Source organism: Melanotaenia boesemani, chromosome 2 (assembly GCF_017639745.1).
Source record: "Melanotaenia boesemani isolate fMelBoe1 chromosome 2, fMelBoe1.pri, whole genome shotgun sequence".
Classification (NCBI taxonomy): Eukaryota; Metazoa; Chordata; class Actinopteri; order Atheriniformes; family Melanotaeniidae; genus Melanotaenia; species Melanotaenia boesemani.
This window is the reverse complement of record NC_055683.1, coordinates 8,796,650-8,940,828: the sequence shown is the minus strand read 5'-3', so window position 1 is coordinate 8,940,828 and position 144,179 is coordinate 8,796,650. Positions and strand designations below refer to the sequence as shown.

Below are 144,179 nucleotides of genomic sequence, written 5' to 3'. Positions count from 1 at the left end.
TCTTGGGCAGCTCTCCTCCCTCTCTGGTTTCCAGCACATCCTCCAGAACTGTAGCAGTGATCCAGCAGAAGACTGGGATGTGGCACATGATGTGGAGGCTTCGTGATGTCTTCATGTGGGAGATGATCCTGCTGGCCTGCTCCTCATCTCTGAACCTCTTCCTGAAGTACTCCTCCTTCTGTGGGTCAGTGAACCCTCTGACCTCTGTCACCATGCCAACACAGTCAGGAGGGATCTGATTGGCTGCTGTAGGTCGTGTGGTTATCCAGAGGCGAGCAGAGGGAAGCAGTTTCCCCCTGATGAGGTTAGTCAGCAGCACATCCACTGAGGTGGACTCTGTAACATCAGTCAGGGTCTCATTGTTGTGGAAGTCCAGAGGAAGTCGACTCTCATCCAGACCGTCCAAGATGAAGAAAACCTGGAACTCTTCAAAGCTGCAGATTCCTGCTTCTTTGGTTTCAGTAAAGAAGTGATGAACAAGTTCCACCAAGCTGAACTTTTTCTCTTTCAGCACATTCAGCTCTCTGAAAGTCAGTGGAAATGTGAACTGGATGTCCTGGTTGGCTTTGTCTTCAGCCCAGTCCAAAGTGAACTTCTGTGTTAAGACAGTTTTCCCAATGCCAGCCACTCCCTTTGTCATCACTGTTCTGATTGGTTCATCTCTTCCAGGTGGGAGTTTAAAGATGTCTTCTTGTCTGATGCTTGTTTCTGGTCTGTGTGGTTTCCTGGATGCTGTTTCAATCTGTCTGACCTCATGTTCATCATTGACCTCTGCAGTCCCTCCCTCTGTGATGTAGAGCTCTGTGTAGATCTGGTTCAGAAGAATTTGATTTCCTTCTTCAACAATCCCCTCAAACACACACTGGAACTTCTTCCTCAGGGCAGATTTTAGTTTACATTGACACTTCTGAAAAGCCCCTGAACAACAAAACAGATCAGGATGTTTATTATTAAGCAGTTTATAAACTGAAAGAAGAAAATTTAACTATCAAATCATCTGCGGCGAGGATTATGAAATCATCCCAAACTCTGGTTAGATGCGTGTTTCAGTTACATTACAGAAAGTAAGAGACTAATTTTATCTAGTAACACAAACAAATGCAATGATCTTTCAGCAGGTTTACAGCAAAGAATGGAGGATTACAGAATCTAGACATTCAGAAGTCCAAGGCTGTTGATTGTGGTTCAGATATAGAATAGATGTAGTTTGATGCTATTAAACACCAGTCTGCAATATGTACAATGTCAATGTTTCTGTACCAAAAGTACATTACAACAGTTGTTAATGTAAGCTGCTAAGAAATGTAGTGAAAGTGAGAGGAACTTAGTGCCAAGGAGTCCAGTCATCACCAGAAACAAGCTTCTGGAAAAGTCCAGAATGTATAATACACACTTGTGGGAGAAGCATTTTTAATTGAATTACTATAACAGAAGGTACAACAAGTATTACTGTTCTGTTATCATACTTTTGTTATCAGGGCAGTTTTTAGGAATTCTGGGACCCCAGAAAGAACATGGTCATTGGCCCCTCTACCCCATTTTTTATGTCTGTGTATTATGATGTTTTTCAGTGTTCTTGATGGTGCCTGATGTAATGAATCCAATTTGTTTTCTTCCTTACAATATATTAGTAGTATTAGTATGTGAATTATGTATATTTAGTTGTCTCATTTGTCAGATCTGCAAGCTATAGTACCCATAACTACTTAAACCACCTTATTTATATAATAACTGGTGGAACAATGTTATTGCTAAACGCCATGTACAGGAGAAAGTAGAGTAGTGACTCCATTTGGTATCAAAATGGATGTCACGCATGTAAAGACGTGCAAAACATGTGTACAGCCAACCAGTGTCTATCTCACTTACTCACCATCAGAGGCATCATTGGACGGCTGGAGATGAAGGTCTGCTGCTTGGTCGGACTCAGACGAAGCAGCCACTGCTGATTCTGGAGCAGCAGAGCATAAAGGCTTATTGTTCCTTTATATATTACTTTTGTGAAAATTAAATGTTGTGTTTCATGGACACTGGTGAAGAACTAACCCAGTCTTGGAATACACACAATCTAAATGGGCTTCTCAGTATCATGGCTCTAGGCAGATACTTTCACTTTGCCATGTATGTGGATGTCAAGCTCTGCAAAATTACCTCCTGAATAAGATCTATGTCAAGAGCAGTTTAGTTTTAGCAAACACTCATGTAGGAGGGAAAACACAAGAGGGATGTCACCCTTGTAGGGCAATAAGTATTTGGTGTCTTTTATTTTATCTTGCTGTAAAATCTATATATATATATATATACTACCGTTCAAAGGTTTGGGGTCACTTTGCCATGGGATTCAATAGGGAAGTGACCCCAAACTTGAATGGTATTGTATATATATATATACATATATATATATATAAAACTTGAATGCATCATAATAAAATTTTATGCAGCCATGTAACTGAGTGAAAGCTTCTGCTGCTGGAGCTCTGACTTCCTGCTGCTGTGACAGGTTAGTTCAGTTTAACAGTAGACATGTGGATTCAGCATCTCTTCCTCCAGTTTTCATCTATACATAATAATTCAGGTATAGAGCCTGGGTTGTGTGTGGACCCTAATGGGCTGTGGGCCCTTAGAAATCCCATCCTCTTTCCCTCCTATATGACAACGCTGGTTGTTATACTGCTTCTTAAGTGTCTAATGCTACTGTATCATGTCATTTAATATTTACTACATAAAAACATCTGGATTATTTGGGGTGTTTATGACACCATTTGTCTTGAATGCCATAGTATTTATTTACTTTAAAGGTCCCATATTATACAAAATCCACTTTCTAAAGGTTTTCTAACAGTCATATGTGTCCTCATAACCTGTGTATGAGGTCTAAAAATTAGAAAATTCTGTCTCCTCTCTCATTTGTGTGCCCCACCTTTTAGTGAATGTGTGTTCATATGAGTGAGTCTGAGATCTTGCCCTTTGTGACCTCATAAGGGGGAAAACCACTCCCATGGGTAGTGGAAAGTGCTATACCCCCCCCTAAAATCAGCGAAAGCCAGATCCTCTACCAGAGAGGGGCGTGGACAGGCACCAGTCATGATCATTTAAAGGTTCACACACAGAAACAGCCTTTTCTCTTTAGAGCTACTTTCTGAATGACTGAAATTAAGAACCAAGGCCAAATTTGGGATAATACCCTTTGAAAACAATGTTGTTGGACCTCAGAAACTCATATAGAATTGTTGAAAAAATGTATAATATGGGACCTTTAAACACTATCATAATATTTAATATTCTATTATGAAAGCTATTACAGCTTCTACAACTAAAGATTAACATCAGGTTTGAGTGCTACAGCAAAAGCTCCAGTTCTAGCTGTACAATATGTTCTTCTTCTACTACTACTCATAGTACCACCACTACTAGTACTATGATCTATTCTTTTTATTTTCTTTACTATTATTTTGATTTTATTGTGTCTTTCTTCAACTTTGGCATAAAAGTTGTTCATGAAATTTGACGCTTTTTCCCAAAAACCATAAATCAACTGACTGATGTTCCAGCTGCTTCTGATCTGCCAGCGATCCAAACAAGACGCTTACTGCTTTTAAAAAACATCAAAATACACAAATAAAACAGCTCAGATCAGTACACAACACTAACACAATCATTTAGACAACATACAAGCTGCATGCTTTCAGCTACACCATCATCCATAGCAACCACCATAGCAACCACCATAGCAACACGTTGCCTTAGCAAGTTACTGGCTGAACCTGAAGTATCTCAGTAGGAACAAACATTAATATGAACAACTTTAATCTACATGCCAATAGAAAATAACTTCATTTATTGTTAAAAGCATCTTCTGTTTTGTTTAAATGAAGCCAATAAATGTTGAACAGCTGGTAAATATTCTGGTCTGTAAATATGACTGCTGTTTATCTCAGAGACGTAAACGACCAAAACGTTTGCCTGGTTGCCAAATCTTTACAGAAAAACATGGCCTTACCTTCCAGAGCAGATGGATCAAAGGAAGAAAGCAGCTGGAAGTAGAGTTTGGGATCTATGGTTTTAAGATGTGCTAGCATCCTCTGGCAGGCTTCCTCCCCTTTATTCATCACAGAGTCGATGAGGTCGCGTGCCTTATCTGCTCTAGTTTGGTTCCTCTCAAGTATAGCCTCTCTCTCACTAACATTGACAACATTCTTACTTTCCAGGTAATCTAGGAGCTGCTTGAGGATTTCTAAAGACACCCTCTTCACAAACTCAGGCCGAATCTTGGAAGTTGTTCTCTCTGCAGAAAAAAGAAGAGACACTGGCCATGTTTACATAAGAATTTTATTTCACATTTTATTCAGAGTAAAAATTAAATCCTCATTAAAAATAAAAAATGTAAAAAACGTAATTTTCCGAATGAAAATGACCATTCAGAATAAACGTAAGCCTAAAGTGGCTGGTTCATTATATAAGTCTTTGATCATGTTTACTCTTTTTCCAATTGAAATTAATTCCAGTCGTTTTGTGCATGCTCTTTCCCTTGTCCCGTTGCAATGACGCACATTTTTCGCACATATTTCACACATATTCTCTACACTAGCAGACGAATATTCCAGGAAGCTGCACCCTAAGCGTTGGACTCGAACCAAGACCATTTCTTTCTCTTCTTCAGGCGATTAAAGTGAAGGAGTATGCTGGGGTCAAGCTGCTGCTTCAAAACTATAATTACAATCAAAGTGAAAATGGTACTTATTATTTGTTCTTCTAGGTTGTAGCTGAAAGAAAAAGAAGCTGGAACTAGGGTTTGTTTTCTTCCAGTAGACTTAAATATGTCACATCTGCCCCCTTTCCAACCCCCGGATGTTAAACAGAATTAAATAAATTACATTATGTTTTCCATGTAAACCTCAATTTACAATGACTATTTCCATGTAAACACGAAAGGAGCATAATTTAATTTAGAAATATTTAATTCTGAATAATTATCTCAGAATGAACAAACATCATGTAACCATGGTCATTTAGGCTTTGGTCTTTTCAAGAAACGTTATTCCGTCTAAAACAAAAAAAAAAGTACCTGAATTAGGACAGTTACAGTGGGGAAAAAAGTATTTAGTCAGCCACCAATTGTGCAAGTTCTCCCACTTAAAAAGATGAGAGGCCTGTAATTTTTATCATAGGTATAACTATGACAGTCAAATATTAATGACAAAGAAGGATGAAATGTTCAGGAATTACTAACTAAAAGGTAAAAAGTCAGCAGGATGAATTTAAAGCTGTGAAGCTGCTTCCTTCTAAACACAGAAGGAACAATATGTGATGAATATCGGCATCAGGTCCTCCCTGAGCCGCCACCTTATCGTGGTGGAGGGGTTTGTGCGTCCTGACGATCCTAGCGGCTATGTTGTCGGGGGCTCATGCCCCTGGTAGGGTCACCCATGGCAAACTGGTGTCTAGGGGAGGGACCAGACAAAGTGCGGCTCAGATCACCCTTATGATGATGAAAAAACAAGGACCAAGTTTTCCCTTGCCTGGACGTGGGTCACCGGGGCTCCCCTCTGGAGCCAGGCCTGGAGGTGGGGCACGGAGGCGAGCGCCTGGTGGCCGGGCCTTTGCCCATGGGGCCCGGTCGGGCTCAGCCCGAAAGGGAGACATAGGCCTCTCCTCCTGTGGGCTCACCACCTGCAGGAGGGGCCATAGGGGTTGGGTGCATTGTGAGGCGGGGACCCTGGTGGTCTGATCCTTGGCTGCAAACGCTAGCTCTAGGGACGTGGAATGTCACCTCTCTGGCAGGGAAGGAGCCTGAGCTGGTGCACGAGGTTGAGCGGTTCCGGCTAGATATAGTTTGACTCACCTCGACGCAGGGTCTGCTGGGAACATGTGGCAGAGTCCCCTGTCAGAAAGAGTTCCCCACCTCCCATCTCCGGCAGAGCTTCAACCATGTCCTGGGTGAGGCGGGGGACATTGAGTCCGAATGGGCTGTGTTCGGTGCCTCTATTGTCGAGGCAGCCAGCCGCAGCTGTGCCCATAAGGTCGTCGGTGCCTGTCGTGGCGGTAACCCCTGAACTTGTTGGTGGACACCGACAGCTAGGGTCCCCAGATTTCTACCACTTGTCCTTCGTGAACCCCTCTATAAGTGTTCCAAGTTTGAAGAAAATCAGACAAAGTACAGTCCAGTTATGGCATTCAGAAGATAAAAGTGTACACGCCTAAGACTTCATCATTGCGCCTCAGGTCGAGTTGGAGTACACGGTCATAACTTGGTCATGCCTGCACACAGAAAGCTGAAACTCCAGATTCATACTCCTAACGGTCCTCTGACTCTGTCACATCAATTTCAGATCGATCTCTCCAGGAATGACTGAGTTATAGCTTTCGTTCCCATAACATGGCGAAAAGCCCAGACTCCAAGTGTCAGACGTGGTCCAAACTCCCACAACTCGCAGAGCTCCCCCATTCCTGAAGGTAGAAGGCTCAAATTTGCAAGGGGGCTTCCTTGAAGCCTTTTCTACTTTGAAGGGAAATTTCAGCTGTGTTACATAAGCAGAAAAAGAACACCAAAGCAAAACTGGCGAGATGTCGAAAAGCTCCGGATTTTTAAAGATGGCCGCAGTGATGTTTTTAGCTCATAACTCCAAAACGCCTGGTCCTACAGAGACAAACTCACAGGACATGTCTGCCAAGGGCCTCTGCGTGTGTTCTGCGAGTTTGAACCCGATCCATTCCGAAATGGCCAAGTTATGGCCCGTTGTCCGCGGCTCGTAACTGACGCCCCATATTGTGGTATTGCAGGTGTACACCTCCCCTTTGAGAGCTCGTGGCTCGGCCAGGCGTTGTCCCAGGGAGATGAAACCTGGTGGCCCGATTTGTGTACATTCAAAGAGCAAGTCCTGTCAGTTTCAGCCCCATCCATCCAGGGGAAACCCACTTTCCAGAATGCATTGGTTTCTCTGAAGCCCGCCCTCTGGTGGATCGAGCAACTGCGAGTGCATACCCCTCTTTAACGATTTATTTCGGGGTGACCGTTGGGGTACGCATGCGCTCTGTTACCAAAATGTAGAGGAGACCCGGATGAATGCATGGACACCAGGCACGCCTCTCTATGCCTCCGGGGGAGCCCGTGGAGGGCACCCAAAAAGTGCCCAAAATCAGGTTTTTGGCCCCATTGTGAGGTATAGGCTTGCATATGCTGTGCCGAACGCTTAGGCACTAGGGGGTTAAGGGATGTCGTCAAGCTGAAGAAGGAGTCATATCGGGCCTTTTTGGCCTGTAGGACTCCAGAGGCAGCTGATGGGTATTGGCGAGCTAAGCAGAGCGCAGCTTCGGAGGTCACTAAGGCAAAAGCTCGGGCAATGGAAGAGAGGCCACGGAGAATGACCTACGGACGGCTTCGAGGAGATTCTGGTCCACCATCTGGTGGTTCAGGAGGGGAAAGCGGTGCTCCGTCAACACTGTGTACAGTGGGGATGGGGGGCTGCTGACCTCAACTCGGGACGTTGTGAGGCGGTGGAGGGAATACTTCGAAGACCTCCTCAATCTCACCAACACGTCTTCTGATGAGGAAGCAGAGTCTGGGGTAGCTGGTGCTGGCTCTCCTATCTCTGGGGCTGAGATCGCTGAGGTGGTTAAAAAGCTCCTCGGTGGCAAGGCCCCGGGGGTGGATGAGGTCCGCCCAGAGTTCCTTAAGGCTCTGGATGCCGTAGGGCTGTCTTGGTTGACACGCCTCTGCAGCATCGCATGGACATCGGGGACAGTCCCCCTGGACTGGCAGACTGGGGTGGTGGTCCCCCTATTCAAAAAGGGGGACCGGAGGGTGTGCTCCAACTACAGGGGGATCACACTCCTCAGCCTCCCCGGTAAGGTCTATTCAGGGGTGCTTGAGAGGGGTACTCCAGGAGTATGGAGTGCCGGACTAGCTTGTACGAGCTGTCCGGTCCCTGTATGACTGGTGTCAGGATTTACTAACTAAAAGGTAAAAAGTCAGCAGGATGAATTTAAAGCTGTGAACTTCCATCCATGCACCTTCACTGCTTCATTATCCAGATTCCTTCGTGACCAATGAGAGAACCTTCAAACATAGAAGGTGATACTAAAACCACAAACGTAACTACAGATGTGATTGGTCAGTTTGAGCTTCATGTGATGCTGGGTCCTACCTGCTGAATGTTCTGGATCTTTCTGGTTTGAAGCATCTTCCTTCAGCGGCTGCTTCACAGACGTCTCCATCTCTGCTCTGCAAAACATCATGAATAATATCAATATTAATTCTGCATCTATCTTATTCCTACTTCTACTCTGATCTCTCCTGCTAACTAAAGTCTGTTGTTGATTCCTGTCTCATCTCTGTCTATTTCTTCTCCTCCTCTAACAGTGTCCTCTACTGGTCCTTTGATAAAAAAAAAAGATTTCTAATTTGTGCCCTCCTTTTCCCGGTCAGTGCCCCTCTCTGGCCCCCTCATCAAAACTTTTCTAGACCCACCCCTGCATATCTAAGCATAAATTCTTTCTATCACCTGTCAGCTACATGGGTAGACAAGAGTCCTGCTCTGATTTGTCTTTCACAACCTGTTCATGTTGCTTTATGTGTTTATACAGACTGAACAGAGGAAGCTGTTGAAATATTTTACCCCATTTAAACACACCTTTCACACAGCAGCACATAAAACACAGAGACGAAATATTTTGTTATTTGTTATTATTTTGTTATATTTAACAGGAATTAAATGTAATGTGCTACACTAAGGATCGGCCACGGCATCATTCTTTAGAGCGTAACATATTTGGCAAGGCAGCCAGGAGAGAGAGAGAGAGAGAGAGAGAGAGAGAGAGAGAGAGAGAGAGAGAGAGAGAGATTAGAACCATCTGTACCCTCATTTATACACAAGAGTTTAACTTTCTTTGATCAGCAGTGAAATGGAGGAAATTCAACTTCTCCAGGATCAAGTGAGCTCAGCACTCTGGCAGCTGAATCCCTCCTGAGAATCTGCAAGTCCTTCAAGAGTAGGGACTTGGACTCCAGAGAACCTGACAGCGTACCACAGAGAGCTCATCAAGAAAACCGAATAGGTCCTGGATGAGGTCGAGATCCATCACAGCAATGAAAAAGTAACAAAGATCCTGAATAATGTCTAGATCAAGATAGAGAAGCAGGAAGGACATGAAACAACCAAACAACTGGACCAAAGGACAAGTCGCCCCGCCACGTTGTCTACAACCATCTGCAGAAGCAAGAACAGAGAAGAACTGCTCACCACTACAGGATCTTCTCAAGACCCAGTGTGTGTGCAGTGTGTGTGTGCAGTGTGTGGGTGTGTGTACTAAACATTAAGGGACGAGTTATTTTGAGTGATGGTGCAAATGAACTCCACATCACCGACAATCAAACACACCTCCACGTCATCCATTTTGTCCATCCATACCAACATCCAGATACATTCACCCTACACCAGTGTTCAAAATGGATGCACACACACACACACACACACACACACAGACACACACATACACATACATACTAGCTGCTGTTGTGTTCATTTCTGTTCATGGTTTTACAGTTTTTCTTCCCACAGGGGCCCTATAGTATGGAGGTGTAAAAGTGCCACAATGAAATAATTAAATACATAATTAATTAATTACTTAAATGTGTCGTTAAATAATTAAAATGATCATTAAATACATTGTTTTATTAAATGTATTATTAATATTATTAAGTTGTTAAAATACAAATGAATGTATGTAAAAACATATATAATTATTTAACTATTTAATTAATTATTTCATGGTCCTGTGTTGCAGAGCATCATGAATTTATTTTATCTGTCAGACTAGTCCGTCAAACTCAGTGGGCAGGGCTAATGCTAGTCCAGTATGATCCATTGCTTTGGTCCGTAGCTGAGTTGCTGGAGAGAGATGATGGATGATTTTTGTGAACCTTTCAGGGAGATAATGAGACATTTTAGAGCTAGCTGATGATGTGGAAGCAGGACCTGCTAAACCAGAACATGCAGTGAGGAAAGCAGAGGAATTTATTGAAGTTGTTGGACTTATTTCGTCACTTTTGATCAAAGTATTGACCACAGAGTGACTACAAGTTTAGAAGAAGTACTCCACCTCTTCTCTGGTACCAGGACACAACAAGCAGAACACACACAGCAACCGGACGTTTGGAGTTTGACCCGACTGCAGTTCTGGAGAACCAAGTAGAAGTTCTGTTTAGAGCTTCCATAAATCTGCTGCTTCTCTCAGCAGCTCCTTCCCGTCGCACACTGCCTGATATTTTGTGGTCATTAATAAAATTTTGTTCTATGCGTTTGTTTAACATCTAGTATCTAAACCAACATGGAGTAAAACGCTACACAGTGTGCTGGAATGTGTTCACTAGCTCTGCATCAATCCATTACTGACAAGGGCAACCAATCAGGCATCAGGACACGCCCACTGACTTTGACGGACAAGGTTGACATAAAATAAATTCATCATGCTCTGCAGCACAGGACCATGAATAATTAAATAGTGAATGATTATATATGGTTTTACATACATTTATCGGTATTTTAATGAATTAGTGATACATTTAATAAAACATTAATGTATTTAATTATCATTTCAATTAATTAATGACACATTTAAGGAATTATTTAATGATATATTAAAGTAATTCATTGTGTTACTTTACCTCCTCCATAGTTTAATCTTGACACTGGTTAGATATCTGAACCTGATCCATCTGGCTGTATTACGACCAGCAGATGTTACAGCTGTGTCACCAGCAAACCTCAGCTGATAAATCATATAAAATAAATGTAAAAAAAAAAGCTATCTAACTGAAACAGGCTAAAGTTTTGCATCAACATCTTGTTAATTTCCTCCTCAACATGATCTCAGACAGCTGACCTGGGACGCTTCTCGCTTCCTTCCTTTTCCAGACAACTCAAACTTTCTCTAAAATGCTCAGTACAATACACTCAGATAAAAGAGGAAAGACTTTGCAAATAAACGGCCATTAGGAGAGTTTTAAAATGTTTAATGCACATCAGGGCATCTGCCAATTCAGCAAAGGCAGGAGGAATCAATAATTAATGAAGTAGATCATTTTATTTTGTGAAAATGTAGTAAACTTTGTCATTGTTCCACATTCAGTTGTGTTTTACTGAATTTTACTGAAGTGTAGAGCAGGTGAAACAACCGTGAAGTTTCAGAGCGATTGGTGAGGTAATTTAACATGATATGCATAGATAAATACACTAGATGCTGCGTTTAAGCTTGTCACTCACGCCAACATCTTGGCCGGGATTTCAGACCCGGTCAGACTGTGTGTGTGAAACCAAAATGTCAGATTTTTGTGCTGCATACGAATGTTCCTGTGGAAGAAACATCAAAACTAGGAAACAAGGGATAATATTTCACTAGTAAGAAGTGGTTTTATATTATCTAACTGTTATTATTGAACTGCAGCAGATCCCAGCTGATGAAACTGATGTGTCTCTGCTTTGATCGTTGGCTTACGGACCAGGAGGAGACAAAACTGAAAGACTTTGGTGACACAGCTGATCTGAGGAAGCTGCTCAGCTGTTTTCAGGGAAGAGAGCCACCAGATGTGTGGCAGCTTCCACAGCTAATGATCTCTGAACTGACTGGACTTTCTCCAGCTGATGAAGACCTTGGAGCTGAACTTTAATCTGCTGCATCACAGACAGCTGCAGCTGCAAAGACTGTGTGAAGAAAGTGTGTCAGCTCCACGTTCCATGTGATCAGTGGACTTCAGAGGAGACGGACTCGTATGTAACATCCAGTATGACCAGTAAGGAGGAGGCTCCCTCACACACTGGAAACATGAAGCTTTGAAACACAGCTGAGTTTGAAAGAACTGAACCAGATGAATTCAGACTGATGTGACTGGATTTAGGATCAAACTGCAGCTGTTTGTGCTTCTAGAGTTATTGGAGGATGCAGGATGTTCAGATGTGATGAATCAGATCAGATGATGCAGCAGCAAAGATTCACAGTAAAACCTGATTCTGAGAGTTCAGCTTCGACTTTTACATTTTAATACTGACAACTACTTACTGTCTGTTAGATCCACGACTTTGATGGAAATTAAGTAAACGTTGTTTAGACTGGTCGCTCTTCATGGAGACACAGCTGGGTTCAGGTCCAGGTTTAACTTCATACTTCAACTTCAACTACTTACTGTTTGACAGATCCACGACTTTGTTGGAAATTAATTAAATCTACTTTCGACTGGTCGTTGTCCGTGGACACACAGCTGGGTTCAGGTTCACCTTTAAGTTTAACTTCATGTCCAGGTCCAGAAATGAGTCTAGGTATAGGTTTTAGGTCCAGGTCCAGGCTGGTTCCTGTGAATCCAGATGTTTGGTGATGTGAGTTGTGATCTCTGACATGGAGAAGAGTCATGGACAGTTAGAGATGGACATCTCACCTCTGAGTGGTTTTAGAGGGAGGGACTCCCTCCTCTCTGTCCTGATCCATGATGCTGGATTCACATCAGCTCACACACACTTTCTACCTTCACCTGCAGAGGAAACACACATCATTCATCTGAACATCAACTGAAATCCTCCTTTCCATCATCTGCTGTACAAAGATCAGCTGCTATGTTATATAGAATTTATTATTATTATTATTATTATTATTATTATTATTATTATTATTATTATTATTATTATTATTATTATTGTTTTACTGGTAGTTAGAATCAGTTCTTGTACTTTTTCAGCTGTGAGAAAATTTATCTCGAATCATGATAACATTTTATAGAGAACCTTTTCATGAAAACATTGACTAAATATAAATTCTTTAATGCCTAAATTGATTTACAGTAATAAAAAAAAACACCATAAATACAGGAAAATATAACACAAAGAATAAGACTGGAATAAAATAAAATACTATAAAATAAATCATCATCAAGGCGTTAATTTGTCGTGATTTCAGTGCGGTTTTTAGTTCACACAACACATCTGGTTTTTACAGGTTTGTGTTCAGTCTGACATTATTAAAAAAAATAAAAATGAAACTAAATGAATCTTCTCATGTATCTATCTGATGGGCCAGTTGGTTTTCTGATACTGATGCAGGTCTAATTAGTTTTTACAATATTTAATTATAATGTGTTTTTCCATAAAGCTGCTGGTGGTGTTTGGTCAAAACTGGCATCTTAATTCTTTATGCTGATGCATTAATCATGATATAAATGAAAATAAAATAAACTGAAAATATTAATCTTTCATCATTTTATTGCAGTTTAAAGTTCAAACTAGAAGTTTAGTAGATAAGAGTCCCAACGTAATTTCTTCTAACAGAACATGAGGGTTACGTGTCGGCATGAAGGTTTTTTCTTTAGTAGAGGAGAAAACGTTTTATAGCATCTATATCTAATCTGCTTCATAAAAGCCACATAATGAATGATTAAACCGGGATTCATCCTCTTATAAACAAGTCAAAGTTCATTGATAGACAGGAGCCGTGTATCCATGGCAACCACCAGCTGCTGGGCCTGTTAGCTTCTCCTGGTGCTGGGACTGGTTGCAGCCACTTCAGCTGATTACACATGAATTTAGATTAAAACTACATCCAAACTGCTTCATTATTCACCAGAATATTTTTCATCTTTCAGACATTTTACTGTTTTCTACAATGTGTGGATCATTTCTAGAGATGAAGGTGATGTTTTCCACCTTATTTAGCTGGAAATGCTTCAGATATTTAGTTTACTGTCATGTGTGAACTAGTGTAAAATATTCAGCTTTTTCTAGCTGAAAAAATGAGCTAAAGATGAATTTATTTCTACTGATCCACAGATAAATGGACGTGTTCTGGCAGCTCTAAGTAAAGTAGATGTAAAACATAGTGGAGGTGGAGGCCTTGCTGGCTGCTTGTGAGATGGAAGGAGATTTTTAAGAAGACATGAAACAGAAAAGACGGATGTTTCTGAAATAACATGAAGGTGAACGATGAGGAAGGAAATGATGTTGCAACATGAAGCTTGTAAAACTTCTCTGACTCCTGTTACTGGAAACATAAAGAGAGGCTCAAAGTTCAAGTTGTTCTGCAGCAACATTTCTGCCTCATTATCTACTAAAGCAGTTTGATCCAAGGCTGAGATGAAGGTGAGGTAGACGTGGACAGACAGGTGATGTGTGGTCAGCTTCCAGATGAAAACAAGACTGATGGAGAAAAATCTGACCCTTCAGATTCAGATGAAATGAAGTCCTGGTCCAGGTCTTTGCAGGTCTGTTAATGAGTCCTTCATCTCAGCCTGGTGGGTTAAAGTGTGGAAACATGGAGACATGCAGGACGGGGACCTGAGGACCAGGATGGAGAAACACTGCTGGAGAACATCTCAGTGGTGCAGGTGAGGCTGTTAAAGAGGAGGAGGAAGGTCTGATGTTGCTCCTCCTACCTGTAATCCCTCCTACCTGTCCTCCTCCTACCTGTTCTCCTCCTACCTGTCCTCCTCCTACCTGTCCTCCTCCTACCTGTAACTCCTCCTACCTGTCCTCCTCCTACCTCTAACTTCTCCTACCTGTAACTCCTCCTACCTGTCCTCCTCCTACCTCTAACACCTCCTACCTGTAACCCCTCCTACCTGTAACCCCTCCTACCTGTCCTCCTCCTACCTGTAACTCCTCCTACCTGTCCTCCTCCTACCTGTAACTCCTCCTACCTGTCCTCCTCCTACCTGTCCTCCCTCCATCACAGGTAGAAATGTGACTCATTCCAGGAAGCAGCTCACCTGTGTATCAGTGGAGATTCTTCTTCTTCTTCTTCTCTGAACAAACTGTAAGTGTGAACTTTCCTCTTTGTTTCTGGAATGTTTGGAGAATGTGTTCACTTGTGATTTCAGCTCCAACTTTGATCTCTGCTGTTTGAAGACAAATCTACATGATGATCAGATCGTTATTTCTCTGAGGATCAAACTGTGGTTTTGTTGATGTGTAATGAGGCGGGAATGTGGCTGTACAGAACAACTTGAACTCTGACTTTCTCTTCGTGTTCACAGTAAAAACATTCAGGCAGGTTTTTCAGGTTTTAAGTTCTGTGTTGCGACATTATTTCCTGCATTATAATCCACCTCCACCTGCATTGTGTATCTGCTTTGTGTAAATATATGCATGTTCCTGCACGCAACTGTAATTTCTTTTAAAATTGTTTTAATTTTTTTTCTCTCCCCTGTTACGTAGTTTCTTTTTGTTTTAATATGGATGAACTGATTTTTCTTGTAAAGCACTTTGTGTTGCCCCAGCATGAAAAGTGATTTATAAATAAAGTTTGATTGATTGATTGATTGATTGATTGATTGATTGATTGATTGATTGATTGATTGATTGATGTTGAGCATGGTGTAAAAAGTAGTTTCAGGGTGATGTTCAGCATGGTGGAAAAAGTAGTTCCAGTTTGATGTTCAGCATGGTGTAAAAAGTAGTTCCAGTTTGATGTTCAGCATGGTGTAAAAAGTAGTTCCAGGGTGATGTTTAGCATGGTGTAAAATTAGTTCCAGGGTGATGTTCAGCATGGTGTAAAATTAGTTCCAGGGTGATGTTCAGCATGGTGGAAAAAGTAGTTCCAGTTTGATGTTCAGCATGGTGTAAAAAGTAGTTCCAGGGTGATGTTTGGCACGGAGTAAAAAGTAGTTTCAGGGTGATGTTCGGCACGGTGTAAAAAGTAGTTCCAGGGTGGTGTTCGGCATGGTGTAAAAAGTAGTTCCAGGGTGGTGTTCAGCATGGTGTAGCATCTCTTCTTCTAACATGTCTGGAAATGTCTGGGAAGTAAGGAGAATATTTGCTGGGGTTTTAGGAGAGGAATGTTATCCCATTCTGGTCTGATGCAGGATTGTAGCTGCTCTACAGTCCTGGACCTTCTGGATTTCTGCTTCCATGACGCTCCAGATGTTGTGTATTGGTGAAAGGTCTGGACTGCAGGCAGGCCAGTTCAGCAGCTGGACTCTTCTCCTGTGAAGCCATGCTGCTTACTGAAATCTGCAAGGCCTTCCCTGAAAGAGACGTTGTCTGGATGGAGCAGATGTTGCTCTAAAACCTCCATGTACTTTTCAGCATTGGTGGAGCTTCACAGATGTGGAAGCTGCCCACGCCATAGGCACTAATGCAAAGTGGAGACCCTGGAGACATCTTGCCAGGACAGCCACCTCCAGCTAAACATCAGCCAAACCAAGGAGCTGGTGGTGGACCTTAGGCAGAAGCAACAACACTCCCTCATCATCTTCATCCATCCTTTTCATCAGTGCTGCTCCAGTGGAGAGGCTGAGGAGAATCAAAGACCTCAGTTTGCTGCAGGTGGACACCTGAACCTGGACCAACATACAAGCTCTGGTCATGAATGGGAGCCAGCGGCTCCCCCACCTGAGGAGGTCCAGGGTCTCTTCAGTGGTCCGTAAAACCTTCTACAGGTCTACAGTCTTATACCTCAGAGCCTGGTTGGACAAGAGCCTGAAGGACAGAAAATCCCTGCAGAGACTTATCAAGGTTTCTGATCTGAACTGTCTTCTCTGCAGGACATTAAACCAGAACTGATCCGTCCCTTTTTTTTTTCTTTTTTTTCTTTTTTTTTTTTCTTTCTTTTAACCTGTCGAAGCCAAATGATTGTCTGGTTGCTGTGTATTGCCGAACAAATTTGCTCTACCAAGGGGATATTTATGAACATAGGGCTCCTCTGATTCCTTCTGAAGACAGCAAAAGAGCAAATTGCACATAAATAACACAGGAGACGGACAAAATTGTCCATCCGTCTCTGTATTCATCTTCTGCATTGAGCATAAATGGGCCTTTAGATACCCGATATGACGAAGAACGACACAGATGAGAATCACAGAAACTAGAATCACTTGTAAAGCGTCCAACAAGGTGGAAACTGCTTCAGGAATTTGAAAGTTTGCTATTTTAACCCCTCAACAATTGAATTTATTTACAGTTTAATAAAATTTAAATAAAGAAAAATAATAACAATTGTTCTAATGAATGAAAAAAGGCAACTGATGGATAACATAGAAATAAATACGAGTGAATAAAAATAAGTAAAATAAATTAAATAAACTGATCAGATAAAAAGAAATAAAATCCATATAGGACAGAAGACGTTTATTGCAACAGACAACAAGGGGTTAAAGCCCTTCAGTGTCCCATGTGAGGTTTTCAGAGGTCTTCTTTCCAGGGGAGCCGAGCTCCCCGTAGCTCCCCGTAATTTCAACCATGGAAATATTTGACTTTTTCCTGCTGAACTTCATCACACCTGCAGTTTGATGCTGGAACCGCTGATTGAACCACATTCATCTGCTGTTTGACACTAAACCCTCATTTTATTTCTGTCTTTATTCCAGTTTCCAGGAGATTACCAGTAAAGCTTCTCTGTAGAACTGGTCTCCTCTCTGATCTGAACACTTTCACCTTCTTTGAGTCAAACTGCTGCAGGAAGATTTTCAGTGAAACAGCTGAAATGAAAATTGATCTAAATGTGGAAAAAAGCTTCAGTGTGAGCAGTTGTGATGGAGCAGATAATCCACCTGTAGAGGTGAAGATGATGAAGATGAGGAGTGGCTGACAGGAAGCAGGTTAACGGATCAGAACCTACAGTGTGTGATTCTGCAGCTCCTTCAGTCAGACTTTCCATCCAAACTGGAATCACTTCATTTTTCCTTCTTTAACTTCATCCTTTAGTTTCTGTTTCTGACAGAAAATGTCAAACTTTTTTTCCTGCTTCCTGTTTTAAATCTTCATCTGATTTAGTTTCACTTTCTGTTCATGGTAATAAAAGGAGGAGAAATGTTTCCTCTTTTGAGGCTGGTCTGCAGCTCCAGCCCTCCATCTGGTGTCCTGATAGAAGTCCAGCAGCTGAAGGCAGCTTCCTCTTCCTCACTGTTGTCTGACTGCATCCATCTGACTCTGATATGAAGCAGAAACTCAGAGCCAATCAGAGGAGGAGCAGCAGATGATGGAAAGGAGGATTTCAGTTGATGTTCAGATGAATGATGTGTGTTTTCTCTGCAGGTGAAGGTAGAAAGTGTGTGTGAGCTGATGTGAATCCAGCATCATGGATCAGGACAGAGAGGAGGGAGTCCCTCCCTCTAAAACCACTCAGAGGTGAGATGTCCATCTCTAACTGTCCATGACTCTTCTCCATGTCAGAGATCACAACTCACATCACCAGACATCTGGATTCACAGGAACCAGCCTGGACCTGGACCTGGACCTGGATCTGAGCCCAGCTGTTTGTCCTTTAAGAGCGATCGGTCAAGGGATGCTCCTCTTTATTTTAAATCAGACCCACAAAGGTGAGCAGAGGTGCCAAATTGTTGCATCAGTTTAGTTTTATTCCATCTTTTGTTTCAACTCAATAATAATAATAATAATAATAATAATAATAATAATAATAATAATAATAATAATAATAATAATAATAGAGGTTATCTTCAGTATTTTAATGTGATCTATCCACTATAACAAGATTGTGGCACGAGCAAATTGCGAGGCCCAGTATCTTTTCCAGTTTTGCATTTTTGCAGTTATTTTCCTGCTCTCTCAGGTCTGTTCGTACGGAATAGCTTTACTTTAACAGCCTAGACTGGACAGGAAGTTTGGACATTGGATTACGCCACTCCGATGATGTTATCACCGGTTTTAACTGGCTACTGAGATCTCCAGAACACCGGAGACTATGCACTCCATAGATATCTATACAAAGGCTAGATGCTTTATGGCAGAGCTTTGAGCGAACTCACCTGGCGGCCATCTTACCACAGGGATGCTCTCTTACAGGATTTATTGAATCTAAGGGAAAGTGATCTGCACAAACATTCTATTCTATTCTTTTCTACAGTCATTTAGCAGACGCTTTTATCCAAAGCGACTTACATTTGAGAGTAAGAACAACAAAAGCATGAATTCAAACAAGATGGGACGTCATAATTAAGTGATAGTCAGACCGCTTTTGAGTCCAGTTGGACCCAGGTGCTGTCATGTAGTGCTAGTGCAGTGCATATAATTTTTTTTTTTTTTTAGTCATTTTATTTAAATACAGGATCACGATTTCGTCACACAATATCAACTTGGTCATAAGTGCATGATTTCATCACATAATATCAAATTGGGCATAAGTGCACACAGCTTCTTCAGTACTTGGTTGAGCCAAAAAGCTGGACAAATCTTTCTGACTCATTTAGTTAAGCTAAATGTGGAAATACTCCTTAAACAACTGAGTCTTTAGCTTGCTCTTAAAAGTGGATATAGACTCTGCGGATCGGACGGAGTTTGGTAGATCGTTCCACCACCGGGGAACAACAGAGGAGAAGAGTCTAGCTACTGATTTTGTGCCACGTTGTGGTGGGAGCACTAGGCGTCTTTCACTGGTAGAGCGTAACTTTCGAGAGGGAGTGTAGCTCTGGATTAAGGAGTGAAGGTAGACCGGAGCCGTTTGGGTTATTGTTTTGTAAGCCAGAAGCAGAGCTTTGAATCTGATGCGTGCTGCAACTGGAAGCCAGTGAAGAGCAATTAGCAGTGGAGTGACATGAGCTCTTTTGGGCTGGTTGAAGACCAGACGTGCTGCTGCATTCTGGATCATCTGCAGAGGTTTAACTGAGCATGCAGGCAGGCCAGCCAGTAAGGAGTTGCAGTAGTCAATGCGTGAAATGACCAGAGCCTGGACCAGGAGCTGGGTCGTGTGTTCAGTCAGGTAGGGTCTGATCCGCCTGATGTTGTAGAGAGCAAATCGGCAAGACCGGGAAACCAAGGCAACATGGTCCTTAAAGGTCAGCTGGTTGTCTACCATGACACCAAGATTCCTGGTAGAAGATGTAGGCACTAGTGTGATTGAGTCAAGCTGCACACTTATCTGTGGCGGTAAAGAAGGACTGGCTGGAAAGACAATAAGCTCAGTCTTGGACAGATTTAGCTGAAGGTGGCGATCCTTCATCCATGCAGAGATATCAGCAAGGCATGCTGATATTCGCATTGAGACGGTTGTGTCATCAGGTGGGAAAGAAAGGAAAAGCTGAGTGTCATCTGCATAGCAGTGGTAGGAGAAACCATGAGAGCTGATGACTGCACCGAGTGAGGAGGTGTATAGGGAAAAGAGAAGAGGGCCGAGCACCGAGCCCTGAGGCACCCCTGTTGTCAGCCCATGTGATCTGGACACGCCCCCTCGCCAAGATACTTTGAATGATCTCCCTGTGAGGTAGGATGTAAACCACTAGAGGACAGATCCTGAGATGCCAAGCTCCAAGAGTTTGGAGAACAGTACATGATGGTTGACCGTGTCAAAGGTAGCCGACAGGTCCAGCACTATAAGGACTGAGGATTGACCAGTGGATCTGGCAAGCCGTAGGGAATCAGTAACTGACAGGAGAGCAGTTTCAGTAGAGTGACCTTGCCTATATCCAGATTGATATGGATCTAACAGGTTGTTGTCTTGGAGGAACTGTGAGACCTGACTGAAGACGGCACGCTCTACTAGTTTAGACATGAATGGAAGCAATGAGACCGGCCGGTAGTTTTCAACCGCTGGGTTGAGTGTGGGTTTCTTCAGCAGCGGGGTAACCCGAGCTTGCTTGAAGGCAGAAGGAAAGACACCGGATTTAAGAGAGGAGTTGATAATATGAGTTACTGCAGATTTGACTGTAGGTAAAATGCTCTGCAGGATGTCAGAGGGAACAGGATCAAGAGGACAGGTTGTGGGTTTTGAGCTGACTAGAAGTTTAGAGACTTTGTCCTCATTTAGACAGCGGAAAGAGCAGAGTGAGGCACCAGTAGCTGGTTTGGCAAGGCTGAGTTGGTCAGGCTCAGTGAATTGGTTACTGATGGTAGCAACCTTTTCAGTGAAGTAGGAAGCAAACATTTCTGCAGTCAGCACAGTGGGAGGCTGAGCAGGTGGTGGAGATAGAAGAGAGTTAAACGCCATGAACAGTTGTCGTGTGTTGGGAGCATTGCGGATCTTGTTCTGATAAAAGGCTATCTTGGCCGCCTTTAGGCTGGATGTGAAAGTTACAAGTTTTTGCTGGTACTCAGACAAGTCAGTGTGCTCTTTTGATTTGCGCCACTTTCTTTCTGCCGCCCTGAGTCCAGCTCTGTGATCCCTTAGAGCCTCAGTGAGCCATGGACTGGGAGGGTTTTGTCTGGCTGGTTTTGACACCAGAGGACAGAGTTTGTCCAGAGAGGAGGCGAGAGAGGAGCAGAGTGTTTCTGTAGCCTCATTAACAGACAGTAAGGAGAAGTCTGAGTGGGGAGGGAGGGTAGAGTAAACCTCATCAGACAGCTGTGTAGGTCTGAGGAATCTCAAGTTTCTGCGGTAGGAAACCATTTTTGGAGCTGCTTGATTGACATGAGGAAGGAAGACAGAGAATTTAACCAGGAAGTGGTCTGAGAGGTGCAGCGGGGTGACGGACAGGTCGGCTGTGGAACAGTTTCTGGTCAGCACCAAGTCAAGAGTATTGCCAGCTTTGTGTGTTGGAGGAGTCTGTACCAGTTTGAGATTGAAAGAGTAGATGAGAGCCAGAAAGTCAGTTGCCTGTGGTTCGTCAATGTGAATGTTCATGTCTCCCATGACAATTAGTGGTGTGCCATCATCAGGAATGTCAGAGAGAATCATGTCCATTTCAGAGACAAACTCAGCTATACTGCCACCCGGAGGGCGGTAAATGACCAGAATGTATGCAATGATGGGTGTAGAGACCTTTACTGCATGATACTCAAGTGATGAGCAGTTAGCCATAGGACGGACAGAAGTTAAGTTCCACTTTTTAGAAATAAGAATACCCGTTCCACCTCCTCGTCCAGCTGAGCGAGGTGTTTGGGTAAATTCTGCATTGACAGAAAGGGCAGCTGGTGTAGCTGTGTTTTCTGGACGGATCCAGGTTTCAGTCAGGGCTAGGACCTGAATGTCTGAGAGATTTATCAATGAACTGATAAATTCTGTTTTGTTAACTGCGGACTGACAGTTCCAGAGACCAAATGTAACAGAGGGTGTGACTGATGTGGATGCCATTGGAAAGGACAGGTTTTGCGGATTGCGGTGTCTATGGGTGACATGCCTTGGTCTGTACCCATATCTGACAGGGATGGGTTTGAAGCACATTGTGCGTTAATATAGTTGTGAGGAGGTTTAAGCTTGTGCCTTTGCTCGGTGGACTCGCACAGGTAGACTCGCAGGTCTTTACCCTCAGTGGTCTTAACCCGACGTGGGCTGACACAAAGGCTGACACCACGCTGATGCTTCAGCGCACCATGTGTGGAGAAGTACCTGGAGCTGACACAGCTGAGCTCCCTTTGCTTGATTGCACCCGGCTGAAACCTCCTCTATCTGCTTTGCCCTGAGCAGTACACAGTGGGTGTGACCTGCGTCACGGCCTCAACTGGTTGAAGAGAGAAGGTGCTAACGACAGAGCCCCACACCAACAATGTAAACAATAACCCGAAACCAAGACAGAAACTCAAGCAGTAAACTCACCTCTGTAGTCACTTGACTTGCTGGATGATTGCAGAGGGCTTGAGGCCTCTGCAATAGCCCTGCAATAGTAACACAAAATTAATCACCTACATAATAACAAAGTTTAATCTGACCTAATCTAATATATTAAAGCATGTGAGTTTTATTAAATATTTCTTGTGAGCTGAGAATAATCAGGAGGATTCTGTCTCAGTGCAGGAAACATAGAATCTCCATAATTCAACTTTCTCATCTGTGGAACGTAGAAGCAGACGAGAGTTTTTCCTCCTCTGGAAAAAGGAAACAGATTCTGGACGTGTTCCAGAAGTTCAGGAGATTCTCTGAACCTCAGTTACTAAGTGACCTGCAGTCAGTTTGGCTCCTCACAAACACACCAAACTTTTTCTTAGTGGAAAACTCCAACATCAAACACATTTATACTGGGAGCTGCCACGTCTAACCAGCCTCATCCAAGCACACACTGGCTGTGGCTGCCTTGCTCCAGGGCACCTCAGCACAGAGCTTCATGAAGGTGTTGGTGAGAGCTTCCTAAAAGCTGAAAGCAGCTTCTCCATGTGACAGAATGTGATGTGATTCTTCCTGATTCCTCCACAGAGTGGACCAGCAGAGCTCAGAGCTTCCCAGTGGTCAGTCTGCCCAGCAGCATCAAACACAGCTGGACTCCATATTTATGGTCTGTACATGTACAACAACTACTTCTCCATCTCTTCTGTCCACATCATCTCCATGCTGACCTTTGTAGACCAGTGGATTGTCAGTGTGTCCAACATGGATCTGATGTTTGGCTCCATGATTTCAGTCTGATTGTGTCCTTCATATCGTTTCTCTTCCAGCTGCTGGAGGACAACATGATCACTTTCATGAAGAAGGAGCTGAAGAAGTTCCAGAAGCTTCTGAGTCCAGATTACCCAGAATGCTCAGTGTTGGAGGGTGAGGATGAGGAGCAGAGGAAGAGCAGCAGAGAGGCGTTAGTGAAGATCACAGTGGACTTCCTGAGGAGGATGAAGCAGGAGGAGCTGGCTGAGCGTCTGCAGAGCAGTAAGAGGATTTCTCTAAAGATTGAAGCTGCTGGATAAATGACACATTTACTGATGTCTCAACACATGAACATCACATATTCACATCCTCATTCCTCAGAGGCTTCAAATCTTTACTGACTCTTCTTATTTCTTATTTTCTTTCAGAACTTCTGGCTGCAGCTTGTCAACCTAAATTAAAATGTGGTCTGAAGAAGAAGTTCCAGTGTGTGTTTGAGGGGATTGCTAAAGCAGGAAACCCAACCCTTCTGAACCAGATCTACACAGAGCTCTACATCACAGAGGGAGGGACTGCAGAGGTCAATGATGAACATGAGGTCAGACAGATTGAAACAGCATCCAGGAAACCACACAGACCAGAAACAACCATCAGACAAGAAGACATCTTTAAACTCCCTCCTGGAAGAGATGAACCAATCAGAACAGTGATGACAAAGGGAGTGGCTGGCATTGGGAAAACTGTCTTAACACAGAAGTTCACTCTGGACTGGGCTGAAGACAAAGCCCACCAGGACATCCAGTTGACATTTCCACTGACTTTCAGAGAGCTGAATGTGCTGAAAGAGAAAAAGTTCAGCTTGGTGGAACTTGTTCATCACTTCTTTACTGAAACCAAAGAAGCAGGAATCTGCAGCTTTGAAGAGTTCCAGGTTGTCTTCATCTTGGACGGTCTGGATGAGAGTCGACTTCCTTTGGACTTCCACAACAATGAGACCCTGACTGATGTTACAGAGTCCACCTCAGTGGATGTGCTGCTGACTAACCTCATCAGGGGGAAACTGCTTCCCTCTGCTCGCCTCTGGATAACCACACGACCTGCAGCAGCCAATCAGATCCCTCCTGACTGTGTTGGCATGGTGACAGAGGTCAGAGGGTTCACTGACCCACAGAAGGAGGAGTACTTCAGGAAGAGGTTCAGAGATAAGAAGAAGGCCAGCAGGATCATCTCCCACATGAAGACATCACGAAGCCTCCACATCATGTGCCACATCCCAGTCTTCTGCTGGATCACTGCTACAGTTCTGGAGGATGTGCTGGAAACCAAAGAGGGAGGAGAGCTGCCCAAGACCCTGACTGAGATGTACATCCACTTCCTGGTGGTCCAGACCAAAGTCAAGAAGGTCAAGTATGATGGAGGAGCTGAGACAGATCCACACTGGAGTCCAGAGAGCAGGAAGATGATTGAGTCTCTGGGAAAACTGGCTTTTGATCAGCTGCAGAAAGGAAACCTGATCTTCTATGAATCAGACCTGACAGAGTGTGGCATCGATATCACAGCAGCCTCAGTTTACTCAGGAGTGTTCACACAGATCTTTAAAGAGGAGAGAGGACTGTACCAGGAGAAGGTGTTCAGCTTCGTCCATCTGAGTGTTCAGGAGTTTCTAGCTGCTCTTCATGTCCGTCTGACCTTCATCAAGTCTGGAATCAACCTGATGAAAGAACAAGTTTCTAAAAAGTCCACAAACTTAAAGAAAAATGATTCAAAACGTCTCCATCAGAGAGCTGTGGATGGGGCCTTACAGAGTCCAAATGGACACCTAGATTTGTTCCTTCGCTTCCTCCTGGGTCTTTCACTGCAGACCAATCAGAGTCTCCTACGAGGCCTGATGACACAGACAGGAAGTAGATCACAGACCAATCAGGAAACAGTCCAGTACATCAAGAAGAAGATCAGTGAGAATGTGTCTGCAGAGAGAAGCATCAATCTGTTCCACTGTCTGAATGAACTGAATGATCGTTCTCTAGAGGAGGAGATCCATCAGTTCCTGAGATCAGGATGTCTCTCCACAGATAAACTGTCTCCTGCTCAGTGGTCAGCTCTGGTCTTCATCTTACTGTCATCAGAAGAAGATCTGGAGGTGTTTGACCTGCAGAAATACTCTCCTTCAGAGGAGGTTCTTCTGAGGCTGCTGCCAGTGGTCAAAGCCTCCAACAAAGCTCTGTAAGTACATATATAGCAGGATGTGGAGAAATATACTGCTGCTGTTTGTTCTGAGATCAGAGATGAACACAGCTGAACGCTCAGCCTCATAGAAATTTGAAGACGTCATAAAGCTAGGAGTGTGTAGACACTGAGATATTCTTAATGTGAGACTGTGTTGCTTGATTTTCACTGATCTTCATCTTCTTGAGTGTCATCAGAAGGAAATGGTGATGGAGCTTAAAAAGAAGACTGATTACTCTAAAGTTTGTTCCTGCAGACATTTAAACATTTGGAACTGGTGTTATTTGTTTTTATGTAGTGTGAGATCTGCTTGGGTTCTACAGAATTTAGTTCCTTTATTAAATAATTAAATAGAGATTTAAACAGTTTAAAAAGCTGCAGGACTTCTGAATTAGATCTCTTGAATTTACATCTGCGAATTTGGACATTGAACTGATTGCAGTTTGTGGTTTTCAGCATTTCAGTGGACAAGAAGAGTTTCAAGATACATGACCATCAAAGTTCAGTAACTGGGAGAAATCAGAATTTTGTAATAATCAGATCTGACACATATATGCACTTCTGATACATGATATTATGAAAAACCCTGGTCTACATTTTCCTGTCCATTACTGGATTTCAAACAGAATTCATACGTACTTGGTGATGTAATTCTCAAACATCCAGATATTTTAAGAACATAACAGGGGTGTCCTGAACCCCGGGTTGGAACAACTGGTTTACATGATAAATTGATTAATCTTGTTAACTCCAGGAATCAGATCATGATCAGATTGTTGGTGTACATGTAAACAGGCTCATTAATGATGTGACGTAGTTCCAACATGACAAAGCTCATGCTGTGCTGATAAATGCTAAACTCTATTCCTCACTGACCTGATCTGAGGCCTGTACTACGAAGCTGGATTTTCTTTTATCAGAGTAACTTCAGGGTTAACGCTGGGTTTTCTGTACTACGACACTGGTCCACTTACCAAGCTGTATTACCATAGCAACCAACGCTAACCTGCTCCAGAGCAGGTTATGTTCTGGATAAGATATCAGCGAGTATAAAACTCCTGACCAATCAGATCTCATGAAAAATGGCCTGCCACATTTTCAGAAGATCCCGTTGACGTTGGTGCACAGATAGTGAAAGGAGAGCTTAGGAGAGAAAAGAGTCTTTAGGGACAAATCAACCCGTTGGACTGTCCTGATGACATACTGTATCAAAGGTACAGATTTTAAACAGATGAGCTGAGATACATGTCAGCTGTTGGAGCTGTCTGTAGCAAACGTGATCCATCGTAGTCGGGCGCTTACTGTCCCGCAGACAGTGTGCATCGCAGATGAATTGTGAGCCTTTCATCCATACAACAGATACAGTGATAAAGCCTTGTCACTGACCGCTCTGAATTATGCTTTTATATTTGTTCTTTACTTGCTCCCAAGTCCTTTTAGCTCCACTGGGGTTGCTTCTGAAATGGAGGTTAGTAATAGTTATAATTCTTTTTCACACATAGGTACAGAACCATTGAGTTATGGAAAGCACAACTATCCGTACATTCATGGTGGAGGAATTGATATTCCAACATATAATGTGTTCACATGGGACCGGATCCTTTAAAGAACTGGGAAATATGACGTAAATGTGACATTTGAAGCGTTTTCTGTGGTAATACAGACTAGTTTCTTTCCACCAGGTCCCCATAGCTATTGTTTGTCTCAGACCAGCACCTTTGTTCCGCCTGGTGTGATCTGGAAAAAATTAGTCTGGAGACATTTCGTTTTCACGTTGAAATCAGCGTCAATTAAAGGTAGCAGGACATTTCTATATGGCTCTATGGTGCGACTTAACCACAGGTCTGTAGTGGTGGTGAAACATTTGACTCTTGCCACGTCTTTAACAACACACTCATGACACTCATCATACAGGGCAGAGAGAGACAGTCCACTAAAATGGTGTTGAGATGGCAGTGATGCCGTTTGTCCAACGTGTTGATGAGTTTCTTAAATCCCAGATTGTTCACTGTGTTAATTGAGAAAAAAGTTCTGTTTGTTTATAACTTTTGTCTCTCTGTGACTCTGGGAGCTGGTGGATTATTTAGTCGTGACTCACAGAAATTGAAAATTTTTATATTTTCTTGTGTCACGTCACAAGCCCCCATGTGCACGTCTGTGTGCACGACCGCAACATTTCACATGCACGACTGTCGCCTGGCTGGAGGAGGGAAGCGATTTCCGCTTCCTCGTGCAAGTTCCATAGAAAATGATGGAGAAGGAGCGACGACGCCTCCCGTGTGTCCAGCCCTTAACTGGTGAGTTAACTCGTGCAGAATAAAACTAAAGCGGTCGGGGCTGTGGGAGGAGTCTGCAGCTGTGGGAGGAGTCTGCAGCAGAGCGCTGCATTGCCAGTGGCGCTCAATTTGCAACTGAAAACAGCACAAAAAGAAACTGCGAAGGACAAAAACTAATCGGACCATTTCATTTTTATGATTGTTGAAAACCCAGATCGTAATTGCGATTAAAATTTGATTAATCGCCCAGCCCTAGTTTGTGCTGTAATACAGTGATCTGAGTGCTGTCAGTTTATATTGTCCTATTAATTAATATTGGATAATCTGACGAACTTATGCAATAATGGAGTCTGCAAGTTTCTGCCAGCTTTCCTTTCTGGCTTTTGCTGCAGCAACAGTGTTGCTTTTAGCCTGAATTATATTTTTAAATTCTTCATATTTTTAAAGAATAATAGTCTGCTCCTCCATGGTAAAACACACTGCTCTGCAGGGTTTGTCCATGAGTAAGTCAACCCATGTAACGGAAAGAAATCCGGGGTATGTTAATCATGCTTAGTCCAGGCCTCTGAAGTCAGCCCCACCCATCAACCAGATTAGATTAGTTCTTGAGATACATGATGTACTTTGTTGTTTGAATCAAATGTTCAAACTGTTACTGATTCTCTGGAAATTCTCAGCCACCATGCTGAATCCTTGTTCACTCATGATGTCTTTGAGCATGGACACAATAACAAGGTTAGAAACCTGATTTTCTCTACAGGTGGTCCTTCGGTCTGCATCCACCATGAGGGCTGATTATTTTTGTCAAATATATAATTTGTGTTTTTCTCTGTAACTTTCTCTCCAGGCTGAGTGTGTGTGGTCTCTCAGAGACAAGCTGTGGACCTCTGTCCTCAGTCCTCAGCTCCCAGTCCTCCAGTCTGACAGAACTGGAACTGAGTAACAACGACCTGCAGGACTCAGGACTGAAGAAGCTGTGTGGTGGACTGAAGAGTCCAGACTGCAAACTGGAAACTCTCAGGTCAGGATTCATCAAACTAAAAGTTTAAAAATAGTTTTTATTAATAACTAATAGAAAACATGTGGAAGGTGTTTGTATGATTGTCTATGATTTAGGCCTCTTACACTACATGAACTTACCGGAACCAGTAACTGGTCCAACAGACTGAATCTTTCAGAACATATAAAATCTTTGTTCCCCTTGACAAAGAAAAATTGTTTGGCATAACACAGCAACCAGACTATCATTCTGCTTGTTATGATGCTGGACAGGACAGGTAAAAAACAAACAAACAAAACAACCAAAAAGAATTACAGTAACCTCATGGCAAGGAAAAAACCACGTGGAAACATGACAGATGTTGTGACAATGGAAAACTGACACTGAGCGGTATAAACACAGAGGATCTAATAGGAAACAGGAGAAATTCATTTGCAATTAAACCCGGTGAGCTAACAAACAAGAAGAAAACACAAAACATAAGGAGAATGAATTTCAAATTATAAACACGAAACCAGAAAGACAATGGCCCCAAAATAATCACAAAACTAAACCATAAAAACACACAGACTATGAAAGAGACAGGTACAGACAATCAGCTTTAGTTTCACAGCAGTTCTCTCAGAGTTTCTGTCATACGTGTTGTTTTCTGCAGCCTGTCAGGATGTCTGATCACAGAGGAAGGCTGTGCTTCTCTGGCCTCAGCTCTGACCTCCAACCCCTCCCATCTGAGAGAGCTGGACCTGAGATACAACCATCCAGGAGACTCAGGAGTGAAGCTGCTGATGGCTGCACTGAAGGATCCACACAGACTCAGGTATGGAGAGGCTGCTGCAGCCACACAATGTCTGATAGAGGAGGAAGATCTGCAGACATTTTCTCTGTCCTTCACTCAGTCCTGCTTCATGCTGGATATGAGTGTTATATGAACCATCACACATGTAGGAGCCTTTTTCCTTTGCTCACAGCAGATATGTGAGTAGGAGAGTCTCCAAGGAGAACATCTGCAGGAACAACAGTGATAACTGTCTGTTACTCAGAGTTTCTTCAGTCTGGAAACATCTCTGCAGGTTAAAGGGACATTCTGTCATAGAAACATCTTTTCTGTCCTCTGACCCTGGATCAGACACAGAGATGCTCCAGGAAATGTTAGCTTAGCTTAGCTTAGCACAGATATTTATAAAAGCGTGTGAACAGTCATGTTCTTGTAAAGTTCTCTTTAGAAATCAGTCCATGTGGAAATGTGCACGTGTTGATCAGACCTGTATTCCTACCTCTGTATAGATACATTTAAACACATGATGGATGAAAAGCTTCCCATGAATGATGATGCTCAGTGATTCTCCCACTTACTGGAGGCTCCTGATGCTGAATCACAGCAACAGACCCACAACATGAATTTAGATGAGACACATATAGAGCAGGAAGTATTCTGGTCCCTGAAGACTCGTTCCCTCTAGATTCTTTCATTCATGTCATCTTCTGTTGGTGCCGGTGCTCCGTGCAACGTCACACATGAGTGTCGTTGCAGTTTTTATCAGTTTCCTTCAATTAGCTGCACACAGCTGATCACAATGATGGAGACAGTCAGTGGAGCCCCTCCCCCTGATCTGATCTGAAAAGAGGAGTTAGACAGGAAAACACAAGTTCTTTACTTCTTCATGCTCCTGAAGTCTGGCTTAGTGTTTGATGATCTGGACTCATAATGAGGACATGAATGAAAATGACTGAGAGAGTCACTGGATTTCTGTCCAGACTTTGTCACTTTACACTCAATATTCACTCAGCAGTCACATGACTTAAATGTAGGTTGTTTTACCAGAAAATGCAGCGTCATGCTAAAGATTTCAGACCTGCTGGTGGACTGGATTCCTGTGGGACTGGATCAGGAGTCTTCCTGTATCAGTGCTGCTGATCAGTGGTGTAAATAGATGATAAGGACCTACTGGAGCCACTAGGAGGCGGAGTAGAGCCCTACTGTCCCGTAGGAATGGACTGATAACCACTGATAATGCTGCTTCAGTCATGTGATCGGGTGCTGGAGGAGGTGATGGAGATGGCAGTGTGTGTGTGTGTGTTGTGATGAAGATGATGATGTTACATCAGGTTTCCTGGTTAACGTGAAAGGACTCAGTATGTTCACAGCTGATGTTGAGGAAAGATGAGACAGACTTTCCTGAATCCTGTCACATCCTGTATTTCAGCAGCTGCAGCTCCATGTCTGACCACCAGAGGCAGTCTAACCTCTCCTCTTCACTCAGGACTTTAGAGCTTTGATGATCCCATGCTGCTGATTCAGTAATTACTAATTCAATCATCCATCAGATGATCAATCAGCTTCAATAACAGTGTAGATGTTGGAGTCAGTAGAAGCTGGTGATGTGGCTGCACTTCAAACTGGAAATGAATCAGCAGACTGGATCAGATGTGGAAGAAGTGTGGTGAGTTGATGCTGCTGATCCCTCTGATTTGTTCCTGCTTTAGAAAGAAATGTGTTTGTGTCCACACAGCAGCAGGATCTGCAGGAATAATGTGAGGGAACAAATCCTCAGTGTGGTGATGAAGCAGCTGTTAGTGGTCAGTAGGAAACAAGCCGTCACAGCTCCAAACACACACATCATGGCCTCAAACAGAGTCTCTGACAGTCATTTAGCTTCATGTGCAGGAAAAGAAGCCACATTAACATTTCCCAGCTGAGTCACAACAAAGAATCTGAGCCAATCTGCTCTGCAGAGGAGATTATTGTCAGAAGCTGATCAATAAGACTTCAGGGCAGAGAGAAGATGCAGCTCTTGGTTAGATCAGGAGTTTCTGCAGAGTTCTTCATCTGTGAAGAGATGAAAAGGAGAAGATGGTTGAAAGAAGAAACTGGGACTTCCACAAAGCAGTTTTCTTGGTGTGGGTGTGGACCAATCAGCTTCCTGATTCTGCTCCTTCTAGTCTGGAGATGCTGCAATCAGGTGGACGTGTGCAGATGTTGGACTGTTCCTTTCTCAGTGTAGAACAAAGTGTGTATGAGAGCCATGTAATGTCCATGTTAGCATGCTCTGACCCCACTCCTCCTTTCAGGGTGGAGCCTGCTGGAGAACCATGGTTGAGACCAGGAGGTGTGAGGAAGTGTAAGTGTGTTTTTCATTGGATTCATCACATTCAACCATCTTCACACTGTCCCATCACTCATTCATCAGTCAGCATCAAAGTGTCAATAGATCAATAACTGCAGCTGGATTGTGTTTGTTCTCCATCAGATTCCTGTCCACTCACCATCCACATGAACACAGTGAACAGAAACCTCAAACTGTCTGACAACAACAGGAAGGTGACATATGTGGAGGAGCTTCAGTCATATCCTGATCATCCAGACAGATTTAACTGGTCTCCTCAGCTGCTGTGTGAAAATGTTCTGACTGGTCGCTGCTACTGGGAGGTCGAGTGGAGAGGAAACGTTTTTATATCAGTGAGTTGCAGAGAAATCAGAAGGAGAGGAAACATCAGAGACTGTTGGTTTGGATTCAGTGATCAGTCCTGGAGTCTGAGATGCTCAGATGATGAAGGTTACTCTGTCTGGCACAATGAAAGAGAAACACCAATCTCCTCCTCCCCCTCTTCCTCTTCCTCCTCCTCTGTCTCTAACAGAGTAGCAGTGTATGTGGACTGTCCTGCTGGCTCTCTGTCCTTCTACAGAGTCTCCTCTGACTCACTGATCCACCTCCACACCTTCATCACCACATTCACTCATCCTCTCTATGCTGGATTTGGGTTCTGGTTCAGGTCTGGTTCCAGGTTTGGTTCCTGGGTGTGTCTGTGTTGAGTGTAAAGAGTGTGATGGTAGCAGAGAAACTCTGACTGGTGAACAGATAGTTCAGTCTGTACATGTCTGTCTCTTTCACTCAGAAACATCTTTTCAGATTCATGGATTCAATCAGTTTGTGTGTGAAACTCTTCTAAATGATTCCTTGGAAACTTCTTCCTCTTCCAGTCCTTTAAAGATGGAAGCTGTGCTTCTTCCAGGATCCACATGTTGTTTCCAGTCAAAGCTTCACACTGAATATCAGGATGTTGTGTTCACTTCATGTCAGCTGCAGTTAGTTCCACTTCATGATGCTGGAAATGAAAATCCTCCCAGTGTTTCACTCTTAGTTTGTTTGCTTCATTCTGTCTTTATTTGGACTTTCTGACATTTTCACATGTTGAATTAAAGATTCATTTTCACATCACAAATTTCATGTTTTGCTTCATTTTTCACCACAAATGTTTGACTTTCTACTTGAAATGTAGAATTTAAAGAATTTTCATTAAAACTTTCACGTATAAATTTTATCTTTATTTTCATTCAGATTATTTTAGACTTTTTGTGAAAATATTTGATGTTTAATCAAAAATAAATATGATGTAATTTCTTTTACTTCAGTTTATGTGGTTTTAATATTTTATCTCAAATTTCATTTTATTTTTTATTCTTACTGATTTTATTCTAGTAACTCATTAGAATTTCATTTTAGAAGTTTTAACATTTTTCATCATGTTTCAGTTTTTTTGTTCGTTGTTTTTTCGTTGTCTCATCTTCAATCTTTTTCTTGATGATGATGATGAAGATGAAGCATAAGATAAATAAACCAGGCTGTTTAGTTTTTATAATAAAGAACAAATATAAAGATGTTCTAACTTTATCAAATGTAGAAAAATGAAGGCAGGAGTAAAATATAAGAAGAATAAAAATAAATGAAGCACCATAATGAGAACATGCTAGAACAATTATTATTGTAAAATATTAGAGGAAAATAGAAGCAACATAAAAGAGATTAGGAAAATATTAAATGGTATTATTAAGTATGGGTCTAAGGAAACATCATTTTCTGATTATTTTACTGAAAATGGTAAAAAAACGAGCAACATAAACACAAGCAGCAGCTTTAATGAGTTCTTTGTTACCGTTGGACCAAAGCTGCAGAGAAATGAATGAAAGTGGTGCCTGAAGATGATGATGAAGAAACAATAGCAGGAAACGTTAGCTCCATGTTTACATGTAAAGTCCAAGGAAATGAGATAATAAATATAGTAAGTAAATGCAGGAATAAGACACCAGCAGACTGGAATGAAAGTGACATGGTAACACTCACAGAGGTTATTCTGGGAATTTCTAAACCGTTAACACACATCTGCAGTTTATCCTTTCATACAGGAACATTTCCAGTAAAATGAAAATAGAAAAAGTTTTACCGTCGTTCAGGAGACAAACACCAGTTTACAAACTACAGCCCGTTTCATGGCTTTCACAGTTTTCTAAAATCCTGAAAAAGTTCTTTATAAAAAGACTGGATAACTTTATTGACAAACTAATATGTGATCAGACTGTCAGTTCGGATTTAGAAGCAACAGATCAGCATCTCTGGTGATGACGCATTTAATAGAGGAAATTACTAACTGTATAGATCAGAAACTCTCTGCAGCAGGTTATTTATTGACCTCAGAAAGCTTTCCACACTATTGATCATGGTGTTTGATGAATAAATTGGAGCGGTGTGGGATACGAGGGCTTGTGCTGACATGGATTCAGAGCTGTTTAACTAAAAGGCAGCAGTATGTGATGATTGGTGAACACAATCACATTGTTTGGACCTTGTTTGTGGAGTCCCGCAGGGGTCCGTGTTGGGGCCAAAGCTCTTTATTCTCTACATAAATGATATGTGGAAAGTCTCAGATACATGAAACTGATCCTGTTTGCAGATGATAGCAGTGTTTTATGTCCTGGAGAAGACTTGCAGCAGGTTCTGGAACAATCCCACAGGAAATGAAGGAAGTAAAAAGGTGGTTTGATAGAAATAAATTAGCAGTGAATTGAAATAAAACAAAGATGATGTTTGGAAGCTGTGGTACAGATGCTGGGAGACAAGTGAAAATAGAGGATGTAATAAGTGAAAGTGTTTATGATTAGAAATTTCTTGGTGTGATTATCAACCACAGAAAATGCTGGAAGTCACATATTAAGTTTGTTCAGACAAAAATAGCAGAAATACTGCAGTTCTGACCAAATCTAAACGCTTCTCGGATCAAAAATCACTTTATATTCTGTAGGGGAGAGTGGGGTCATTTGTGCCAAGGGGCAAATAGTGCCCCCCTGGTATCTAGAAAACCATGGAAGAAAATGGTCATGTGACACATATTTTTCAAGAGGCATCCATTTCACTCATCCTCCAAAGAAGGGAGACACATGGCTTGAGAGGGAAGCACATTTAATTTAACATTTAAAAAAACATTTTTTTTACCCTCCAGAGTAAAATTTTTACAATGAAGGTGTTTTGATTGCTGTGTTTGAACAATTATAGACAACTCTGAAAATAGTTCACACACGTTTTAGTACTTTAGTAAGCGACACCATGAGTCTATACAGTTAGCATGATGCTAGCTCAAAACATCTGGGGGATGCATTTTTTTCAAAATGGTGGGCTTGGGGTGATTTGTGCCAAAGGGCCTGGGTTACCCCATCTTCTGATTATTTACTATGTATTACTTCATTTGAATTTTATTGTTAATTGTACATTGTATTCTTACCTTTGATGACTAAAACTATGCAGCATTCTTAATTTTAGACCAAAATCCATCATAGCACACAAATATAAACGTAAGACAGACACGGTTTCAGCTCCTCTTGAGGAGTTGAAAAGAGCAGTGAAAGAGGTGCAACAGGGGAAGAGTTACGTCAGGTTGGAAAGGAATCTGCAGGATGACCATAAAAACACACAAAAATAGGAAAAATTAAAAAGTCAGGCTATGAAAAAACAGCAGTTGCCGAACAAGTCTTCAATCAAAACATGGAGAAACAGCCAGTTGACCACATGAAGACACTAGCAGTAATGTTTCATGGCATCGGTGTCATGAAATGCCGTGAACTGGCTTTTGAGTTGGCACAAAGAAATAACATGGACATGCCTGCCAGCTGGACCAGAGACAAACAAGCAGGTTAGAGTAAGTATAGGCTACTGGATGGTTATTTGGAGTGGATAGCTTCAACTTAGCCAAAGCTGAATGTAAATTACAATGTGCTGATAAACTTTGAACCTTTTCTAGACTTGATGGGTTCAATGCCTTTAAAGTACGCTACCATTTGGCATTTGGCGTTCCTGAAGCAGCCTATCTGTCTGCTGGTGACTGTCATTGTGAAGTTTGCAGGTAAAAAATCCAAATCCTATAACTATGTTGGACTGAAATGAAAAGAAATGAAATAATACTTTATTAATCCCTTTGGAGGTCCTCAGGGAAATTTGTGTTTCCAGTACATCCCGTCCAAGACTAGACAGCAACAACATATAACACAAACAGGATCGAGCATACTGAGGCAGCAGCCGTTTCTACAGCGCTCCTTTTCATTAGATATAGGAGGAAAGGTAACATTAGGGGAATAAGATGCGGCTGTGAGTGAAAAAAAAGGCATCTCCACGCTGGGCCTAAGGGCCCCTTGTTGAGATACAAAAAAAACACTCCTCGGTACATAAAGCACATGACTCAGACATTCACAACATCAGAAACACATGGCGGGGGGGAGAGGGGTCTCCCATCGCAGTAGAGTTCAACCCTGCGCCCGGGAGTGGAGGGAGGGGGGGGGACCAAGGCAGTGAATCATCGGGGAGGTGCATCTGTAGTCGTGTATGTGAGTGTGGTGATTGTGTGTGCGCAGTAAGTGAGCATGCGAACTTGTCCCAGTTCTCCATCTCCAGTCTCTGCCACCTGATGATAGTGGGCATCCATGGGAGCAGATCCAGGTAAAAGTTCACCGCCGTGAGGAGGGTGAGGGGAGGGTGGGGGGACTGAGCATCCGTTAACATAACATTCCAGGGAACTTTTAACCAGCCATCCAAGTCCAGTACAGGGAGCCGAATTTGATAACAGCATTTGTTTTGGTTTCAGGCCAGAGCTGTTTCGTCTGCCTTGAGTCTCTCAGTGGTCTCACTGGCGACTCTCCAATCATCCACAACTTCTCCAAGTCGGTGTCCACCTTAGTACAAGCTCCGAAATCGCAACCAGCTTGCCATCCAGAGCTTGAATAGACTCCATTTTACGATTTAGCTCCTGCAACGCCAAAGCCTGATTGTTCATAGCTCGACACACACCGGCACAGAAATCCGGCAGCTTGCCAGTGGCTGCCGACAGTGTCCGAATTTTGCCATATGCCAGGAAACTGCCCGCTCCAAACAGCAGAAACCCAGTTATCATGAATCCGAATGTATAGATGTCTTCAGCATCCTCGACAGACAGGATCGACAGGCACATGACTTTCCACACTCCGCAGGAATCCATCACATATCCAGCCGAAAATGTTCCACCAGGACAAGCAGGCTCCCCTACGCCTGTTTTCCGGTTCGAATAAATTTGGTCGATTGCGTTCAGGGACCAACTGATCAAATCCATAGTTCAAGATTTGAGTTTTTGGAAAAGAAATGCAGAGAGAGGCTCAGAAATAACAGGACAAGTAGCAGGGCAGAGTGGGGAGAAGGAGGAGAAGAAAAAGCGTCTGCCTTCGTCGAGAGTGGGAAGTAGAAGTAGTGGTGGAGACCGTTGAAGGTGACGAGATCAGAGCAAAGTTTCTGAAGCAAAGTTGTAAGAGGTCTGTTGATGGAAAGCCCATCTTCACATTTAGAGAGGATGATGAAGGAGTCACCCCTAGAGGTTATTCTATTCTACAGTCATTTAGCAGACACTTTTATCCAAAGCGACTTACATTTGAGAGTAAGAACAACACAAGCATGAATTCAAACAAGATGGGACGTCATAATTAAGTGGGCATAAGTGCATGATTTCATCACACAATATCATCTTGGGCATAAGTGCACACAGCTTCTTCAGGACTTGGTTGAGCCAAAGAGCTGGACAAATCTAACTCATTCTAAGTGTGGAAATGCTCCTTATACAAGTGAGTCTTTAGCTTGCTCTTAAAAGTGGATAAGGACTCTGTGGATCAGACGGAGTTTGGTAGATCGTTCCACCACCGGGAAACAACAGAGGAGAAGAGTCTAGCTACTGATTTTGTGCCACGTTGTGGTGGGAGCACTAGGCTTCTTTCACTGGCAGAGCGTAACTGTCGAGAGGGAGCTTAGCTCTGGATTAAGGAGTGGAGGTATACCGGAGCCGTTTGGGTTATTGTTTTGTAAACCAGAAGCAGAGCTTTGAATTTGATGGGTGCTGCAACTGGAAGCCAGTGAAGAGCAATTAGCAGCAGAGTGACATGAGCTCTTTTGGGCTGGTTGAAGACCAGACGTGCTGCTGCATTCTGGATCATCTGCAGAGGTTTAACTGAGCATGCAGGCAGGCCAGCCAGTAAGGAGTTGCAGTAGTAAATGCGTGAAATGACCAGAGCCTGGACCAGGAGCTGGGCCGTGTGTTCAGTCAGGTAGGGTCTGATCCTCCTGATGTTGTAGAGAGCAAATCGGCAAGATTGAGCAACCGAGGCAACGTGGTCCTTAAAGGTCAGCTGGTTGTCTACCATGACACCAAGATTCCTGGTAGAAGACGTAGGCACAAGTGTGATTGAGTCAAGCTGTATGCTTATCTGTGGCAGTAAAGAAGGACTGGCTGGAAAGACAATAAGCTCAGTCTTGGACAGATTTAGCTGAAGGTGGCGATCCTTCATTCATGCGGAGATATCAGCAAGGCATGCTGATATTCGCATTGAGACGGTTGTGTCGTGAGGTGGGAAAGAAAGGAAAAGCTGAGTGTCTTCTGCATAGCAGTGGTAGGAGGTTATGTTCGCAAGAAACTACCTACACCATAAAACCTTAGTGGTACAGCCAGAAGGAGCAGAAGTTCACATTCCCTTGCAGCATTGACAAGTGGGATGTTCAGCAGAAGCTCAAATCTGTGAAGAGATTCAAATGCAGATGATTTGGTTCTCATTTTGGATTTTTTATTTTGTAGGATATAGGTAGGATGTAAAGTAGGATGTTAAGTTATAGGCCTAGTAGGCTGGAGTCAGTTAGGTGTTCATGTGACAGTATAGGCTTTGTTACAGAAAAGTGGCCTTTAATGTTTTGCTTCAATGATCAACGGCACAATTTACCCCAGTCTATTCTCTGTGCCACAAAACCACTTTTTTTCTAAAGCTGTATTTCTCAAACAGTTTGTTTAAGATCCAAAGTGATTGTTCCTAGGGATGCACAACATCCTAAACTATATGTACATATTTTAGTTGGAGGCATTATTGTACTCCCCTTGCTTTAAAGGCACTTTAAGTAAAAACTGGCACTACTTACCCCACTCTCCCCTACTGTTCACTGGTTGTACCATATTTAAATGATGGTGTTGAGCTTTAGGGAAACACAAGATTCTCTGCAACCGTTAAATATACAACAAAAAAGCAATAAGGGTCGTCTGCAGAGTCGGATATAGGAACATACACATCTGCTACTGTGGAAGTTAAAAACAGTAAAATTCAGTGATTTGGTTAAAACAGCAATAATAATGTACAAAGCTAGAAATAATTCATTACCGACCACATACAAAAATGTTCTTTAACCGTGAAGGAGAGATAATCTGAGGGGAAATTACATCTGAAGGTTTTAAGTGTGAGAACAACTATGAAAAGCACGACGGAGTATTAGGACCACACTAAGAAAAACATGTGGAGGATGATTTTTTTTCTTCCTGCATCACTTAGAGAATAAAGTAGAAATGTGGAGAATAAAGTAGAAATGTGTAGAAAGTTGCTTCAGAGATCTATTTGATCTTACCAGAGATTTCACAGGGATACAATTTTTCTTCCAGAGCAAATAACCCTTGGAGAATAACTTCACGATAACTCTGACCCTGAAATTGTCTTTGGTCCAAACCGAGGGGCTGAGTTTGAGCCAGATGACACACCTATTCATCAGCCTGATACACTTGTTTGCTTTAATGACATGACTGAAGCATTTTCTGATCCAGACATTTTGACCAGTCCACTGGAGGTGAGGCGATTACTCCCAGATAACACTGAGGAAGCTGGTAGTGGGTCAGGCTGCTTTTTGGCATGAATTCTACGATCGCTGCACACTGGGGACAACAATGAAAGTACCTTCACCAGACATGATTTCAAGGCTGATACCTGGAAAGCCACTGGCAGAATTCTCCTTAGAGGACACCAAGATTACCACCATCTTCACATTAAGCTCCGCCCCCCTTTTTGGAGGAGATGTTTTTTGGAGAAGTTTACAGTGACTTGACAGAGGCCTTTCTTCAGTTTGTAAGCAACCAAGAGCGAGAGATCCTTCGGCATCTTTACAAGATTTCTCCTCTGTCCAACCTGATGAGCTTCTGGAGGTCCTCGACAATGATGCTTGCAGAAGAAGGGTCCCAGCAGACACCCTTAAAGACATTGTAATAGAAATTTCCCACAAGGAGCTTGTGCAGAAGCCAATGTTTGTTGTTGCTGCTGGAAGGACATCACAAAACCTTGGATCAATCTAAATGATGAACAGCTGACAATGATGTATGCAAACCTTAAAGCGACATCTAAGAAGGTGTTAAAGATGTTGAGATTCCCAGCAGATTTGACAGCAAAGCAAAAAGAGCTTGAACATCATCTTAGAAGATATATTGGAGAACTTGATGAAGAAAAACTTGGGAGGTTTTTGAGATTCTGCACAGGGTCAGATTTGATTATGTCAGACAGTGTAACTGTGGAGTTTATAGTCATGTCTGATTTCACTAGACGGCCAATTGGTGGCACCTGTGGAAAGTTTCTGCAGCTACCTGACTGCTACCAACGTTTCCCAGACTTCCGTGCTGAGTTCAATGACATCCTTGAGAGCAATGTTTAGGTGATGGACATTATCTAGGACACAGTATGTTGCTTCATAGCCATGGCTGTAGCCATATTGTTGCCAGGCCAGGGTTTCTAAAGCAAAGACAAGGACCAGTTTTTCTTAAGTGATATATTTCTCTTACTAAGTTACATGGAACCTTTAGATGAAGCTTGTTCAAAGCGTTCACTAAGTTCACTAAGCTGTAGGATGTTATCATTTGCTCTGTGAAACACAGAAAACATGTTAATGTCATATAACGTGACATGCATGGTGGAGGGTTTTTGGTTCTGGAAATGCTGTGATTGCCCACAATTAGGGAGAATTCTCTAAACAGAAAGTCTTGTTCTTTGCAGAGAGGATGGAGCTCATAACTTTGCTTTCTTTTAAATAGCCCACCCTGGCCTAGTCCTGTTATCACACTGTTTAGACTTTATTTTGTAAAATAGAACTGCATTAATGGCTCCAGATAGCAGAGCGTCTATTTTCCTTTAAAGCTTGTTCATTTCTTTATTTGTACATTTCTACAAAGATAAGATGTGAATGGCATAGTTAAGTTTAAAAAGGAGCTATTTACTTAAAAACTGTGGCCAAAGACTGAATGCTGCTTGTCTTCAGGTCTCCTGGATTCACACTGCACACTAAGTGAAATGGAGAAACAAATTGTGTGTGAAATTCTTACAACCTAACATGCACAGGCAGTTACAAATGAGGTAGTAAGCAAAGTTGTTCCATTTGGCGGGTGAGGAGGAAATAACCTGCAGTTTAAGAAATCTCAGTCTTCCTACAGTCTTGCAAGACAAACTGTTTTTTGTGAATGTTCAGTTATTTTTTTCATAAATATGTTAACAGTAATACATTTCCTAATTCAGTATGTTTACATTTCTGCATATTTATTTCATTTCATAGACCCATTGTAAATAAATTGGAAATGTAAGTGGTGTACAGGTTTTGTTATTTTTCCATAAAACCTTTACTTAAGGTAACTTTATTATGGTATATTAAGTATTGGTGATTTAAGTGTTCATTAGATTTTTCTTGTGTTTTGTATTTGAAAGGCTGTTTAAATGTTTGTTGTAAACACTAAGCAGAGGTATTTTGTGGGTTAGTCTTTTACAGAAGTTGATGAGAGAATGTCCATGCTTTGATATTTAAAAAGAAAGAAAGAAATTCTATTTAATCTGTGTGTGTTCTTTTTTAACAGTTCATCAAGTTAAAGGTGGATTCACCGACGCGGAGGCATGAACCGGTTGCCTCCGTGAAGTCCTTTATTTTATGATGATGGCCACCTCGGAGGGCATTATCCCGCTTATACCATGGTCCATTAAGAAAGAAAAAATATTAAATAAATTATTAATGTGTTAATGTTGTTTTTTACCGGTAAAATCGTAAGTTTTTCATAAGAGGCGGCTGAGTGGACTATTTTGTTGTGGTGCGTTGCCAAGGTAACCGGTTCTGACACAGAACCTGCAGCTCGGTCGGCTGCAGTTATGTTACGTGACAGAGTCATTTCAGAGGCGGGTTCAGCTCTTACAGCCTGTGTGTGTCCAGAGTATGATGCAACATTTTGTTTCAAACAGTCAAAGTCCACAGATAGTTTCCTACATGTTCAATAAGCCTGCAGGCGGCTCTGATCTGGCATCTGCTGCCCGGTGTCTGAGTTTCTGTTGCCACGGTTACCAACTACTGTTTAGTCAGCACATGCATGTAGAGGACAGAGGGGGCTTGCTGAATACGTATATTTTTAAAATAATTCCATTTCAGATGGTATGTCGCGTCAGCTATATTCGGCCTTTCATTTAATAGATTATAGAGAAGTTTGCAAAAATGATGCAAAAGTTTATGAAGACAGGACATAGTGGCCGTGAGAGCTCTACTAACTGCAGCTTAGTAAAACACATTCAAATAGATAAATGATCAGCAAATTAAGAATAAATTTTCATCAACTCAACTGTACAACAGACAAGCTGGTGTTATGCTCCAGCCTGTTGAACTCTCTCTGCTGTCATACAGCAGGGCCATTTTTACAGAAATAACACCTAAACACAGTCAAGGTAGAATGATACAAAAGAAAAAAAACCAGATAGAGGCAATGATTTATGTGTGTTTGGTAAAATGTAAGAGGTGACAGGTCTCAGACTTACTGCGGATGGGCTGAATCAGATGAGGAATGACAGGAAGGATCTTGGACATTCCAGCATTTCATGGATTCCCTTACAGGCCAAGAGCTCCAACGGATGATCAGTTTCAGATAATCCGTCAAAGAACAGTGGCAGGTTGTAATCCAGCTTCTCAATATCCACCTGAAGACAGAAATGCTCATTTGTACATTTATGTTCAGGTATTCTTGGCAACTGTCATTAGCAGGGAAACAGAACGAGGGGAGGGGGCAAGAATCCTCATAATGAAATTGTTTTTCTTTTTGAACAAACCACAGAAACATGCTTTCAGTTATCAGATTAATGTCATGAAGCCATAAGTCAAGCTTGATGTCACCACCCCGTCACGCAAAATAGATTAAGAAAACTTTTTTTTTCTTTAAGAAGAACAATAATAAAAAAAACAAAATTATATTTCAGACTGAAATCAGATATGCTGAGTCAGCTAACTTACCATGTAGTGAACTGGCAGCTAATTAATGTTGAAATTTACTACCCTGTCACATTTTTATTATGAAGGGGTGTTACTGATGAAGCATATATACCTGTGCAGCTGTTTTAAACTTGAATTACGTTTTCAAATATTAATGTCTAATAAAGGACACTTTACTGCTAAGAAAACACACAGATTTTAGAAATGATTTAATATGTTGATGGTCATTGTGTGCATAATGTCCATAACAGGGTGGTACAAGAATGACTCCCAGGTCTGAATAATTATAAGTAATATTACAATTAAAGGTAATATTAAAATATTTTGTACTTGTGGAATAGATTTATTAAGAAGTGGAAATGACACCCGTTTCATAGAATAACTCAACAAATAAACTGCAGTTCCACCATCAGCCAGTAGAGGGCTTGTAACTGGCTTATTCTATGAAACTGGTGCCATTTGAGTCCTTAACATTTGATGACATTAAAAATCCATAAAAATGTGTCCAGCTGTGTTTGAAATGTTCCAAGTTGTTAAGATATGTGTTTTTAATCACATAATACGAGGCAATGCTCATTTAAAAGAAAAATATACAATCTTTCATCATCTTTAATTGGCACATGGAATATACATGTGACATATTAACAAAAATATATATATTTTTTTAAACAAATGTTTTATTATTTTCAGGATAAGAGGGATTTTCTTGACATTATGAACTATATTTACTAAAGAATAAATATTATTTTCATTTATAAAAATTACAATTTGAGTGTCTCCCTTGGTATAACTTATGTTTCCGTCACACTTACTTTTTAGTCTGTAAAGAATATATTCTTATTTTACAGGGCATCACAAACAGAAAATGACATCATGTGAGCCTCGGATCCAAGTTCAAAAGCAGACAAGTTCCCACATTATGTGATATTTGATGTTATTATAGGTTGGATGGGGTCTGACAAGCTTGATGTCACCACCCCGAAACCCAAAATAGATCAAGAAAACTTTTTTTTTCCTTTAAGAAGAACAATATTAAAGAAAACTAAATGATATTTCAGATTGAAATCAGATATGCTGAGTCAGCTAGCTTACCATGTAGTGAACTGGCAGCAAATTAATGTTGAAATTTACCACCCTGTCACATTTTTTATTATGAAGGGGTGGTACTGATGAAGCATATATACCTGTGCAGTTGTTGAATTTATAGGCAGAAATGTGGATAATGAAGCAGTAAAGGTGCATTGATGGAAGTTATTGTGCATATTGTGAATATTTCTCTCTCCTCACCATCTAGAAGCTGTGAGATTCTCATCCTGCTTTCTGTCTGTTCACCTGATGCTGATATTCATCACATATTGTTCCTTCTGTGTTTAGAAGGAAGCAGCTTCACAGCTTTAAATCCATCCTGCTGACTTTTTACCTTTTAGTTAGTAAATCCTGAACATTTCATCCTTCTTTCTCATAAATATGTGATTTTATAAATATATATGTAGAAATATTTTAACTGTTGCTGTTTAAAGAGAAAACTGATGCTAAACCTGTTTATGTGTTTAGTGCAGGGGTCTGCAGCCTTTCCAATCCAAAGAGACATTTTTCCCTCAGCCAGCTAAATAAAACTACTTTAGAGCTGCAAATGTTACCAGACTTTTCTAAAAGGAAACTTAATATATATTTTTAATGAAGAGCCACCATAGGATATTTGTTATTTCTGAAGAACCACATTTTTATTTCTGTTTTCAGGTTTTAAAATAAAGAAAAACATAAAACCTTTATAAAAAGAGGATAGACAGACTTTCTTCTAAGGGATGTAGATATTTGTGGAAAATGATGTAAAGTAAAAGAAAAAAAAGTCCCTGGTTTCCAACCTAATGACAAGAAAGATTTAAAAAATATTTTAGCCACGTATTTAGAGACATTGTGGAAGGTCCAGAGAGACACTTGCAGCTCCAGAGTCGCAGGTTGGAGACCCCTGATGTCGTGTTAGTAAACCAACATTTACTGTATTTTCTTTATATAACCGTAGGCCTTCTTTTAAAGGAAAGAGACATTTTGCACGTAACAATGCGATTAATCGCGATTAAAAATTTTAATCGTTGCCCAGCACTACTTTTTTTTTTTTTTTGTAGAAGTTTGTTATAGAATCTTACAGCATCACATTTATCCAGTCTGTTTGAATACTGCTTTAATTATGTGGCCTGTATGGAGTCTTATATGATGAAGTCTGCATTAGTGCTCCTCCAGAGCTCAGGTACAGTTGTCCAGCCTTAGATATTCATCATAATTTCACTTCTTAATAAGGTGTACAGTTCAGCAGCAGAAGATGCATCTGTAGGAGCATCCATCCCTTTTCCTGCATTAAAAGACAGCAGAGCTCAAACACACTTTCATCACATGGGTTTTGGTCTTTGGGTGAACACTCTTGCTTGCAAAGGACCAACTCCACCATGTCACCGGGTTTCATGCTGTCCTCTGCACCATACATCTCGGGAAGTGTGTAGATGAGAACAGGGCGACCTCCAATAACACCATGGCCGGACTTTGCTCTTATCTTGTGTGAATTCATCAAGTTCATCCTGCATAAAAACAAACAAACAAAAACTTTTTATATAAACCAATGTTTGCATTACACACACACAATCCAACCGTTGCTGCGTAAAACCAACTGATGTGGGATTTTTTGTAATAAAGCCACGGAACAAAGACATGAAGTTAAAATTGACGGTGACAGGACTTTGCGAGTCGCTGCTCTCCAAGGTGCTGACCCGCGTACAGGTAGAAACATGTTTATGGTCAAAATGCTCTTTTTCTTTTGCCACTCAAACTGCCAAAGCTTTTATTGTCAAAATGTAGTTTTCACTTGCTTAGTAAGATTGCTCGCTCCTCTCAGCATCACAGTTTTACTCTTTAATTCTATTTAATAGAAAAATGTTTCTGTGTTGTTTTTCTTTGTGCATCATTATTATATCATTACCACATGAAGAGCATCGTGCATTTAGCTGCTATTCCCGTTGTTATTCTGTAAACCAGGTTTTACCTTTAAAATGTTGGTTCATGTGTTTTGGCCATGGGGCAGTCATGACAGACAGTAAGCTATAGAAGAATAAGAGGACAGATGTCTGGAGACTTACCTGAACTAGATTTAGGAAGCAGAATTGGATAAGACTTTTATCTAAGAAGTCACCAGAGAAACGTCCATCACCTTGGAGAGTTTGGAAAAGGTTTATCCAAAGTGGTGCACTTTGTTTCCTCAGGATTCTCCACCACGACTCCATCCGCTGGTTTGCAGTACTGCAGCCGTAGAGGAAACTTTGTCTCTTGCTAAACTATCTGCTTGATTCCTGCACAAAAAGATCATCATGTTCTCGATGTGGCCGTTCTCAGTACCTCTGTCAGCACATAGTTGCTCCATCTTAGGGGGAGGTCCCAGATCCCAGTTTGGGAACTACTGTTTTAGAAAAATTTAAACATCAAGATATATATTATGTATCGCTAAAGCAAAAAAACTAATCTTGATATCAGTTGTAGGCCACATCGCCCAGCCCTACACATAGTCGGGCTTTTTGAAAAGACCCTTACAAACATGTAGCCTTTGGGAAACTTAATGTTTGAGGCAAACAGCCAGCAATCACCCAGCGAGCAGATGATACCACCATGTTCATGAAGCAGTTAGTAAATGGGCTGTGCCAGTGCTTGCAGGTGATTGGCTGCTGATCCTGCGTCTGCAGCTCCGCCCTCTTCCAGGATTGGTCGCCAGCAGCTCCGTTGTCTCTGTGATTGGCCAGTCAGGAAGACTCCTCTATATAAGCTCCTGATCTCCTTCATTCTGGGCAGCTGTGTCAGACTGGAGCAGTTCTCCACTGAGGACTGGGTTCTGGCTGTTTACTTCTGTCCCAGGACGCTCCAGTCCTCAATACACCTAAAAGTATACACTAAAGAGCGTATGGATCAATAAACATGTTTGAGAGTAAAGGATTGTTAGCTTTTATTTCCATTTAAAATGTCCCTTCTGGCTGGTAAATAAATACATGTAGAGAATTATTTATTCCCAGTCAACATGACCAGGAAACGTCCAGATAGCAGATATTTTATGGCCAGTTAATGTACTTCATTAGTGTTCTGTGTATTTAATTAGGATCCGTGTTTATAATCAGGGTTTTCCAGGATCGGGACGACTTGTGGAAAAGTGTTCAGTTCTTTGTTTGCTGGACTTTTATTTGTGATTTATTTTTTCTAATTTTTTTCAAAGACACTGGAAGCCGAGCTGCTGTGTTCGAGTGTTTCAACCATGTGAACAGTTGGACGGCACAAAACTTTCTACAACTCAACAGTTCTAAATCTGAAATGATCTTCATCAACCCTCCTCACTCCACCGCCCATATTGAAGACAGTCTTGGTCCTCTCTCCTCTAACATCACCCCCTCTGCCAGAAACCTGGGTGTTATACTTGATTCCAATCTTAATTTTCATCTTCACATCAAAAAAGTCACCCAGTCCTGTTTCCTTCACCTCCGCACCATCAGTAAAATCAAACCTGTCCTCTCCCGGCCCGATTTAGAAAAAGTTATCAATGCTCTCATTTTCTCCAGACTCGACTACTGCAGCTCCCTCCTCTCCGGTCTTGACAATAAATCCTCTCTCTCCTCCAACTTGTTGAAAAGGCAGCAGCTCGGCTTCTCACTGGTTTTAGCAGAAGACAACATATGACCCTGTTTTAGCCTCGCTGCACTGGCTCCCTGTACGTTTTAGAATTGATTTTAAGGTTTTACTGATTACTTTTAAAGCTTGTTTAGGTCTGGCACCCGGCTACATGACAGAGTTACTGACACCCTACGAGCCTCCCCGCAGCCTTAGATCCTCAGGCAGGTCCCTTTTAGCTGTGCCAGGGTCCAAAGTCAAGACCAGAGGTGACCCAGCTTTTTGGCTCCGAGTCCCTCGACTCTGGAACGACCTGCCTGAGGAGATAAGGCTGCACCATCAGTTTTCTCTTTTAAGTCACTTCTTAAAACACACTTTTATACACTGGCCTTTTTATAACCTTTTTATTTACTTATTTACTTTTTTTCTGACTTATTTATTGTCAGACTTCTATTTGTCTGTGGAAATGTACTCATGCATGTGTCTCTTCTTTGTTGGTTTTATTACCTTACTTTGCTGTGTGCTGTTCAGCACTTTGTAAACCTTGTTTGTTAAAAGTGCTGTACAAATAAAGATTTATTTATTTCTTTATTTAAAAGTACAAATGTTCAGCTTTCATGTTTAGAGTGTGAACTCTCTTTATGTGTGATGGAAAGAAACTCTGGGTCGGCCTGATCCATCACATCTACCTGTAACGTCCAGCTGCAGCAGACCCAGAAAGAGTGCTGACACCAAGACCACCAAGAGACCAGGACCACTAGAAGCAGGACCCGTCTGGACAGAACCTGGAGAACATCAGAGAACAGGTTTATTGTGAACAATAGACGTCATTGTTGACTCTCTTGGTGCTGTCCAGGTCAGGTGTTTCTGGTGGCCTCAGGTGCAGCGTTGACTGCACTACAGTAGCTACTTCCACACTGTCTACATGTGGACTGTCTTCTTCTATGGTGCTTTTAAGAGCTTACTTATCCCAAACGCTGCTCCTGCCCCTATCAAACAAAGCCGCTACTGCAGTTTTAAATCTGAGAGGGTTCTCACTTCACACAGTTTGTCCGTTCAGAGACACCGTAGTAAAAATGGTGGCACAAATGTGGCAGCTGCATGTCTGTGGACGTACGCCACGTAGATATAAACGTCTCATTGTAAAAGAATAAAACATGTTATTTTAGTAAAGTGTTTAGATGCCAATAGAAGCAGTTTCTGATGATATGTGACATTTTCTGTCAGTGACCTTTGTTTTTGTTCCATGCTGCATCTTTAAGCTCAGTTTTGAAGCTTCCTTTAAAGAACTCTGATGTAATGGTGTCTCCCTGAGGACCCAGAAATTCAGCCACACACACACACAGTGATAGATTCCAAGAAAGTAATTTATTCAGTCCGGGTAATGGAGGAGATGAGCAGGGTTTGGTCCAGTAGGAAGCAGTGGCGCCTTCCTCAGGTAAAGCAGGGGATAATATCCTGAAAGGACTCCAGAAACAGTCAGGATGATCCACAATCCAAACAAGCAGAGATTTAAGAAGCCAAGAGTCAGTAACAGGGGTAGGAGGCAGACTACTTAGCTGGGGCAGGCGAATATCCATGGTCGTTCCAAAACAGGTCAAAATCCAGGAGAGCACAAGGCAGGAGCAGTCCGACAGGGGATGAGGCAAGAGAAGTCCAAGGGCCGTAACTGGGTCAAACACAGGAATCAGAAAACAAGAGTAAACGCTGGACATCAACAAGGGAAAACAATGCTGACCATCTGGCAGGGAAGCAAGGACTGGAGTGAGCTTAATTAGGGAGGGGAGCAGGTGAAGAGAGTGAGCAATCAGGATTGCCACAGGTGGAGCAGATGAGCATGATGAGGGACTGGAGGCCCAGCAGAGCAGCAACCATGACACTCTGACATGTTTTTATATTTCAGGTTGCCTCACTTTAGTCCAGCCACGGTCATGTTTTTCCCAGCATGCATCATTCTGACCAGTAAACAGGGATTATTGCTTATATCCAGGTAGAAGTATGTTTTCAGACGGCCTGTACATGTTTTACTTTTCCCTGTGAAGAAATGCTGAGTGAAAAGTTGATGCTGAAATCAATGGATCCATTCAGCTCAAAGACGTCATAAAAACTTGTATTTAGACTCAGTTTCAGCTCAGATGAATTAGTTATTAAACTGCATGTTTCTATGTGCAGTTAAAATGTTTTCAGTAAATTCCTGCATGGTGCAAGTTGTCAGTGATGTTTCCAGCTTTGATCCGTCATTATGAGCACGTTCCAGCCTGATGCAAAGCTGCCGTCTCCCTTTCACACTCGCTGCTTTAACACATTTATTACATGTTTATTACAACTGATGAGAGAACGCTGAAAAACCAACAAGACACATTTAACCAGCTTTTATTTTCATTTAGCTTGTGATAAAAACATGAAGTATTAAAATCTTCTTAAACTCTGGTTTTTGGAGGCCATGTTGAAACAAAGTGTGAACGGGTTAAACATCAGTATTCTGCTTTACAGTCATGGTGGCCTGGAGCTTCCAGCTGCAGTTGGTAAAAACAGTTAAACAGCAAACATGCCCGCATTAAAACATCCAGTCTGGAAGCAGCTAACCTACCATGCAGGTTTCTGGACTTTGGGAAGAAAGCAGAGATCCTGGGAAAAGCCCACATGGGCAAAGTGAAGAGGAAACTTCCACATAGCTGAGGTTTGACCACGGGGCCTTCTCTGGGAGACGATAGTACCTGCAGGGGATTTTATATCGGTGGGAATCTTTGACACAGTATTGAGGCCTTGAAGAAAAGTAGACTTGTATTTCCACTAAATAGACTCAGATGTGTGTGTGGGCAGCCTGAAGGAATACATGCTAACAAAGTAGCCTGAAGTGTTTGATTCATACATAAAAGCAGCTGCTGGAAAGTTGTCCACCTCCTCATGGCCTCAAACAGACGTCTCTGTTTTCTTTTAGCTCTGTGCTACATTTGATGGAATTACAAGTGAGTTAGCTTTGAACATGTGATCAGAATGAAGCAGCACTAGACTGTCTGAAGGCGTATTTCCACCATTGTAAAGCTAAACTGAGCTGATGTCATTGGGACCAGGTCACAGATGCTTTAGAAATGACTTTGGAGGGAGAAATCATTGGTTTTTATCTTTTGATAAAGGTGGATTTTACACTGAAAATAAAAATGTAAAACTTCTCTTATCTGGTTTAAGGTGAAATTCTATGTCCAGCTACAATAAATATTTAGTGAAATCCCTGCAACGGCTCCTGGATGTGAAAGTAGATTTTAGAGCCTTTTTGGAAGCAGAAAGTAAACTGAGAAGTTTTTATTTTTCTTCATTTAGATGTTCACTTCCACTTTTTTGGGCTTTTTGGCACCAAACTTGCATATTTGCTGCTTCTGCCGTGTGTTTGCCTCCATATGTTGCTTTTATGTATTTATCCCTGGAAAGTTCCTCGTCTTCCTCCATCTGTTCCCGACTCTAGGACCAAAGTTTGGATTTGTAATCATGCTGATGTCCCACCTGTCCACTTCCAGGCCTCCCAGCGTTTATTTCTCCTCTAATGCTCCGTCAGGGACCAAGCAGTAAGGCAGCAGGATGCAGGTTTGCTTCGAAACTGCTTCATTTACCCCAAAACCTGAAACCTGTCACCACATCCAGGATTTAACTAAACATCCTGACAAGAGGCCAAATAAATAGAAGTAGAGTGAAAATCCGAAGTAAAGAGAAGTGAAAGAAATGAAGGAATAAATGAACAGAAACAAACTTCCTGAACAATCAAACAGGAAGTTAAATACCAGTTTAGAAAAGCCAAAGTAAACACAAAGAGGGGAAATAAAATGGCTACTACATTTTGAACCAACCTCAAAATGAAGCCCAAACCCCCCCAATGACTCTGCAGTGTCATAGGGGGGTTGTGGTGGAATCCAATGAAGCTGCAGTAGTTTATCAGTCCTCAGACCTGGACCAGGCCTTTGCTGCACCAGGAAGGAGAGACTGAACCCAGGTACCTGAAAGAAAAGAAACACATGAATACGAACATAATCTGACCTCACAGCGTGAAGGTGTGTTCAATATTGTAGGTATGAGGAATGAAAGGAAGGAAAGAGGTGTGTGAAATAGTGTGTATCGTGTTTAGACTTCTGCTTGCAGAGACAATGACAGTGGAAATCTACTGGTGGTGAGGTGGAGATATTAGCATGTGTGGCTGGTCGTCACGCTCATACACAGGAAGTGGAGGAGAATGAAATGTGTTTATTGTCACGTCTTTGTTCCAGTTTGAACACAAGCATTTTCATGATGTTTCATGATGTCACGTTCTAACCAATGGAGTGATCTAACCTTTTTTTCATCTGGAAAGAGGAACAAAACAGGGGGACCCACTCAGTCCTCTTCTATTTACATTATTCTTAGAGCCTTTAGCAGCGGCTGTCAGGGCACAGATAGATATAAGGAGAGTTATGCAGGGAAGTGATGAACATAACATGTTTCTGTATGCAGATGATATATTGCTGCTGGTCAGGGATCCCTCCCACTCACTTCCAAAAATTCTTTCCACAATAGAGACTTTTTCATATATTTCAGGCTATAAAATAAACTGGCAGAAATCAAAGGCTATGCCTGTGTCAAAAGGGTGTTCTCAGACCCTTATTTTTCCATTTCAATTCAGCTGGATCCCTGCTGGGATGAAATATTTGGGTATTAGGTTATGCTCTGATTTAACAAACATTATTTCTATGAACTTAGACCCATTGTTACAAAAACTCGACCAGTGGAAGGTTCTCAATCTCACACTGTGGGGGAAAATTAAAACTATTAAGATGCTTGTTGTTACGCAGTTTAATTATATATCTATGATGATACCAAAAACTATTAGTAATATTTTTTTTAAACAATACAATGGGCTAATTAAAACTTTTCTGTGGAATGGCAAGAAACCAAGAATTGGACTAAGAAAATTATGCACTTTAAAAGACAGTGGAGGTCTGACACTTCCAGATTTAGAGCTATACAACACTGCATTCGAAATTAGTAAATTGAGTAGACATTGGAAAACACCAGAAGGTAAATAATGCCCAGGTTAAAACAAGCCAAATATGGTGTCGTTTTATGTCATTTATCAGATCTCATGACAAACTTTCCACTACCAAATGATTATATGCCATTCTATTTTGTTGGGTACAACCGTGCTGTTTATGTATGTTTATGTGTTATGTGTGTTTGTTCTTTGTATGTATATATAAAATGAAAAGTTAAAAAAAAAAACTTCAATTAAAAAAAAAGAATCTCTAATCTCTTTCCAGAAGTTTCCAGTCTGAAACGACATCATCACAACACAAGCACAAACATGTTGATAGCAGGAAAGAATCTGATGGAAAGGCCAGAACATTCCAGATGTTTTTCATGCTGGGATTAATGCATCATCTGAGCATCATTAGAACTGTTCACACTGAACTCGGATTCAAGTTTAAGTCCAACTTCCATCCATGTCAGGCAGGAACTAGAGACGACCTGCACCTGCTTCTCAGCCAATCACAGCGCAGCATAAACTGCCTGCCTGCCTTTTCCACCAAACTTCTTCTGTTTCCATATCTTTCCTCACACACTCTCTCTTCTTCTACATACTTGTTCTATTCTTACATTCAAAGGTCAAAAGTTCAAGTTCAAAGTTCTTTATTTGCCATTTGTACATGAAACCAAAAAAGGTCAATGTACATTGGAATTCTTGTGCAGGACTCTTTCAGAGTCACAGTATAAGTAGTAGGAGAGAAAAGATGAATCAAGAATAAGTGAACACTGTACACATTAGAAAATAAACTATAGTAAAAAATGTATAAATACAAAAAAAATAAATATAAATATAAATATAGTATGTAGCCATACTATTGTACGCTATACAGCGCTGTACAAGAGCAGAAGGTATTGTGAGATAGAGGAGTGGGTAGGGGGAGAATATTGCACATGAGAGGGAGAATATTGTACATGAAATTCTCAAGTAACTGAACACTGATCAGAGATCAGAGGAACTGCACATTATACAGGAGGGGATATAAAAGACATCATCCTGTTTCACAGGTGATGATACTGCAGGTCAGATATTGCACATGTAATAAAAGTGAGATGGTGTCTTCCACATTTTGCATTTTGCATAAGTTCAGTAGTTTTGTTTTGACATCAGCCTGACTGTTGAGAAGAAGAAGCTGTTGAAAAAGCGAGTCCTGTGAGTTTTGATACTGTCCGCTCTGCTGTGTCTGAGGTTGTACGCGCAGTGTTTGTGTCTGAGCAGAGGGTGAGCAGGATGGAGTGAGTCTCTGATGATTCCCTCTGCTCTTTTTCGACAGTGCTGCTCATACATACAGTCCATGGAAGGAAGTTTTGTGCCTATAATCCTCTCCGCAGTCTTTATGACTCTTTGCAGAGCTTTCCACTCTGCCTGTGTGGTGTTTCCATAACAGACAGTGATGCCTGCGGTGAGGATACTCTCTATCAGTCCTCTGTAGGCCTGGGTGAGAGGGCGATGGTTCAGACCAGCTTTCCTGAGCAGTCTAATGAAATAAAGTCTTTTCTGGGCTTTTTTCACTGTGGCTGTGGTGTTACGAGTCCAGCTCAGGTCAGATGTTACCTGCAAACCTAGGAATCTGTAGCTGTCTGCCCTCGTCACCTCAGTCCCGCTGATGAAAAGAGGCTGTAGAGGGGGAGGGTTCTTCCTGAAGTCCAGACTTATTTCTTACATGCAGATGTTACCGTATTAACTATGTCCATTGAATTAGAGAAAATTAATGACAGAGGGAAAGAAAATGTGAGCATGTGAGAGTAAGAATATATGTACAGATAGAGTCCTCTATCTCCTATTGCAGCTTCTGTAACCTGCTTTGCTGCTGTGCCGACGCTTCCTGCTTTTACCTCCTTTCTGCTTGCATTTTTCTTCTTTTATCCTTCTTTTTTCTTATCTTTACCGGCAAGAAATTTAGGAAATTTAGGTAACAAGGACTCCTGGTCACTTATAATTTACTGAAACAAAGATATTTTTTCATCAATTTAGTTGATTGCCATCAGAGAACTAGTGGAATGATGTCTCCTAACCCTGCAGTATCAGTGAGCTGCACTGAGTGTGAGCAACTTTCTTTGAGGATAACACAGCTGGAGAAGAGGACTGAAACACTGCAAGGCATTCGTTTGAAAGAAAAATTTCAATAACTTTTAAAGACAGATACCTTCTGAACATCCTGAGCTATTTTGGTAGCGGTACGATGAAATCTCTAGGAGGAGATAGATTTTGAAAATGTCAGTAAAATGCCAAAATGGCGGCTTTGATCCAAAATGGCTGACTTCCTGTTGGTTTTAGGCTGTTGCTCCAAGAGAATTTTTTGTTCACCCGAGCATTTAGAATATGTGTAGTGATTTTCATAAAGATTGATGATGTGCAGTGGCAGGGCATCATAAATAGGTGGCGCTCTCATTCAATTTTGCCCGAACAGTCCCGAGCACCCCAAAATACGTAAATTTACGCATTCCTTTGGGAGGGTACGCAAAATTAGGCGCGTTTTCGCGCATGTTCAGGTCCCCTCAAATGCAATTTACTTTTAAGAAGAAAAAGAATAATTAAAGCTGCAAGCAGCGTTGGAGGCCCTCGCACCTCTGGCGCCGCTCCGGCCTATTGCACCGCCCCATGATCCAGCAGCCTCTCTCGAGCAGCACGGCCGCTCTTGCCCACAGCAATAAACCCCTTCTTCCAGAGTTTATCTCCATCAAGAGGTGATTTTCCTCATGAGAGGGTCAACATGCACCTCAGCCTGTCCAGTGATGACATCTGAAGCATTCATCACCTTGTTTCTTACAAACTGTGTTGAATTCTCACAAACCGGAGCATGATTTTATCAAGAGGAAAATTCCACGTGGCCACTAGGTGGCGCTATAGTCGTCTTCATGTAGAACCATGTTCAGGTTGGAACTCTAATGAGAAACGGAAAATATCAGCTCAACTGGTCAACTGACAGCAGAGCTCGAGCCACTTCCTGTTTCATGGCGAATGATATGACCATAGGGGGCGCTATAGAGCCAAATAACCAGCATATGTCTATTTGTTCCAGGCCTGACCACTGTACAAGCTACTGAGTTGTCAAATGGATTGAGTGAAATCTTCATATGTGAAGGCATATTTGATGTGGAGCCTGCTGCTACAGACCTGGCTGATACACTTCCCTGGATGTGTTCAAATGACATTGGAATAGCTGGGGAATATCCCAAACTGGACCATCAGACTGATCTCTCCTTCTGGAACAGTGTTGATGCCAGACCAAAGTCATCAACCCCGGCCAGAACCTGGTCTGATGTTGTTCGTCACAGAGGTAAATCCAGCAGGAAATTTAAAACTCCAGCACTCACTCCACCACCCCTCATAGACTAGGACAGCCCAGAGACCCAGGTGATCAGCAGCAATCGTGGAGCACAAACCCAAGCCTTCCCATCACGAAGACCAACCCAGAGTGAGAGGGGAGTCACCACAGGGAGCGACCAAGGAGGCCACTTAGATGCCCCACCCTTGACCCCCCCTCACCAGACCCTCTTCTCCACATCACCCAAGTTCTTCAAAGGATGTCTCTATCCCGGTCTGGACCCCAGAGACCACCATCTACCAAGAAATACAGGGCTCCCCCTCGTCATCCTCCTCATTCTTCTCTTAGATCATCAGTCCTGGCAGAGCACAGCACGGGAGGAGGTGCAGGAGGTTCCCAGAGCAGCAACAGAATTTACAACAAAGATAACATGCCATGATGCATTCAGGGTCCTTGCTGTAGTTTTGCTACTACTGACAACTGTTCTGAGATCAAGCCTGGACCCAGTAGGATTCCTGTGTTAGTTAGTAAAATAAGGAATGGAACACGGTCAGCTTGTGGGGTGAATCGATATAATCTGTTAACTGTACCTTGTATAACTCAGAATACAACAGAGACCAGTGTAAACTTCATAAAACTAGCTGTACTAAATGTTAGATCTCTGTCCAACAAGTCACTGTTAGTTAATGACTTCATCATTTCTCACAGTTTAGATTTTCTTTTTCTGACAGAAACATGGTTAACAGAAGACACAAGTGCTACAGTTCTTAATGAAACAACACCCCCCCACATCTTAGTTTTATGAATAAATGTCGAAACAGGAGGAAAGGGGGAGGAGAAGCTGCTTTATTTTAAAGATTCATTCCAGTGTAAGGAGATTTTATTTGCTGATTTTACTTCTTTTGAATATCTTAGTTTTATTTTAAGGGGCATTCCTAAAATCCTATTTCTAATCATCTACAGACGTCCAGGACATTGTGCAAATCTTATTGATAAATTTTCTGAATTATTGTCAGTTATCTCTACTGATTTTAACCATTTCATCATAACTGGGGATTTTAACATTCACATAGATAAGATGACGGATGGTAATGTCAAGGAATTTTCTTCCATATTGGACATGTTTGGTTTGTGGCAGCATGTAAAAGAACCAACCCACATTCGAGGTCACATTCTGGACCTGGTTATTTCAAAGGGTGTTGATATTTCTTCTGTAGCGGTCACTGACTTGGCCTTGTCTGACCATTTTTGTATTTTGTTTGATTTACTGATCACTCAGAATGTCCAACCAACCTGCTCCTCCGTTAGGAAGAAGTACATTAATGAAAGAACAAGTGCTAAGTTTGTGGAGGCCATAGCGATGTTACCAACAACCAGTGCAGAGTCAGTTGATGGACTCCTGGATAATTTCAATCTGAAAATCTTGAATGTAATGGATGCTGTTGCACCGATAAGAATCAAGAGCAACTTGAGCAAACAGAAAACACCATGGAGAAACACAACTGTGGTTACCAGCCTAAAAAGAGAATGCAGAAAAACTGAGCGGAAATGGTAGAAAAATAAACTTCAAATTCACTATGAGCTGTAGAAACAAAGCCTGCGTAACTATAACAATGAGCTGTGCAAGGCCAGAGAGCTGCATTTATCTGAAATGATTAACAGGAATGTCAACAATTCTCACACTCTGTTTCCTATGATTGAAAAACTTACTAATCCTCCTATACAGATAAGCCCAGAGCTCCTTTCCACAGAGAAATGCAACTAATTTTCAAACTTTTTTAGCCAAAAAATTAAAACAATTAGGTCACACAGTCAAACAAGAAAACTAGTCTATGTCTAAAACCTGGAAATAATTCTGATGTTATGCTGCAATTGAAAATGGTCAATTTAAAGTCCTAAAAGAAATCTTTTGGCATTTGAAATCAACAACATGCACTCTGGACATGATACCATCCGACTTTTTAAAAACAGTTTTTACCTCAGTAGAAAGTGATCTCCTACTGATAGTTAACAGCTCACTGGCATCAGGCATTTTTCCCAAGTCACTAAAGATAGCTGCTATTAAGCCACTCCTAAAGAAAAGGACTCTTGACGCCTCTATAATGAGCAACTATAGACCTGTCTCTAACCTCTTTTTAATTTCCAAGATTATTGAGAAAGTTGTATTTGACCAGCTTCATGACTTTTTAAATGAAAGTGGAAATCTTGATAAATTTCAGTCCGGCTTCCGACCTCATCACAGCCCTGAACTAGCTCTGGTTAAAGTGTTAAATGACATTAGGTTGAATATTGATTCTGGTCAAGTATCAGTCCTGGTTCTGTTGGATCTCAGTGCTGCGTTTGATACTGTAGATCACAGAATCCTGTTGCACAGGCTGGAAAACTGGGTTGGACTTTCTGGAGCGGTTCTTAACTGGTTCAGGTCCTATTTAGAAGGCCGGAGTTATTTTGTTACGATCGGCAGCTATGAATCCAAGCGAGTGGCCATGACTTGTGGAGTACCCCAGGGGTCAGTCCTTGGACCTCTTCTGTTCAACTTGTATATGCTCCCTTTGGGTCAAATATTATAGAACTATAGCATTAGTTATCAAAGTTATGCAGATGATACACAACTTTATGTGTCTCTGTCACCAGACAACTGCTGTCCAAAAAACTTATTGTGTCAGTGTCTGGAGCAAATAAGCACCTGGATGAAGGAGAATTTTCTAAAATTAAATGAAGACAAAACTGAGATTATTCTGTTTGGTAGCAAAGAGAAGAGGGTCAGCATTGGAAAACACCTGGAGACTCGGGCTCTTAAAATCACCAACCAAGTTCGTAACCTGGGAGTGTTGATAGACTCAGACCTGACTTTCAGCAGCCACACTAAGAAGCTTTTTACCAGCTCAGAAACATCAACAGAATTAAAAGTTTAGTCTCCCAGTAAGACCAGGAGAAACTCACCCATGCATCCATCTCCAGTAGGCTGGATTACTGTAATGGTCTTTTAACAGGACTTCCTAAAAAGAGCATTAAACATCTGCAGCTCATCTAAAATGCTGCTGCTTAAGTTTTAACCAGGACTAAGAGATCTGAACACATCACACCAGTTTGAAATTATTACACTGGTTTCTAGTCAGTCACAGAATAGATTTTAAAACCCTTCTGATCATTTACAAATCCCAGAATGGTTTAGGCCCAGAATACATCTGTGATATGTTCAGAGAATATAAACCTAGCAGAGCTCTTAGATCCAAAGACTCTGGTCAACTAGTCCAAACCAGAATCCAGACTAAACATGGAGAAGCAGCATTTAGCTGTTATTCTGCAAACAAGTGGAACAAACTGCCAGTGGAGATAAAACTTTCACCAAATGTATACATTTTTTAAATCCAGGTTAAAAACATTTCTTTTAGCTTTGGAGCTCAGAATTGTGCTTATTATGGGTTTGAGTTGTTGTTATGACCCCTTTTTAAACTAGGGGAATTGGGGTCAATAACAAAAAAACCCACTGGATTCAAACTAAAAGATATACCAATATTTATTTACAAATCCCAGGTTAGAAATATCTACATACATAAAATTAAACAAACAAAAGTGTCCTAGGTATTATCAGTCCGGTTTTCAATTATCCAACAATTAAAAAAAACAAATAACAAAAGGTGTCCTTATCTCACGGTTAACAGTTTACAACTTAACACAACAAATCTAGAGCTTTTATAAAACAACCAAAACAATTAGCTCTACAAACAAAAGGTCCTATCTCCAAAATACAAACAAAAGATCTCCTATTGAGACTATACTTAATAAGCACTACAAACTTAAACCAGCTAGTCAAAATTATGAGAGCGTCTCTTCTCAATTCACTACACCAAAACACAATCGTGTATCCAAACTAACGCAGGGAAATCTAAATGCTTTAACCAACAATTTTCACTAACACAGACCAGTGTCTCTCCAACAATCCCAAGGCAAACTGTGGTCCACAATGGATCACAGCTGCCACGAATGAAGCCTCATTCAGTCTTTTAAAGATCCAGGTGTTCTTGGATTGGTCTTGAGGCAGGAAGTGCGGGAGTGGCAGTGTCCAATCCTGACAAAAGAGGGTTGGCCTGCAGACGGAGGAAGAAGCGGCCAATCACAAAGGAGGATGGTGTAGAGAGCGTTAACCAGTTTGACAGCCAATGGACGACGTGTTCCTGTTTAGCCGGCTTTGTATGAAACACATTCTCAGGCCAGAGGCCTGGGGACATGACAGTTGTTGATATTCTAAAAATCTGTTGCTGCTGTTGAGTGTTTTATTCCTTCGTTATTCCACTAAATAAAATTTATGCAAGGCATTATAAACAAACTTCAAAAGAAAAAAAAAAGAAATTAAATAAAAATGTCACAGGATGCAAAACATTGCCTAGTTTTTACAGCATGGTCAGGTAACCCCATATTTTAATGATTTTATTGCTGTGTGTTTTATTGTGTGTTGGACTTGGATGGTTGCTTGATCATGAACTCTAAACAAAAACACACACTGCAGATGGATGCACCTGAGCCTAAATGCATTTCATTGCACTCACCGGTTGTCTCTCCCATAAGTAAGACGCCAGATAGGCAGGCAGACAGGGAAGGATATGAATTTTCGTCTGTTGTTTTCAGCCTTCCAGCTGTTGCTTTACAGCTTTTTTAATGTCAGCATCTATCAGTGATATGGGTTGGTAACTAGATGGTAGTCTGGGGTCTTTGCTTGGTTTTAAAAGTACAATAATGGTAGCAGGCATCATGTTTTGGGAGTAAGGCTATTTTCCTTTATTTGTGTCACCATGTTGAAAAATGTAGGTGTCAGTGTCCAAAATTTTGTATAGACCTCTGCTGAGAAGTCCTGGGCTTTTTTTACAGGACATATGTTTAAGGGCTTCATGTAGCTCCTCCACTGTAAGAGCAGAATCACAGAGACGACATTATAAATGAAATGTGTTTACCAGCTTTTAGAAGCAGATACATCTTAGGATGGACAGTTCTGATTCTTTGCTTTAAAATTACTGCTGATTCATTTTCTGAGGTTCTGCCATCTTGAAAAACCCGCCTGGATCATTTTACTGTGAAACAGGGGTGGAGCTAGAAACATATTTATGTGGTGGTGAGAAATGGGCAGGAATGTGTCAGAGCTGGCAACATTGCAGAGGTGTGTTTGTCATCCTAGGTAAGTGTGGGGTGTGCCAGGAATCTGATCATCTGACAGTTGCTGCAGTAAAATTCCAGGAATTCTTCAGGTGGGGCTACAAAAAGTCTCAAAACAAGGACGTGTTTGTTCAGATTTTCAACCTTTTGAAGCGCGTTGTGTATGAACCAGTTCAATTGAACACATTAATTTCTCTTTGAATGTTGAACTGAACGCAACGCATTTGTAAATAATGTTTGGGGTTTTTTTTTTTTTTTTTTTTTTTTTTTTCTTCTTTTTGTCTTGGACAGCACATTTCATGTACAGGACAATTCAAAGTGAGTTTTAGCTCTGAATTAAAGGGGAATTAAAACACATGTAAACATGGCCTCTGAATTCTTTCTGTTTCTGTAGTGTGTTCAGGTATTTTATCTTCCCTCCTTCAGAAAGCAGAATGTTCCACAGAAGTTAACCTTCAGGTTGAACAGGAAACCAGAACAAAGAGGAGCGTCTTCCTAAAGCGTTCCTGTTGGAGCATCAGTTAGTATCTGCAGCAGAGATGTAATGAAGTCCTCCATCTGGCAGAGCTCTGCAGATCCACTCACCAAACTCTTCAATCTCTGAGGAAAAGCAGGACTGAGTCTGTCAGCGTTTGCTGTGAGTCTTTCTCATTTCCAGTTTCTTTTATTGCTTTAACAGCAAATAAAATGATCAGAATTAACTTTATTGATCCCTGCAAGAAGAAACTTTGTTCCACATGCGGTTCAGACAAGAAGAAACAATATGAGAGAATATGAAGCAGGGAAAAAGAGTGATGTGATGTATTCAGATGTTAGTTTTTTGAGACATCAGTTTTCAGTGCTTGAATGAAATATTTGTTTAAAAATGTGTGAACATGAAGCCTCTCTGGCTCTCACAGCAGTAAATATTAGACTCCAGCTTAGGTTGGGACTCTGTGTTGTATGTTGCACCTGACACACAACCTTGTCGAACCAGAACAACCTTCTTGCTCTGAAGCTGCGGTGGAACCACCACACCACCATGCAGCCCTACATCCCTGTTAAACAAGAGAACACCTGCAGCCACCAGAGAGAGAGGATCAACCTCCCACTGGAAAATCTGCAGAGAAAGAGAGCTTTTTAACAACTAGTATACGACTCTTGTTGGTTTTTGTGGTTCTGCTGGTGCTGTTTGGAATGATATGAGTGGCACAAAACAGAATAAATCTGGAAAATAAACAAAGAAATAAGGGGGGTGGGGTGAGGGAAGGAAAGGAGGAGTAGTCGATGGGGCCTGGGGTGTGCAGCCGGAACAGTGCGGGGTGGGGCCTTCCTCTGCCCCCTTCTGGGTGGGTCAGGGGTGTTCTTCATGGTGGGGGGCTTCGGTTGGTGCTCCAGGATTGCTGCTAATGGCCGGGGTCTCTGGGCTGCCCTAATCTGCCTCTAGCCTCTGTGGAGGCGTGGTCACATCTGCAGGATCATACTCATCTCTGACCCCTACTCATTCCTCATCCTCTGCATGCTGACTGAGGTGTCCAGTGGGTTTATACTCTAAGAGATGCTTTGGATCAAGTTTTTGTGTTTCTGGCACTTGGTTGTTGTTGTGATACATGTTTGTTTTTTATTTATTTATTGTTTGTTTTGGTTATTTTTTTAGGAACTCCTGATGATTGTCAGCGTTGTTTTCCTATAAAAAGACATCTCCACATGTTGACATGTATTCTGGCCCACTGCTCATCAGCAAAAGGATCTAATTTGTCCAGAACAGTTTTATTAGTTCTTATTTTTCTCAATTCAATTCAAAATCAAAAGTCTTATTTGACTAAATTACAATTTAGCACATTTTCTATCTATTATGTTTTTTCAGTTTCCGGTTTTATGAGTGACAATTGTGAATTTAGCCTTTTTTAATGGATGGCTATGAATAAATTTGAAGATGACTGTTTAAGGGGAAAATAATAGAGTAAAGAAAATCCTAAAAATAAAGTAAAATGAAATTATGTGAAAATAATCTAAAAGCTTTTTATGCATCTAATTTTTTTTTTCTATTTTTCCTCACTTTTTTCCTTCGTTTCCAGATTTACTTTGTTTGTGTGGTACTCCTATCATTCAATAATGCTGAGGAAGAAAATTAGCAGGGTACAGATTAAAAACAGTTTCCTGTTTGTTGGTAAAAGCTGTAAAATCTGTTCCAGCTGCATCAGTCTCTATGTGACCTTTTTCTAACTCAGCCTCAATTTGTCTGACGAGGCTGAGGTAAAACAACTGGCTACAGATTCTTGTTTCCTTTATTATTTTAAAATATGTTTTTGCTTATAACCGCTGGACCGGACTGGAGAAACAGCAGAAGAAAAAAGGTAGATAGAGAAATAGGAAGAGCAAAGTAAGAGCAGGCAGGCCAGTTCAGCAGCCGGACTCTTCTCCTGTGAAGCCATGCTGCTGTGATGGATGCAGGATGTGGTTCAGCCTTGTCTTGCTGAAATCTGCAAGGCCTTCCCTGAAAGAGACGTTGTCTGGATGGGAGCAGATGTTGCTCTAAAACCTCCATGTACTTTTCAGCATTGATGGAGCTTCACAGATGTGGAAGCTGCCCACGTCATAGACACTAATGCAGCCATCCCATCAGAGATGCAGCTTTTCACCTGTCCACTGATAACAAGCTGGATGCTCCCTCTTCTCTTTAGTCTGCAGGACACGCCATCCATGCTTTCCACAAACTAGTTCACATCTTCATCCAGGTTTCCACTTTGCCTCAGACCATTTTAAATGAGCTTTGGTCCAGAGAAGACAGAAAAAGCTGGTTCTGGATCATGTTCACATCTGGTTTCTTCTTTGCATGATGGAGCTTTAACCTGCAATTGTGGATTTCAGGGTGAACTGTGTTCACAGACAGTGGTTTCTGGAAGTCTTCCTGACTCTGATAGAAAGCAGAAACTCAGAGCCAATCAGAGGAGGAGCAGCAGATGATGGAAAGGAGGATTCCAGTTGATGTTCAGATGAATGATGTGTGTTTCCTCTGCAGGTGAAGGTAGAAAGTGTGTGTGAGCTGATGTGAATCCAGCATCATGGATCAGGAAAGAGAGGAGGGAGTCCCTCCCTCTAAAACCACTCAGAGGTGAGATGTCCATCTCTAACTGTCCATGACTCTTCTCCATGTCAGAGATCACAACTCACATCACCAAACATCTGGATTCACAGGAACCAGCCTGGACCTGAACCCAGCTGTGTGTCCATGGAGAGCGACCAGCCAAAAGAACCTTTTATCGATTTCCAACTAAGTCATGGCTCTGTCAGACAGTAAGTTCATGGATTAGTTCAGTTTACTAGAAATTTGGGTTAAAACATTTTTATAATGGTTACTATTTATACATGCATTTTTTCTCAAAGATATTTTATTGCAGTTTTGTCCAAATAAATAAGTTATACCATGTTGACAGGAGGTTTGTTAAATATACAATCCAGCCTAGTCACGAACAATACATCTCTGTGTACAGTAGGGGGGGAAAAAAAAGAAAAAGAAAGAGGAAAAAGAACAAACAAACAAACCAAAAAAAAGCAAAACTTCACCAATCCAACCCACCCCACCCATCATCATTACCGAGACAGATTTGTACATGAAGGAATCAACAGAACAAATAATTAAATATACTTCGTTCCTGGAGCAATATGAACAGCTGGAAGTCGGGTTTTAATCTAGGGAGGTAGAAACAAAAGACAATACATATGCACACATATAAACTTTGAACTCACACACCAGCCAAAAGGCACCAGATAGTGTCGATTTATACAGTTTGTATTGCTGATATAAAGACAGAGTAAAATGTGGTTAAGGGATCCAGTCCCTAGCTAGTTTGAAGGTTATGGAAGTATTCCAGACATTGTTCCCATACTTTTTGAAACTTTTTTTTGGAATTGGAAATTGAGTCATGTATTTTTTCTAGGTCTAAACAAGACATAACATCTCACAGCTACTGAGTGTGGGTGGGCGGGGCAGCATCCCCCCACCTCATCAGTATTGTACGTCTGGCCAAGAGGGAGGAGAAAGACATAGTTTGACGTTTAGCTGAGGTCAGGCGCATATCAAGATCGCCTGTGGTGCCGAATTGAACAATCAGAGGGTTGGGTTCCATGTCTATTCCAACAATTAAGGATAAAGTTTGGAAGACTTCCCTACAGTATTTCTCCAAGCTAGGAGATGTCCAGAGCATGTGAAAAAGTGTAACCTCCTCTCTCTTACATTTTGTCGCAAAGGGCATCAACGTCTGGGTAGAAATGAGCCAATTTTAATTTGGATATGTGGGTCCTGTGTATCACTCGTATGCATATTGCAACAAGCAATGTCGGGCACAAAGAGAAGTTGAGTTGAACAACTTAATTGTGTTCCATATGTCCTCAGATAGGGTGAAATTCAAATTCTGCTCCCATGCACTTTTAATGTTGTTAAGTAGGGCCTGTCTCATACCTAGCAGTTTATTGTAAACAATGGAAATTAGGCCCTTGCGCAGTGGTTGTAGATTAAGAAGTGCATCAACAATGCTCTTATCAGGCCTCTGAGGGAAGTTTGGTATCTGACAGTGGAGGAAATGCCTCACCTGTAGATAACTGTAAAAGTGAGACTTTGGGAGACTAAACTTTTCAGACAGTTGTTCAAATGATGCAAGACTAGTTTCAGTAAAGAGATCACTGAAACGCTTAATACCCAGTCTCCCCCATTCCTGAGATGTTGAGTCCAGTAAGGAGGGTTCAAAGAGATGGTTGGCAGAAATGGGGCTAGAGAGGCAAAAGTCAAGGAGGCTAAAGTGTCTCCTGAACTGAACCCACACTCTCAACATGTGTCTGACAACTGTATTATCAATTAACTTGTTTGGTGGAAAAGGGAGTGGAGATCGAAGAAGTGGAAATTTTTTTAGCAGAACCCAACTCCATTGTCAGCCAGGAAGGGCAGTCAGGTCGAATATGAAAATATGACCAAAAAATAAAATGGCGGATATTGGCTGCCCAATAATAAAAAATGAAAATTAGGTAGTGCCATACTGCCTTCTCCTCTAGGCTTTTGGAGATGGGCCTTACGAAGCCGAGGGCGCTTGCCCTTCCATATATATAGGATGATATAACAGAATCTAATGTATCAATAAAATATTTAGGGATAAAGATTGGTATTGATTGAAAGATGTATAAAAATTTGGGAAGAATATTCATTTTAATAGAATTAATTCGGCCAACTAGAGATGCAGAGAGGGGTGACCACTGTGACAGGCACCGTTTTGTGAGGTTCAACTAAGTGAGAAGATTTTCTTTGAAAAGGCTTTAAGTGAATTTATTTTCCACAATCCTAAAAGGGAGTTGGAGTAGTCTGATGCTGGCGTCCCCTCACTGACAACAAAAACTTCAGATTTATTTAAATTTAATTTATGGCCCGAGAATTGGCTGAAATCATTCAGTAAAGACAACAAGGCGTTTTGGGTGGTATCCGGATGTGAGATATAAACTCAACAGGTCATCTCTTTACAGAGCCACCTGCTCTGCTCCATTCCTCCATATGCCAGAGATATTCTCACAACTGCGGGCTGCTATCGCCAATGGTTCTTTTGCTGGGTCAAATAACAAGGGACTTAGAGGACACCCTTGCAGGTTCCCTGATGAAGATTAAAACAGTTGTGGCAGCTGAGAGTTGGTGAGGTCTGAAGCAGTGGGGCTAGAATATGACGGTTTGATCCAGGTGATAAAATTTGGACTCAAACCTAATTTTTCTCAAGTAGATATGTCCACGCTTTTTCGGCGTCTAGAGAAAGGAGTCACTCAGGAGTCGCACCAGAGGGGAGGTATAAAATATCAAATAGTTGACGCATATTGAAATAGAAATATTGATTTTTAACAAAACCCATTTGGTCTTCAGATATGAATGGATATGGATGGTAAAATATTCTCCAGTCTTTGGGCCAAAACATTGGCCAGAATTTTAGTATCAACATTTAATAAAGAGATCAGCCTGAATGAAGAACACTCCTACAGATTCTTATCTTTTGTTGCAGTGAGAGTGATACATGCTTTATAAAATTATTTTGGGAGCTTGCCCTGCTCGAATGAGTCAGAGAGCACTGTACTTAGCTGAGGCAAGAGTAATAAGGAAAATGCCTTAAAAAATTCCACGGGGACTTCCGAGACTGCAATGAGGAAATAGCTATCTCCTCTTTCGTTATGGATTTGTCTAATGTCATTTTACTGTCGGGGAAGAAAGTGGGAATTTTTAGCTGGTTAAAAAAATGATCTGTTAGTATAGTGTTATTTGGGGATTGAGAGGTGTAAAGTTGAGAGTAATAATTCCTGAATGTGTCATTAATCTTTGCACTATCTGAAGTAATGTTACCACCCTCCATTTTTATATTTGCAAAATGCCCTTTTGCTTTAAGTCCTCTCAGCTGGTTGGCTATTAACTTCCCTGATTTTTCACCATGGATATAGAAAAAAACCTTTCTTAAAAGTTGGCACTCGATAGGATGAGTTGAGGCTAAATAAAATTTGGTTTGAAGCACTGCTTGAGTTTTATACAACTCAGGGTTTTTAACTTAAGCATATTGTTTTATCTATTTCCAGTGGCGAACTTAGCCGTTTGGGGGCTCCAGGCAAAAAGTCATTTGGGTGTCCCTGCATCTACCAATCTAATGTACCTTATACGTATATTCTCTGGATATTACAAACTTTCATATTTTCTAAAAGCATGGATGTGTGCAAATTAGGACTGTCGAATGATTAAAGTTTTTAATGAGATTAACTGCAGCTTTCAGGTTAATTATGATTAATCACCATCTGTGGCTTTGCCTGAAATTTGCCCATTTTTACTGTTTTGTATCAACAGAACAAGCTGATGTTACAAATATTTAGTGTTAACTGACCTTCTCTTGGGTAAACATCAGATGTCCAAGGGTCAGTAAATGCAGCATGTAATGTACTTCTATATGTTGTTCTAAATCATCTCTACCATGATCTAGATCATAACTCAGAATTTATATATCATCTCACCAACCGTCTCCATGGTGATCATTTCTGTCCTAAAACCAGCAGATGTGACGACTGAAGTCATGAGCAAAAATTTCACCCTTAACATTAAAAATTTAGCTCTGGACCTAAACCTTTTATTAAAGAACCTAGCAGAATATTTTATGTTTGCTTATCTTTTAGCTATATATTTTTTCTTTTATGTTTATGTATATCTTGTCTTGTCTTTAATCTTTTCAGAAGACTTTATTTTATTATGCCACTTTTGTTCATATTGTTTTTTTTTTTTTTTTTTAAAGTTCTTTGGGGGTTGTTACTAATGCCCGCCCTACTCTGGTTCTGTTTGGCTTTAAGGTAAAAAACCCCTGTGTACTGATAGGCTACTGGTTCCTGTCATTTATAGCAGCCTCTGCTCATGTCCTCCTGCCTGGTTCCCAGGCAGAGGCAGGCTGGCTGTCACCATGCAGTCTAGTCACAGAAGGTGGAGTATGGCGAGTGGATAGTGCCACAGATTACCTGCCTAAGGAGACTGTCGTGTAAGGTGTACGTTTGAGAAGCTGTGTTGCACACGCCGTGTGAATTACGCCGCCTCCTTCCAGCGCATGGATAACGTCGCCGCCTTATTTTTTTTTTTCTTTGGTTTTCTGGAGATTTGCTTAAATGTCTGGTTTTTATCTTTTTAGATAAAGATTTTAACAATATATTGTGCGCATATGTGTATTTTCTTTCTGTGTTTTTATGTTTTTGTATGACACTAATTTTCTAAACTTTTGCTTCAAGATTAAACGTCTAAATTACTATCTCAGTTTGTGATCCTCTGAGGTCCTCAGATTTTACCTTAATAATGGCCTTTCAAAGTTAGACTAAAAATTCGGTTAATTAAAATCTTTATTTTATCAAGGAAAATCAAGAAAAATCACACAACTAAACAGTTGCATACATTCCTCATAGAGAGTAACACTAACAGCAGTAGTAACAGCATATCACATTCAGACAGTTTGACATTATATTCACTTTAGATATCTAAATTTTTTTCTTTCTGATTTATCAGGTACAAAACAATATACAATACTTTGTATTATGTAAAATGATTGTCATACCCAAGCACATATGCACACTTGTGTGCAAGTGCCCATCTATGAACATGTAATGCAATAACATCCATAAACAGACCCATGCAGGTAGTGGCTGTACATAGACCTGTTCTGTACAAGCTGCACACCAGCAGCCTCATTCTTGTTTATCCTCTGGATGGAGCTGGAGAGGGAAGCCGGTGCAGAGGAGATGACCATGCTGCAGTCTGGTCGAGTCGGTGGTGATATGGAGTATTCCACTCTGAGACTCTATTAGGGTCAAAGCGTGGGCTGGGAGAAGGAAACAACATTTTAGATCACACTTATTATCACCATTATGTCATATATTCAGTGGCTGCTTTAACTGTCCAACCAGCAGACTAAATGTTACTAAACGAGCTAAAAATGGCGGTCAAAGAGTGCTGGAGTTGTACTAGTCTGTAGTCCATCCAAATAAGACACAAGTCTTATTTTTTTTTTTTTTTTAATGTCTTGTCTTGTTCTGTATGAATATTTTATTAAAATAAAAAAAAAAATTCTATTACTAAGGCCAGTAAACCATGTGGCTCAGTCACTTGAAACCACAGCTGAATGGAAGGAGACGGCCAGGTCTGGTTGTTTCCATTCAGCTGTGGTTTGAGGTGACTGGGTCACATCAGTAGTTATTAAATTTACATTAAAGGATGAAGCAATCCAAAAGATTTGGCAACTGAATAACAAACAAAAATATGTGTTCATAGTATCTGTTCATGTCAGAGTTCCATTTCCCTTTGAACGCACCACGTCGTAGCAACATTTTATTGAACGTTTTGTTTTACATCTTTTGTCTTACAAAAAAGATGGTCATTTGTTGATTGTCCGTAATACAGACGCTGGTAGCTCCAGAGAAAACATCCGTCCAATACTGTGGTGTATTAACCATCCTTACGGACATTTGGATACTGATATGTGGGTATTATCGGAACCGGAAGTTGTATTTCACTATCTTGTGTAAGATGTCCGGTACAAGAATAAAGTTGGTTGTACGTTACTCTTGCTTCGGCCTCGTTAATATATTACAAATACCTAACCTAAAGCTGATTTCACATCAATCAATGAAGTCATTCGTCTCCAGCTTCTTTACAGGCAGTGCCTCACAAATTCTTGCAAACATAACACATGTAAAAACTGTTCGCTGCAAACAAAGTCAGTAAGCTATAAATATACTTAACAGTTATAAAATGAGCAAACAGGGTACCTTTTTATAAAATTGTTTTACAAAAAGCATTGTTAACCCCAGCTAAGGTTAGCTAACGTTACGTTGTTAACCTCGGTGTTACATGCTGCACTGCTCTTTAACAACCTGTTCCTGTCACATTACTTCTCATTTCTGAATCATTATGTTTACTGAGTTGCTAATTAGCAAAGGTTAGAAAAAAAGACTTAGAGTTACAGATTTGAAATTTTTGGAAAACTGAGTCTCTGATGGATCCATGGCTGTCTCTCCACCGGCTGCAGAAGCTGATGTTGGCAGGTGCACACAGGAACCACCTGCTTCTTGCTTCGGCATTCCATGTTTAACCCCATCATATCGCTAGGATGATGATCCTCTGTTCTACATACAACCACGTTTTTCGTATCTGCAGCAAAAGTAAAGCCCCGGCTGTCCAGCTGCATAAAAAACACCATTACTTTCCTCCTGTTGGGAAACCAATGAGCTCACTGTCTGGACAAGCTAGAATTTGTTCAGCCTCCACAAACGTAAACATTAACCGTGTCGATGATACATGAATGCAGTCTAAAATTAGTCAAAACATTGATAATCGAAAACAGACAGAGTCCCCTCTTTCAGTAAAATATGTGCCTTCATGTCTTGAAAAACATTTTGAATCTCTGATTGACTTTTCAAAATAGTAATTTATTGACATATTAGGTTACAGTTCCTAAAAATAGTTTAACCTGCAACATTTTGATGCAGCATGAAGTAAGACATGTTCTTGAGGCGGCGTATGGTGAGACATGTCCTTGCATGGAAAGCTGTTTTAGCCAAAAACGTGCATCCAAATGCGCCTTCTGAGCGCGTTCAGAACACGCTCAGAAGGTGCATTTCAAAGGCGCACATAGATGCTTGTACATAGAACACCAGTTAATGTGGTATATAGTTTTCATTCTATTGCATTTGTATTTAATATTTGTATTTTTTATTTTTTTAATCTGCTTTTCTCCCTCTTTTTTTTCTGTAGTTGAGTTATAGTAACAGAAATTTACCTGTTGTGGGATTAATAAGGTTTTATCTTATATTTTATACTGTTCTTCTTTAAGTACAATATACTATAGTAAATATAGTAGAAAATACACTTTATTATCTATAATATTAAATATAGACGTTATTAATTTAGTCTGTCTCATTGCAATCAATAGGTCGGTGGTCAGTGTGGTTTCAGACAATAATGTATGTATGTTGACATCTGTGAAGAAAGAATTCTCTTTCTTTCTTTCTTTCTTTCTTTCTTTCTTTCTTTCTTTCTTTCTTTCTTTCTTTTTCTTTAGAAAAGATAAAACAGATTTGATCAATATCTGAATCTATATCCTGGCAGTGCATTTGAATATGACTGGAGATGTAAGCACACAAGCAGACCACATGGTTACTGGAACAAGCTGAATCGCTCCCATTGGCTGAGGACTCTGGGTTAAGCCATTTCATTGAGGACAGGTTGCAGAAATGCGGAGCTGTTATTCCGAAAATAACCAGCAGATGGCAGCATCGCATTATTAACAAAACACATGGCGGACGTCCTTCTGAATTCAGTGGAAACTGCTATATTTTAAGAGAGATTTTGACTTTAGCTTTGTTTTGATAACTTTTTTAGTAGCAAATGTACACTTTATTTCCATAGTATCTAATATATGGTTCGTAGTTTTTTTTTGTTTCGGTGTACATTCTTTCAGGTCTCTCAACGAAATTGTAAACACTTGTTTATGTCCCCGGCAGGTAATTTTGAACAATAAGGCCAGGATGAAAAACCGTTTGGAATATTAATCTTTATTGTAATTTCAATAAATGAGTTGTGGTAGTACACCACATAGGTTTAATTCACTAATAACGCCATTCTTCTAATATCCACAGCCACTGGATTACTGCAATTATCTACTTTCTTTCGCTTTTCCCAGCCGGGTCCAGTCTCGGGCTGGCAGACTTTTGTCTCTAAGCTCGAACCGGAGGGGATCCCTGCAACTGCAATTTTATTTATAACACACTTTAAAACACCAGGTAGATGAAACAATGTGCCACAATGTGCACATAACTCCTATCCTGACCTGTTGACAAGTAGTTGTCAAATGCTGTTGATTTTTCTGTTTTTTTTTTTTTTTTTTTTTTTTTTTTTTCAGTTTACTTTTCCAGCCTTTTGTTGCTCCTGTTACAACTTTTTACATATGTGTTCTTGCCATCAGAGGCCTGTAATACGAAGCATGATTAACATACCCGGGATTTCTCTCCGTTACCTGGGTTGACTTACCCAGACATTCAGGATCTGGATAAGTTGTACTACGAAGCTGGTTATCAACTCAGTAACTCAATAAAAAAAAAGGGTTTTCCAATTAAGATTAGTGCGCGTTCACATAAAAGGGGTGGTGTTTGGAGGTTCTGACCAATCGCAAACATGGACAAACCCTGCAGAGCAGTGTATTTTACCATGGAGGAGCAGACTATTATTCTTAAAAAATAAGAGGAATTTAAAAGTATAATTCAGGCTAAAACCAACACTGTTGCTGCAGCAAAAGCCAGGAAGGAATGCTGGCAGAAAACTGCCGACTCCGTTAATGCGTAAATTTGTCAGATTATCCAATATTAATTAATGGGACAATATAAACTGATAGCACTCAGATCACTGTATTGCAGCACAAACATTTCTGGGAATGCTTTATTTACGTTATATTTCCCAATTCTTTAAAGGATCCACTTCCATGTGAGCACGTTTTATGTTGGAATATCAATTCCTCCACCATGAATGCACGGATAGCTGTGCCCTTCATAACTCAATGGTTCTGAACTTATGTGTGGAAAAGAATAATCTAATAAATAAACGTTTGGTCATGCACAACAAAGCCACGTCCAAAGAGAAATCCAGAAACACCACCATCTACTCTGGACCAAAAAATGGTCTGAGGCAAAGTGGAAAGCGCTTTTGTGGAGCAGAACAGTTTCACCACAGAGTTTAAACTTAATAATTCATTAATTCATTAATTATACAGAAATGTATAGACTATGAACTATTTACACAGGGCAATAGAATAAATAGGCTAAGTGTCATTTCAAGTTACCACGTAATATCAAACCCAGGAAAAAATACTAATCTATATATTAATTATTAAATGTCATTACAAACTGTAAAAAAGAAAGAAAAAGGGACAACCCTGCCACATATTCCTGAAATATACATGAACATAGACATAGAAAAAGCCTTTCAAACTACCTCTAGCCGACGGTAATTTGAAATGAAATGCAGCACATTTATGGTAGACAGCAGAAAATATGATAACATCTTATATGATAACATCGTATTTAAAAATATTAAAAAATAAAAATATTAAAAAATAAAAATAAAGGTAAATGAAATAAACCTTAACCATTTTTCTGACATTGTTCCACAGTTTTTAGATGTATGACATCTGTCCAGCATCTGCAACCTGTCCCCACGATTGTCAATGAAATGGCTTAACCCAGAGTCCTCAGCCAATGGGAGCGATTCAGCAAAGATTCACCACGAATTAACACGTTTTCTAAGTTAAGGCGTTCTGAGCACGGAAGGCGCATTTATATGGTAAGCCAGGGCTACTCAATTCGGTCCTACGAGGGCCGCAATCCAGCAGGTTTTCCATGTATTCCTGTACCAACACACCTGAGTCAAATTAATGAGTTATTGTGTAGAACCCGATTCACTGTCAGAGCCACCTAATTTGACTCAGGTGTGTTGGTGCAGGGATACATGGAAAACATGCTGGATTGTGGCCCTCGTAGGACCGAATTGAGTAGCCCTGTGGTAAGCCAAAGTGGTCAAAATTCGCCACTTTATTGGCTCGTTTGTAATAAAAAATGGCGTAAAATAGATTCAGATATTGATCAAATTTGTTTTATCTTTTCTAAAGAAAAAGAAAGAAAGAAAGAAAGAAGGAAAGAAAGAAAGAAAAAAAGAAAGAGAATTCTTTCTTCACAAATGTTGACATACATACATTGTCTGAAACCACACTGAGAACTAACCTATTGATTGCAATGAGACAGACTAAATTAATAATTTCTATATTTAATATTATAGATAATAAAGTGTATTTTCTACTATATTTACTATAGGATATTGTACTTAAAGAAGAACAGCATAAAATATAAGATAAAACCTTATTAATCCCACAACAGGTAAATTTCTGTGTTACTATAACTCAACTACAGAAAAAAAAGAGGGAGAAAAGCAGATTAAAAAAATAAAAAATACAAATATTAAATACAAATGCAATAGAATGAAAACTATATACCACATTAACTGGTGTTCTATGTACAAGCACACACAGTATGCATTATGGAGGAAGGGTTTTGGAAATATGCAATTAATATCTGTATATATGGACATATATATGTACACACATATACACATATCTACCCATACACATACATATACTTTATGTTCATATATGTGAACAATCATTGTGAAATGTAAATAGTTTCTGTGTTTACATGAATATGTCATATATATACTGGGAATGCTTTACAGAAATGTTTGTGGCATGGTGAACTTAAAGATTGTTATAACTAGATCGCCGTGAATAATATCCAGCATGGTTCCACCTCCAATAAGCAGCTGCAGCTCCTGGTTTCTGGATCTCTGATCAGACAGCTGGCTGCAGAATCTCTGCAAGAAATCAGGAGGGAATGTTGCAGGAATTTGTCTTCTCACCTGCATCCAGAACATTTCTGGAACATTTCAAGGCTGCAGTTCATGTGTGACAACAGCTTCATTGAACAGCATTAAAGTTCACGTCCAAAGTCAGAAATCTGTGTTTTCTATTTATTTTAGTTCAGCAGAACTTTCCATCAAAATGAGCTCAATCAATTTCCAATGATTCATTCTCTCCACATAGATCTGTTCACATCATCATGTTAAAGTTCTTTTCTTTCTTTTTAATTCCACTGTTTACCTGCAAACATCAGATGTTCCAGTGTTGCTTGTTTCCAGTGTAGTTTGTCAACTAAAGAGCAGAATTCATCTGATCAACCAACCAGTAAAGACTTTATCAGAGAATTAGAGTTAGTGTGTCTGTGTGGTTATGTAAGTAAAAAAGTTAGATTCCCAGGCACACCAACACAGCTAGGACAGACAGACAAGGCTAGAAGCACAGTTTTTTTTATACATAAATCAGTTTTAAAAAAAAGTGATAAAAACCTAACATAAAAAAGGAAAACTTCAGAAAATAAAACCCCACACTCTGCTGCCAGTCCCAGACCCGGCGGTTCCTTTCTTAATGCCCCCCTTAATACCAGGTAGTCTACCGGCTCATCAATTATCAACCGGGAGGCGCTCCTGCAGAACTTTTCCAACTGCAGTCCGATCCTTACTTCCAGTGCTGGGCCTTCTGCGCCCTTCACACTGCTGTCTGATCCATATTTCCCGTGCCAAGACTTCTGCACCGCCACAGTCTCTGTGAGAGAAAAAGGAAATTAATGCCCAGCGCATCCTGTTACCGGCAAATTCAGGCCAACCTGGCCTCCAAATTTGGTCACGTTCCTTCCATTGACAATGTGCAAGCCCCTCAGTTCCACCATGCCGCCGCCGCCACTGCTCCGCTGTCGCCCAGGCCAAATACCCTTAACCTACAGGAAAGACATAAAAGATCAGACGGATCAGGGGAGACGCATGCTCCCAGCGAGGCATGACCACTTCCCTTCCTGTATGAAATTGTGAGCGTTGATTCACTGGAATCCAGCTGTCACAATGCCACTTTAGTCAGGCGCCAATCGGCGTCACGGAAACGGGTCAGACTGTGGCCCGAGAGACAGCAGCTATAGCAAGGGGGTTGGCTATGACCCTCTCACGCCATCCGGACGACCACCTGTCCGTGTCCTGTCCCTCCTCCCTACCTCTCCATCTGCTTGGTATCTGGTGTGTTACTTATAAGGAGTGGGAGAGACAACCGGTGATTACAGTCACAGATGCAATTTGGCTCAGGTGCGTTCATTTGCAGTGTGTGCCTTTGTTTTAGTTCATGATCAGGTAACCACCTAGGTCCCACATACAATGAAAAAGCACACAGCAATAATATCATTAAAATATGAGGTTACCTGACCATACCGTAAAAACTAGGCAATATTTTGTGTCCTGTGACAGTTACAGACTGAACTGAGGCCTTTCAGAGGCTTTTCATCTATAGGCTTATCTGGATGTGGATCTCTGATCAGACTGGCAGAACTTCTGAGTCTGTCATCAACGTCCATCTGGTCTCTTTGACAGTTCCTCTTCATCAGACATGAGCTCCTCTGAAAACATCTGTTCTGAAGTTCAACAGGTCTTCGATGTGTTTTAGGCTGAACACTGAGATTTAATAACATTTCTGCTATTCTATTAGGAACCTTCAAAGACTAGAACATGGACATGGACCTGGACCTGGACCCAGCTGTGTGTCTATGAAGAGTGACCAGTCAAAGGAAGAATTTATAAATTTCCATCAAAGTCGTGGATCTAACAGACAGTAAGTAGTTGTCAGTATTAAAATGTAAAAGTCGAAGCTTAACTCTCAGAATCAGGTTTTACTTTGTGTTGTGAATCTTTTTGCTTCTACAGTTTCTGAGAATCAGGACATTCAGATGGACTCAAATGTTAAGACGAGTTGGATCAGATGTTTCAACCAGCAAACAGCTGCAGTTTGATCCTAAACCCAGTCAGACCAGTCTGATCCAGTTCTTTCCAAACTCAGACAGCTGGATTTCTCTAAGAACTCAGAAAGCTTCATGTTTCCAGTGTGAACGAGCTCCTCCTTACTGTTCATGCTGTGTGTTACATATGATATCCAGTCCTGACACTGTTAGGAAATAACATGCTGCTCCATGTAGAGCTTCTTTTTCTGGACTTTTTCTGACTTTGTCTCTTTAACAACTTTAGCTGAATGTGTTGCTGCTTCCAATAAAACCTTTGTTTCCATTTCCTGAACACAGTAAAGCTGCTGTGTATATTTTGAAAAATTACTCTCATGGTTGATGCAGACTCTGCATTGCTCTGTCGTGCTGAAGGAGGAGATGAGCCAAAAGGCAAAGCTCTCGATTTACAAGTCAATCTACGTTCCTACCCTCACCTATGGTCATGAACTGTGGGTAGTGACCAAAAGAACAAGATCGCGATTACAAGCGGCCAAAATGAGTTTTCTCAGCAGGGTGGCCGGGCTCTCCCTTAGAAATAGGGTGAGAAGCTCAGAGTCAGAGTAGAGTCGCTGCTCCTCCACATTGAGAGGAACCACATGAGTTGGCTCGGGCATCTGGTTAGGATGCCTCCTGGGCGCCTCCCTGGTGAGGTGTTCCGGGCACGTCCCACCAGAAAGAGGCCCCAGGGAAGACCCAGGACACGCTGGACGGACTACATCTCTCGGCTGGCCTGGGAACGCCTCAGGATTCCTCCGGATGAGCTGGTGAATGTGGCCGGGGAGAGGGAAGTCTGGGTTTCCCTGCTTAGGCAGCTGCCCCCGTGACCCGATACTGGAGAAGCGGCGGAAGATGGATGGTTGGACTCCATCTGATATCAGCTTCATCCCATTGTTTGGAACATGAAGATGACGATGATGATGATCATGAGCAACTTCAACGATAATCAGCTGTATCTTACATAAACAATGAAAGACATCCACACTGAGAGCTGCTCAGTCAATCCAGTCTCCACCAAGCACACACTGGCTGTGGCTGCCTTGCTCCAGGGCACCTCAGCACAGAGCTTCATGAAGGTGTTGGTGAGAGCTTCCTAAAAGCTGAAAGCAGCTTCTCCATGTGACAGAATGTGATGTGATTCTTCCTGATTCCTCCACAGAGTGGACCAGCAGAGCTCAGAGCTTCCCAGTGGTCAGTCTGCCCAGCAGCATCAAACACAGCTGGACTCCATATTTATGGTCTGTACATGTACAACAACTACTTTTCCATCTCTTCTGTCCACATCATCTCCATGCTGACCTTTGTAGACCAGTGGATTGTCAGTGTGTCCAACATGGATCTGATGTTTGGCTCCATGATTTCAGTCTGATTGTGTCCTTCATATCGTTTCTCTTCCAGCTGCTGGAGGACAACATGATCACTTTCATGAAGAAGGAGCTGAAGAAGTTCCAGAAGCTTCTGAGTCCAGATTACCCAGAATGCTCAGTGTTGGAGGGTGAGGATGAGGAGCAGTGGAAGAGCAGCAGAGAGGCGTTAGTGAAGATCACAGTGGACTTCCTGAGGAGGATGAAGCAGGAGGAGCTGGCTGAGCGTCTGCAGAGCAGTAAGAGGATTTCTCTAAAGATTGAAGCTGCTGGATAAATGACACATTTACTGAACACATGAACATCACATATTCACATCCTCATTCCTCAGAGGCTTCAAATCTTTACTGACTCTTCTTATTTCTTCTTTTCTTTCAGAACTTCTGGCTGCAGCTTGTCAACGTAAACTAAAATGTGGTCTGAAGAAGAAGTTCCAGTGTGTGTTTGAGGGGATTGCTAAAGCAGGAAACCCAACCCTTCTGAACCAGATCTACACAGAGCTCTACATCACAGAGGGAGGGACTGCAGAGGTCAATGATGAACATGAGGTCAGACAGATTGAAACAACATCCAGGAAACCACACAGACCAGAAACAACCATCAGACAAGAAGACATCTTTAAACTCCCACCTGGAAGAGATGAACCAATCAGAACAGTGATGACAAAGGGAGTGGCTGGCATTGGGAAAACTGTCTTAACACAGAAGTTCACTCTGGACTGGGCTGAAGACAAAGCCAACCAGGACATCCAGTTGACATTTCCACTGACTTTCAGAGAGCTGAATGTCCTGAAAGAGAAAAAGTTCAGCTTGGTGGAACTTGTTCATCACTTCTTTACTGAAACCAAAGAAGCAGGAATCTGCAGCTTTGAAGAGTTCCAGGTTGTCTTCATCTTGGACGGTCTGGATGAGAGTCGACTTCCTCTGGACTTCCACAACAATGAGACCCTGACTGATGTTACAGAGTCCACCTCAGTGGATGTGCTGCTGACTAACCTCATCAGGGGGAAACTGCTTCCCTCTGCTCGCCTCTGGATAACCACACGACCTGCAGCAGCCAATCAGATCCCTCCTGACTGTGTTGGCATGGTGACAGAGATCAGAGGGTTCACTGACCCACAGAAGGAGGAGTACTTCAGGAAGAGGTTCAGAGATGAGGAGCAGGCCAGCAGGATCATCTCCCACATGAAGACATCACGAAGCCTCCACAACATGTGCCACATCCCAGTCTTCTGCTGGATCACTGCTACAGTTCTGGAGGATGTGCTGGAAATCAGAAAGAGAGGAGAGCTGCCCAAGACCCTGACTGAGATGTACATCCGCTTCCTGGTGGTCCAGACCAAAGTCAAGAAGGTCAAGTATGATGGAGGAGCTGAGATAGATCCACACTGGAGTTCAGAGAGCAGGAAGATGATTGAGTCTCTGGGAAAACTGGCTTTTGATCAGCTGCAGAAAGGAAACCTGATCTTCTATGAATCAGACCTGACAGAGTGTGGCATCGATATCACAGCAGCCTCAGTTTACTCAGGAGTGTTCACACAGATCTTTAAAGAGGAGAGAGGACTCTACCAGGAGAAGGTGTTCAGCTTCGTCCATCTGAGTGTTCAGGAGTTTCTGGCTGCTCTTCATGTCTGTCTGACCTTCATCAAGTCTGGAATCAACCTGATGAAAGATGAACAAACAGTTTCTTTTTGTTCAACAATTAAACCAAATTTACTAAATCTCCATCAGAGAGCTGTGGATGGGGCCTTACAGAGTCCAAATGGACACCTAGATTTGTTCCTTCGCTTCCTCCTGGGTCTTTCACTGCAGACCAATCAGAGTCTCCTACGAGGCCTGATGACACAGACAGGAAGTAGCTCACAGACCAATCAGAAAACAGTCCAGTACATCAAGAAGAAGATCAGTGAGAATGTGTCTGCAGAGAGAAGCATCAATCTGTTCCACTGTCTGAATGAACTGAATGATCGTTCTCTAGAGGAGCAGATCCATCAGTTCCTGAGATCAGGACGTCTCTCCACAGATAAACTGTCTCCTGCTCAGTGGTCAGCTCTGGTCTTCATCTTACTGTCATCAGAAGAAGATCTGGAGGTGTTTGACCTGCAGAAATACTCTCCTTCAGAGGAGGTTCTTCTGAGGCTGCTGCCAGTGGTCAAAGCCTCCAGCAAAGCTCTGTAAGTACATATATAGCAGGATGTGGAGAAATATACTGCTGCTGGTATAAGGGTACATCATGGGACAGATTATTACTTGTCTTATTATTTCCTCTTCAGACTGAGCAGCTGTTCCCTCTCAGATGAAGGATGTTCAGCTCTGTCCTCAGCTCTCAGCTCTCCGTCATCCAGACTGAAGGACCTGGGTGCTCATTTATAAAGCTTGCTTACGCACAAAACGCGGCGTAAGTGACTTTCTACGGAAAGTTTCTGATTTATAAAAACTAACGTGGCGGGAAAATGTGCGTACCGGTACGTAAACTCTGAAACTTGCTTACGAACATTTTGGAGACGGGAAACTGGCGGTGCTGCTGGTGAGGTGATGAACTTCACCTTCATTCATGCATGCCATCATGCCATCATATCCGACACTAGTGCCATAGAATCACAAACACAGAAGCCTGAAATATAGATGCGTTCCTGAAATCATACCTGTAGCCGACTTATAGGCACCCCATAGGAATTTAATGTTGTCAGTGCAGTATGGTCTTACTTGTTTTGATCGTAAAGCAAATGCACTCATTTGTTCACAGAAGCCTAATTGTGACAAGGTGTGTAGTAATGAGTGTAATTACTGAGTAAACATAAATAGGTGAATTACGACCGTGCGTAATGCAGAACTTCACAATGGATGCGCTGGCACTCCTTGAATATTACGCAAACGGCAGGATCAGGATGGAGAGAGTTTTTAGAGACCATCAAGATTTCCTGGCCAACGATGATGACTGGCTGATATGCCGATTTAGATTTCCTAGAGCAGTGCTCTTAAATCTATGTGCTGAGTTGGGCCCAGTGTTGGAGCGATCAACCCGCCGGAACCATGCCATACCGCGCATATGCAGGTGCTGACAACTCTCGGGATTCTGGCAACCGGCTCTTTCCAGCGGGAATTAGCCGACAGGTAATTTTAATTTAATCTAAGCTGACATGTTCCAGCCCAACACTCAGTGGGTTTCAATAAGTTGTTACATTCCATTTTAGGTCTGGAATATCTCAGCCATCGCTGAGTAATGTAATGCCTGCCGTTTTGGATGGCATTATAAAAATGAGCAGTCGATACATAAAGTTTCCATACACTGTAGGGGAACAGGCCAACATTAAAAGGCAATTTGCAGCATCAACCGGTTTCCCAAATGTAATCGGCGCGATTGACTGCACTCACGTTGCTATAAGGGCTCCAAGTCAGAATGAGTTTGTCTACGTTAACCGAAATAATGTGCATTCAGTTAACGTGCAAGTCATTTCCGACTCAAACTTGCTTCTGACAAATTTAGTGGCACGGTGGCCTGGGTCAACCCATGATTCATTCATCCTGGCACACAGCAGTGTAGGGAATAGACTGCAGGCAGGTGCTTCGCGGGATGGGTGGCTTCTCGGTAAGTATCAACATACACTGTGGAAATCTCAACAAAGTCTCTGTTCTGAATTAATCTCCATAACCTGCAGGTGACAGTGGCTATCCCCTGAGACGCTGGCTCCTCACGCCTTTTGCGAACCCGCAAAGCGCAGAGGAGGCGCGCTTCAATTCCGTCCACGTTCGTGCGCGCTCTGTTGTGGAGCGAGCCATCGGCCTCCTTAAAAACCGGTGGCGGTGTCTTGATGCGTCGGGGGGGAGATTATTGTACCATCCCCAAAAGGTGCGCAGGATCGTGAGGGCGTGTGGCGTGCTGCACAACCTGGCACTGAGGCACGGCATCCAACTACCTCCTGGCCTCCCCCCTCCTCGGAATGCCGACCCTCACCCACAGCCCCCTCCCAGACACAGGGAGTTCCAACACGGGGCACGGCTCCGTGAGGAGGTCATGCAGCGATTAAGCAGACAATAAGGTTCACTTTTTCACAAGCTCTTTTAATGTGTTTGAAATGTCGAACATAATGTCACACAAATTATGCAGTGTTGTTCTGATTTCCTTCAGTTCATTGATGGTTTCTTTTTGATCTCGCCATGGTCCGCTCTGTCCCGCTCACAGAGTTAACTGAAGTAACTATGTGTTGCCACTCACGACACTTACTCTTATTTGTCACGCCACTACTGTGGCTACCAAACAAAATAATTTTTCGACTCTCCACCTCACTCACTAATACATCGATTTCTGGCTCTGTGAAGTTGCGTTTTTTGGTTCGCTTCCCTGCGGTTGCCATTGTTCGTGGATCACAACATGGATCAGCTGGCTCATTTTAATACACGCTGAGCTACTTTGCATTGACCATTTATGGTGGAAAGTGGGCGTGTAGTGGGCGGAACATGAGCCAAATTCACCTGCGCAAACTTCAAGGACGAGTGTGATTTATAAAGGGGAAATTGCTTGCACCTGTGCGTACGCACGGTTTTATAAATCAGAATATTTTATGGCGTACGCCAACTTCCGGTTTTGGGCGTAAGTACACTTTTAGTAAGAATCCTACGCAGAGTTTTATAAATGAGCACCCTGGACCTGAGAATCCAGGACTCAGGACTGAAGGAGCTGTGTGATGGACTGGAAAAGTGGAAACTGGAAACTCTCAGGTCAGGTTTCTCTGCTGCTCTCACATGTTTTTCCTCTGTTTCAGCTTCAAACATCTCTGTGATGGAATGATCTGCAATGTTTTCTAAACTACTTTGAAATATTGTGAATGAAATATGTCCAGAGTAACGCATCTTTTAAAATGAAGGAACATGTGTTTTATTTAGGACTTAAAGGTATAAATGAGCCTCTGGTTAAATAAAGATGCTCTACTTTGTCTCTCAGCTTTGGTTGAAACGTTGCTCGTCCTGCTTGTTTATCATGTTGTTTCCATCCAGTGGTTCAGTCACATAGTAAACAGAATCACCTCCAATGCTTTTTCCTGCCTAAATTCCTTTACCCTGATGGAAAACATACATGCTGCAGTGTTGGCTGTTTAACTTCAGTCCTCACACTGCCCATGAAAGAAAAGACGCGAGGAGAGGACATATTTCAGTCGTTCAAAAACTTTGTGGAGAAAACCCAGCTCCCGGTGTACAAATTGGTGTCTATCACCACAGATGGCGCACCTGCAATGATTGGCCACGTGAATGGATTTATTGCCAAGTGTAGGCAGGACGATGCTTTCCCAGACTTTCTGAATTACCATTGCATCATCCACCAACAAGCGTTATGCGCTAAAATGCTCAACATGAAAGAGATCATTGATGTTGCAACGAAGATCGCCTGTGCTATTCGAGGCCGATCTCTCCATAGACGGTTATTCCGTGCACATCCGGAGCAGGCTGATTGCGACCACTCTGACTTGTTGCTACACACTGACGTGAGGTGGCTTAGCCGAGGGAAATTCCTGCAAAGATTTCGAGAGCTCTGCCCGGAGATTAAGGAGTTTTTCCGTGCAACTGGGTATGCAGAATACAAGCAACTAAATGACGGTGGGTGGCTGTTAGACTTGGCATTTTTAACTGATCTGACAAACATGTTGAACGACCTCAATCTAGAGCTGCAAGGAAAAGGCAAAACAGTGATCAATATGATCAGCTCAGTTAATGCTTTCAAAGGCAGACTGCAACATCTGTTCTCAAAGCTGCAGCGCCATGATTTGGCAAACTTCCAGAACCTGGCCTCAGAGCTGGAGATGCAAGGGAAGACCTGTGTGCAACTTGACAGTGAACGCTACACAGAGCAGATTGACAACTGTATGTCAGAGTTTGACAAACGCTTTCAAGACTTTTCTTTGCTTGAGCCAGTTGCTACATTCATGTGTTTTCCTTTTCGGAAATAGATGTGGAGGTTGATTCACTCTCATCAAAAATTGCAACACCATTTCACCTGAACTCTTCTGGAGTGGAAGATGAGATATTCACACTACAAGCCGACATTGAGCTGAAGTCCAGAGCTCATGGACAATTCTGGAACTTGCTAGCAGAGGGAAAGTACCCCAACATGAGGAAATGTGCTACCTCCTTGACTGCATTTTTCGGCTCCACTTATTTATGTGAGTCAGCCTTTCCCACATGAAGATAATTAAGTACCACTCCACTATGACTGATGAGCATTTGGAAATGTGCTTGAGGCTGGCTGTCAGCAGCTAGTGTCCGGACTATGCATCCCTGGCTGATTCAATTCAGTGCAAGTCATCAGAGTGAACTTGGGTAATGACAAAAAAATGTACATAATTATGTTGTGTTGTGCAACATATGTGGTTATATAACTTACATCAACATAAGTTGTAAGAATCCTCAATATGTTTCTCAATAAATATAATGGGTAGATCATTTTGACTTGGTCATTTCATAAGTAGCTCCCATGCTGAAAAAGTCTGAGTACCCCTGATCTAGATCATTGTAGAGATGATTTAGAACAACATATAGAAGTACATTACATGCTGCATTTACTGACCCTTGGACATCTGATGTTTACCCAAGAGAAGATCAGTTAACACTAAATATTTGTAGCATCGGCTTGTTCTGTTTATACAAAACAGTAAAAACGGGCACATTTCAGGCATAGCTGTGAATGGTGATTAATCATAATTAATCTGAAAGCTTTGGTTAATCTGATTAAAAACTTTAATCATTTGACATACCTAATTTGCAGACATCCATGCTTTTAGAAAATATGAAAGTTTGTAATATCCATAGAATATACATATAAGGTACATTAGATTGGTAGATGCAGGGACGCCCAAATGACTTTTTTGCCTGGAGCCCCCAAACGGCTAAGTTCGCCAATCAGTCATCACATCTGCTGGTTTTATGACAGAAATTATCTGTCATGGTGGTTGCCCTGCTGTGCAGCTTCGCAATCTGGCTCATTCGCTCCACCTGATTGTTTGCACAGTTTGCCAGCCTGGGAGTGATTTTGGACTTGTGTGATGATTCAGCGTTTCCCTGTGTGGATCTTTTGCTAAACTGTGATAAGAGTAAGTTGATTTCTGTTCTGAATTGGTATCTATCGTCCATGCTTGAACTGAGCTGACATTTTTTGGTTAAAAACAACAATTAATACAAAAAGCTAGTTAAAAGTTAAATAAACAGGAAAAGCTAAGGAGTGACTGCAGCAGGCTATACACAGGTTGGGGGATGCACACTAACTGTGTTAAACTTTCTCCATAATTTTCTCTCCAGGCTGAGTGTGTATGGTCTCTCGGAGAGGAACTGTGGACCTCTGTCATCAGTCCTCAGCTCCCAGTCTTCCAGTCTGACAGAACTGGACTTGAGTACCAACGACCTGCAGGACTCAGAAGTGAAGAAGCTGTGTGGTGACCTAAAGAGTCCAGACTGCAAACTGGAAACTCTCAGGTCAGGATTGATCAAGCGTTTTTAATATTATTAATAATTAATATTATTTACTGGTATGCCAGTGTTCTTGTAAGGAATGCTTTCCCCTGATCTTTGGTTATAACCACAGTTATAACCATGATATGTCACGCTTCAGCAGATTGGACCCACAAAAGACCTCAGGATCAGACCTTTAGCAGTAGGCTTGTGTAGCCCTTATCTTAACTTAGACAGAGTAAGAAAAAGGGCAATTAAGGTTTCACAACAAAACAACTGTTAAGCTAGTAGCAATAGTGTGGGTGTTAATTGAAGACCTAGGATCACTCCAGGAGGACGCAGACCAGGAAAATAAACACCAGACAGCAAAAGCTTTGTATGGATGCCTTATTATTAATAGTAATAATTAAAGTGCAAAATATTTACAGTGAAATTGGTCATGACCATTGACAGTTTGTACATTAATGAAATAGTGCAAAAACACGCTTGGCAAAACAAAAACAATCAATGCAGATACATCTTCCTTATAATCCATAGTCTGACCCCAAACCCCTTCCCAAAATTCAGCAGGTTTTTCCTCTTTTCCCAGAGGATAAATAAATAGGAAATGAAGATGTCTGGTTGGGAACCAAACAAAATAATCTACCAGTCCAATTTGCTATGAGCAGCTAAGTGGTGTAATAAAGTTGAATGAGCGCAGTGGGGGATGAGCTATGTCGTTTGTCTCCTACCAAACGACATAGGGGTTACACTTGTCTGTGGATGTAGAGAATGGAATGACCGTAAGACAATGTCTCAGGTATATAGATAGGTATATAGACCAGCAGAAGTTATGCGATCATGATCTGGAATCTCCTCTGGGAGCCACTGCTGAACAAGAGATTACTGCATGAAGACCTAGAAGGTTAATTACACCAGGTTATTCTGATTCAGATGGAGCACTCCAAAAGGTCCAGTATTTCCTTCCATACACCAAAATGAGAGCAAGTATTACTAGGCTGAGGCAGGCAGGTAAGGGAGGCAGAACAAACTGGTTAACAGGCAGATGAGATGAGCTGGAAACATACAGGAGTTAACTTTGATGTAGGGTTGTCACAGACAAAGATTTATATGTTTTAAAGAAACTTCACTGGCACCATTTAATGTTAAAATTAATTTTAAGACTTTGCTCTCAACCTTCAGAGCATTACATGGTCAGTCTCCTCTATATATGGCTGAACTGCTGCAGCATTACACATGCTGTCACAGTCTGAGGTCATCTAATCTTTTTATGGTTCCTCACACTTCAGGACTCAACAAGACCAATCTTTCCAAGCAGTCGCCCCCACTACAATTCCCTTGAAGCACAGGCAGACACAAGTGGCTTTCTTGCTACTAGTTTATTTGAAGAACCTCTCCCCAAATTTCACAGTAAAAACTGAAGAAAAAATGCTTCCAACCTCCAGCTTGTTGACACACCTCGATAAGGGACCACAGCTCTGCAAAGAACACAAGCACACTCATTGTAATTCTGGATTTTATCTTCAGTTTATTTCTGGGCTTAACTCAGGGTATTCTGTGTGATCCTGTGCCACCATGAGACTGTAAGTAACCTGTTGTTGCTCTGTTATGATGGTTTATTTGTTTTTTACGTGCCGCTAATAGTTTAAAGCCTTTGCAGTTACCTAAATAAATATCAGTATTTCCAGTATTTTAATAAACTCTTGTCCAACAGATCATTATTTTTCTGATACATACTTGAAATGTAGATGTTACGACCCCTGGTGATTCTAGGGGTACAAAGGCGTTGTACCCAAAACAAGTCGGAGTCGGATACTTATAATAAAACCAATTTATTTACAATAAAGTAAAAAGAAAACAAAAACAAGGAATCAGATCTCTAATAACAACCAAGGAAGCCAAAGGTAACCCAAAGTATTCAATAAATACAACAAACTTAGACATAAACAAAAAGCTCAACAAAAGTAAAACAAACCTGAACTCAATGTCTCGTTATAGGTAACCATGCCCACAATGGCAGTTTAACAACTTACAATAACCAAAGGAAAAAACAAAACACAAAAGGGGGAGCTGTTTCAACCTGCTACAATAAACTATCATACAAAGCAAAAGCAAGAAGCAGGCAATCCCAAACCACAAACTAATTTCTGTAACCAGAAATGCCTCACACAGGGTAACAAGTGTGCAAACACACAGAGTTCCAGTTTCAAATGGCGAGCTGTGCTGCAATCTCACACAGCTGCCCTGAATGAAGGTAATTCCATCCTTATGAACCAACAAGGTCTTTCTGGTTGGCCAGCCACAGAGGAAGCAGATCCGGAGGTGACCAATCCTGGCGAAGGAGGGTGGGTTCCCAGCATGAGGCTCTTAGACAATCAGGTCCCAAGCGAGGTCCATAGCCAATCGCCTATAAGCACGGGCACAGTTCTATTTACATACTAAATAACCAGCAGATAGGCCTGGGGCCATAACAGTAGGTCAGTTAGTTGAGTAGGTGTTTCAACCTGTGTGATCTATATCCGTCTGGCTATAGGCAAGGCCACTCTGCTGAAACTGCTCTCCTGTCAGTTACTGATTCCCTACGGCTTGCCAGATCTGGTAGTCAATCCTCAATCTTTATACTGCTGAACCTGTCTGCTGTCTTTGACATTGTCAACCATCATATAAAGTTCTCCACACTCTTGGAGCTTGGCATCTCAGGATCCATCCTCTCATGGTTAATGTCCTACTTCACAGGAGGATCCTTCAAAGTATCTTGGCAAGGTCTGGAGTGTCCAGATCACATGGGCTGACAACAAGGGTGCCTCAGGGCTCGGTGCTTGGCCCTATTCTCTTTCCACTATACACCTCCTCACTCGGTGCAGTCATTAGCTCTCATGGCTTCTCCTTCCACTGCTATGCAGATGACACTCAGCTTTTCCTTTCTTTTCCACCACAACACAACTGTCTCAATGCAAATATCAGCATGGTTTGCTGATATCTCTGCATAGATGAAGGATCGCCACCTTCAGCTAAATCTGTCCAAGACCAAGCTTATTGTCTTTCCAGCCAATCCTTCCTTACCACCACAGATAAGCATGCAGTTTGACTCTATCACACTTGTGCCTATGTCTTCTACCAGGAATCTTGATGTCATGGTAGACAACCAGCTGACCTTTAAGGACCATGTTGCCTCGGTTGCTCAATCGCGCTGATTTGCTCTCCACAACATCAGGAGGATCAGACCTTTCCTCACTGAACACACGGCACAGCTCCTGGTCCAGGCTCTAGTCATATCACGCATTGACTACTGCAGCTCCTTACTGACTGGCCTGCCTGCATGCTCAGTTATACCTCTACAGATGATTCAGAACGCAGCAGCACGTCCGGTCTTCAACCAGCCCAAAAGAGCTCATGTCACTCTGCTGCTGATCAGTTTTAAATTGGCTTCCAGTTGCAGCACGCATCAAATTCAAAGCTTTGCTTCTGGCTTACGAAAGAGCCCAAACGACCCCGGTATACCTCCACTCCTTAATACAGAGCTACACTTCTTCTCCACAGTTACGCTCTGCCAGTGAAAGACGCCTAGTGCTCCCACCATAACATGGTGTAAAATCAGTAGCTATACTCTTTTCCTCTGTTGTCCCCCGGTGGTGGAATGATATACCTAACTCCACCCAATCCGCAGAGTCCTTATCCACTTTTAAAAGCAAGCTAAAGACTCAGTTGTTCAAGGAGCATTTCTGCACTTAGCTTAACTCTTCTCCTCAACAGAATGAGTTAACAAGATTTGTCCAGTTCTTTGGCTCAACTAAGTACTGAGTAAGTACCATCCACTTCCAAAATTGTTAACATCTCGGTCCAAGCCTTCTGATTTCTGCTGTTATCCTTGTAAACTGCAGAAGAGGAACTACAACACGACACCCTCACCATACATTTGAGTGCAAGAGCACATTACACCTGCATCAGCTTCGCCAGCCCTACCGTATGCAGATGCTGCACGAGTATAAATCTAGCTTAACTTGGTGTCACCCATAATAACATAATGTTTACATAGTTCAAGGATGTAAATCTGCATGCGGGCTTTCATTTTTTAATTTGCCAGATGCTTTACACTTCTCCCTTGAATGATTTCCTGTCTGGCTGTATATGAACTGCTGAGCTTGATAAGATTTTGAAGTGTATGCCGTCAAAAATAGACCCGATGTCGTTTAGTGTTTAGTGGAGAGCTGTGACAATACGCTTCTGATATGCTTATGACATGTCGCGGTGCATCCGGTGTGAGCCAAATCGCTGATTGAAACGGCTACAATTAGCTCCAGAGGAGCTCACGAGAAGGTTTTTGAGTTTCCGAACATCAGTGTGTTAGTGTTTTTATTGAGAGAAAACTCCGGTGAGTGATAACTGTTAGTGCCTACCATAGCATGCTAGCTGCTGCAGACCACGGCAAATTGCTCATTTTGTGGATATACACTGCTCACAAAAATTAAAGGAACACTTTTTTTATTGGGCCTGGCATGAAATCAGTTAAACCTGTCTGATAATTTTCTGGTTGGTTAAGCAGCTGAGGGCATCGTTAATCACTTTCAGCTGTATTGGTGTTCATGGAATTAACAACAGGTGCACCACAGTGGCAACAATCAGAAAACCCTCAAAACAGGACTGGTTTTACATGTGGAGGTCATTTCAAGTTTCTCCCTCTTGATCTTTTTTGGCTGATTTTTCACTCGTGCTGGTTTTGGCTTGAGTAATTATCTCTACTGGCAGTAGGAGGCGATTCCTTAACCCTACAGAAGTTGCACAGGTTGTCCAACTTCTCCAGGATGGCACATCCACACGTGCTGCAGCAAGAAGGTTTAATGTGTCTCCCAGCACAATCTCCAGAACATGGAGGAGATTTCAGGAGACTGGTGGTTATTCTCGGAGAGCTGGACAGGGCCGTAGAAGGTCCTCAAGCCATCAGCAAGACCGATACCTGCTCCTTTGTGCAAGGCGGAACAGGCTGAGCACTGCTCGTGCCCTACAGAATGACCTCCAGAGGGCCACTGGTGTGAATGTCTCTACCCAAACAATCAGGAACAGACTTCATGAAGGTGGCCTGAGGGCCCGACGTCCTGTAGTGGGCCCTGTGCTCACTGCCCAGCACCGTGGAGCTCGACTGGCATTTGCTGAAGAACACCACAATTGGCAAGTCCGCCACTGGCGCCCTGTACTTTTCACAGACGAGAGCAGGTTCACCCTGAGCACCTGTGATAGACGTGAAAGAGTCTGGAGAAGACAAGGAGAACGTTATGCTGCCTGCAACGTTGTTCAACATGACAGGTTTGGTGGTGGGTCAGTGATAGTCTGGGGAGGCATATCCATGGAGGGACGCACAGACCTCTACTGCCTAGGAAATGGTTCTCTGACTGCCATAAGGTATCGAGATGAAATCCTTCAACCCATTGTCAGACCCTACGCTGGTGCAGTAGGTCCTGGTTTCCTCCTAATGCACGACAATGCCCGGCCTCATGTGGCAAGAGTATGCAGGCAGTACCTGGAGGATGAAGGAATTGAAACAATTGAATGGCCTTCACGATCCCCTGACTTAAACCCAATAGAACATGTGTGGGACATTATGTTTCGATCCATTAGGCGCCGCCAAGTTGCTCCTCAGACTGTACAACAGCTCAGGGATGCCCTCACACAGATCTGGGAGGAAATGCCACAAGACACCATCCGTCGTCTCATTAGGAGCATGCCGCGACGTTGTCAAGCATGCATACAAGCTCGTGGGGGCCACACAAGATACTGAAAAGCATTTTGAGTTGCAGAAATTAAGTTTTTGAAAAAATGGACTAGCCTGCCACATCTTCATTTCACTCTGATTTTAGGGTGTCTACACAATTGAGCCCTCTGTAGGCTGAAAACTTTTATTTCCATTAAAAGACTTGGCATCCTTTTGTTCCTAAGACATTGCCCTGTCGTTATTTGTATAGATATCCAACTTCATATTGAGATCTGATGTATCTAATGTGTTTCTTTAAAGTGCTTCTTTAATTTTTGTGGCAGTGTATTATTGTTAAGTGTGTCATTGTGCTGCTAAGACAATGTTTAAAACCTATCGGAGGCATTTGAGTTATTTAGTGACAGAAATTTAATTAATCATTTTAAACATGAGTGGAATGTGATTTGAGTTATAATTTATTCACTAAGCAGTGGGACAAGCTGAAACCCTTTAAAACAATTTATATCTACATAATTTTGTCTATGTTGGCTGTTTGAAAACGTTTTACAGCTGTATATGATACATTGCCAATGTGAACAGTTCATGTTTGTTGATTAAGACTAAAAAAGACAATAAATACTGTACAGTTGATTTAGATCAGTGTTTCTCAATCCTGGTCCTCGGGGACCACTGCCCTGCATGTTTAGAGGTATCCTTCTTTAAAGAAGCTTGTTAGCAGGCTTGCAAAGAACTTGACAAGCAGTTCAAATTAATAATTAATTTTTGGTGTATGAGTCAGTTGTGATGGCGTGCCAGAGCCTGGACCAGAGGCACCACATCTTCTGTCCATTATCCCTTTCCTCCTTTAAGTCCAGGGAGAAGCGTAGGCCTTTAGATTGGACAAACCCACTATTCTTAGCAGCTTCATAATTCATAATTAAAGTATTTATTGTCATTGTCACAGAAGAACAACGAAATTACGTTTGGAGCATCCACATGCATAGCTGACAAGGTGAAATACCTAAGTAACCCCTAAATACCAGATGTCCTCCTTCAGAAGTCGGCAGATAACCCTGATGATAATGCTGCGGGGCCTCAAATTGTCCTGGCAGGTTCTTCACATCAGATGGGCAACATCAGTGTCATCAGATGACTTTTATTTACCGGATGGCAAGATTTTTTTTGGCAAATACCAACCACCTCCTCATGCACATTTTTCTTTTCAGTCTCCAGAATGCCGTATAGCCTCAAATTCCACCGACGACCATGGTTTTCCAGGTCCACCACACGAGCCACAGTTTTCCATTAAAAGGATTGACATGACTTTGGGAAATTATTTATATCTAGAATCGATTCCCACTCTCTTTTAATAAGTCAGTTTCTGGTCAGGAGGCTGGTGGCAGGTAAGTGACGCTAATGCTGTAGGTGACGTAGTTCCGGGGGAGACGGCAGATTCAAACTAGGCGCGCCCAAACATTTCTACTTTCATTCGATTGTATTTTGTGCCAACTTAATCAAAATATTCTTTAAAGTAGGACTATAGTGTCTTTAAAAGGTACACTCTGGAGCACAGCGGGGAGGATTTGGCCAGCCTGACAGATTTTATAGATCGTTGTTACGACAGAATCGTCATGGGGAAACCAAACAACACGTCAACCCCCTCCACCGCATCTAAGTCCAAGAGACAGCGAAATGAGGATTCACCTGGAGCTGTTTCACCACCGGGGAACGACTCAACAGATGTTCTGATCTCTATAGATAAAAAACTCAGTAGTTTTGATGCGCGTTTGAGTCTGGTAGAAATTCTCCACAAGGAGTTCCAGGCGCTACGTGAATCATTAGAATTTAGCCAGAAGCAGGTGGAAAGTCTGGCTGCAGAAAATGCCGGTCTCAGAGAGACGGTAAAATCCCTCACCGAGGGCTTGACCCGTCTCTCAGATGAAAATAAGATGATTAAGGAAACGGTGATCGATCTGCAGGCGCGGAGCATGAGAGAGAACCTGGTATTTGCAGGGATTCCAGAGCAGACGGAGGAGGACCCCGAGACCACGGTGAAAAACTTCATCAAAACCCACCTGAAGCTCCCGGAGGAAACGGTGAAAAACATCTCCTTTCACAGAGTCCATCGGCTCGGCGGGAGGAAACCCGGGTCCAGCATACCAAGACCCATAGTAGCGAAGTTCGTCAGCTTCAAACAGAAGGAGCAGGTGAAGAACCAGGGCCGCGAACTGAAGGGGACCAACTTCGGAGTAAACGACCAATATCCGAGAGAGATTCTGGACCGACGGAGAGTCCTGTTTCCCATCAGAAGGAAATCTATGGCTAATGGCGCTCGCGCTGTCATCGCGGTGGATAAACTGTTCATTAATGGACAACTGTACCGCGACCCGGACATCACTCCGTGGCTCTTCTGATCCCAGGTGCTGTAAGTCAATCTCTCCAAATGATCACTCTTAACTCGCCATTATAGATCACTGACAGTAGAACACACTGCTCGTCTCACCACAGCCTCTACACCTAGATCGATGTATTTTTTTCTGTTTCACCACTCTTCTCACTTTTCACTTTTCACTATCTTTCTATTTCACGTCTTCACTGTTAATTGTAATCCAGCACGCAACACCGTCAGGACGCACAGCCGCACCATACATGATACATATAAACACTCGCGTTTTATGTATGAGAGAACACGCATCAAGGTAGACTACATATACGGACATTTAACATACGGACAAACGCGCGCAATCAGGCTGCATGCAAACACGCGCGAACACGCAAGAGGGGCGCACAAAGACACACGCTTCAGTAACACGCATGAAGCATTAAACCGTTCACAATAACCATGTTAAAAATCGTCTGTTGGAATGTACATGGAGCCGGTTCCAGGGAGAAGAGGTTGAAGATCTTTAATAAATTACAGGAGCTGCAGGCTGACATTGTCTTACTACAAGAGACTCATTTAACAAACTCAACCATAGATCTTCTTAAAACAGCTCAGTTTCCTCATGTTTACTCAGCCTGTTATAATTCTAGGCAGAGAGGAGTAGCTACTCTTATTAATAAGAGACTAAATTTTGACATAGATAGCACAGTAGTGGATCCGGAAGGCAGATTTCTGATAACTTTATTATCTATTTGTAATATCAAATTATGTATTACCAATGTGTACGGCCCCAATGCAGATGATCCCTCCTTTTTCCACTCCCTGTTTGCTACACTCCAGAATTATTCAGATAACAGAATAGTGCTAGCTGGTGATTTTAATGTAGTCTTGACTGAACAAGATCGCTGCAGCACATCAGGTAGTCATCGAGTCTGGCAGTCGTCAGAAACTGTCAAACAGTACATGAAGGATTTTGGTCTTTGCGATGCTTGGCGCTCTCACCATCCTAAACTAAGAGAATACACCTTCTTCTCTTCAGTTCACCACTCCTTCTCTAGAATAGATTATATTTTAAATAGTAACTCACTAATGGGCGACATTTCAGAGACTCAGATACATCCAATCAGCATCAGCGATCACGCACCAGTTTCATTCAGTCTGAGAATCAAAATAATAAACCGATTGGTAAAAGCTGGAGATTTAACACCTCTTTATTGAAAGATCCTGAGTTTATTGATTATTTTAAAAAAGAATGGTCAATTTATATAGAAAAAAATGACATGCCTGAAACTTCAGCGTGTCTCCTTTGGGAAGCAGGAAAAGCAGTAATGCGAGGGAAAATAATTTCCTTCTCCTCACATAAGAAGAAGAAGGAAACAGCAAGAGTTTTAGAATTAGAACTCAGGATTAAATCATTGGAGGAGGCTTACCGCATTTCCCCTGAAGAGCACACAATGAATAATATAAGGAAAACTAAATTGCAGCTTAAAGAAATTATAGATAAAAAAACACAGTTTTTAGTGCAAAGACTTCGCTTGGAGAACTTTGAACATAGTAACAAATCTGGAAAGTTTTTAGCAAATCAACTAAAAACAAACAAGGAGAAAACAACAATCTCCTCTGTTAAAGATCAAGACGGAAACATCAGCCATGACCCAGACAAGATAAATGACACGTTTAGAAGCTTCTATAAAACATTATATGAATCACAGATTAATCCAACAGATGAACATATTGAACAATTTTTAAACAACATTAATCTACCAAAACTAAAAAATGAAAATAAAATAACTTTAGATGCACCTATTACTGTAGATGAACTCCACGAAGCTCTCCAACATATGCCCAACAATAAAGCCCCGGGTCCAGATGGTTACTCAGCAGAATTTTACAAGGAATTCTGGACAACGCTAGCTCCTACATTTTATAATATGTTGTTAGAAATACAGGAAAAACAAAAAACACCGCAAAATATGAACTTAGCTAATATAACACTATTGCTAAAACCAGGCAAAGACCCCACACTTCCATCCAGTTACCGTCCCATATCTTTAATAAATGTAGACCTGAAAATAATTAGTAAAGCTCTTGCCAGAAGGATAGAAAAAATAACCCCTCTTATAATACATCCGGACCAGACAGGTTTTATAAAAGGTCGACATTCATCTACTAACACGCGTAGACTAATTAACCTCATAGATTACTCTACTTTACATAATCTAGAATCCACAATCATTTCTCTAGATGCAGAAAAAGCCTTCGACAGGGTAAACTGGAAGTTTCTATTTGCAACACTAGACAAATTTGGGTTTGGACCTGCTTTCATAGAGTGGATTAAAATATTATATAATAACCCAAATGCATGTGTGAAAACCAACGATCAAACTTCTCCAAGCTTCCGCTTACAGAGAGGCACCAGACAGGGCTGTCCACTCTCCCCCTCACTTTTTGCCATTTTCATAGAGCCGTTAGCAGCTGCTATTAGACAAAATATAGAAATTAAAGGAATCCAGGGCAAAAACATAGAACATAAAATAAGTCTTTTTGCAGATGATGTATTACTTTTCCTTCAGAACTCACAAACATCACTCTCTGAGACAATCACAGTTATTAATAAGTTCTCATCAATATCTGATTATTCTATTAACTGGTCTAAGACTACAGCCATGTCCATCAACTGTGACCTACAAAACATCGATAATATCAAAATACAGACAGGAAACATTAGATATTTAGGTATAAATATTTCCCCCAGATTATCAGATTTAACAAAATTAAACTATGTTCAGCTACTAAAAACAATAGAAGATGATCTCTTACGGTGGAGGCGCTTACCCATCTCACTAATGGGGAGAGTTGCCACCATTAAGATGATGATTCTACCTAAAGTTAATTATTTATTTTCAATGATACCCACTAAACCCTCCACCAGTTGGTTTAAATCTCTGGACTCTTTCATATCCAAGTTTCTTTGGAAAAACAAGCCGTCACGTATCAGTCTTAAAACCTTACAGCAGACTAAAGATAGAGGAGGACTGGATCTACCAAACTTTAATCACTACTTTATAGCTAACAGGCTGCAGTACATCTCAATGTGGCTCAAACCCAGTTATCTGGATGAGCCGTGGCTAGATGGGGAGCAGGCTTTGTGTGAGGACTTAGTCATCTCTGACCTGCCGTTCATCAGCTCAACCATTAAACCATATAAGTGCTTTAAAAGCCTTAACATCCGTTTTTTCCTTAATGGCTTGGTGGGAATTCTGTAAGATAACCAGATCTTCCCTCTTTCCATGTAGACTTACACCCATCTGGAACAACCCTGACATCCTGCAGAACAAAAAGATGATAAACTTCACTCAATGGAAGACTAAAGGAATACAACAGTTAGGACAGATAATAGAAAATGGAAACTTTGTATCTTTCAACACAATTGTCTCACAGTATGGAATCAACAGCAATAAATTCTTAGAGTACCACCAACTAAAATCAATTATATGTAAGAAGTATACCCCTGTACAGTTAGACTTGCAGCTTCCTGTCAGAATAGCAGAATTCTTGAATCTTAATACTCCAAAATTATTATCAAAAATATATAGATTACTTGCAAAGCTAGAAGACAGGATATCTCTCCCAACTTCAAAATGGGAAGATGATTTATCTAATAACTTTGATCAGAAAAGATGGTCACAAATATGTTTAAACATGTTTAAAATGACTCAGAATTCAAATATACAACTAATACAATTCAAAATTCTCCATAGAACTCATTATACAGGACACAGGATGTTCAGGATGGGCCTTTCACCATCAGATATCTGCCCACACTGCTCTGAGAACACTTCTGATAGCTACATCCATGCGCTGTGGTCCTGCACACCTGTCCAAAGGTTCTGGATTAAGGTGTGTGAAGATCTCTCAAAATGGTTTAAAACCAGTTTTTCTGCAAACCCCACACTTTGCCTACTGGGCAACCTGGGTGACACTAACATAGGAATACACTCCATAAACTTGGTCCTCGCAGTCTTATGCATCGCAAAGAAAACTATCCTTGTGAACTGGAAAGATAAGAATAATTTGTCTATCCAGCAGTTTAGAAATCTCCTGTTAGATCACATCAGCATTGAGACAATGTCTGCCTCCTCCAGGAACCAATCAGATGACTTTCATTCCCTCTGGTCCCCTGTGACTGGCTACATCACCTAATGTAGGTGGAGGATTGCGGCTTCGCTGGGATGGGGGTGGATATGGGTGGGGGGTCCCTGGTGGCTTCGGGTCTCCGGTTGTCTCCTGGGTGGGGATCTCGGCTGCTCCGCTGCTGGGTCGGCTGGGGGTTCCGGTCTGGGCGGGCGGCATTGGGTGGGCCCCGGGGTGGGACTGCCTCGTGGCGGTGGGGGGTGGCTGCCGGGGTGCCTGGGTCGGTGTCCGTCGGCCCCTGGCCGGGTGGCCGGTCGGGCCCGGGGTGGGCCGGGTGGGGGCCCCGGGCTCTGGGGTGTCGGGTCTCCCCCCTTTCCTGGGGGTGGGGGGTCTGCCGCTGCTGGGGGGGGCTGGGCCCGTCCGGATGTGCCGTGCCGGGGGTTGGTCCGTGCCCTGGTGCTTGGTCGCAGCCCCGGAACCTGGGTGGGGGTGTGTTTGTATATAGGTGGGTGTGTGTGTGTGTGTGTGTCTGTAGGTATGCGGGTGTGTGGGTGGGTGTAGAGGGATGTGTGTGCTGTATGTGTGTGTGGGTGTGTATGAAGGTCTAGGTGTGTGCGTGTATGTGTGTGTGAGTGGTGTGCGGGTGTGTGTGTGGAGGTCTATGTGGGATGTGTGTGTGGGTGTGTGTGAAGGTGTGTATATATGAGTGTGTGCACGTGGAGGTCGAGGTGTGTGTGGAGGAGTGAAGGAGTGGGTGGAGGCGTGAGTATGTATGGAGGTGCTTGTGTGTATATGCAGGTATGTATGTGAGTGCGTGTGTAGTGGTGTATGTGTATGGAGGGGTATGAGAGTGTGTGTGTATGTGGGCACCGGTGTGTGTGTTTATAGGTATGTGCGTGAAGTGTGTGTGTGGAGGTATGTGCACGTATTGAGGTGTTGGTGTATAGAGGTGTGTGAGAGGGTGTGTGAGTGGCTGGGGGAAAAAAAAAAAAAAAAAAAAAAAAAAAAGAAGTGTGTGCGTTTGCAGGGGGTTAGGACGTGTCCTCTGGGGGGCGCCCTGGCCGGGTGTTGGGGGCGTGGGCCTGGGGTTCCCTTCCTTTGCCTCGCCCCCCTCCCACTCAGAAAGAGGAAAGTGGCCCCTTGGGCTGGTGGCTGGCCCCTGGGGGGGTTTGTGGCGTGCCTGGGTTGGGGTGCCTGCTCCGGGCCTGTGACGCCCTTCGGGGCCGGCGGGGGACGGGGGCGCCCTAAGCCACTGGCGGGTCGTCTTCCAGGGGGGAGGCTTACTCCCCTCTGGACCTACATCTCCTGACCCCTCCCCTCCCCCACTCTTCACTACATACACAGGTAGGGCTGTGGGAGGTGTGCTTGTTGCGCTGGGCGGGGCAGGGGGGTCATCATAGTGGCCCTGTTGCTTTGCCGAGCGGCAGCATGCCTCCCAGCTTTTAATTCCACTTAGTCACTGAGCACAAATAACATTTGCAACATACAAACACGTTTTGGGGGGTGGAACATGCGAGGTCAGGTGGGTGGGACTGCTCAGGTGGCCCCACCCCCTCCTCAATGCAGTTACTGCCCCCCAATTTTAACCCTCTTTTTTTAATTGCAAACAGCACATAATATATTCCATCACTAGTGGGGGAGGGAGGGGGGATGGGGTCTTCAAGCGCCCCTGTCTCCATGGATGGCCCGCGGGCGGGGCGGACCGGGTGGCCTGTCGCGTTGGCCCGGGGCGTAGGCGGGCTGTCCCGGGGGGCTTTGGCTGCTGGCCCTGGGGGGAAGGTGCTGTTTTGGGGGTGGGGAGTGGGGGGCGGGGGCGGGGTGGGGGGTTGGGGGCCTGGCTCGTGTCTCCTCGCCTCCTGGCTGGGGCTGTCCCCCCGTGGCGTGGGGAGGCGGGAGGATGGTGGTGGGGGGGTGGTGTTTGTGTGTGTGTGTGTTGGGGGGGGGGGGTGGTGTGTGGGTGGGAGAGTGGTGTGGGTGTGGGGGGATGGGTGGTGGAGGGATGGTGTGTGGAGGTGGATGCGTGGTGTGTGGGAGGGGGGGTGGTGTGGGTGTGGGAGGATGAGTGGTGGAGGGATGATGTATGTGTGGGAGGATGGGGTATGTGTGGGAGAATGTATGGTGCAGGGATGGGGGAGTGTGTGGGAGGATGGATGGTGGAAGGATGGTGTGTGTGCGGGAGGATGGGTGGTGTATGGGAGGGAGGATGGTGTGTGTGTGGGGGAGGATGGGGTACGTGAAGGTGGATGTTTGGTGTAGGAGAATGATGTATGTGTGGGAGGATGGGTAGTGGAAGGAAGGTGTGTGTGTGTGTGTATGGGAGGTGTGAAGGTGGATGAATGGTGTGTGAGAGGGAGGATGGTGTATGTGTGGGAGGATGAGTGGTGGAGGGATGATGTGTGTGTGGGAGGATGGGATAGGTGTGGGAGAGTGTATGGTGGAAGGATGGTGAGTGTGTGGGAGGAAGGATGGTGTGTGTGTGGAAGGATGGATGGTGGAAGGATGGTGTGTGTGTGTGGGAGGACAGAGTATCTGAGGGTTGAATGGTGTATGCGTGGGAGGATAAATGGAGGAGTGGAAGGAGAGTGTGTGTGTTTGTGTGTGTGTGTGTTGGTCTGGGGGGGGGCAGGACTGGTTCTCGGGGTGTGCGGCTGGGCGCTGGGGTGTGGGGCTGGCCTCTGGTGGTGGCCGTCTGGGCGGGCCGGGTCCCCCCGGGTGGCGTGCTGGCCCTCGGCCTGTGGGGGAGGGGGGTGTCCCTGCGCTCCTGGGCCCGGGCCCTCTGCCCCGTCTGTCCCGGGCGGCCGGTGCCCGGGGGGGTCGGGGACTGCTGGGGTCTCCTGCTGCTGCCTTCCTGGGCGGGCGAGTGGTCGTCTCTGTGGACCGGTCGGGATCTGTTGCCTGCGGGGGAGCTGGTGGCCTGGGTCTCGGGACCGCTGGCCTGACTCTGGCCTCTGTTCAAGTGAGGTGGCATCTGCATGATCACTCTGCATGGTCACTCCTTCCTGAACGTCTCCACACAGTCTTTGCGTCGCCGTGTGGCCGAGTTCTCCAACACATCCACACAGGTTTCTCTGCGCGTGTTCTTGAATACAGCAGTTTCACCTATATCTATTATCATATTTTGTTTCTTTTTTTAATTATTTCTGTTCTTATTATTATTATTACTCTTACTCTTATTATTATTATTGTTACTATTATCAACTAGTTGTGTAATGACCTACTGGCTAGGATGATCTTAGCTATATATGTTGTAAGTAGTATGGATTACATGGTCTTCTGTATGATGTTTCAAGTCCCCACCCGCACTCCCCACACCCTTTCTGTCCCTCTCTCTCCCATCCCTCTTCTCTCTACTTTCTTTTCTCTCTCTCTCTCTCTGTCCCCTCCGGTCGAGTCCTTCATTAAGAGTCTGATTTAATAAAGTTTTTCATCAAGAGGGACTTTATACATGTAGTATAAATCCCTGCTTGATAGAGTAAAATTGCCCAGCACCAGACAGCAGCCAGACAATCATTCTGTTTGCAACGATGCTGGACAAGACAGGTTAAAAAAAAAAAAAAAAAAAAATAAGTCAGTGTCTCAAATTCTGGATTCTTGGTTCCTGCAGCAGTTAAACTGGAAGTCACCACAAACACACTCAATAAAATCCAATATAATCCATTTATGTACATACGTCATTTTTCTTATTTTTTATAATTCTTATACATTAACAAGTTCTGGGGTTAACCTGTCACCGTTGCACCGCCGCTCTCCCTCTCCAGAATACTAATGAAACACACCTGCAGGTAATCCCAGCTCCAGGTCTTTTAAGCTCCAGTTCTCCTGCAAGTCTCCATCGGACCTCGTTCATGCCTGCAGAACTCTTCGTCTTCCCTGTCCCGGTCCCGACTGGCCAAGCTGACCACTTGGACTTTGAATGAACTCTGAGATCATAAGATTCTTTCTGAAGCAAATACCCTGTGATCAAATAAACCTCATAACCCAGTCCTGTCTCCTGGAGGTCCTTCGTAACAGAACCTGTGTGGAGTTAGCATGTTCTCCAACTCTGCATAGGTTTTCTCCTGGTTTCCTGCCACAGTCCAAAGACCTGTATGTTAGATAGGTTTGAGTCTCTAAACTCTCTCTAGGTGTGAGTGTGAATCTGATTGAAGGTTTTTCTCTCTGTGTTGGTTCTATGATGGACCAGGAACATCTCCAGCCCCCCCACTACCCTGCATTTGAATAATCCATTATCACATTAAATGGTGTTTAAAACAAATAAAAAAACATGCGAGTATGACCGCTTTCAGCGTCTGTAGGATCATTGTGTATTTTATTTCTCGATAAAAACCAGAGACTTAGAGATATACATTTGTTCATATGTAGAATGTGACTCAGCAACAATAAAGTGTTGCATAAGGAGAAGTGTGTTGGACTGGTTCTGCATACCTCATCTGTTCTGACCAGACAATGTGGAGGCTGCAAATATATAAATCAATGTCTGATACTCATCTCTGAGGTCATATGTTGTAAACTGACACCTCTGTTATATGTACGGTTTCATTCAGTTACCTCTCTTGGTACAAAAAACCCTAATTATTTACTAAAATACAGAAAAAGTACACAAACATACAATTTTGGAAACATTATTTCTACATAGTTTAGACTCTTTGGATGCAATAAGATTTTGCTTTAAAATGCTTTAGATGACTGTTTTTTTTTTTTTTTTATTTCTGTTTTATTTATTTTGTGAATTTAACCAAGTTTACTTTCTTCTGTGAAGCACTTTGTGACCTTTCTCTGTGAAAGGTGCTGTATAAATAAATCCTACTCAGTGTGGCAGCATTTCTTTTAAGATAAAAAAACAAAGCAGAGTAAATAAAGGTGGTGGATTATAACAAAGGTTATTTACTTACAACAAACAGTTTATAAATGTGTTGATTCTCTAAACATCAATCTTCAAACCACTTATATTTTTTTTCTAACTTCCTGTCCAGGTTGAGTGCGTGTGGTCTCTCAGAGAGAAGCTGTGGACCTCTGTCCTCAGTCCTCAGCTCCAAGTCCTCCAGTCTGACAGAACTGGACCTGAGCAACAACGACCTGCAGGACTCAGGAGTAAAGAAGCTGTGTGGTGGACTGAAGAGTCCAGACTGCAAACTGGAAACTCTCAGGTCAGGATTCATCAAACTAAAAGTTTAAAAGAGTTTTTATTCATGAGTAACAAACTTGCGGAAGCTGTGTGTATGAATATCAGATGAATGTATGTATGTATGTATGTATGTTTGTATCTTTATTGTCATTGCAACAAGTGCAAAAAAAAAAATTTCCAGTACAAACCCATCCAAGATTAGACAACAACAACAACAAACAGGATCAGGCAGACTGAGGCAGCAGCCGTCGAGCAGTGCGCCATTTTCACAGATGGAAAAGATAACATGAGGGAGAGTAAACGGGATGAGGCTAGAAAAAAGGCGTCTCTACATTGGGCCTTGACAGGCCCATTGTAGAGATACAAAGAAAAGCACACCTTAGTACATGAAAGCACATAATTCAGACATCCACAACATAAACACATGGCAGGGGGGGAGAGGGGTCTCTCAACGCAGCTAAGTGAGGACGCAGCTGAACTTGAGCAGGTAAGTGACGCTAATGCTGTAAATGACGTAGTTCCGGGGAGACGGCAGATTCAAACTAGGCGTGCTCAAACATTTACAGTGCCTTGCAAAAGTATTCACCCCCTTGGCCTTTCACCGAATTTGTTACATTGCAACCTCTAATTTGAATATTTTTTTACAAATCAAAATTTTATTTGATGGATCTGCACAAAATAGTCCAAGTTTTGAAGTGAAATGAGAAATATAAATAAAAAAAAGACATTTCAAAAATAAAAAACTGAAAATTGCCATGTGCATATGTATTCACCCCCCCAATGTCAGTACTTTGTAGAGCCACCTTTTGCGGCGATCACAGCTGCAAGTCGTTTTTGATAAGTCTTTACGAGTTTACCACATCTTGCCACTGGGATTATTGCCCATTCTTCAGGGGAAAACTGCTCCAGCTCCTTCAGGTTTGATGGTTTGCGCTTATGAACAGCAATCTTTAAGTCTGACCACAGATTCTCAGTTGGATTGAGGTCTGGACTTTGACTAGGCCATTCCAACACATTTACATTTTTCTCCTTAAGCCACTCAAGTGTTGCTTTAGCAGTATGCTTGGGGTCATTGTCCTGCTGGAAGGTGAACCTCCGTCCTAGTCTCAGATCACTGACATTGATAGAGGTTTTGCTCAAGAATACTTCTGTATTTAGCACCATCCATCTTTCCTTCGACTCGGACCAGTTTCCCAGTGCCTGCTGCTGAAAAACATCCCCACAGCATGATGCTGCCACCACCATGTTTCACTGTGGGGATGGTGTTCTTGGGGTGATGGGATGTATTAGGTGTGCGGCAGACATACCATTTTCCTTGATGGCCAAAAAGCTCAATTTTAGTCTCATCTGACCAGAGCACCTTTCTCCATACATTTTGACAATCTCTCACGTGCCTTTGTGCAAAGTCAAAACGTGCCTTCTTATTTTTAGCAGAAAGTAATGGCTTTCTTCTGGCCACCCTTCCATAAAGCCCAGCTCTGTGGAGTGTACAGCTGATTGTGGTCCTATGGACAGATACTCCAGCCTCTGCTGTGGAACTCTGCAGCTCCTCCAGGGTTACCTTCGGTCTCTGGGCTGCCTCTCTGATTAATGCCCTCCTTTCCCGGTCTGTCAGTTTTGGTGGGCGGCCCTCTCTTGGCAGGTTTGTTGTGGTGCCATGTTCTTTCCATTTGATGATGATGATTTTATGGTGCTCCTGGGGATCATCAAGGATTTATATATATTTTTTATAACCTAACCCAGACTTGAACTTCACAACAACTTTGTCTCTGACTTGTTTGGAGAGTTCTTTGGTCTTCATAGTGGTGTTTGGTTAGCGGCACCCCTTCATTAGATGTTGCAGCCTCTGAGACCTTTCAGAAGAGGTGTATATATACTGATAGATCATGTCACACTTAAATTGGACACAGGTGAACTTTGTTTCACTCATAGTGACTTCTGAAGGTAATTGGTTGGGCCAGAGCATTTTAGGGCCTTCATAACAAAGGGGGTGAATACATATGCACATGGCAACTTTCAGTTTTGTATTTTTGAAATGTCTTTTTTGTATTTATATTTCTCATTTCACTTTTGCAAGGCACTGCATACTTTCATTCAATTGTATTTTGTGCCAGCCTAATCAAAATATTCTTTAAAGTAGGAAAATAGTGTTTTTAAAAGGTACACTCTGGAGCACAGCGAGGAGCATTTGGCCAGCGTGACAGATTTTAAAGATCATTGTTACGACAGAATCGTCATGGGGAAACCAAACCACACGTCCACCCCCTCCACCTCATCTAAGTCCAAGAGACAGCGAAATGAGGATTCACCTGGAGCTATTTCACCAAAAGGGAACAACTCAACAGATGTTCTGATCTCTATAGATAAGAAACTCAGTAGTTTTGATGTGCGTTTGAGCCTGATAGAAATTCTCCACAAGGAGTTCCAGGCGCTATGTGAATCACTAGAATTCAGCCAGAAGCAGGTGGAAACTCTGGCTGTAGAAAATGCTGGTCTCAGAGAGTCGGTAAAATCCCTCACCGAGGGCTTGACCCATCTCTCGGAGGAAAATAAGAAGATGAAGGAAACGGTGATCTATCTGCAGGCGCGGAGCATGAGAGAGAACCTGGTATTTGCAGGGATTCCAGAGCAGACGGAGGAGGACCCCGAGACCACGGTGAAAAACTTCATCAAAACCCACCTGAAGCTCCCAGAGGAAACGGTGAAAAACATCTCCTTTCACAGAGTCCATCGGCTCGGCAGGAGGAAACCCGGGCCCAGCAGACCAAGACCTAATGTAGCGAAGTTCGTCAGCTTCAAACAGAAGGAGCAGGTGAAGAACAAGGGCCGCGAATTGAAGGGAACCAACTTTGGAGTAAACGACCAATATCCGAGAGAGATTCTGGACCGACGGAGAGTTCTGTTTCCCATCAGGAGGAAATCCATCACGCAAGGTGCTCGCGCTGTCATCGCGGTGGATAAATTATTTATTAATGGACAGCTGTACCACGACCCGGACATCACTCCGTGGCTCTATTGACTTGGTATGTGCTTTAATTTTCTTGTTTTCTCAGTAGATCATGTTATATCCTTAAAACTGCCATAAAAGATAATTTAGTTAACAGTAAATCCACTTCCCGTCTCCACTACACTGTTCTCAGCACAGATGCGTTTTTTAAATTACTTTTTTCTTTGGCACTGTTGCTCTTTTCACTCTTTACACTTCTTCTGTCCGACCCTTTAACGGTTAACGGTAACACTTGTCATTATATTATATACACATCAGCACTTTTCATGATTCACAGGAACACACACAGAACAGCACAAGAGCACATACATCCCCGTCACAACCAACAGGCACATACACATGCACGCAGAGAAGCAGTGGGATGCACGCACATACGCTTGAGTAATATGCATATAGCCCTCATTTCTGTGGTTGGTTCATGAACGAACTCACATTTGTCACTTGGAATGTGCGTGGAGCTGGCACAGGGGAAAAGAGGTTAAAAATTTTTAATCGTTTGCAAGAAATGAAAGCAGATATAATATTACTCCAAGAGACTCATTTATCAAACTCAACAATAGATCTTCTCTCAACAACCCAGTTTCCACACGTGTATTCAGCTTGTTATAATTCTAGGCAGAGAGGAGTAGCAACTCTTATTAATAGAAGGTTAAATTTTGATATAGATAATACAATCATAGATCCAGAAGGCAGATTTATAATAGTTACATTATCTATTAAAAATGTTAAGTTAAGTATCGCAAATATATATGGTTCAAATGTAGATGATCCGTCCTTCTTTCACTCCCTCTTCGCCTCACTCTATGGTCACTCAGATAACACACTAATTGTAGGAGGTGATTTTAACATTATACTGGAGAAAAAAAGTACCACAGGAGCTCATCGAGTCTGGAAATCCTCAGAAACTGTAAAACAGTACATGAAGGATTTTGGTCTCTGTGATGCTTGGCGCTCTCACCATCCCACACTAAGAGAATACACTTTCTTCTCTTCAGTTCACCATTCCTATTCTAGATTAGATTATTTCTTAACTAGCAGCTCGCTGATGAATGACATGTCAGAAATTAAAATCCATCCTATTAGCATTAGTGATCACGCACCAGTATCATTCACTCTGAGAAGTAAGAGCAATAAACCAGCAACTAGAAACTGGAGATTTAATACGTCATTACTTAAAGATCCTGAGTTTATCAGCTACTTCAAAAGAGAATGGTCCTTATATCTAGAAAATAACGACTTGCCAGAAACTTCAGCGTGTGTTCTTTGGGAAGCAGGAAAAGCAGTAATAAGAGGAAACATAATTTCCTTTTCTTCTCATAAGAAAAAGAAGGACACTTTGAGAATTTCAGAGTTAGAACTCAGAATTAAATCCTTAGAGGACGCTTACCATATCACCCCAGAAGAACACACACTAAATGCTATAGGGAAAGCTAAACTTAAACTTAATGAAATAATAGACAAAAAGACGCAGTTCTTGGTGCAAAGACTTTGCTTGGAGAATTTTGAGCATGGCAACAAATCCGGAAGGTTCCTGGCTAATCAGTTAAAAACAAATAAGGAGAAAACAACCATCTCCTCTGTGAGAAGTTAAAAGAAGGAAACATCAGCCACGACCCTGACAAGATAAATAACACAATCAAAGAATTCTATAAAACATTATATACATCACAACTAACTACAACAGAGGACAATATTGATAAATTTCTTAGTAACATTAATCTTCTACAATTAAAACATGAAGATAAAATGGTCTTGGATTCTCCCCTTTCAGTCGGCAAACTCCATGAAGCTCTCCAGCATATGTCCAACAATAAAGCTCCGGGTCCAGATGGTTACCCAGCAGAATTCTACAAAGAATTCTGGACAATGCTGGCACCCACTTTCTACAATATGATATTAGAAATAAAGGAAAGACAAAAAATACCTTCAAATATGAACCTAGCCAATATTACTCTACTGTTAAAACCAGGTAAAGACCCGTCACTTCCATCTAGTTACCGTCCAATTTCATTAATAAATGTAGATCTCAAAATAATTAGCAAAGCTTTGGCCAGAAGAATAGAAAAAATAACCCCTCTAATAATACATCCTGACCAAACAGGCTTTATTAAAGGTAGACATTCCTCTACTAACATGCGTAGATTAATTAACATCATAGATTATTCTACTCTACATAATCTGGAATCCACAGTAATTTCTTTAGACGCAGAAAAAGCGTTTGACCGAGTAAACTGGAAATTTTTATTTGCAACGTTAAACAAATTTGGGTTTGGGTCATCTTTCATAGATTGGATAAAGATATTATATAACAACCCAAATGCATGTGTGAAGACCAATGATCAAACCTCTCCAAGCTTCTGTTTGCAGAGAGGAACCAGACAGGGCTGCCGGCTTTCTCCATCACTCTTTGCTATTTTTACTGAACCCCTAGCTGCTGCCATAAGACAAAATAAGGAGATTAAAGGAATCCATGCCAAAAATATTGAACACAAGATAAGTCTTTATGCTGATGACGTATTACTTTTTCTCCAGAACTCACCGACGTCTCTCCCCCAGACAGTCACACTTATTAACACATTCTCATCAATATCTGACTACTCTATTAACTGGTCTAAGACTATTATTATGCCCATCAACTGTGACCTACAAAACATACCTAATACTACAATACAGTCTGGAAACCTTAGATATCTAGGCATAAACATTTCCCCCAGGTTATCAGAACTAACAAAGCTAAATTATGTCCAGCTACTTAAAGCAATAGAGGATGATCTCTCACGGTGGAGGCACTTACCCATATCACTCATGGGGAGGGTTGCCACAGTTAAAATGAAGGTTCTATCTAAAGTAAACTACCTGTTTTCCATGATACCCACTAAACCATCCTTCAGCTGGTTTAAGTCACTGGACTCACATATATCTAAATTTTTATGGAAAAATAAGCCATCACGTATCAGTCTAAAAACTTTACAACAGACTAAAGATAGAGGCGGATTGGAGCTACCCGACTTTAATCATGTTTTCTTAGCTAACAAGCTGCAGTATATCTCCAAATGGCTTAAACCTAGCAGTCTGGATGAAACATGGTTAGATGTAGAGCAAGCATTGTGTGAGGATGTGTTTATCTCTGACCTGCCATTCATCAGCTCAACCATCAAAACACATAAGTGTTTTAAAAGCATCAATATCAGTTCCTCCTTAGTGGCTTGGTGGGATTTTCTAAGAATAACCAAATCCTCACTTTTTCCATGTAAGTTTACACCCCTCTGCAACAACTCTGACATCCTGCAAAACAAAAAGCTTATCAATTTTACTTAATGGAAAAATAAAGGAATACAACAGTTAGAACATATAATAGAAAATGGAAACTTCTTATCATTTAATATTCTCACTTCACAATATGGAATCAGTAGCAAAACAATTTTAGAATATCACCAGCTTAAATCTATTATATGTAAAAAATATACCATTAATCAATTAAACTTACAGCTACCTATTAGGGTGGCAGAATTCATGAATCTCAATGCCCCAAAGCTATTATCAAAAACATATAGACTATTACCTAAACTAGAAGACTCAATCCAACTTCAAAATGGGAGGGTGACTTATCCAGTAACTTTAATGAAGATAAATGGTCACAAATATGTTTAAACACCTTTAAAATGACCAAAAATTCAAATATGCAACTAATGCAATTCAAAATTCTGCATAGAACTCATTATACAGGACAAAGGATGTTCAGGATGGGTCTGTCACAATCAAACATCTGCACACACTGCAATGAAAACACACCAGACAACTACCTCCATGCCTTGTGGTCCTGCACACCTGTCCGCAGGTTCTGGCTTCAGGTATGTGTGGACATGTCAACATGGTTTAAATGTAATATTCCTACAATCCCCGCACTATGTCTACTAGGTGACTTGGGTGACATTAATATGACAATTAACTCTGCACACATGATACGCACAGCATTATGCATCGGAAAGAAAACTATCCTTGTGAACTGGAAAAACAAAAATAATCTGTGTATTCAGCAGTTTAGGAATCTCTTAGTTGACCACATCAGTAGTAAGACAATGTCTGCCTCCTCAAAGAACTATTCGGCTGAATCTCATTCCTTCTTATCCCCTGTGCTTAGTTCCATCACTTAGTGTAGGTGGAGGACTGTGACCTCGTTGCTATGGGGGTTTGAGAAATAGCCGGGAGTGACTGGTGGTTGCGGGTTCTTTGTGGTTGCCTGTGATGCGGGACCAGGCTGCTCTGCGGTGGGGGTGGCTCTGGAGTCGCCTCGTGGCGGTGGGTGAGGCCACCGGTGGTGCCTGGGTTGGTGGGCGTCGGTCCTGAGCCGGGTGGCCGGGCTATTCTGGGGCGGGCTGGGCGGGGGTTCTGGGCTCTGGTGCCTGGGGGTGGTCCTCCTCCCTCCGGGGTGGTGGGCTCCGTATGTACCTGGGGTCTGGGCCTGCCCGGATGTGCTGCCGTGGTGTGGGTTGGTGCATGCCCTGGTGTCTGGTTGACACCCTGGGACCCAGCGTATGGCCCGGGGGCAGGGGGGGTGTAGGGGTTTGAAGGAGGGCTGAGTGGGATTCGGGGGATTATAGGGAGAGGTGCTGGGGTGTGAGACAGCGATGCTTGTATGTTGTGTGTGTGTGTCTATACTTTGGATGTTTGTGTGAATGGGGGGGTATGTTTGTGTGCGTGCGTATGCATGTGTTAGGATGAGTGGGGGTGTGTCTGGGGAGTGAGAGTGGGAGGGTTGGATGCTGTGCGAGTGTTTATATTTTTTGGGTGGGGCTGAGAGGGCATATGTGAGTTAGGATGAGTGGGAGTGTGCAAGGAAATAGGTGTGTACATGTGTTTCTGTGTGTGGTTGGGGCGGGGTTAAGTGCACTTGTGGAGGGGGGGCTGGGCGGGTCTGGGGGTGGTGGGCCGTGGGTCTGCCGCTGTCCCCATCCTCTCATTCCCCGTTAGGGGTGTGGGAGGGTGGGAACTTTCTGGGGTGGGTGGCGGCTCACTGGCTGCAGTCCCTGAATGGCCCGGTCGTGGGGGGCGGCCTCTCCTGGCCTGTCTTGCCCTGGGGGGCCTCCTGGGGAGCAGGGGTGCCTCCTGGGGAGCAGGGGTGCCTAATGCCACTAAAGGCTCATCATCCAGAGGGAAGCAAACTTCCCTCTGGATGTACATCCCCGGACCCCTCTTACTTCCTGCTCTCTCTGTCTCACACACACACACACACGTAGGGAGTTGGGCGGCGTGGAGCCATGCGGGGTGGAACGGAGGAGACCATTCAGTCGTCTCCTTGGATGCACCCCGTGGCTGCTTGCCTCTCAGTTTTAATTGCACCGAGACACCAAAACACAAGAAACACAACACACAAACAACACCTGGGGGGCATGGCATGCAGTGCATGGGGGGCGGGGCCACTTAGGTGGCCCGGCTCGCGGCTCATTACAGTCACTGCCCCTCATTTTTAACTGCACACAACACACACTACATAAACAGTCAGGAGCGGGGAGGGAGAGGGTATTGGGGACCTCTTACACCCCTGCTCCTCCTGTGTGTGGCTGGGGGCAGGCGGGGGTGGTTGCCCCGGGGTCGGGTCCCGGGGTGGCTGCGCTGGTGGGCTGCTGGCTCTATGGGGGTTCTCCTGGGCATGTTGCGGGCCCTCTGCCTTTGGGGGGTGGGGCGGCCGCCTCTGGGCTCCTGGGCCCTTCGCTTGGGCTGCCCTGGGTGGCCGGTCCCTGGCGGGGCCGGCGGCCGCTGATCTTGGCCCACTGGGGCCTGTGCCCCGGGACCGTGGGGGGCTCTTGCTTGGGCTCTCCTCTGCCGCCCTTCGGGTGGGGCTGGAGTCGTCTTTGTGGTGGGGTGGCATGGGTTGGTGCTTTGGGTCTGCTGCTGAGGGCCCGGCCCAGGCCCTGGTCTGTCTCTGGTCTCCGTGGAGGCGTGGTCGCAGTTGCATGATCTCACTCACCACTCTTCATCACTGATCACTCCTTGTTTCTCATGCAAAGAAAACACACAGTCACTGAGTTGTCTAGTGGGTTTTTATACTAAGTGATAATTATAAAAAAAAAATTCTGTATTTTTCCTGTGAGTTAGTATCTGGTCGCTGTTATGTCTTTTTGATTTGGTTATTATTTAAAAACTCTTAATGACTGGCAGCCCTGTTTTTTTGTTTGTTTGTTTGTTTGTTTCTGTGTGTGTGTTTCTGCTTTTGTAAAAGTTGTAGGAAATTTTCTGGTGTGTTCATGTACAGGTGTAACAGTTTGCTGTCTGGTGATGGTGTGGATTGAAGGGTCGTTTCCTTCTGTGATCTTTTTGTCTCCTTTCTTCTTTCCCTTTTGCTCTTTTTGCTATTTTCCATCTTTTTCTGTCCCCTCCGGTCAGGTCCAGCAAGATTACATAGATTCCGTGATTCAAAGTAAATAAATAAGTAAATTAATCACATTATCAAGAGGAGCCTTACCCATAGGCCTCCCCTTGGCAGAGCAAATTTGTTCAGCACGATATAGCAACCAGATTATGATTTTGCTTGATGCTGGACAGGACAAGTTAAAAAAAAAAAAAAAAAAAGGAACTTGAGCGCATCCAATCAACCTGCTTGCTTGTGTGCGTACATGTGTGCATAGTAAATTTGAGTAAGTAAGTGAGCCTGTGAACTTTCTTCCAGTTCCTTTCTCCTAGAGATGGGATTTATGGCTTTTTGAAGGGAGCCGGATCTTGAGGAGCCTTTCCTTTCAAAGAGCCATTCAAAAGTCTGGCTCCTTCTCACAATATCTTACAAAATTTCACAATATATAAGAATGACAAACAATCAAAATATGTACCTATATTAAATCTACTATACAAGATTAAAAAAAATTATAGGAACAATATAGATAAAAAAGTATAAACCTGAACAGTCAGTGCAAATTCTCGTAAATGTTTTGGATAGAACTCACAGTATTTGTTTCCAAACAATACTCTCTGCCCATTGATGCTTCACATGACTGGAGCGTGTTGGATATCAGACTTCTATGATGTCACTAATGTTATTTATTTCCATTTTACTCAACTGTACTACTTCTTATTTACTTATTTATTCATTTTTTTATTTGTTCAGTCATTTTTAGCTGGAAGGGGGGGTGGGCTTGGCGTGTGTGTGTATGCGTGTGTGCATGTGACTGTGTGAAAGATTTCATTGAGTGTTTTTATTCTTATGTTTTTAATCATGTAAAGAACTTTGTGTTGCCTATGGCATGAAAAGTGCTTTATAAATAAAGTTTGATTTGATGAAGGCAGTGTCAAAAATTTGTATATAAAAAGAATGGCTCACAAATGAACGACTCACAGCTGTGAATCGGTTCCCATCGTTCATTTAAGAGTCGTTCAAAAGATTCGATTCGTTCATGAACGTCACATCTCTACTTTCTCCAGTCTCTGCCCCAGATGATAGTGGGCTGACATGGGAGGTGATCCAGGAAAGGTCTACAGCCCAAGAAGATGGTGGGGGGGATGGGGGCAGAGCATCCATCTGCATAACAGTTTCAGGAGAACTTGATATCCAGCCATCCAAGGCCAGTACAGGGAGCCAGATTAAGATAACGGTGTTTGTTTTGGTTCAGGCCAGAGCATGTTTCGTCTGCCTTGAGTCTTTCAGTGGTCTCACGGACTCCGAATTTTGGGTCAATTTCCATTCAGCCTAGCCAGGTTAGGATGTGGATCTGGTTCTCTTTTAATTTGTTTAATTTATTGTAAATTGTTCAGATTTCGGAGCATGAAATATGAATTTCTCTGGAACTTTGGTCTAATCCATAATATATTAACTTTCTGGTCAGTTATATTTATTCTGCTGAGCATCTTGTAAACAGAATAGTCAGCAGAGTAGTGTCTCACTCAGTTCACACCACCACCACCCCTACCCCTACTCAAACTCAAATACACAGTGGGCCACAATTAAAAATATTCAAACAAGTTGAGGGCCGGACTGGTTCAATGTTTATTAAAACTTTTTTAAAAATGACCTTATTGCACACAATGAACCTGGAATTAACAGAGCCTGTTAGTTACTCTCATGACACTGATGAATTTTTGCTATTGCATCCAATAACAATACTTTGTATTAATTAAACCTTGAGGAGAAACACCACCCTGGAGCTTTGATACCAACCTAATGGCAGTGTGGACACCATTAAAGTACTAAATTAATTGAATAAATTAATTCAAGCTAGTCAAATCAAAAATCAGTCTCAGGATGCTAATAAGATTAATTATTAATGCAAAGGGACCCATAACATGATTCAAAGGAGGGGATCACAATAACCAGACCAATTTAGGATACATAAGATTACTAGTTGCATCATGCATAAATGAAGGAAATATGTACAGAGGAATTCGAATGAATTCAAACCAGAATCTTATGCAATGTGTCAGAATGAATGAAACGTATGCAAGAAGTGAAACAGTAAACGTTTAAGGAAACTGAGAAGGAATTCTAAATCCTAAAAATAAAACAGAAAATAGTCTTTTCCGTTTAAAGCTGGAAGTTTAACTAAGATATAAAAACTTCACTAAGATCACTGTCAGACGACCAACCATTCCTTGGCAGACAAGCAGAGAATTGATCAAAGCAGGACTCATCCGGTTCCGTTTGGATCAAGGTGACTTACGACCATTGTGGTGACTTTCCCGGGCACATTAGGAAGTTGGAACAAGTGGTTTGGATCCTGAACGACTCCCAAGAAGACCAGAAGATTTGTCACGTGGTGGTCCGAAGGTTTGGATCAGGCAGCTCTGTCGATGTGGGCTCTCTCGCAGCTCGGCTAGTGGTATCGAGGATGATGGACAGTGAATGGCTTGTGGTGCTATGACATAAGATCAAAAGTCCAGCTTTGGATCAGTCCAAAAAGAAATTCTGTAGAACTGGTTCTGAAGCTTTGGTCAGCCTGACTTAACAAGTTATCCAAATTAAAGCTCAAAAACATAAAAATCAACTGAAAAAGACCAACAAAACGGAGTTAGTCATGCATATTAAATGCAGGCACAATCTTAATATGTCTGGTGATGTACTTTACATCACAGCAACTTAATTCTCATCTCTCCAACTATCTCTCATGGAGAGACTTAGCAGTTCTGTGGCCACTATATGTCTATCCCGGGTCTGTACAAAAACGGGTCGTGCAGGGAGCATTTCTGAAGACCTTGTTGTCCCTGGAATAATCAGAAGTGTAACTCATTCCTTTGTTTTAAGTTTTGTTATAGAAAAATTACCAAGAGTCTGGAATGAGTAAAAGCATAATACAATTTATTAAAAAGGGAAAATGAATAAAGACAAATTACTTGCAAGTAATGAGTGTAATGGGTGACTGAGGACCTGGAAATTCACACAAGAAATGTATTTAAAAAATAAATAAATAAAATAATTATCCAGCAAAGGGGCAAGAGTCTGGCAAGGCTGGAAGAAGTGGTTTAGTCCTGGGGAAGGAGGAATGCCAAAAAATCCAAAATCCAGAAACAGGGTCAGAAGGCAGGCAATGGTCAGCACACAGAGACAGATAGGGTACTTATCCAAGACATCAGGCGAAGCTCGGGGTCCAAAACAAAGCATAGGTCAGAATCCAGAAATCCAACAAACCAGGCAAGCAGTATCCAACAAGGGCAAGGCAAGAGGGGTAATCCAAGGGCGAATGTAGTAGTCAATCTGGAGACAACTGCATGCTGGACAACTTGGCGAGGTGCTGGCGATGATAATCTGGCAGAGAAGGAGAGACTGAAGAGGGTTTAAGTAGTGCAGAGATACCAAGCAGCAATCAGGGAAAAATCAGGTGGGCTGAATTAGGCTGGTAGCCTGTCAGAGCAGGAACAGAGGCAGAGTGGCAATTAAGCCCAGGTGATCTGAATCAGCTGATGAGTCCAGGCAGAGCAGAGAACATGACAGAGAGTGGTCATCCTGACTTGCATGAAGTCAAAAGGCAAGAGGAAAAACAAAAAAATAATCCTTTCTGAAGACCTTAGGTGGACACACTCCAAGAGCTGGCGTCAAAGCAACTTAACATAGTTGAGTCTCCACCAGAACCAGTCTGACTAAGGGTCTGAGGATGGACCAGATAAAGGTCATCTTACCCTCATAGTGAACTGGACAGAGCATGTATAAGAAGAGAATAAACCTTAAAAGTGAATTAAAGCATAATAAGTAAATATGTAGAATGTAAAATATGTAAAATAATAACAATCAGTGTAAATACAATTTATAAATGAATATAGTAAAGGAAGTAATTATAGGGTGATTATAATATTATATAGAGAGCATAATAAGAAAGCTGATGTGATGACACGTACCCACGGGTGTGGATTTTAACTTTTGACCAATTAGTAGACCTGGGCTTTGGTGGTCAGCTCAGATAACAGACATACGCTGTCTCTGTTACCTTCTGGTTCCTTTAGAAGAATATCAAATTAAGCATTTTGTGAATATATCTGTAGGTTTCTAAGTTATTAAAGTCTTAAATGAAACCTTATTAAACCATAAATGACACATTAAAAGGCATAATAATCATATAATTGAAATCAAATAAATGCCATACCTTAAAAAGATAAACACATGTTAATTAAGTTTCAGATCAAATTATTCAAACTTGTTGATTAAACCATGTACAAAATGATAATGGTTATATGCATGGTATGCACCATCAAAATAAACATGTGTATATTTATATTTAAATGAACATTTTAAAATGATAAGAACAGAATCTTTTACTCTTTCTTCAAACAAAGAGAGTCCTTTCTGTGGTGAGAACACAAAAACCCTAAAATGTTTTATTAGTTGCTGTGAAAGGGAGGAAAACAGTTTAAAAGCAGACGATGTTCTTGAGTGACGAGCTACATCTGAAATCCATAAAAAAATTACTTCTTTGTGAGACAACTCCTGGCAGATTTGTGGCAGCAGAAGATTAAATTTTAGAAACTTCCCAGATCTTTGATATAACTTAAACTTGCACTCCTTCCCAAGTCAGATCTCTGAGTCCTGGACCCCGTTTCAGAAAGCAGGTTCAACAAACTGAGTTAAAAGCTCAACTCTGGGTTGACCAACTCTGAGCAGTCAAACTCAGAGTTTTTGGTTTCAGAGCAGGTGATAACCACTAGTTCAATCAACTCTGAGTTAACTAACCCCTGAGACCAGCGCGTGCATGGACAGACAAAAAGCTCTCATCAATGGAACATGGAGTTCACGATTCACCATGGCAACAGGTGAACAAAAGAGTCGCTCCTCCCATTTTGCCCAGAGGAGTTAGAAATATTAATGAATGTATTTCGTTGCTGTTGGGCACAATCCTCCTATGTCCAAACTTTGTGATTTTTATTTTTTCTTCATAAATCAGTATTATTGGTCACCTTGTATATCTGTCTGTAGTTTTACAAATATTTAGCCAACTATATATGATGTAAAACACAATACCAAGTTTGATGACATTATGTCCAATTATTACAAAAACCATACAGTTTTGTTCATTTCTTGAAAAATAACAGTTTTGGACATTGATGGTTTGCGCCCGATGCAGCAATATGCAGAATATGACCATATATTTGGGGAAAAAGCATACAGTATTAGCAGCAAAAGAATGTGAGCTGAAAAGGCAAGGCAAATTTATTTGTATAGCACATTTCATGTACAAGACAATTCAAAGTGCTTTACATAAAATATAAAAACATTACAGCAAGGTGCAGGGAAAGAAAAAAAAAAAAAGAAAGAAAAACAAATATTAAAAAAGATAAAATTGATTACATAAAAACAGCAGGAAAAAGCTCAGATGACAAAATAAAGGTAAGATTTCAGCGTAAAAGAACCAAATGCAGATCTGGATTTCTAAATAAAAACTAGTGAAATGCAGCAGAGAACAGGTGGGTCTACAACCTTGATTTAAATAAACTAAGTGTTTCAGCTGATCTGAGGCTTTCTGGGAGTTTGTTCCAGACATGTGGAGCATAGAAGCTGAATGCAGCTTCTCCATGTCTGGTTCTGACTCTGGGAACTGATAAGAAACTGGAACCAGATGACTTGAGGGTTCTGGTAGGTTCATACTGGGTCAAGAGGTCTCTGATGTATTTTGGTCCTAAAACATTCAGAGCTTTATAGACCAGCAGCAGAACTTTAAAATATATTCTCTGACGAACAGGCAGCCAGTGTAAAGACCTCAGAGCTGGACTGATGTGGTCCACTCTCTTTGTCTTAGTGAGGACTCGAGCAGCAGAGTTCTGAATAAGCTGCAGGTGTCTAATTGATTTTTAGGTAGAACCTGTAAAAACACTTTTACAATAATCAAGCCGACTAAAGATGAAAGCATGGACTAGTTTTTCCAGGTCCTGCTGAGACATTGTAATATATATAGGCTATGTGTGTCATTTGCGTAGTCATGGTAACTAATTTTGTTTTTCTTTATAATCTGTGCCAGTGGGAGCATGTAGATGTTAAACAGAAGAGGCTCCAGGTTGGAACCTTGGGGAACTCCACATGTAATTATTGTCTGCTCAGAAGTAAAATTACCTATTGACACAAAGTATTTTCTATTCTCTAAATAAGATTTAAACCAGAGTAGTGCAGTACCAGAGAGACCCACAAAGTTCTCCAGTCTTTTAAGTAATATATTGTGGTCAACTGTATCAAATGCAGCACTGAGGTCCAGTAAGACTAAGACTGACATTTTTCCATCGTCTGTGTTCAAACATATGTCATTAATGACTTTGGTCAGAGCATCTCAGTGCCGTGGTGCTGTCTAAAACCTGACTGGAAGATATTATAGCAGTTGTTTTGTGTTAAAAGGTCGTTTAGTTGATGAAAAATTGCTTTTTCAGTTATTTTACTTAGAAAATGAAGATTTGAGATTGGCCTGTAGTTGCTCATTTGTGTCTTGTCTAGATTGTTCCTTTTTAGCAGAGGTTTGTTTACAGCTGTTTTTAGAAGTTCTGGGAAGACGCCTGAAATTAAAGATAAGTTAACAATCTGTAACAGATCTGGTTCCAGAGTTCTCAAGACCTTTTTGAAAGGCCTGTGGGCAGCATGTCCAAGCAGCAAGAGGAGGAGTTCAACTCACTTATGATTTCAACTAGATCTTTGCTGCTAATGGGACTAAACTGTGTCATGGTGTTTAAACTGGTTTTCAACCGACACAGTATATTTATTGAACCTGTTCCTGCTGCTGATGAAACAACTGTTTGTCTGATATTTTGGATTTTTTCTGTGAAGAATTTGGCGAACTCATTGCAGGCCTTGGTGGAACAGAGTTCAAGTGCTACTGACACAGGAGGGTTTGTTAATCTGTCGACAACAGTGAATAAGACCCAAGCATTATGATAGTTTTTGCTAATAATGTCAGCTGGCAGAAATAGTATTATTTTTTTTATCTCAAGTGTTCAAGTGCATTTATTAAACATTTGTATCTTTGTTTCAATGTAACTTGGTATTAATATTCTCAACAGATATTTCTTAATTTGGTGTTTTTTAATTGTTTATGCATTGCAACCCTTCTAGAATGTCCCTAATTGTAGGCAGATCACATCCTAGTGACAGTTACCTAAGGAAGAGTTGATCTTTTTTAATGCTCAGCGTCAACGATGTTATAAAGAAAACTCCCGTTTGCAAAAAAAAAACAAAAACAAACAAACAAAGATCAACACAAACAACTTGCTCCAAACTGAGAGTATGTCAACAATGTGTCATGTGTCATATGAACGATATGAGGGCTGAGAACATCATTCAGATACATGATCGACTGTGCAGAAAAACGGTAATGCTCAAACAAGTAATTATGAGGGAATGATAAAATATCCAACTGGGGTCTGATCACCCTTTTCTGACGCAGATATCTGCAGAGTAATTGTGCTTTGATGTCAACTGGCTCTTTAAGAAAAGGACATGGCGTGTGTGACAGCTAAAGAGGAGAAACTCGGGATTAGTTGAAGAAAACCTTCTCAGATGAATAACAAACAAGCACAACAAGAAAGACAGTGCTAGCACCAGAGAAGCCGATCATGCATTTTCAAAACAAGATTTAAAAGCCTTCACATCAAAATTATATAAAAAAATAAAATAGGTACCCCTCATAATTGTACACACACACAGTCGAACACAAACTCACACTGTGAGGAAACAATATCTTGGGGATCCAGTCACACCCGAAGCCGGCCTACCCATGATCACAGAGGGCGCCACCACAGGAACCACCCAGGCCAGGGCAGGCCAGGATCCACACCACAGCCACAAGACTGCAGTGCAGGAACCCTAGCCACCCAAACAAGGACAGTCACCATGGCAACAACCCTGCAGACAAAGCAGGCAGAGCTACCAGTGTGAAGGATCCTCAGGAGGAAAACACTGGAGTTAAACAGTAAAAACAAGAATGAATAAACTTAAAAACAATAAGAACTGATAAGAGTGACAAGATAAAAAAAATGCAGATAAAGGAGTTCAGGAAAATATCAACTAAAATAAGGTGAAGAAAAAAATAAATGAATAAATGAAACAAACAGTAAAACAATAAACAGTAAAACAACAAAACAGAAAGCCAGTAAGGTAGTAAAAACACAAGAATATATGATTAAATAGGCAATATTCTAAACAATAGCTAATAAAGTTAAGCTATAAGCTAGACTAAAAAGAAAGGTCTTGAGTCTTTTTTTAAAAAAACATCAACAGTCTCTGCAGCCCTGAGGTTCTCTGGTAGGCTGTTCCACAGTCTAGGCCTGTAGTAGTGAAACAAGGCCTCACCATAAGTCTTGGTTCTGACTTTGGGAACAACTAAAAGGCCAGTATCAGAGGATCTCAGGGTCCGCGAGGGTTCATAATTTAATAACAGATGTGATAAATAAGAAGGCCCAAGACCATTAAGACATTTATAAACCACTGAAAGAACCTTACAATCAATCTTGAAATGCACTGGGAGCCAATGCAGTGATATTAAAACCGGTGTGATGTGTTCCCATCCTCTGGTCTTCATCAGAACACGTGCTGCTGAGTTCTGGAGTAATTACAGGCTAGAGATAGACGAAAATGAAAGAGTGCGAGTGTTGAACCCTCTTACCGGGAAAAGTGTGTGGGCTGAGGGAGCGTTAATTCCGGTTAAAAATGAACACAATTAATGACATAAATTAGTTCCTGTTAACGCGTTATTTTTCACAGCCTTAATATTTATAATTCATGTTTTATTAACATGTGAAATCCATGATGGCCATAAAGCTGTTTTAAGTATTTAGTAAATAAACTTGGATAAAAAAAATTCTATTAAACACGATCTTGAAATTGGACGTACAGTGAACGTTTTTCACAAAGGACAGGAGCTGTTAATCCAGGACAGTAAATTCTAAAACATTTGTTATTACAGTGGCTTTCTGCTGCTAATTCCTTCTTTTATTTTAAAAGCATTTGCCAACTTTATTGAACAAATAATGATTGGTCGTAACCATGCCGAACAACCCGCATCAGGAAAAACAACCAGGCGACAACGTCAGCCTTCACTGGATCATAGACATATATACATAGACACTTCATAGACTGACGATCAACGCGGCCGCCATCTTGGATGGGTGTCTCATGCGCCTCCAATGCATTTATTTCTAAGGAGTATGCCCAACTATAATCATGATAACTCCATGACTTTTTACCCGATTTTCTAACGGTTTGCTTTGTTACAAACAGCAGAGATGTAGTTATGATCCAGGTCGCTGTTTCACATGAAAAATACCTGCTTTCATGCTGAAATCAGTTTTATTATGCTCTTTAACAAAGACATGGTAAATTATTAATAAAAGTATAAATCAATAAAATTTTATTTATAAATGAATGCACACTTTAAAAAAAACAAGTTTGATCATTTGAATTATCTTTGTTTTACACACACACACACATAGACACACATACGTGTCTAAAACCCTTAAAAAAGAAATGTTTTCTACAGCTTCTTGTGTGTGCTGACACTCTGTAACTCCAGGATAGTTAATTTTGCAATGTTGTGCAGCCTTACTTTAAGAAATACAGAGACAGCAAAGCACAAAAGCATGAAATGGTTGTTCTCAATTCAGAATTGTGTTTCAGCGGAAGAAGGTGGTAGCTCTGGTCAAGGGATGAGGGTGCAGCAGCTGTGAAAAGGCTTGCATGGTGCACCTCACAAGACAGATTGTTTTTAATACATTTTTGACAACAAACCCTAAAATGTAGACCAGGGTGATGTCCGCAAGACCACCAAAGTGAACGGGCAGGCAACTGTGGTCACATATGACGGCAGAAATGCTTGCAAATGGGGAGGGGAGCTCTTCCTCTGAGTGAATGTCTGCAGCTGATCGGGACACAGTCTCATCTTGTGCTGCCACATTGCCTGGCGCACTTAGTGTGACACCACAATGGACAATGAGACGGTGAAAAATGCCCTGGAACTGCCGTGCAGTGGGATTGTTATTTCAGCCTCCCAAATAATTAAGTAAATAAGAAAATAATAATAAATAAAAACATTAACACACTTAGAGAGCAGTTTGGTGGGGACAGTGAAAGTCGTAAAATATATGTCTTTTGAGGGTAAGTAAGGAAACTTATTATATTATATTATATTATATTATATTATATTATATTATATTATATTATATGTAATAAACAATAAATCAATTATTCCTAGACATGCAAAAAGAACTGACAGTTAAAAACAAAATCTGAAAGGTAATGCTAGGTGATCTGCTTTTAATATTGCACTAGTTATTGCAACTGTAGGCTGCACAAAATGCGGGCATAGTTGCTGGAATTGTCCTGACTCTGGTTATTTCTGAAGCTAATCTGGAATGCGGACACCGCTCCAGCATGTAATGAAGCGTCTATGTATAAATGTCTATGCTCTGGACCCCTTACTTTTGGTAAAATTTGCAAGTTTGGTCCAATGCTAGTATCGGTATCGGCCCATCCCTATTCCCAACTCTCCTCTTGTCCTTCCTCTTGCTGCATCCTCCACTGCAGCTGCTTGCTTCTTTTGTCTAGCTCTCACTACCACCAATTAGCAAAGGTGATCTTGGCTGGATGCCTACTTCTAGCCAATAAAACAGAAGAAAACCAAACATCACTGCATAAACTTCCTGTGTAATCTTAAACTCTCTGTGACTGTATTGTATTAAACGTAGTACATAGACAGAGTACAGTGACATTACTTAGTGTTTATACACAAGCACATTCATAAAGACAACTTATTTATGAACAGATTGAACACACATTAATAGGACTTTCTCAGACTTGAATCTTAAGAGAACAACTTTGTTCTCATGTACAAAACCATAATTTTAAATTCATATTTTCTTCCACAAGTTTTAATCAGAATAAGTAGAATCAGCAGAGCAGCCTCTCTCTAACTCCACCAGGTTGAATGAAGGAGGACTGATGCCTTTAAAAAAGATACAGACTCCACTGAAAACATGATTGGTGGATCTCTGTAGAAGCCTGGAAATTTGACATGAATTTGAGTCATGAAGTCATAAACTTGGAACAAATGAAGACACAAAGCCAATAATGTGAGACAGGTCCAGTTTCTCTGAACATCTGATGACGTTCAGCTTTAGTTTCAGAGCGGTTCTCTCAGAGTTTTTGTCATACGTGTTGTTTTCTGCAGCCTGTCAGGATGTCTGATCACAGAGGAAGGCTGTGCTTCTCTGGCCTCAGCTCTGACCTCCAACCCCTCCCATCTGAGAGAGCTGGACCTGAGATACAACCATCCAGGAGACTCAGGAGTGAAGCTGCTGATGGCTGCACTGAAGGATCCACACAGACTCAGGTATGGAGAGGCTGCTGCAGCCACACAATGTCTGATAGAGGAGGAAGATCTGCAGACATTTTCTCTGTCCTTCACTCAGTCCTGCTTCATGCTGGATATGAGTGTTATATGAACCATCACACATGTAGGAGCCTTTTTCATTTGCTCACAGCAGATATGTGAGTAGGAGAGTCTCCAAGGAGAACATCTGCAGGAACAACAGTGATAACTGTCTGTTGCTCAGAGTTTCTTCAGTCTGGAAACATCTCTGCAGGTTAAAGGGACATTCTGTCATAGAAACATCTTTTCTGTGCTCTGACCCTGGATCAGACACAGAGATGCTCCAGGAAATGTTAGCTTAGCTTAGCTTAGCACAGATATTTATAAAAGCGTGTGAACAGTCATGTTCTTGTAAAGTTCTCTTTATAAATCAGTCCATGTGGAAATGTGCACGTGTTGATCAGACCTGTATTCCTACCTCTGTATAGACACATTTAAACACATGATGGATGAAAAGCTTCTCATGAATGATGATGCTCAGTGATTCTCCCACTTACTGGAGGCTCCAGATGCTGAATCACAGCAACAGACCCACAACATGGATTTAGATGAGACACATATAGAGCAGGAAGTATTCTGGTCCCTGAAGACTCGTTCCCTCTAGATTCTTTCATTCATGTCGTCTTCTGTTGGTGCCGCTGCTCCGTGCAACGTCACACATGAATGTCGTTGCAGTTTTTATCAGTTTCCTTCAATTAGCTGCACACAGCTGATCACAATGATGGAGAAAGTCAGTGGAGCCCCTCCCCCTGATCTGATCTGAAAAGAGGAGTTAGACAGGAAAACACAAGTTCTTTACTTCTTCATGCTCCTGAAGTCTGGCTTAGTGTTTGATGATCTGGACTCATAATGAGGACATGAATGAAAATGACTGAGAGAGTCACTGGATTTCTGTCCAGACTTTGTCACTTTACACTCAATATTCACTCAGCAGTCACATGACTTAAATGTTGGTTGTTTTAGCAGAAAATGCAGCGTCATGCTAAAGATTTCAGACCTGCCGGTGGACTGGATTCCTGTGGGACTGGATCAGGAGTCTTCCTGTATCAGTGCTGCTGATCAGTGGTGTAAATAGATGATAAGGACCTACTGGAGCCACTAGGAGGCGGAGTAGAGCCCTACTGTCCCGTAGGAATGGACTGATAACCACTGATAATGCTGCTTCAGTCATGTGATAACGGCTGGATCGGGTGCTGGAGGAGGTGATGGAGATGGCAGTGTGTGTGTGTGTGTTGTGATGAAGATGAGGATGTTACATCAGGTTTCCTGGTTAACGTGAAAGGACTCCGTATGTTCACAGCTGATGTTGAGGAAAGATGAGACAGACTTTCCTGAATCCTGTCACATCCTGTATTTCAGCAGCTGCAGCTCCATGTCTGACCACCAGAGGCAGTCTAACCTCTCCTCTTCACTCAGGACTTTAGAGCTTTGATGATCCCATGCTGCTGATTCACTAATTACTAATTCAATCATCCATCAGATGATCAATCAGCTTCAATAACAGTGTAGATGTTGGAGTCAGTAGAAGCTGGTGATGTGGCTGCACTTCAAACTGGAAATGAATCAGCAGACTGGATCAGATGTGGAAGAAGTGTGGTGAGTTGATGCTGCTGATCCCTCTGATTTGTTCCTGCTTTAGAAAGAAATGTGTTTGTGTCCACACAGCAGCAGGATCTGCAGGAATAATGTGAGGGAACAAATCCTCAGTGTGATGATGAAGCAGCTGTTAGTGGTCAGTAGGAAACAAGCCGTCACAGCTCCAAACACACACATCATGGCCTCAAACAGAGTCTCTGACAGTCATTTAGCTTCATGTGCAGGAAAAGAAGCCACTTTAACATTTCCCAGCTGAGTCACAACAAAGAATCTGAGCCAATCTGCTCTGCAGAGGAGATTATTGTCAGAAGCTGATCAATAAGACTTCAGGGCAGAGAGAAGCTGCAGCTCTTGGTTAGATCAGGAGTTTCTGCAGAGTTCTTCATCTGTGAAGAGATGAAAAGGAGAAGATGGTTGAAAGAAGAAACTGGGACTTCCACAAAGCAGTTTTCTTGGTGTGGGTGTGGACCAATCAGCTTCCTGATTCTGCTCCTTCTAGTCTGGAGATGCTCCAATCAGGTGGACGTGTCCAGATGTTGGACTGTTCCTTTCTCAGTGTAGAACAAAGTGTGTATGAGAGCCATGTAATGTCCATGTTAGCATGCTCTGACCCCCTCCTCCTTTCAGGGTGGAGCCTGCTGGAGAACCATGGTTGAGACCAGGAGGTGTGAGGAAGTGTAAGTGTGTTTTTCATTGGATTCATCACATTCAACCATCTTCACACTGTCCCATCACTCATTCATCAGTCAGCATCAAAGTGTCAATAGATCAATAACTGCAGCTGGATTGTGTTTGTTCTCTCCATCAGATTCCTGTCCACTCACCATCCACATGGACACAGTGGACAGAAACCTCAAACTGTCTGACAACAACAGGAAGGTGACATTTGTGGAGGAGCTTCATTCATATCCTGATTATCCAGAGAGATTTAATGATGTCTTGTTTCCTCAGCTGCTGTGTGAAAATGTTCTGACTGGTCGCTGCTACTGGGAGGTCGAGTGGAGAGGAAGTGTTTTTATATCAGTGAGTTACAGAGAAATCAGAAGGAAAGGAGGCAACATTAACTGTTGCTTTGGATTAAATGATCAGTCCTGGAGTCTGAGCTGCTCTGATTATGAAGGTTACGCTGTCTTGCACAATAACAGAGAAACACTCGTCTCCTCCTCCTCCTCCTCCTCCTCCTCCTCCTCCTCCTCTGTCTCTAACAGAGTAGCAGTGTATGTGGACTGTCCTGCTGGCTCTCTGTCCTTCTACAGAGTCTCCTCTGACTCACTGATCCACCTCCACACCTTCTTCACCACATTCACTCATCCTCTCTATGCTGGATTTGGGTTCTGGTTTCAGGGTTCCTGGTTTTCTCTGTGTTGAGTGTAAAGAGTGTGATGGTAGCAGAGAAACTCTGACTGGTGAACAGATAGTTCAGTCTGTACATGTCTGTCTCTTTCACTCAGAAACATCTTTTCAGATTCATGGATTCAATCAGTTTGTGTGTGAAACTCTTCTAAATGATTCCTTGGAAACTTCTTCCTCTTCCAGTCCTTTAAAGATGGAAGCTGTGCTTCTTCCAGGATCCACATGTTGTTTCCAGTCAAAGCTTCACACTGAATATCAGGATGTTGTGTTGACTTCATGTCAGCTGCAGTTAGTTCCACTTCATGATGCTGGAAATGAAAATCCTCCCAGTGTTTCACTCTTAGTTTGTTTGCTTCATTCTGTCTTTATTTGGACTTTCTGACATTTTCGCATGTTGAATTAAAGATTCATTTTCACATCACAAATTTCATGTTTTGTTCACAAATGTTGATTTTTTTCCTCCAGATTTTTTATTTTCTACAGCAGATGAAGAGTTTAAAGAATTTAATGAAAGCTTTCACAAATCATTGTTTATTTGATTTAATTTTGTTCTTCAATGTATTTTATGAATTTGATTTAGAAGTTTTAAACATACTGATAGGCAAAAATTAGTTTTAATGTTTTTCTCAACATGTAAATTAAAATGAGTTTAGACCTTTATTAAAATGTCTGATATTTGATCTGATTATTTTCACTGTATTGCGGTTTTTAAAATCTACCTAAAATTTCAAGTTTGTTTTTGATGTTTCTGTGTTTAATAAATCATTAAATATTTTTGAGGATTTTTTTTCCTCTGTGACTCATCTTGAGTTTTTTTCTTGATGATGATGATGATGATGAAGGCTCCAGTGAACCAGTAGATGAGAGAAATCCTCTACTTTTCTCCAGACTTCAACAAGAAAATAAAACTACCAGCAGCATAATTTCAGGATGAATGTTATTGTGTGAGTTACATCAGCGGCTAATTTCCAATGAACAGGAGATGAATGAAAGTGGCCTCCAGTCAGGGCGACTATATTTCTAATCACATCATCAGGGTTTGCTGCCTGTTGACAGGCTGATCTGATCTGCAGTGACATAACAATGAAGTCCATCTCTTCTTCCTCTTTATCTTTGTCTCCTCTACTCGTAAAGTCCTGTGTTCCTTTGAGAAAAACAGGATCCAGGTCCCACTGGACGGGTTTAATGCTGATAAATCTGAGCTGGAAGGATCAGGTCTGCTGGACCACAACAGCATCCAGATGATGATGATCCACAAGAAGATGGAGGAAGTCCAGGAAGGGACTGATTAACCAGCTACAGAACCAGAACGGTTCTGATATCTGTCTGCTGCAGGTTTTCGTATTGAGGACTCTGAGAGGTCAGAGTTCCTGCAGTTTGGAGGAACCAAAGGAGTCTGATCAGATCTGTTAATCTGGGAAAGAACCAGATGTGGTCCCTACAGACCCGTTGGAATGAGGCTGGACTCCAGTCTGAGACTCTGTGTTGAACTCTCAGGTTCGGTCCGAGTCTCTACAGCAGAAGGTGGACAGAGAAAACCCGTCCAGGTCTCTGAAAGCCTCCATCATCTGTTAACCTGCAGGTAGAAGCTGGAAGGTGTGTTTCCTCCTGTCAGCAGCAGAGGGCAGCGTTTCTCTGAGCTGCTGTCTGGACTGAACAGACTAGAGAGTATATTTAAGGAGTATTCTGTATCCGCAGTTTTTCATAATTGTTAATTAGTAAACATATATGACAGCAAAGAATTGTTAGTTTTTATTTCAAATTAAAATGTCCCTTCTGGCTGGTAAATAAATACATGTACAGAAATATTCATTTCCAGTCAACATGATCTGGAAACATCCCACATAGCAAATATTTTATGGCCCCTTAATGTACTTCATTAGTGTTCTGTGTATTTAATTAGGATCCGTGTTTATAATCAGGGTTTTCCAGGATGGAAAAGTGTTCAGTTCTTCACGTCAGAAACTTTTGTTAAAAAATAATTTTATAAAATCTTTTTTCTAATCAAGTATCAGTCGGGCTCTAGTTAAGTAGTTAAAATCCTGCTCATATGGCCTCTAAGCTGCCTGCAGATGGAACCAGGTTTTATTAAAAAGCAGTTCTGTCGTGTGAATTAACCGGGTTTTCTTCCATTCTTTTGTATTTAAAAGTCAGATCTAAAGCTGCTTCCTGCTTCTTCTTAAATGCTGCTGTTTGACGTGGCTGCTGTGCCATGTTTGAACCTTGTTGCGTCGTCTAATAGTCCCGTATAAATGCCGGCTTGGATGAATGTTAGTTTTAATCTACCAAAGGTAAGTTGTGTTTTATTATTCTACTGTGGAGTGGACGGCTGCCGTGCCACCACTTTGGTTTCCGTGTGTGTGTCTTAGTCTACCATTAGTCCTTCTTGCATCCGTTATTCTACAATGATGCTGAAGCCTTCGTACAGCACAATGATCCATCTTTTGTTCCAGTTCACTACACAAACGTTTCCACTCCACATCTTTCCACTACTTTCTAATCGTGTCTCGTGGGCACAGCACCATAATTGTTGCTCTAATGATGACTTGCTACATATGTTCATCCAATCAGCCTGTTGCATTAAGTTCAGTCCTCATTGTGGTAAAAGCAGCTTCAGTTTCTCTGTTTCTAGAATGTGGATGCTGTCAGGTCTTTGGTCTGACAGCATCTCCTCCCTTTGTTTATCTAGGGACAGTTAATGGTGCTTCCCTCGGCCTGGTGGCCTATTCTGGCTCGTCATGTTGTGGGGGGGCAACACTTTGAAGACTTTGAAATGTTGGTCAGAGCTGCGTCTACTTTACTGGTGTTCATCTGGTGGAACATGGCTTGTTAAACTATGATGGGATGTGTGATCTTTACTCTGGATTTAGTAGATTTTATCTCCACTAGTGTCAGACTGGTCACCTTGTTGTTATTCTGGAAGAAGCAGAGGATTGTTGTGTAGATCTCTAAGTAGTTTTATTACCTTTTCCTCAAGCTGGCAAACCAGTCTGATCCCAGTTTGCATGTTTGTGCCATAATGTAAGAACTTGTTGGCTAAAAGAGTCGTGGCAATGTTGCCATTAAGGTATTTATTTATTTAAGTCTATTTTAATTATATTTCTAACTAGAATGATTCTGCATGTGGAGCTAAAATCAGTGAAACCTGCTGTATGAAAATCTGAGCTTCTTTAAAAAAAATGCTGATGAAAAATTTTCTGTTTTGCTTTTTTCTGCTCATCTTGGAAATGTATTGTTTCTTTGTAACCTTGACAACAGGAAGCAGAGCCAATCAGCACTTACCCTGTGAGCTTTTAGAAACCTGCAGGCTTTAAAAGAACAAATGTTTAGAGTGTGAACTCTCTTTATGTGTGATGGAAAGAAACTCTGGGTCGGCCTGATCCATCACATCTACCTGTAACGTCCAGCTGCAGCAGACCCAGAAAGAGTGCTGACACCAAGACCACCAAGAGACCAGGACCACTAGAAGAAGGACCTGTCTGGACAGAACCTGGAGAACATCAGAGACCAGGTTTATTGTGAACAACAGACGTCATTGTTGACTCTCTTGGTGCTGTCCAGGTCAGGTGTTTCTGGTGGCCTCGGGTGCAGCGTTGACTGCACTACAGTAGCTACTTCCACACTGTCTACATGTGGACTGTCTTCTTCTATGGTGCTTTTAAGAGCTTACTTATCCCAAACGCTGCTCCTGCCCCTATCAAACAAAGCTGCTACTGCAGTTTTAAAGTTGTAAGAATAGAACATGTATGTAGAAGAAGAGTGTGTGTGTGTGTGTGTGTGTGTGTGTGAGGAAAGATATGGTGGAAACAGAAGGAGTTTGGTGGAAAAGGCAGGCAGTTTATGCTGCGCTGTGATTGGCTGAGAAGCAGGTGCAGGTCGTCTCTAGTTCCCGCCTGACATGGATGGAAGAAATGAGACGCAGTGGTTTCAGAAATCTTTCATCATGACATGGTTGTGTTGGTCTCTTGAGCAGCAGAGGACGGTTCATCCGTCCCTAATAAAACTCAGACCGGGTCCAGCATCAGATGAGAGAACTCTTCAGACCTAAAGCCTCAGCAGTCCAAGCATGTACTCAAGACCTGGACCGGAGGGTCACCACGGTCTTTAAGACACAAGACTCACAAACACTTTGGCAGCTGGACGTCCCGACCGAGGAAAAGGTGAAAATAAAATGTGAATAGAATCTCCAAGTGTTAGTTCCAGTGGACTAAGTCCGTCCTGTAGTGTGTGTTTGCTCATGTAGCTGCAGGCTGTGCTGCTGCTCCCATTAAAGAGAAACACACTTCTGAGAGTCATAGAAGCATCAGCAGTGGCAGCTGGGGAATAACGTGTTGTATGACATGTTGTCAGAGGACAGAAAGTCTTTCTTTGCTGGAGGCTGCGTTCACACCTAATAACCTGCAGACTCTAGACCCGGTCCAGTTGGGGGTCTGCTCCATTCTTCCTGCCCCAGTTATTGGGACTATTTTAATAACACACTCTCCTCACCAGAGCAGCTGTTACAGTCGTCTTTCCACCACTTATCTGGATCACACATTACATAATTAGTTTATTCACAAGCTGATGGGATAAAAATAAAGCTGGTAAAATGAAGCTGCTCTTTTATTTTTAGTCTTTTAGTAAAACACAAAGAAAAGTGACTTTTCTTTTAGGCTGAGTTTTATCAAACATGTTTCTGTCAGTTCAGATAAAGAGTTCTGGAAACTGCTTCCATCAGTCCAGTCACATCAGTGTTGGAGCTTAGTGTGTGTTTAACACAACTAGCGGCCGTTTGCTCCGTCCGTAACCACGGCAACATGAGGACGTCTCAAAGCATTTACACTGGCTAGAGTTTGATTTAGTTAGTGAAGGTTTGCATGATTCATTTAACATTTAACAACTGTGGGAACTTTCTACAAACATCAAATATTAACTATAAAATGAATGTGTTCTATTTTCAGGCTAAAATCAGGATCATGATACTGGAAACAAGGACGTCGTCCTTCTTCCGGGACATCCAGCTGTTCTGTCATCAAACGTGGCACAAAGCAGAAGCTGCTGAACGAGGGCATGAACTAAATGGATCTGAATTCCAGAAATCTGGGACCAACGGAGTTCCTGAACCAATAAGAGACGCCTTTGGAGGGAAGCTGTCAGCTGATGTCAGGTCTGCACTTATATGTCATTGTTCTTTCTATCAATGTGGAAACGTGCTGTACTGACTACTGACATGGATTTACCTTCATGATTCATGTAGTAATTAATAAAGTACATGTGGTAAATTCCTGTAAATTCCTGCTGACTCATGTTATTGACGGTAGACCTGCTGAGTCATGTCCTCATGAAGGATGGAAAACAAGCAGATGTGTCGCTGCTTTATTGGAGCTGCGTGTTGTGCATTAATAAGTTTGTTGTTGTTGTGTTTTTTAAGGACTGTTTACTTGAAACTTTTCTACATTGTACTTGATGTTTTCCAGCCTAGAGTTTCTGACGGCATGTGGCAACAGACTGATTTCAGCCAAACTGCAGCTGGACAGCAGCTGGATGCAGATCTGATACACAAAGTCTAGAAATGGAAAGTTGTGTCCATCAGACCAACACAGCGGATTCTGGGATGTTCTGCTCTCTTGGTGAAACAAGCTAAACATTGTCAGTCAGCACTAATCTTTGTAACGTCAGCTCTTCATGAACTTTCTTTAAACTTTGTGTCTATGAACAAACTGAAGACGTGTTAAATTTCTAGCGAGGAGTAAATGTGGGGCTTTGCTCTGGAATTTGACTGAGATCTAATAATGAGGGAATCTGGTGCTCTACAGAGATGCCGATCACCAAAGTCTGGACAACACAGCTTTTAAAGAAACCAACTGCTGACTTTTCACATACTTTTCAGTTTAACGTGTAAATGTCGTCTTTTTGTGCATTTTTACTGAATTTTATTTGAGTTTTTTTTCTTTTTAAAGCAATAAAAACCTCTTCAATCTGTCTGTCTCTGTCTTAGATTCAGAGATGGACTGAAAACACTTGGTGTGCTGGACTAAATCCAAGCTCAGCTCTTCTGTGCTGGTCTCCTGCAGCCTCTCAGCTGATGTGGCCGACAGTCTTTTCATTATCCGCCATCTCCAGCTGGCAGCAACAGAAGCTGCTGAGGAAGTTCTTCCTTTCTGGAGACACACGCAGAAGTAAATCCATGGAATTTGACCATTTCTTCTTCTAACTGAAATATTTAGCTGCATCTGGTCATTGTGTGTCAGTTTAGAATAGTAAGAGATGTTCTGCTTTCTGTTTATTGTCCAGTTTCTTTCTTCCTTTTCCACCAGATGAGGAAGGAACAGAAACTGGGAACGATCCTCGTCTTTTCCACAGGAGCCAACACTCCTTCACCGACTGGGTTCTCTCCTCCACAAAGAGGAGGATTCAGGAAGCTGCAAAGCTGCCGCTGCAAACAGCTGCACTAACTGCTTGAAGCTACGCTGCAGACCTCATACGGAGACCTTCAGGAAAACAGGGGCTCTGCGGTGGGCAGGACCCTTGGTTTTAGCCCAGCGTAATATGTGTACAGGTCTGGATCAAAGTCTTCTGTGTTAAGGTCAAGTTCATGTTCAGTTAATTACACAAAGCAACGTGAAACTTTTCTTCTTTTCTCTTGTTTTTATGTGGTTTTGTACAATAAATACAAACCTGCTGCATATTTGTCAAACTGAAGTTAATAGATGTGAAGAACGGTTCACATTTTCAGCTGCTTTCTGCAAGTAATGTTGAAATCGAACTTCACTGCAGCTTTTTAGTCAGACACTATTCCACTTTTAAATTTATCTACAGCTCACTATTTTCCTCTTGATTTTATCGCCTGCTTTTCAAACAGATCAACCAACAAACACTTTGAAATACTTCTTCTTTTGTTTGTTTGCAGTTTTTATGTTTTGGGAAAAGTTTTAGGGTTCATTAAGTCTTACTGCCTTTATTTTTACTGTACAATGATGTAAAATCCACATGAGCCACTAAGTGAAAGAATCTTCTGGCTTTGCAACAAACTGGAATGAAGTTTACAATAAGACGGGGTCTCCCAGGCTGCTCATCAGGGGCCACTATCCTGCAGGTTTTGGATGTTTCCGCTGCAGCACACCTGAATCAGGTTAATGGCTCAACATGCTTTGGCAGAACTTTAAAAACAAGCTGCTGAGAAAAGCCATTTAAAGTGAATTAGGTGTGCTGATGAAGGAAATCTCTTAAAACCTGCACAAGTTCAGCCTTGGAGGACTGGAGCTGGACAGCCCGGCAATGACGAAGCAGAACTTTCAGTCTGATGAAACTCACATTTACATGAAACTTGTGTGCTTCTAAATGATCTGTATGATAACTGATTTCTGGATAACAATTAGAAGAAGTTCATGGATGTGATTTAATGTGATGTGCAATCCATTTCCTCTTACATGAACATCTTCATGAGCGTCTGAGTGCAGCTTCTATGAAATGTAGATGGACACATGTGGCATATTGTACAGTAAGAAGGGCAGCTCATCTGGTAAGTTCTACATATTTGTGCTACTTTGTGAACGATCTGAAACAAGCTTCTTCTAGCAGCCGAGCAGGGCTCTATTTTTCTCCTGCATAAAAGCTGAAGCTTTGTTTCTGCGGCTCGTTGCACATGTAATGTGAAATGTTTGTTTCTGCTTGACTCTTCAGCTGTTAGACAGTTTTTCTCCCAACTTCTAGTCTCACATCAGAGTCCACAAATTTAGCATTAATGATGTTTTTGTTTTAGTCTTTCTGTTCAACAAAGGATGTTAAATGTTAACGTGATTATTTCTTTATGGTAGTTTAGTGAGTTCTCCAGAGCCAGAAGCTTCAATAAAATGTTTCCTGTGGGACTATTTTTCATACCAGGAACCTGTATAAAAGAAATATCTTTCAATGTCAACATGGAGGTTTGAGCTTGGAGTCACATTTAGAGACAAAGTTTCTGAACAGACCAATAAAAACTTGAAATGGAGCCATTACAAAGCTTGGCACAGTGTTATTTGACTGGAACTTTATAAACTGGATGATCTTCATTTTCTATTTGTCACATGATGGAAAACTGTTAAAAAGCTTCTCAGCATCAATCATATGGATAAAACCAGGAATTCCTCCTTCCAAGAAAATGCACAAGGCTGCAGAATAAATACACCATGATTTCCATCACCTTCACATGGATGAAGGTGCTGAAGAGAAGACGTTGTGGCATCACTGAGAGGAATATTAATAGATGAATAACAATATTATTGTGTGGAACTGCTGCAGGATCATCGTTGCCAAAGCCACTAAGGTAAAAGTGTCCTTCATACTTGGGTTTTGTGTTCCTGCATTGTTGTTAACACCCTGCTGCCACAGCTGAAGAGGAGTTTGTCCTCCTTGTGGTGAAAGACGTGGTTATTCCACCCATTCTGAAACTCACTGGCAGCCCTTTGACTTGGTGGCAAATAGATGTAATGAAGACAAACGTAGCTCATGAAGAGAAACTAGTACACCTTGCTCCTCCATAAAACTGAACAGATCAGCAAAATGAAACCACACAACTGGATTCAGTTCTGCCCACAATCTCTCAGTTCTTCTGCTCTGACCTGCCAGTAACAACGCCGTCTATTTAATCCTCTCCTGTGATGCATGAAACGGCAACACCAGTGTTTTCCAGTCCGTCATCACGTCTCACTCTAGATGCTTTTCCAAAGTTCTGATGCCAGCAATGAAAAGGGACAAAACACTTGAGGCTCTGCTGCTGTCTGGACCAGCGAGGTAGATAATGGTCCAACTGAAGCATCAACAGAGCCGTGAAACATCATCTTCAGTCTCACCAGCGTGTGCTTTCCATCTATGTGCCTGAGAGAAAGTCACATCAGTGATTTATTAGTGGGAAAAGCAGAACAAGGCCCAGATTATACATCACAACTTGAAGACAAAACTATTTTAATGGCATTTTTCTTTCAAAGCTTCATTTAGTTGTATTTTCCTAAAACTGTGGAACCAGTACTTGTACTGATAGATTTACATTTGTATGTAATTTATGTAGTTCTGTGTATTATTACTACACATGGACACGCTTAGCGAGTCTTGTTAAAGGACTTCCTGGTTTGAGAGTCACTTCCTGTTCAGGGAAGAACTTCCTGTGTCAGTGAAAGTGAGAGAAACCAAGCAAACAACAAAAAGGGTTAAATACAATATGTGTGTCAGAGGAGAATATATATGTGTGTGAGGACAATATATGTGTGTAAGAGGGTAAATGTGTGTATATGTGAGAGGAGAATGAATCCTGGCCTCTACGGCCTCATAGACAGGTGAGGTAGACGTGGACAGACAGGTGATGTGTGGTCAGCTTCCAGATGAAAACAAGACTGATGGAGAAAAATCTGACCCTTCAGATTCAGATGAAATGAAGTCCTGGTCCAGGTCTTTGCAGGTATGTTAATGAGTCCTTCATCTCAGCCTGGTGGGTTAAAGTGTGGAAACATGGAGACATGCAGGACGGGGTCCTGAGGACCAGGATGGAGAAACACTGCTGGAGAACATCTCAGTGGTGCAGGTGAGGCTGTTAAAGAGGAGGAGGAAGGTCTGATGTTGCTCCTCCTACCTGTAACTCCTCCTACCTGTCCTCCTCCTACCTGTAACCCCTCCTACCTGTCCTCCTCCTACCTGTCCTCCTCCTACCTGTCCTCCTCCTACCTGTCCTCCTCCTACCTGTCCTCCCTCCATCACAGGTAGAAATGTGACTCATTCCAGGAAGCAGCTCACCTGTGTATCAGTGGAGATTCTTCTTCTTCTTCTTCTTCTCTGAACAAACTGTAAGTGTGAACTTTCCTCTTTGTTTCTGGAATGTTTGGAGAACGTGTTCACGTCTGATTTCAGCTCCAACTTTGATCTCTGCTGTTTGAAGACAAATCTACATGATGATCAGGTTATTGATTATTGATCCTGGAATCAAAGTGTGGTCTGCAGCAGTAAAGTGGGAGCCATCAGCTTCCTGCTGCTTCCAGTGAAACATGGATCCTTGGATCAAACTGCTTTAGTAGATAATGAGGCAGAAATGTTGCTGCAGAACAACTTGAACTTTGAGCCTCTCTTTATGTTTCCAGTAACAGGAGTCAGAGAAGTTTTACAAGCTTCATGTTGCAACATCATTTCCTTCCTCATCGTTCACCTTCATGTTATTTCAGAAACATCCGTCTTTTCTGTTTCATGTCTTCTTAAAAATCTCCTTCCATCTCACAAGCAGCCAGCAAGGCCTCCACCTCCACTATGTTTTACATCTACTTTACTTAGAGCTGCCAGAACACGTCCATTTATCTGTGGATCAGTAGAAATAAATTCATCTTTAGCTCATTTTTTCAGCTAGAAAAAGCTGAATATTTTACACTAGTTCACACATGACAGTAAACTAAATATCTGAAGCATTTCCAGCTAAATAAGGTGAAAACATCACCTTCATCTCTAGAAATGATTCACACATTGTAGAAAACAGTAAAATGTCTGAAAGATGATCAATATTCTGGTGAATAATGAAGCAGTTTGGATGTAGTTTTAATCTAAATTCATGTGTTATCAGCTGAAGTGGCTGCAACCAGTCCCAGCACCAGGAGAAGCTAACAGGCCGAGCAGCTGCTGGTTGCCATGGATACGTGGCTCCTGTCTATCAATGAACTTTGACTCGTTTATAAGAGGATGAATCCCGGTTTAATCATTCATTATGTGGCTTTTATGAAGCAGATTAGATATAGATGCCATAAAACATTTTCTCCTCTACTAAAAAAAAACCTTCATGTGACACGTAACCCTCATGTTCTGTTAGAATAAATTACGTTCGGACTCTTATCTACTAAACTTTTAGTTTCAACTTTAAGCTGCAATAAAATGATGAAAGATTAATATTTTCAGTTTATTTTCTTTTCATTCATATCATGATTAATGCATCAGCATAAAGAATTAAGATGCCAGTTTTGACCAAACACCACCAGCAGCTTTATGGAAAAACATTATAATTAAATATTGTAAAAACTAATTAGACCTGCATCAGTATCAGAAACACGAACTGGCCCATCAGATAGATACATGAGAAGATTCATTTAGTTTCATTTTTATTTTTTTTAATAATGTCAGATTGAACAAAAAACCAGATGTGTAGTGTGAACTAAAAACTGCACTAAAATGATGACAGATTAACCCCTTGATTCCTGTTGATGTAAATTTATGAGAAACCCCTTCTGGCCTTTATTTATTTTTTTGCTTTTATTCATTTATTATTTTCATTTATAAATTGCTATTAATTCATGTAATATTTCATAGTATTTTATTTTATTCCAGTCCTTTCCTTTGTGTTATATTTTCCTGTCTTCATGGTGTTTTTATATAACTATAAATTAATTTGGGCGTTAAAGAGTTAATATTTAGTCACTTTTTGCATGAAAAGAATTTTCTACAAAAATGTATCAGACTGAGTTTAATCCAGCTGCAGATGATGCCTCTGGAGACAGAGAGAGGAGGGTTGCTGCAGCGGTTGCTAGGTAACGGTCTAGGTCTTGTCTCATTGCTGGAATCATCCGAGCTGCTGGAAGTTGTTTATTTATGCAGTTAAACAGCTGATACATGTTCCTTTCGTCATGTTATTGTTTAACCACTTTCTAATGTCTTATTGTCCAAAGGTATCAGTCTATACTAATAACTAAAGCTAAGCAATGACTGAGCCACAAATACTCTGGTAACTTAAAGAACACACAAACACAACTTGCAAATATCTCTACAAGTAAATTTTCTCACAGCTTAAAAAGTACAAGAACTGATTCTAACTACCAGTAAAACAACAATAATAATAATAATAATAAATTCTATATAACATAGCACCTGATCTTTGTACAGCAGATGATGGAAAGGAGGATTTTAGTTGATGTTCAGATGAGTGATGTGTGTTTCCTCTGCAGGTGAAGGTAGAAAGTGTGTGTGAGCTGATGTGAATCCAGCATCATGGATCAGGACAGAGAGGAGGGAGTCCCTCCCTCTAAAACCACTCAGAGGTGAGATGTCCATCTCTAACTGTCCATGACTCTTCTCCATGTCAGAGATCACAACTCACACCAAACATCTGGATTCACAGGAACCAACCTGGACCTGGACTTAGACCAAGACCCAGACCAAAACCTATACCTAGACTCATATCTGGATCTGGACATGAAGTTAGACCTAAAGGTGAACCTAAACCCAGCTGTGTGTCCAAGAACAACAACCAGTCAAGAGAAGATTTAATTAATTTTCAACAAGGTCGTGGATCTGTCAAACAGTAAGTAGTTGTCAGTTAACATTCTGCTCCTCTTCATCAGACATGAGCTCCTCTGAAAGCATCTGTTTTGAACTTCAGCAGGTCTCTGATGGGTTTTAGGCTGAACCCTGAGATTTAATAACCTTTCTAATTTTCTATCAGGATTGCTCAAAGGCTAGAATGTGGATCTGGACGTTGGCATGAAGTTAAACCTGAACCTGAACCCAGCTGTGTGTCCATGAAGAGTGACCAATCAAAGGAGGATTGTTATAATTTCCATCAAAGTCGTGGATCTAACAAGCAGTAAGTAGTTGTCAGTCAACAATCAGCTCCTCTTCATCAGACATGAGCTCCTCTGAAAACATCTGTTCTGAACTTCAGCAGGTCTCTGATGGGTTTTAGGCTGAACTCTGAGATTTAATAACCTTTCTAATTTTCTATCAGGATTGCTCAAAGGCTAGAATGTGGATCTGGACGTTGGCATGAAGTTAAACCTGAACCTGAACCCAGCTGTGTGCCCAGGAAGAGCAACCGATCAAAGGGACTTGATTTCCAACAAAATCCTGGATCTAACAGACAGTAAGTAGTTGTCAGTATAAAAATGTAAAAGTCGAGCTGAACTCTCAGAATCAGGTTTTACTTTGTGTTGTGAATTTTTTTGCTTCTACAGTTTCTGAGAATCAGGACATTCAGATGGGCTCAAATGTTAAGACGAGTTGGATCAGATGGTTCAACCAGCAAACAGCTGCAGTTTGATCCTAAACCCAGTCAGACCAGTCTGATCCAGTTCTTTCCAAACTCAGACAGCTGGATTTCTCTAAGAACTCACAAAGCTTCATGTTTCCAGTGTGAACGAGCTCCTCCTTACTGTTCATGCTGTGTGTTACATATGATATCCAGTCCTGACACTGTTAGGAAATAACATGCTGCTCCATGTAGAGCTTCTTTTTCTGGACTTTTTCTGACTTTGTCTCTTTAACAACTTTAGCTGAACGTGTTGCTGCTTCCAATAAAACCTTTGTTTCCATTTCCTAAACACAGTAAAGCTGCTCTGTGAACATGGAGAAAATAATAGTTTAAACTTGATGTTGAGTTGGTTTACTTAAACATTCAGAGGCAGATTTAAGTTTTTATTTTATTTTAGAAAACTTCTAAACCTTCCAGGAAACAGAATTCCTGCATGTTCCACATGGAAAGAAAATTCCCTAAAGCTCCCTTTGACTCACAAACAAACCAAAACTATTTCTGGTTTTAAATTCTAACAGTTCCTCTCATGGTTCTCCATCTTAAATAAGTCAGTCTCATCCAAGCACACACTGGCTGTGGCTGCCTTGCTTCAGGGCACCTCAGCACAGAGCTTCATGAAGGTGTTGGTGAGAGCTTCCTAAAAGCTGAAAGCAGCTTCTCCATGTGACAGAATGTGATGTGGTTCTTCCTGATTCCTCCACAGAGTGGACCAGCAGAGCTCAGAGCTTCCCAGTGGTCAGTCTGCCCAGCAGCATCAAACACAGCTGGACTCCATATTTATGGTCTGTACATGTACAACAACTACTTTTCCATCTCTTCTGTCCACATCATCTCCATGCTGACCTTTGTAGACCAGTGGATTGTCAGTGTGTCCAACATGGATCTGATGTTTGGCTCCATGATTTCAGTCTGATTGTGTCCTTCATATTGTTTCTCTTCAAGCTGCTGGAGGACAACATGATCACTTTCATGAAGAAGGAGCTGAAGAAGTTCCAGAAGCTTCTGGGTCCAGATTACCCAGAATGCTCAGTGTTGGAGGGTGAGGATGAGGAGCAGAGGAAGAGCAGCAGAGAGGCGTTAGTGAAGATCACAGTGGACTTCCTGAGGAGGATGAAGCAGGAGGAGCTGGCTGAGCGTCTGCAGAGCAGTAAGAGGATTTCTCTAAAGATTGAAGCTGCTGGATAAATGACACATTTACTGATGTCTCAACACATGAACATCACATATTCACATCCTCATTCCTCAGAGGCTTCAAATCTTTACTGACTCTTCTTATTTCTTCTTTTCTTTCAGAACTTCGGGCTCCAGCTTGTCAACGTAAACTAAAATGTGGTCTGAAGAAGAAGTTCCAGTGTGTGTTTGAGGGGATTGCTAAAGCAGGAAACCCAACCCTTCTGAACCAGATCTACACAGAGCTCTACATCACAGAGGGAGGGACTGCAGAGGTCAATGATGAACATGAGGTCAGACAGATTGAAACAGCATCCAGGAAACCAGACAGACCAGAAACAACCATCAGACAAGAAGACATCTTTAAACTCCCACCTGGAAGAGATGAACCAATCAGAACAGTGATGACAAAGGGAGTGGCTGGCATTGGGAAAACTGTCTTAACACAGAAGTTCACTCTGGACTGGGCTGAAGACAAAGCCCACCAGGACATCCAGTTGACATTTCCACTGACTTTCAGAGAGCTGAATGTGCTGAAAGAGAAAAAGTTCAGCTTGGTGGAACTTGTTCATCACTTCTTTACTGAAACCAAAGAAGCAGGAATCTGCAGCTTTGAAGAGCTCCAGGTTGTCTTCATCTTGGACGGTCTGGATGAGAGTCGACTTCCTCTGGACTTCCACAACAATGAGACCCTGACTGATGTTACAGAGTGCACCTCAGTGGATGTGCTGCTGACTAACCTCATCAGGGGGAAACTGCTTCCCTCTGCTCGCCTCTGGATAACCACACGACCTGCAGCAGCCAATCAGATCCCTCCTGACTGTGTTGGCATGGTGACAGAGGTCAGAGGATTCACTGACCCACAGAAGGAGGAGTACTTCAGGAAGAGGTTCAGAGATGAGGAGCAGGCCAGCAGGATCATCTCCCACATGAAGACATCACGAAGCCTCCACATCATGTGCCACATCCCAGTCTTCTGCTGGATCACTGCTACAGTTCTGGAGGATGTGCTGGAAACCAGAGAGGGAGGAGAGCTGCCCAAGACCCTGACTGAGATGTACATCCACTTCCTGGTGGTCCAGACCAAAGTCAAGAAGGTCAAGTATGATGGAGGAGCTGAGACAGATCCACACTGGAGTCCAGAGAGCAGGAAGATGATTGAGTCTCTGGGAAAACTGGCTTTTGATCAGCTGCAGAAAGGAAACCTGATCTTCTATGAATCAGACCTGACAGAGTGTGGCATCGATATCACAGCAGCCTCAGTTTACTCAGGAGTGTTCACACAGATCTTTAAAGAGGAGAGAGGACTGTACCAGGAGAAGGTGTTCAGCTTCGTCCATCTGAGTGTTCAGGAGTTTCTGGCTGCTCTTCATGTCCGTCTGACCTTCGTCAACTCTGGAATCAACCTGATGAAAGAACAAAAAAAACATTCTAATAAGTCCACAAACTTAAAGAAGAATTATTCAAAACGTCTCCATCAAAGAGCTGTGGACAAGGCCTCAAAGAGTCCAAATGGACACCTGGATTTGTTCCTCCGCTTCCTCTTGGGTCTTTCACTGCAGACCAATCAGAGTCTCCTACGAGGCCTGATGACACAGACAGGAAGTAGCTCACAGACCAATCAGGAAACAGTCCAGTACATCAAGAAGAAGATCAGTAAGAATGTGTCTGCAGAGAGAAGCATCAATCTGTTCCACTGTCTGAATGAACTGAATGATCGTTCTCTAGAGGAGGAGATCCATCAGTTCCTGAGATCAGGACGTCTCTCCACAGATGAACTGTCTCCTGCTCAGTGGTCAGCTCTGGCCTTCATCTTACTGTCATCAGAAGAAGATCTGGAGGTGTTTGACCTGCAGAAATACTCTCCTTCAGAGGAGGTTCTTCTGAGGCTGCTGCCAGTGGTCAAAGCCTCCAGCAAAGCTCTGTAAGTACATATATAGCAGGATGTGGAAAAATATCAGAAGACTCAGATAATAGTGTCAAGAAGTGAATCAGAGATGATAAAACATGCTTTTATCTCTTCATGATTAGACTACTGTCACAGTATGCTGATTTACAGAAGAGGTCCAGAACTCTGCCATGAGACCTCTGCCTCATCCAAACAGAAGATTTCTGTTTTATAGAAACTTCACTGGTACCATTTAATGTTAAAATTCATTTGAAGACTTTGCTCTCAAACTTCAGAGCATTAAAGTGTCAGTCTCCTCTATATATGGCTGAATTACTGTAGCCTTACACATGCTGTCGCAGTCTGAGGTCAGCTAATCTTTTAATGGCCCCTCACACTTCAGGGCTCAACAAAACTAATCTTCCCAAGCAGTAGCCCCCATTATAATTCCCTTGAAGCAAAGGCTGTCTGGCTTTCTGGCTAACACTTTATTTGAAGACTTCTCCCCATATTTCACAGTGAAAACCGAAGAAAAATGCTTCCAACCTCCAGCTTGTTAAAACGCTTCAATGAGGGACCACAGCTCTGCAGGGAACACCAGTCCAGCCATTGTAATTCTGGATTTGGTCTTCAGTTTTTTTTCTGGACTTAGTTCAGGGTATCCGTGTGTTCCTGTGCCTCCATGAGATTGTAAGTAACCTGTTGTTGCTCTGTTATGAGGTTGATTTGCAGGTTTACGTGGTGCTAATAGTTTTAAGCCTTTGCAGTTACCCAAATAAATGTCAGTATTTCATTAAATTCCTGTCCAACAGATTATTATCATTCTGATACTCGAAATGTAGGTCAGTTAAGTTATGTAGATAACAGAGACAGCCTGCTTCTGCAGAGCGGCAGAGTCACAACCGATTTCCATGGAATGTGCTATACAAATAAATTTGCCTTGCCTTGCATTAACTAACTCGGAACGTGTCAGACACAGTGCTCATGAGTATCTGGTTCCGCAAGATCACAAATTCACAGGAGATTTGCTACATCACGTGTGACACCCTCAGTTCAGGCGATAACAAAATAGATAAAGAGGGCTGCATGTAAACATAAGATTACTCTGCCTGTC

At 42.0% G+C, this 144,179-nt stretch overlaps 1 protein-coding gene and 2 long non-coding RNA genes across 3 annotated transcripts; all 3 read left to right on the top strand.

Annotated features, from left to right (window-relative positions):
- Nucleotides 1–18,042: 18,042 nt before the first annotated feature.
- LOC121655472 lies at nucleotides 18,043–23,113 on the top strand. The gene is made up of 3 exons (XR_006013216.1): nucleotides 18,043–18,101; nucleotides 18,185–18,292; nucleotides 23,053–23,113. It is a non-coding gene; the product is annotated as an uncharacterized LOC121655472 (long non-coding RNA).
- Nucleotides 23,114–31,175: 8,062 nt separating this feature from the next.
- On the top strand, nucleotides 31,176–54,131 carry LOC121655806. The gene is made up of 3 exons (XR_006013308.1): nucleotides 31,176–31,187; nucleotides 33,128–33,132; nucleotides 54,053–54,131. It is a non-coding gene; the product is annotated as an uncharacterized LOC121655806 (long non-coding RNA).
- A 7,458-nt stretch (nucleotides 54,132–61,589) lies between these two features.
- On the top strand, nucleotides 61,590–127,131 carry LOC121653849 (NACHT, LRR and PYD domains-containing protein 3-like). Its single transcript, XM_042007565.1, has 11 exons — nucleotides 61,590–61,817; nucleotides 64,182–64,274; nucleotides 64,358–64,456; nucleotides 76,822–76,944; nucleotides 78,267–78,345; nucleotides 78,506–78,710; nucleotides 78,850–80,644; nucleotides 85,758–85,931; nucleotides 103,084–103,257; nucleotides 126,276–126,325; nucleotides 126,457–127,131. Exons 2-11 carry the CDS (start codon nucleotides 64,225–64,227, stop codon nucleotides 127,014–127,016), a joined length of 3,309 nt encoding a protein of 1,102 aa, XP_041863499.1. The 5' UTR covers nucleotides 61,590–61,817; nucleotides 64,182–64,224; the 3' UTR covers nucleotides 127,017–127,131.
- Nucleotides 127,132–144,179: the final 17,048 nt, after the last annotated feature.

Excerpts from the sequence above, each read along its gene's own strand:
- LOC121653849 (XM_042007565.1), top strand. The coding sequence starts at position 64,225 with ATGGATCAGGAAAGAGAGGAGGGAGTCCCTCCCTCTAAAACCACTCAG. Across the intron at positions 76,945-78,266 it reads AGTCGTGGATCTAACAGACA|AGTGGACCAGCAGAGCTCAG; the intron begins GTAAGTAGTTGT and ends ATTCCTCCACAG. Across the intron at positions 126,326-126,456 it reads ACCAGGAGGTGTGAGGAAGT|ATTCCTGTCCACTCACCATC; the intron begins GTAAGTGTGTTT and ends TCTCTCCATCAG.